General features: G+C 49.5%; 3 protein-coding genes and 1 pseudogene across 6 annotated transcripts; 3 read left to right on the top strand and 1 right to left on the bottom strand.

Moving 5' to 3' along the window:
- Positions 1–17,690: 17,690 nt before the first annotated feature.
- Positions 17,691–48,756, bottom strand: LOC121167519 (prolyl 4-hydroxylase subunit alpha-2). The gene is made up of 15 exons (XM_040996975.1): positions 48,698–48,756; positions 39,669–39,804; positions 38,927–39,023; positions 38,387–38,538; positions 35,138–35,275; positions 31,828–32,067; positions 30,151–30,344; positions 29,348–29,524; positions 25,682–25,752; positions 25,350–25,449; positions 22,753–22,806; positions 21,949–22,014; positions 20,192–20,260; positions 19,764–19,860; positions 17,691–18,158 (listed from the first exon to the last, which is right to left on the bottom strand). The coding sequence occupies exons 2-15, from the start codon at positions 39,748–39,750 to the stop codon at positions 18,088–18,090; spliced, it is 1,608 nt and encodes a 535-aa protein (XP_040852909.1). The 5' UTR covers positions 39,751–39,804; positions 48,698–48,756; the 3' UTR covers positions 17,691–18,087.
- A 23,466-nt stretch (positions 48,757–72,222) lies between these two features.
- Positions 72,223–85,161, top strand: LOC121167511 (PDZ and LIM domain protein 4). 2 transcript variants are annotated; one of them, XM_040996960.1, is made up of 7 exons: positions 72,223–72,315; positions 76,731–76,882; positions 80,265–80,346; positions 83,799–83,980; positions 84,200–84,363; positions 84,644–84,758; positions 84,856–85,161. In XM_040996960.1, the coding sequence occupies exons 1-7, from the start codon at positions 72,223–72,225 to the stop codon at positions 85,058–85,060; spliced, it is 993 nt and encodes a 330-aa protein (XP_040852894.1). In that variant the 3' UTR covers positions 85,061–85,161. The 2 variants fall into 2 exon arrangements, with proteins under 2 accessions (XP_040852894.1, XP_040852896.1); XM_040996962.1 differs by lacking the exon at positions 84,644–84,758 and having other exon boundaries at positions 84,856–84,950.
- Positions 85,162–96,074: 10,913 nt separating this feature from the next.
- LOC121167515 (solute carrier family 22 member 4) lies at positions 96,075–135,278 on the top strand. 3 transcript variants are annotated; one of them, XM_040996971.1, is made up of 11 exons: positions 96,075–96,088; positions 96,321–96,323; positions 111,225–111,328; positions 112,305–112,459; positions 118,398–118,569; positions 123,234–123,360; positions 128,362–128,462; positions 131,003–131,217; positions 132,041–132,223; positions 134,043–134,178; positions 134,978–135,278. In XM_040996971.1, exons 2-11 carry the CDS (start codon positions 96,321–96,323, stop codon positions 135,051–135,053), a joined length of 1,272 nt encoding a protein of 423 aa, XP_040852905.1. In that variant the 5' UTR covers positions 96,075–96,088; the 3' UTR covers positions 135,054–135,278. The 3 variants fall into 3 exon arrangements, with proteins under 3 accessions (XP_040852905.1, XP_040852903.1, XP_040852902.1); XM_040996969.1 differs by lacking the exons at positions 96,075–96,088; positions 96,321–96,323 and adding an exon at positions 97,950–98,460 and having other exon boundaries at positions 123,234–123,354; XM_040996968.1 differs by lacking the exons at positions 96,075–96,088; positions 96,321–96,323 and adding an exon at positions 97,950–98,460.
- LOC121167525 lies at positions 128,191–128,288 on the top strand (annotated as a pseudogene).
- Positions 135,279–142,047: the final 6,769 nt, after the last annotated feature.

Here is a 142,047-nt window from a genome sequence, read left to right as displayed (position 1 = left end):
GAAATGGGTGAAGGCTGGTCAGGAAAGGCCACTGTTCCTGTTAGGACAGGAGATGGACTAAGTAGGGCCGGCCATGGACCCACCAATGGGCGCAAGATTTGGTACTGGTAGAGGTTCTGATGGAGGAGCTAGGGGGAACTCCTCTGTCAGGATGTAGCTCCTGTAAGAACCACCATAGAGAGCAGCCCACACCAGGTCAGGTTATGGTACCCACAGGCATACACTTAGCTCAGGTCAGGGATGAACTAGGCTGGGCCAATTCATAATTATCCACTAGTGAATCCGAACACCAGAATGTACTGTGGGTCAGGTCAGGTCAGGTTGGGCCACAACTCAAGCCAGTTCACATGAGGGCCAACTGGGGGCTGGCTGGGCTGGGACAGGCTATAGCCCTCACCAGCGTGGAAACCCATGTAACCACTAACCTGATATCTATCTCTATGACTTTGCCTATTCTGGGCATTTTACATAACTAAAATTACAGGTATGTAGTTTTTTGCATTTTATTTTATTCAGCTAATTTTTGTTTCACACATATTGCAGCGTATATCAATCACTCATTTCTTTACATTACTTAATAACATCCCATTGTATGGATATATCACTTAAAGAATGACTTGAGGAACAGCTTGATTGAACAACAACACAAAATTCTTGGATGATAGTACTTGAAAATTTTTTTCCAGCAGTTCAGCACATTACCTGCCTTGCTTCTTGTTTCATGGCTTCCAGGATAAGTCAGCTACTAAATCTCACTGAAGACTCCCTGCTGACTTTTCTTCCTGATTCTCAAAGTCTCTCCTGATCTGAATCACTAGCATGGAATTGCTCCACTATTCCTTTTCCCCTTTCTTTCGCTTCCCACTCTCCTCATGCCTACACTAGTACACTTCATGATTTTCCCTAAGTCTGTGAGACCCTGCCCATTTTTCTTCATTTTTTTCCTGTTCCTCAGATGAGATAATTTCAATTAACCTGCCCAAAAATTCACTGATTTTTCTGCCAGTTCAAATCTGATGATGGTCTCCTTTACCAAACTTTACAATTCAGCTTTTCTGTTTTTTAATTCCAATATTTACTTTTGGCTCTTTTCCTATAATTTCTTTTTATTTTATATATTTTTACCTCTTTACTGATAAGAAATTCTTCAGACATTACTGTCTTTTATTCTTTGAAAATATCTGTAATAACTGATGTCTGACCTCCAGATTTTTTTTTTCCTGTAAGAACCATCCTGGTGTCTGTTTTGACACCTGAAACATAATATAGGAACTCTGCTAATTGGATTTATTGTTGCCCTGCTCCCTATCATTCTTTTTGTTGATAGATGATGTTTATTTAGTGCTGGACTTACTCCGTAAAGTACATATTCTTTGTATTATGTAGCAACTGAAGTCTCTGCTAAAGTTATCATAGTGATAAATTAATCGTTGGGTAGAGCTTTTTTTAGAAATCTTGGACCACTAAGTTTTCCGGCCTTTGGCAAGGGGATTACGTACTAAGCAATGACTTCAACACTCTGGAAAGCACTTGCAGTTCTCAAAGCAAATATTGATTGAAAAGAATCTAGTTGCATTTCCTCAGAAATAGGAAGTCCTTACAAACTGTCAACTTCATTCTTATTTTCCATCTCTTTATCTCAGTACTATAGGTGTGGCTGATTTCTCAAACCATCTAGATTACACATTCCTTTGTAGCTGTGCCTAATCTGTTGCATTATCAGTTAGGGTCCAGTCAGAAAAAGAAAAAACACACTATGAAATCAAAGAGAAAAAAATAGAAACTACACCATGGTATCAGAGAGCATTCACTATAGGGAATGGGAGGGCCAAAAGAGAACGCTGGAACTGTAAGGTTTCAAACACACTTAAAGTTCTTACACTGTTACATGCAGCTAATTCCCGCAGCCAAGTCCTCTTTTTACTGCAAACCAAAATCTCAGAAGCAGCAGGGTGCTTGCTTAGTAGGTCCTTTATTCCAGCAGGGTAGGAACAGGAGCAGGGGTGGAGGGGGAGAAAACTGGAAGGGACACATCTCCTGCCATGGTGGCAGGATGGGGGTTGCTGGGGCAGGGGAAGGGACAGGATGGAGAAGGGCAGGGAAGAGAGAGGAGAAGGGAGGGCTGTGTGAGCTGTGTGCTGGATCCAGGGACTGGTGATTGAGATTATCTGAGCCACAGGTAAGTGGGTGGAGACTAGGGGGAGGAGCCAGAGAGTTTTATTGGAAAGTCACATTTCCAGAGAGAAGGAAAGACACAGAGAAAGATCTTCCATCCACTTGCTCACTCCCTAAGTGGCTGTGACTGCCAGAGATAAGATCTGAAGTCAGGAGCCAGGAAGGAACCTCTTCCAGGTCTCTCATGCAGGTGCAGGGTCCTAAGGCTTCCGGCCGTCCTTGACTGCTTTCCCAGGCCACAAGCAGAGAGGTGGATGGGAAGTGGAGCAGCTGGGACATGAACCAGTGCCCTGGCGCATGCAAGGCAAGGATTTCAGCCACTAGGCTATCAAGCCGCCCTTCTGGTCTAATTTTAACTCTGCTTTCTGTTGTCTCTGTGGACAGTCAGTGTTAAGTATTTTCATAATTTAGGATTGTGACTGGCCATCCCATGAGCCCCCTGGCCTGGATTTGGTGTATGGTCCTTCAGATAAGATCTACACTTACTTTTTTCTCTTGCTATTGCTTTTACTTTTTTAAGTTTGTAACATTTATTTAAAGGGTGTGCACTTCATGTATTTCATATAAAGTTTTAAAACATGATATATTACACCCTATGATTCCTCTTCCTTTCTTCTTTTAAGTGATTTACAGTGTTTTTTTATTTCCTACTTTCTACTTGTTGAATTTTTTATTTAGTAGAGGGTTAAGCTTGTGATTGTAAACTTAACACGTGTCATTGTAAAAATTACATTTATTTTTGATAAATGCCCTAGAGATACTATCTTTGGACCCACATTCATGTTCATTTCTATCTTTAGAGAGAGACAGAACCGCTGCCCTAAAAGTGAAAGGAGCAGTAGGGAGGTAGGAGGAGACACTATAACATTTTGCTCTATTTCACTTTTACCTAAGTTTGTTTAGAGCGAACATCTACATATACTTTTTCAGTGCAATTAGTAATTTTAAAAGGGACCCTGTCTTCTCACAGATGAAACTGAAACCATATGCAAAATTCTAAGGTTGCTCTTTTGTTAAGAACAAAGCAGAAACAAATCACCAATTTCCTGATACAAGTAGGGAGGGATGAATAAATGTCCACATGAAGAGTTATCAAGAGCAACAGAGAGAAGGGAATCTCTTCCTAGCCAAGTTTGTTGCTCAGAGTAACAATCATTTTTGCTATCCATAAGGGACAAGTATTACAGGAACTGTTTACGGGAAGTAGTCCCTTAGTAACCTCAGCAAAGTGGTTCCAGCACAACCTTCCTCGTACTCCACTCCACACATGCCAATATCTGAAGATGTTCAATTCCTTTATATGAAATAATCTATGCACATCCTAAAATATACTTTGATTTCTACATTACTTATAATAGCTAATGCAACTTAAGTGGTATATAAATAGTTATTATACTGTGCTTAGAAATAATAAGAAAAAATGTCTGTACATTTTCAACATGTATGCAACACCCTCCCAGTAGCTTTAATCTGTGGTTGATTGAATCTGTACATGTGGAACCATGGGCTTGCAGGGCTGCCTGTATAATGAGCCTAGTTTGGTCTATGTTAACGTGGAAGAAATTACAGACCATCTAAATAGAGCTGGAGCTGCAATCTAGAAAGTGACAAAAATTGAAGTTATCAAAATAAAAGTAGTATCTAGAAGTCACAGTCTTTAGAGAAAACAATAGATAGCTACCAAGAAACTCTGAGCCACAATTAAGGATGGAGAAAGGAGGGCCAGACAATACCAAATACTGGAAAATCGCAGTCAGAAGAAGAAGAAAAACCAGAGCTGGATCTAGAAGCTGAGAAGAGTTCAAGAATGTCTCCTTGAATATATACATATATATATATGTATATATACTTTATATACAACTATATAGTTTTACCTTTATATATAATTATATATATATTTTAAACTACATATATAGTTTTATATATATACATATTTAAAACTTCACATTGACAAAAGAGAGACAAAACAGATTGAAATCAGGAGATGGTGCGGTCAATCTCAAAGTCGCACCCAGTGACCCCAAAGGAAATATGAGAACTGAGAAATTCCCAACCAACAGGTCACCAAGGGAAAAAAAAAATTCTCCCAAAAGAAAACTCCTGGGATTTCAGGCAGTTCTTACAATGGTTTGCTCACTCAGGGCTCATCCTACAAGACACCAAACTCCAGAACCTCAACTGGAGCTTGGTCCTCAAAAGGAAGGGAGCAAATGACTTTCACTAGAAAGGATTTTCTAAAAGACCTTGAGTAGCACCTGATTCTTGTCCAGAGCAAAGCTGATCCTCTTTTGTAAGGTCCAGCTGCGGTGACAGGAGGCCTAGGAGGAGGCTGAGAAGGGTGGCTGATAAGGCCGCACCAGGAGAAGGCAGCTCCCTCCTCGGCCAGCAGTGAGATTCAGTTGAAGGGAGCCTGCAACACTCTAGAAGGCACATTCCTTTGTCCCCAACCCCTACCTGCACCAAACCAGTGAAACTCACCGGGGCTGCTCACAATAAAACTTGTTTTAAGCTGAACTCTACTCTGTGAATTTTTGTTTCTTAACAAGAATGCCAACCTTACACCTTTGACTTTTTGGTTTTAGCCTAATTGTAATTTTCATCACAAGTAAGGGTTTCATGTTCCATCAAGTAAAATGTTGAACAAATAAACAGCAAAAAGTCCCTAGTTAGTAGGAATACAGCAATAGCTATAAAAAATATCATTGAATGGTAAGATGGCTATTTCATCCAATATACAGTAAATTTTCATCACAGATCATTATGACTGTTTAACGCAACATCCATAGTGATTGGTTTAAAAACAGAGACTGACAAGAACTATTTGTAACAATACTGATGCACACAAGCATTTTTTTTTTTATTTTAGCTTCCACACATAAAGGATAGCCCCTTTTCACTTTTACAAATTTAACTTTCACAAATTCAGGACTTCTCAATCCATAATGCTACTGCTGAAGTAAACCAAATTCATGAACTAATCAAAGTTACTGTCCGATGAAGGCTGTATGGCAATGTATTCTCATTAAGGGGTTTTAAATCCGACACAATACCCACAAAAGTATAACTTTTACATTTCATCATCATTTCAGGCAGCCCTGACCCAATAACTGAATTCTTTAATAGGACTGAGCACTCTAAAACCATGGTGCATACTTTTGAAGGAGAAAGTCCCCTAAGTTTCCTAAGATTTTCAAGAGGGCCTGTCATCCCATTAGTCACTATCACCAGGTTTTTTGTTTTTGTTTTTTCACAACAGGCTCTGTAGTCTAGATATATAAAGAGTCTAGATATATAAAGTGTCTAGGAGAGAACTCAAGGGAAAGATTTGAATGTCAAAAGACAACCTAATAAATAATGAGCATAGAAATGTTAAAGCAGGGGAGTAGTTAAGATCCTTCCTTTCCCGGTTTACACTCTTGAAAATAAGCAGACAAAATTATTGCACCTAAGAGTCCAGGAGAAAGCTAAGCAGATGAAGACAAGTCAGCAGGGGAGGCTGGGAACACAAGCACTGTGAAACACCCTGCAAGGGCAAAGGAAAAAAATAAGTTTCTGTTGTTCTTGGCCACTAGGAGGACCCTGAGCACGTTACCACACAATTCCAAGGAGGAAGTTGGAGGAAGTTGGAGTAGCCGCCCTGAGCTAAAAATAACATTGCAAATGACAAGACTGTATACTTTTTTTTTTCTGTCAGAGGCAGAATTGGTGGTCATTAAGTGAAATCAAGCAAACACAGAAAGCAAAGTTTGTGGTATGTGAAATAAGCCAAGTGAAAAGACTAGTAACATGATCTCACTCTCACGTGGAATCCTAACAATGGTGATTTCATGGCAGTGTGAGTCTAACCGTGGGGACCGGAGTCTGGGCAGGGGAGAGGGGATCCAGGTTGGAAGCTTAATGGGATCTAAGTAACCGCTAAGCAGGTGCAATCTCCCTATTTAAAACAAAACAAAAACAAAAAAAGAGAAGCCAGGATTTTAGCATGATTCCACACTATAGAAATACTGCCTGTGTGAGGAGCTAGACACCTTGACTGCATGCAACACAGTGTGTGTATGTATTGGCATATTACTAATCCACAGACGTGGGCAACGTTTATCTGTGTCAACATTTTTCCTTGCAGAATTCTTTCATATTTACAAAAATACAGAATAGGAAGGAGGAGGAGGGCGGGGCAGAGCGAGGTGAGAGCACAGCCGCTTGCCAGTGAAATCAGAAGGGCGGCTGCGCGCCATTGGGGTTTTGCCACGTTCTGCGACTCACAGGCTCACGAGGACAAAGGCTGACAGGCTTTTCGGGGTGGCTGCAGGGAGGGCAGGCCCTCGAGGAGTTTGTTGACCCTCCACCTTGGCAACGTAACTTCCAGAAAGACGCTTAAAAGCGCCTTCAAACCATAAACGTTTGTGTTTCCCAAAACTCAAGGCCTTTTCCTATACATTTCCCATCCTAAGTTTGGAATTAAAAAAAAAAAAAAAAACTACAAAACTTAAATTCGCTTCTTCAAATTACCGTCTGCCTTGGCCACGACGTCCGCAAGGCACCATGGAAGACACTCAGAGCTTCCCTCAGGGCTGCCCCACCCGCCTGCGTACCTTGTGGGAGATCCTGAGAGGCCCCACTCCGGCGGCGCTTCCGAAGGAGGCGCTTCCCACAGCCACAGCCGCACCCGTCGCCCGCTGCCAAGTCACCAGTCCCGCCACAGTACCTCAGCAACACGTGCCAGAGGCCAGAGGCCGGAGACCTTTCCAGAAGCCTCTGGCCCCGCCCCTTCCGCGAGCTCCCCGAAGCTCCGCCTCTCTCCCCTTGCCCCCACCCCTGAGACATAGACGTCAAAAGAACTAAGTTGCTTCCCTCAGGGAGCTTTGACACCAGTCGGCGAACCAAAGTGTAAACTGCCACCCAAATGCATGAGGGAGCTGAGGTATATAGATAAGGGGAAATGGGGGTGTAGCCTTTCACAGCAGCCATGAAAGGTGGACTTACGGCAGCCTTGAAAGGAACAGAGGGCGGAAATCCGGCTCCCTGAGGGAAGAATATTCCAGTGAGGGACCCACAAGCACACAGGCTCCCAGGGGCCAGAGGCTGGTAGCTGCGAAGAGCGCACTCCCCCCACCGCTTCGTCCCCTGGTAACCACTGCCTCTGCAGAGCCTATGGGGACAAGACAGTGGGGATGCCGTCTTGTTCACCCACGGGGAACTGTTTAGGGTCGCCAGAGAAATCCAGGATGCCCAGTTCAGTTTGCATTTGGATAAACAGTAACTTGAGTTTTACTTACACAAAATGACTTTTCTTTATTGGAAGTGTGATGTCCTTTGTGTATGCTTTTAGTGGCAAATTTTCTCTGAAATGTTAGCTGAAAATACAAAAAGAATTGTGTTGATACACTAAAGTGAAGTATGAGCATTGTGAATTTAATTTTCAAAATGCTCTTGACCAAGTGACAATCTTAATTTTTAATTAACTCCAGTTTACTGACATTTATTTTTGCAGACTGCTGTTGTGATTGGTATTGTTTTAAAACATGCTCAAGATTGCTTCCAAATTTGAATAAGAATGCTGACATATCAGTCTTAGAGGACCCAAACCATGCTGATGTTATTGATACTGCGTGATGCATAGAATTACTTTAGATGAAAATTTCACAGCATTTAATTGCCAGACTATTTAGGAGGCAAATCATATAGCTGCTTTTTGTAAATAAGATGTGTTCATAGAAAATCACTTTTCTCTAGGTAAAAATTTAAAATCTGAAGACATTTCATTTGATTTTTCTTCTCTCCATTTGTAGGATATCTACAATCTCTTTAAATTTCTATTGTTAAACACTGTTCCCATAATAATTTAAAGATTGTTTCAATGATTTGTTCATTTCTAATTAAGTATTCAATGTCTTTGGTTAAAGTTTTACATTAATCAAACATTTTCAGAGTTACTTTCATTTGTTACAAGCAAAGTGGTAGGTCTTTTGTTAGTCATACAAATATATATATGTATGTTTGTATGTATAAATAGAAACCTTTATCAGTTTTTTCCTTAGTTCTCAAAATATCATCACACTGGGAAAAAATAAAGTTGTAATCATTTGCACCAAGATATTTTGCATTTCAGGCTACTGAATTTTGTCATCAGATGAGGCATTTTACAATGTTTGACAACCATCTGTAATTTAGGCAAAGTGCCTTGGTTGTATTTGATTTTGATGCCTGTTAGGATTCATGTATTTTGAATGTAGTTTTTTAGAACATAACATTTCATCTGCTCATTGTACACACAAGAAGTTATATATCCTTTATACAGTACTGAAAAGCTTATATCTGAATTCGTGGAGGAAGCATTTTTGCACATTAAGGCTTTGAACTTATTTGGCATAATCCTGGAGAGAATAATGGCTTTTACACTCTATGCATGCACACAACTACTATAGTTGTTTCATTGTTATATTTATGACCTCAAAGATGTTTTGTCAGCATCATCTTTTTTTAGTTATTTCAAAAGCTAACCCCATGTCCCTTTTTCCTCATTTCAATAAAGCCAGCTTCTTTTTTACATGATTTTTCTGCAAGCATATTTAATAACCTGATGTACTTGTTTGTGATGGGTCATATCTGTTACACAAAGAATAAGAAAATGTATTATTCTCCTCAACCCCTCACCCCGACATACTTTTTAATTGAAAAGGAAAAAAAAAAAAAAAGACACACGGAATTCTTCCAGCCACTTGTTAACTCCCCAAGTACCCACACTGACCTGGTCTGGGCCAGGAGCCAGAACTCATCCATGTCTCCCATGTGTGGGAGGGACACAAGTGCTTGTGTCATTATCTGTTGTCTTCCAGTAGATACGTCAGCAGGAAAAACTGGATGTGAAGTAGACAGTCATGAAATTGGGCCAGACACTCCAATAATGATGCAGTATACTGCTGTGCCAAACACCTGCCTTCCTGTATTTTTTTTCTTTTTATTCTCAACAGTATTTTGGCTCTAACATGAATAGCATGGTGTGGTCCCCTAAAATCAATTTTTTGAAGCCCTAACCAAATATGTGACTATATTTGAAAAATGGCCTTAAAGATAAAATTGAACTCATATGGGTGGGCCTTAATCTAACATGGTATCCTTACAAAAAGCGATGAGAACACAAATGCGTAGCAACCTGCCAGCCAAGAAGAGAAGTCTCAGAAGAACCTGCTGATACCTTGGATCACCAAATCCATATTCTTGGATTTCCAACCTCTAGAACTGTGAGAAAAGCAAATCTCTGTTGAAGCCACCCAGTTAGTATTTATTTTTCTTCTGTCAACCTTAGCAAACTAACACACATGGTAAAATTATTTTGGGTTTCATTGGACAAGACACATGACTTTGGGTATATTTTCTAACTTTTAAAAAGTGATGTTTATTTTTATTGGAAACAGAGATCAGATTTACAGAAAGGAGAGACAGAGAGAAAGCTCTTCCACCAGCTGGTTCATTCCCCAAGTGGTTGTAATGGCCAGAGCTGTGCTCAATCCAAAGCCAGGAGCTTTTTCTGGCTCGCCCAAGAGGATGCAGGGTCCCAAGGCTTTGGGCCATCCTCTACTGCCTTTGCAGGCCATAAGCAGGGAGCTGGACAGAAAGTTGAGCAGCTGGGACACGAACAGGCACCGATATGGGATCCCAGCACTTGCAAGGGAAGAATTTAGCCATTGAGCCGTCACATTGGGCCCCCTAATTTCAGATTCTTGATTACCTATTCTGAAGAACTGTTGTATGATTAAACAACAGACTATAATATCACTATCACACTACGAAATACATATTGAAATACTTAGCAGCTTGGCTGCCATAATAAACATGTTAACACAAAGCTAAGTATTGACCCTGTGCCAATGGTAGAAAAGTATCCTGTTTTTGTTTCTATAATCACACAAGACTGACAAACATCAACACATGACAGATTTCCTTAATGGCTGATTCTATTCTTAATGTAGGAAATGCTCAAGATAAATGTGTGATATCTTATTATGCCAGAAAATGAAAGAGGATAGCAAAGATAAGGTTGTCTGTGCATTTTACAGGAAAAACAATTGTTTTAAGATTTATTTATTTTTATTGAAAATTCAGATATACAGAAAGGAGAGACAGAGAGGAAGATCTTCCATCCAATGATTCACTCCCCAAGTGACTGCCACAACAGCTGGTGCTGCGCCAGTCCGAAGCCAGGATCCAGAAGCCTCCTGCAGGTCTCCCTTGACTGGTCCCAGGGCTTTGTGCTGTCCTTGACTGCCTTCCCAGGTCACAGCAGGGAGCTGGATGGGAAGTGGAGCTGCTGGGAATAGAACTGGCATCTATATGGGATCCTGGCACGTTCAAGTGAGGATTCTAGCTGCTAGGCCACCACACCAGGCCCGAAAAAGAAATTTTTAAAATTCAAATAGAGGCCACTGTGGGTAAAGCTACTGCATGCAATGCTAGCATCCCAAGTGGATGCCAGTTTGGGTCTAATCCAGCTCCCTGGTAATGGCCTGGACGAAGCAGTGGAAGATGGCCCCAGTTCTTGGAGCTCTACCACCCACGTGGGACAGCCAAAGGAAGCTCCTGGTGTTGCCTTGGTTCAGCACCGGCCTTTGTGGACATTTAAGGAGTGAACCAGAACATGGAGGTCTCCTTTCTGTCTCTCCTTTCTGTCTGTAACTCTGCTTTTTGAATAAAGGAAAAACAACTTAAAGCAATTTTTTAATCCTAAAAAATCAATTAAATGGGCAACTTCCAGCCAAAAATAGAATAACTTACAGTAGAACAACTTTCATATCAAAAGGAAAAACGAACCATGAAAGCTGGATAAAGTTTCTCAAAAATATGTTTTAACTAAAGCAGAAAAGGATTTGGCATCAAGATCCTGAGAAAGACTGAATCTCATGTGTTTGATTCAAAAGTCTGTAGCCTCTTTTATCCATAAAGAATTTACTGATTTTAGGCATGGACTAAGAATGAGGAACCAGGTCAACAGTAAAACACAGGCACTGAAGACAAAACTTACACTATAATTTATCAAACTCCTAAATAGGATGGGTAGAAAAATTAGTCATTCAATCTGTTTACTCTGTTTACCTAAGACATTTGCTGAACTCTGAAGCTGTGCAGAATGCAAGGCTAAAATTTTTGAAAAATTCAAAATCTCATAAGAGAGATGACTTTTTCAGGCAGGGTGTATGTATTAAGAATATAAGAATTAGAGTTGAGGTGCCCAACGCTATGGCTCAGTGGCTTGATCTTTACCTTGCATGTGCCAAGATCCCATATGGGCACTGGTTTGTGTCTCAGCTGTTCCACTTCCCATCCAGCTCCCTGCTTGTGACCTGGGAAGCAATAAAGGATGGCCCAAAGCTTTGGGACCCTGGACCCTAGCACAGCAGACCCAGAGGAGGCTCCTGGTTTCAGATCAACTCAGCTCTGGCCATTGTGGCCAGCTGGGAAGTGAACCAGCAAACAGAAGATATTTCTGTCTCTCCTTCTCTCTGTAAATCTGCCTTTCCAGTAAAAATAAATAAAATCTTAAAAAAAAAAAGGAGGGGGAATTAGAATTGAGTAACTTCCAGTGAGAACAGACCCATCAGACACTCTAGGTTCTCAGTCAGAAATTACATATCTCTAGATTACAGCCTATATGAGAGGAACAAACAGATGAAGGTAGAGTCTTTAAAAGTAGCAATCCTGCCTCATTTGGGTCAGGTGTCAGCTCAGGCCCTGACCAGATTAAAGTGACCAGTCTCCATTCTGCCTAGCAGTGGAAAGCATTAGCCCTTTGTGTAGGAGGTTTTAACCACCCAGAGCTTCTACAGTTTGTCATAAGAAATATTCAGTATTGTTTAAAGATGCGACGCACACTGAAAGAGTGGACTAAGTGGCCAGAAACCAAGGCAGGGTGGGGTGAGATAGAGAACCACAGGAAATCTAAATCATGGGGTCATCAGATAAGAACTTTCAAGTAACTGAGTCATTGGTCCAAGAAAAACAGAAAAAAGATAAATTTCCACCCCCACCACACAAACACACACACATGCACACACACAAAATGAATCAGAAAAGCCAAAAGAAATGAATGGGTGGGTATTTCTGGAGGTGAAAAAAATGTAAGAACTGAAATTAAGAAACTGGTAGATTTAGCAAAAGACAAATGAATTGCAAACCATCAGTAAAAATGTACCTGATCTGAAGCCTAAGGAATAAGAAGGATAGGATATACAAAAGAGAACGGGAGCTTCCTGAAACACAGTGACATGCTCCAACACTACGATTACTAGAGTCTCTGAGAAGAGAGGAAGAAAATGATACATAAAGAATAACTGGAAAAAATCTAAAAAATTTCAAAATTAACTGGTCACTCTAGCAAGTCAAGAAACTCTGTAAACACAAGCAGGAAAATAACAAAAAATAAACTCTAGGAATCAGTCACAGTAAAACTGTTGAAAACCAAATAAAGAGAAAAATCTTCAAAGCAGTCAGTAGGGGGCAGAAGGATACACAGCCTTCAGAAGAGCTAGCTTTTTAATAGAATTGATACAACTTTCTCGATAAATTCTTGTGATGTGATTCATTAATCAATCATCCATAAGAGATCAATTGCTTGTAAACACCTGAGACTGTTAATGTCCCTTTTTTTTTAAGTTTTTACTGTAATTTCTTTAGCACCACATGGGTCACAAGCTGGCATCTATTCCTACATGAAGGTTCTTGATATTCTTTTTCACCACTCTAGCGACGCATTGGTATTTTTGTTGCATGTTCATTAACTTCATGTTGATGAAAGTTTACTATTTTTCTCCCCATTGTAGATTGTGTATACTGGCTCTTGTGTTTAAGGGGACGCATCATGGAAGTGTAGAGGAAACTCATAGTTCAAATGTGGAGAGCAGTATGCCCCTAAGCATACAGAACAAGGATGGACTCCCAGTGAAATGGCTGAAGATGTCCTGACAGCAGGATGCTGGACCCTCTGACATGGTCCATGCCTACATTGTCAGGAGACACTTCAATGGACTTATGAATGTTCATGAAAGATACCCATTGTAAAACTAGGGGGAAAATCAGTGGGGAGGGGAGGGAGCTTGGAGAGGGGAATGGGAAATCCCAGTGCCTATTAAACTGTGTCATAAAACAAAAGTATTATATATATATACATGATACAAGCCATATATATAAGCCCCTCCGAAAAAAACACCCCAACAACAAAAAACCCTGTATCTCATCTTTAAATTCCTTAAGGAAAATGTCCTAGATGTATATAGTAATAGAATTAGTGAATTACAAGTCAGCTGAATACAACATAGGTATAAAAAATATGGAAGATGGGTTAAAAGACAAGAAAGAGAGCATTATATGGACTTACATTTAATCAGTTTCAGAAGGAGCACAGACAATACTAAACAAGAAAATGGTTTAATACTTTTTCAACTGTAAATATTCAAGAAGCTCAGAAATCCTTAAGCAGGAATCTTTTAAAAAGGGGGAAGGGCTGGCACAGTAGCCTAGTGGCTAACTTCCTTGCTTGCACTCACCGGCATCCCATTGGGTGCCATTTCATGTCCTGGCTGCCCCCATTTCCCATCCAGCTCCCTCTTGTGGCCTTGGGACCCTGTACCCAGGTTGGAGACCTGGAAGAAGCTCCTGGCTTCAGATTAATTCAGCTCCAGCTATTGTGGCCACCTGGGAAGTGAACCAGCAAACGAAGATCTTTCTGTCTCTCCATAAATCTGCCTTTCTGATAAATAAATAAATCTTTAAATATATGCCCCTCATTTTCTGTTCTCAGCTGAAGCTCATCCATTTTCGACTTTTTTTAAAAAAGATTTTTTTTATTATTATTTTTTTTGATTGGAAAGGCAGACATACAGAGAGGAGAGACAGAAAGGAAGATCTTCCGTCCAATGATTCACTCCCCAAGTGAGCGCAACGGCCGATGCTATGCCAATCCGAAGCCGGGAGCCTCTTCCGGATCCTCCACTGCTTTCCCGGGCCACAGGCAGGGAGCTGGAAGGGAAGCGGGGCTGCCGGGATAGAACCGGCGCCCATATGGGATCCCGGGCGTGCAAGGCGAGGACTTTAACCACTGCGCCACCGCGCCGGGCCCCATTTTCAACTCTTACAGAGCCATGACTCCGTAAACTACATTTCCCAGATTTCCTTACCAGCTTACTTCCTTCTAGGCTCTACTGACAGAAGCCACTAGAGGGAGATTAGATATGGCTGCAGAGAGATAGCAGCTACTCTACAACCAGTACTTTCTCAGACGAAAACCATTTGCACATATTAAGTCTGGGATTTAGTAGTTATTGATTACTTACAGATAGCATAAGCCTATCTGATCTTACAAAATGTGCAAAAAATATTTAAATATAGACCCTTACACTTCATATTATCTACTGCATTGCTTTTAGAAAACAGGAGACATCTTCCTGATCTTGGGATACAGCAAAACGTTTTAAATAAGATATGAAAAGCATCTGCAATAAAGAAAAAGCTTGGAAAAATTGTTAGAGTAGAAGTCCCATTATCAAGAGAGCTGGGGCCAGTATTGTGATGCAACAGGTTAAGTTACCATTTGCAATGTGGCAATCCATATGGGAGCACCAGTTTTGAGTCCTGGACCTATGTTTCTGATCTAACTTCCCGCTAATGTACCTGGGACAGTAGCATAAGAAGGCCCAAGTACTTGGAGCCTTACCACTCATGTGGGAGACCAGAATAAAGTCCCTGGTTTCTAGATTTGGCCTGGGTGTGATTGAGAGAATGGTTGCTATGACTTCTACCTTGTGGCCCTAAGCTTGTTGCTTAGCTGTCCTGAGTCTGACCCTCCACCTAGTGGATCCTTTTCGCTGACCAGCTGACTTTCTATTTGGCGGCTGACTGTGTTCCTCATGTTACATTGATGGCTCTGAGTTTTTGGCACTATCGTATAAAACATAACAAACTTGCCATAGAACATGACCTGAAACATTGTTCAACTTTAAAAAAATATATATTTATTTTCATTGGAAAGTCAGATATACAGAGAGGAGGAGAGACAGAGAGGAAGATCTTGTGTCCGATGAATCACTCCCCAAACAGCCACAGTGGCTGAGGCTGAACCAATCCAAAACCAGGAGCCAGGAGCCTCTTCCAGGTCTCCCACATGCAGGTGCAGGGTCCCAAGCCTTTGAGCCATCCTCGACTGCTTTCCGAAGCCGGATGGAGCTGGATGGGAAGTGGGGCTGCCAATATTAGAACTGGCGCCCATTTGGGATCCTGGCACATTTAAGGCAAAGACTTTAGCTGCTAGGCTACCACGTGGGGCCCTAGACTCTTTTCTTTCCACCCTTCAAAGAGGTACTTGAAGTCTTCTTGTTGGATTGGAGGAGGCAGCTGTTTTCTTTCATGCACATCTTGGGATGTTCTTCATCTTTGCACAGGAATCAGCAACCAAGGTGGCCCAGTTTCCACAACCAGATTACATCTATATGATGTTCCCTGAGACTGGAGACCAGGAGCAGCAGTCTAGTTGGGGAGCTTGAATATTACTAAACCTCTTGTGATGGATATTTCTGCTTCTTAATATTACCCCTACCATGAATGCATGCTTATGTGCCCTTGAGTCATCCATAAAAATGGCTAAGGCAGCATTATTCATAATTTACAAGACACTAAAGCCAAATTGAATGTCTGTCCATAGCCTATCAATTGTGTTATGTCACAGTCCTATAGCACATCAACAAAACTGAACGAACAACAAAACTTAAAACAAACTACTGTTACAGAATGTGAATCTTGGGGGGAAAAAAGCCAAACATCCAAAAATAGTCTGATTCCATTTGTAGGAAATTCATCATTAGACAAAATTAAGATAATTACTTTTTGAGAGATCTAGTCATAGGTATTAAAACTGTAAGACAAGCACAAAAATTACTGCCACAGACCACTGGCCAGTGTTTACCACGCAGGCATTGGAAGGGCTCATCAGGACTGCTGGGGAACTGATTAGAAACGCTCTATTCCCCAACGCAGGCAACAGTGACAGGAGATTTTGCTCCTCTTTGCATTCTTTAAAGCACACAACTACTATCAACAGGTATCTCAAAAACATTAATACAAAAAAATGAAATCTTATTTTGGTATAAGAAAAAAGTTTTAAAGATTTATTTATTTGAAAGGCACACAGAGAGACACTGCTACCTCTGATTAATTCTCCAAATGGCCACAAAGGCCATGGCTGTGCCAAACCAAAACCAGGAGCCCAGAACTCCAACTGGGTTTCCCACATGGATAGCAGGGTTCTAAGTATCTTTTACTGCTTTCCCAGTCATATAGCAGGGTGTTGGGTTGGGAGTGAAGAAGGCAGGACTGAAATCAGCACTCAACTGGTGCTGTCATTACAAGCGGCAGCTTAATCCACTGAGCCACAATGCAGATTCTAGTACAAGAAATTTTGAAAACAATGTATACTTTTAATCAGAAAATGTATTTCCCATGGCATTTTAAAATCTTTCTCACACTCATGGATTTCAAATTTCTTTGCACCAAAATAAACATCTTTTAAAACTTTTTCAAAAGATTTTAAAAATTTTACCTGAAAGCCAGAATTACAGAGAAAGAGAAGAGAAAGTACTTCATATATACCCTAAAGAAATTTATATTTAGGGCCCAGCATGATGGCTTAATTGGCTAATCCTCCCTTTGCAAAGCACTGGAATACTCTGTCCCAGCTGCTCCACTTCCCATCCAGTCCCCTACGGGTGGTCTGGGAAAGTAGTAGAGGATGGCCCTAAGTCTTGGGACCCTGCACCTGCATGGGAGAGCCAGAAGAAGCTCCTGAGTCCTGGCTTCAGATCGGCTCAGCCTCGGCCATTGTAGTCATTTGGGGAGTAAATCGATGGTTGAAAGATCTCTCTCCATCTCTTGTAAATTTGCCTTTCCAATAAAAATAAATAAATGTTAAAAAAAAAAGTATGTTTATATGCACCAGGAACCATCAGTAGCAGGTATCTAATTACCTGAGCTGTCAACTGCTGCCTCCTCCCAGGGTTTGCATTAGCAAAAAGCTGAAATGACAAGCAAAGACTAAGATTTGAACCCAAGCACTCTAATATGGGTTCTATTTCCAAGTGACATCTTAACCATGAATCAAAAGACCACGAGGCATGCTTATCTTTACATTCTATTTTTATAAACTTTTTGAAGTATTCTCATGTATTTTTAAATGTTAAGGATGTTCAGATTATAACAGCATCACAATCATGAATATATATCTTTTTGTTCTTAGGAGTCAAGGAGAGATGATTTATTCTTTTTAGAAAAACAAAACAAAACAAACAAAACACACCAAAGCTTGGAGAAAACACATGTGGTAAAACCAGATCTAGACCTCAAAGCCAGGCTTCTGCCACTAATTTATTATCCAGAGTCTACCTACACAAAGGCAAAGCATACAAAATGACAGGCTTGGTAAAAGCTCCCCATCAAAAAAGAATAACACAACAAATAAGGCTCTTTAAGGCTTTTGCAGGGATAATTTATTATTATTTTTTCCTGTTAAAGCCACAACTGATAGAAATGTCATAATAACAAACATGTAAACAAGGTATCAGAACTTTGGTTCACTGAAATATCTCACACCTAGAACAGCTGAGGTACAAAGGCACCTTGCTTGGCGCTAGACAGTGACTGCTGCAGCCACTCTGACCCTACACTCGGGGCCAGGGGTGGTACAGGCTGACCACAGAAGCTGGGGACCAGGACACCAGGACCCATCCCAGCATACTCTTCCACACTCCTGACTCCAGACAAATGTTCACTCTTCCAAAGACCCGCCTGACAGGATCTGGAACATATGAAGGTGTCTCACTGAACTTGGAGTTCAAATGGGCTGTGGGGCCAGGAAGGGCAGGGCAGAAAAGCACGTCAGTCAACTTCTGTAGATCCGCAAGGTCTCAAGAACTCCTGTCCTCGTTCATGGAACCACTTGTTGGAGACTGTGAACACAAAGCAAGTATATTATCATCCTACTCCTAAGTTCAGTAGCCAAAGGTTATTTCACGATTATTCCTGCACAGTATCCTGGGACTCAGTCTCCAGGAAGACATGGTCTCAGACCTCAAGTTGCTCGTGCACTATTGAGGAAGACACATGCCAGTGACCCAAGATATGTATATGAAGGTTGTCATGGAAACAGAGCCAATGGGACATCAAACCATGTGAGGGAAGAAGAGCACTCAGGGCTTGAATAGGAAGCTGAACACAAGTTATATGAGAGAAGCTGGACATACCAACACAGCTAACATACCAACACGGGTTCCAGGAAGTGGGAGAAGGGTGGGAATGTCATCAAGTGGGAACTGGCTTGGTATGTGTCAGGTACCTTACGAAATCTCTGTTACTGGGAGGTGGCTGGGAAAACTGAGAGGAGTGAGAAAGCCTGCTAGCATAGTGGAGGGCCAGCATGTCCAATCTATGGGCTGTGGGCCCAAGAGCAGCAGAGCTAGTACCAGCACTGCATTATCTAAGCTTTGTCTCCAATATCAGGGATCAGCATTCTGCTCCTCAAACAGTCTTCCTCATAATGAGTAGGAATAATTTTAACGTACTACTTAAGTCATATAGTTTTTCACAGTAAACTTAGTTGAACAAATCAAACTATCTACAATTTTAAAATAATAAACAGTAATCTCTTAAACCATTCTCTCCAATATTCAATCCCATTTGCAGGGGACAGTCAACTTCCACTATTTCTTTTGGCATTTAACTTTCGCTTTCTAAATAACATGCTTCCAGGATTATTTCATGATTTCCAATTTTGAACTTATTTTCTTCTACCTATAAATGCATATTTCTCCCCACCTATCTTTCAAATATCATTACACCACAAGCTTTAAAATTAAGATTTGAAAGTTTGACATCATCCTGAGCCACATAATAGATTATACTTTACATTTCCTTTCTTGCAGTTTTTCCCCTGAAGTCAGCAACTACTTCCTTCTCTTTTTCCCTCATTCCAAACGTTCTGTAAACCTATCCCTCAAACTCCCTAACAGGGCTACAAAATCATCTTTGCGATCGTTCCTTTCATGTCCCAGTTCAAGCTTTTCCATGGCTCATGACCATTGCTCCCAAGACAGGAATCAAACATCAGTCTCCATGATTTGATCCCAGCTCCATCTTCCTGGCCCCTTTTACAAAGGCCTCCCATTTTTCATGTGACAATGACAGCAGCTCACTTTGAGCCCGTGCCTTGTTCCAGTAGGTCTTGTTTTTCTGGGACTCTCTTCCCATTCCTGGTGCTAGCCCATGTTAGAGCCTGTTTCTCTGGAGAACCATCCTGGACCAACAGTGGGTGGGTGCCTGTTCTTCCCCAGGGATCTTCCCTCTCTGGGCAGCTCTCGGAGTGTTCCAAACCAGCTCTCCTGGCATAAGATCAGCTGAGTAGTTAGCAACATGACCAGATGGTACCACCTACCAGTTGGCAGGAAAAACTTTTTAAAAATGTGGCAGTTGCTGTCTCCCAGCTCAGTTTCTAAAGCAGACAATCAAAGACCACAATGAGCACACCAAAGCCAACAGTACCCCTATAAGCCACTCACCCCACTTGCAGCCCACAAGCACAGGGCAGGCAGCATGTCTTGTTCGGTAGTCACCTTCCCCACTCCGTAAAAGATTGTACCAGAATACAGATGTGCCCTGGGAAACATACAGCCTTGTCAGGAAAAACTCTCAGAGACCGAGATCTGGGACCCAAGCTCAAGCCAGAACCCTCACTTTCCTTCATACTGGGGGATGTGCCTCTGGAATTCTGACAAGAGAACAATTTCCCTAAGAGGATCGCCTGCTCCAGAAGGGACTTCCCTCTCCCTCCCTGACTCCACAGAGATTGTAAGGCCACAAAGTCAGAACTCAGATTTGGAAGGAGCTAAGGCATTCCACAGTGATAGGTAAGCCCGCCACAGAAAGGGACTGGGGGACAACATCTAAGCACGGCTTCAGCGTAAAACCCCCAAGAATTAGAACTTACCTTCTTAGGCCAAATTGCAGCCCCCAGATCAGGGAAGACGGTGGCACCACCAGCTTCTACATCACTCATCTGGGAACACAAGGCACAGAACTTGGCCCCTCTATTCAAGGCTCTCAGGCCAACTCAATCACAAAGGATGTGACGAAGTGTGCGGATCACCCTGCTCTGAGCACGTGCGGTGCTGTCTGGAGGCTCTGCTCTATGATCAGCCCTACCTACGTGTATGGGTCACCGGGACAGTCTCCATGCCATGAGACTCAAGAGCAGGGGCCCACAGGTATATTCCCACCCACAGCACATGCCTTGACACACAGCCAAAGCACTTCTTGCTCATCTGGTTCACTTACTTCACGTCTTTGCCAACAGCATAAACAAAACTAGAACGAGAATATTTCTATAGGATACATACCAGACTAACTGAAGAACGCCCAACAGACATACAGTAAATGAGCAAGAAGAAAACCCCTGCTGCCTTCCCAGCACCCTGGGAGTTGACCCCAGACTCTTCTAGGACCCCAAGGCCTTCTCAGTCTCATTTGCTTCTCTCTCCAGACATGCCCGTCTGTTTCTATTTTTCCAATATCCTAAGCTCTTTTTCTCTTCTAGGCCAATACTTTCTCTTCTCTGCCAAAAACCACATTACAACAGCTAATTTCCACCCTACTTTCATGCCTCACCCGGCATGTTACTTCCCAGTGGAGGGAGGCCTTCTCTGATCCCCAGCCTCAGCTACTTCTCCACAGCACTGTCACCATGGTGACTAAACAATGGTCTCTATATTAAGTCCCTATATTAGACCTCAAGCACCATGAGAGAAACCACAGATGTCCTTTTCATCAGCATGACCACAGCACAGTCCTTCTCCTGGCTGTGCGCATGCATACATACACACATACAGTTAAAAACTTTAAAGGAAAGAATGAATATGAGCTTTAGCCTTTAGGTTATTCACTAGCCTCTGCACCTCGTTGGAACTAAGCTAAGGGGAGAAGAAACTGTGTCTCTGGATGGAGTGAAGGCAGCAGGTGGGAAGCAGCCCATCAAGTCCAGCTAAGAGCACCTCACAGCTCCCTACTTGTTGTGCTCCCAAGAAAGGAACCTTCCGGGATACCCACCCCAAAAATCCAGATCAGCACTGGGCTTACTGGAAAGGAGCAAGAATACAGTGCAGTGTGGATGAACTTAAAGGGCTTTATGCCAAGTGAAATCAGCCAGCCACAGACAGACAGACATTCCTAGAGCGGGTTATGTCACATGAGCAGTCAGAATTGTAAGAGACAGAAAACGGAATGGTGGTTTTCAAGGACTAAGGGAGGTGAATCTGGAATTAGTGTTCTATGGGTGTCGAGTTTCAGTTTTACAAGGCAAAAAGAGTTTTAGAGCCACATGGTGGTAAGGGTTGTACATTACGAAGTATTTAATACCACTGACCTGCATTCTTAAGATGGTTATAATGGTATGTTTTATTTTATGTGTATTTTACCATAATCTAAAAAAAAAATAATAATAACCTGATAAAATAAAAAACAGAGCCAGGGATATAAAAGTCCTGGCAGGGGTCTGAACCATACATTTGAGAATGAAAGCCAGCTCTCAACTCTAGCCACAAAGATGCATGGACCAGAAGGACCTGGAAACTAAACAATGGTCTCTTCATTTTTCCAGTGGCTGGTGGGGTCAGCCCTGACTCGGGACAGGGGGCAGGAGAATGGACCAGTATCTCCTCAGGGCCCATCAGCTGCATACATCATACTCACGTAGTTTAAGAATGTGGCCACACGATTCCCAGTCCCTAAACGCTTGAAAGCATCTCGTTCATTGTTCTATAAAATTAAGTGAAGAGTGAACAGGTGGGCCTGGACTCAATACTTACATAGTTAAGAAATGTCGCTAACCTATTCCCCTCCGTTTTGAGTCCGCTGTCAAAAGGTCGCTGCAATAAACAACAACTTTCACCCAAGTTTGCAACTGACTTCACCCACCACCCACAGAACTGAGGCCAGAAAAGTATAAGGCAAGGTAATAAATGTGCTTGCTACAACACAGCAGGGGATGAGGGCCAAGGCTGTGAAGGGAGGTGGCCAGGATGCTGGGAGATTCGGGGTCAGGGGAAGGAATGAGGTAAGAATAATCTTCACAAACTCCTATTAAGAGTTTTTTGCTTTAGAACCAGTGCAGATACATTGTCGGGAAACACCTCCATAACAGCATGATGGACTTACGACTGTTCATGAAGGACACCCATTGTAAAACTAGAAGGGAAATCAATGGTTGGGGGAGGGACCGTGGGGGAGTGTGGGTAGCCCCAAAGCCTATAGAACTGTATCATAAAACAAAATAAAATATTTTTAAATGTGAAAAAAAAAAAATCAGGACAGAGATGGCAGAGTTCAAGCAAGGGAATCGGCCAGTTCTGCTGGATTCCATAGGCCGATGGTTCCAGATTTAGCTTCACCAACAACAGAGACTTTGCCCAGGTGAAATGGACAGGAAGGGGGCCTGGTTATAGATGTGGAGGTGCTCCCATGAGTTGGTGTCTTGTACCTGTGATTGGGGCTTACCCTAGAGAAGTCGAAGTGTGGCTCATACTGTCCTCCCATTCCATAATTCGCAACCTGGTGGAAAATAACAGCAAGAACCTTGTCAGCAAAAACAATCAGCCCTGGAACAGCACACATCTCCAGATATGGCACCTCTAGGGACCCCCAAAAGCCATCTCTAAGGTACAGGCAGCTGTACTGGCATAGGCAAAACAAACATTGCAACCTTATCTACAGCTGTACCCAAGAGGAGGGCTTAGCACAGATGTGGTTTCCCAAACAGAACATGACTGGTGAAGCTACAGATGGCCACTATGGAGAAGGTCCAGCCCCTTGAGGATACTCAGATTGCAACACAGGGAACCCTTCCTGGGTCCAGTCCTCGCCTGGGCTGTGTTGTTGGAAGACAATGGGAAGGTGACCTAGAGAAAAGCCAATGACAAACTCCACACAGAGGAGCTTTGGAAACATTGATTTTGGAGTCATTGTGACTGGCACTGCTCCTGTCACCTCTGCCACTGTCCACTGCTGTCTGAGGCAAACTGAGTGGGCACACACATCCCAGTTCTGCCAGTGATCCACTGCAGAGAGCACGGCTGCAGCCAGGTGAAGGTGCAGATTACAGGCAACCACTGCCAGATGCCCAAGAATTGCTGTACAACTTCAGCATGCCAAACTTGAGTCTGGCTTTGCATTCAGACTTGAACCATGACAGCCTCGCACCTATCAAACATTGAAAATGCCTCCATGAAAAACTTGTTAGCAGAATATCAGAGTCTAATTCAGCTGAATGAGAAAAGGTTCGATACAAAGTAAAGATCTCATAAAGACCTCAGCTGTAAGCCACTCTCTAGGTTGCCTTCTACCTAAGCAAGTGTTACACTGCTGAGAGAAAAGCAGCCAATAGCTGGCAGGCATTCTGGGCCTGGTTAATGCCAAGTTTGTGTTAACTATACAAGTCTGCCCACATAGTTGCCTATTTTGCTTATTCAAAAAGAGAGAGAAAGGGAGAGCAAGGAACACCAGAACTGGACACTTCACCCCAGCCCCAAGGTGAAGGAGCTCCAAACTGTCTGGGGAAGAGGGTCTGGGGACGTGCTGGAGAGGGAGCAGCTGAGGGCATGTTTGGCAGGGGAGAAATGACTTCTGGGGATTTCACAGATCAGGCCATTGCACTCACACTTAGGTGAGAGAGCTGAAGTGGGGTGGTTTAGAGTGGGGAACTACAGGACATGTTTAGGTCAGGCCAAGGAACCCACGCATACGGGAGACCTAAGCTGCGCTAAGTAGCATCACCCACTGCCCAATGGCACATGCAAAAGCTGGGGCTGGGGGATGTGCCTGGGTGGGCTAGACCAGAGTACCATCTAGAATGTGCAAGATCTAGGGCTGGGAGTGGGTCTGGTAGGGAACTATGGGCACTCCCCTGCTGGGCTGCAGTTCCTGCTGGTGAGCATGAGAGCCAAAATTGGGGAGTGAGCCAGGCTGGTCAAGCAAAACAAAACAAACACCAAATAAACTTTGTTTTAACAAAATATGAACCAAGATAATGCTAACAGGGATATATCTGGTACATTAAGAGCTCCTATCACTTGTGGAATGGTGGTTCCCACACATAAGGTAAGTGGCAGATACAGTGAGTCTTCTGTCCATATACTTGTTACAGAACTTATTCAGGAACTAGAGAATACTAAGCTAGGTTGAGCTGAAAAAACACAAATTGCATGAAACATTTGCAGGACCACTTGCAAGGTAATAATCCTGTTCTTTTGAAAACTGGTGGACATCACACAAATCTATAATGACCTTCAAGACTGGCTTTCCAATAGTCGCTGCAGCAAAAGAAAAAACACCGAGTGCTGGCTGATTTGCTTAGAGGTTTCCAAGGGAAAGCTCAAAGAATCTTCTCCAAATGATCTTCCATCAATATTCTAGTAAGACATGGTTGACAAGCCCCAAATGCCAAAGCTAAAGGTTGCTACCTTTACGTACACAGAGAGATCTAACAGACAACATAAAGACTTTTTCCAAGTGTGTCTCAGGTCATTGATTTTATCATATAACCCCAAATTTCTGATGACTGGAAGGAAGCATAAGCCAGTGCTGATTCAAACTTAAGACTTGAAAGGAAATGTTAGTATGAAATTTTACGCCAAACCTACCGTGTTTCCTCTCAATCATTTTTTAAATAAACACAGGAAGCCAGGGTACTCCAAGAGCAGCCTGGGGACTCCAATAATAGCAGTCCAACTTTATAGTTACTGGGTCCAGGTGCTCACCAGTCCCAGCAGCATATTGCTCAACACTGTTATCTCAAATTGCACTTGATAATGACACAGAACCATGACCTCTGAAGACATTTTTTTAGCTCTTTCAAAGGTGGCCCTGGAATAATTCAGCTTCCACCATCCGGACAACGCCAATGAGCCAGTTGTGCCTGCCATCAATCCCCAGCTCCCAGCTTGAGTACTCCCTGCTGGTGAGCATGATTAATTCATCTCACAACTTGAGTCCTAGCTTGATAAAGTCAGTTTATTAGGCAAACCTCCGCAGGGCCAGTCCTAGACACCTTAAGAGACCATCAAGACAGAAATCCCCCCTTCCCAAAGTCCATGTACCTGCAGCAACTCTGCAGTCTTCACTGTCAGCCCTGTGATTTGCTGCATCCGGCGATTTATTCGGGCCACAACAGGGTCATCATCCTCCTCAAGCCAGGAGCTGAGCCACAGAAGGGGACAGAGAAAAGATGAGGGAGCAAGCTGAAGTCTTGTGCTCTCTCCCTGGAGTTAAGGCCAGCTTAACAGGCACACATGGTGTTACAAGCCAGGGAGGAAGTGGCAGCAGTCAAGGCAAACCATGCCACCCTCCACTGGGTAGGCCCTGGAAAGGCTGGAGTTGGAGACTGAGCAGTCATCCCTGGCCCCCTGCCCCACACCACTTTTGTGCTTACCTTTTGGAAACCCTGTAGCTGGCAACAGTGAGCACGCCTGTCTTGGGATCACGAACAGTGGCTCGTGCGAGCTGGCAGGTAGAAAGAGAAAGCAGATTGATCTTTTCTTGCTTGGAGCATTTCCTTGAGAGTATTGGGACCAGATGTACCAGCCATGCTAGTGGAGAAAGAGGCTCTGCAGGTACTGGGTCTAGCCAAGGACCACAATCCTGCAGACCAGGCCAGACATCCAAGGGCTGACATTCCCACTCTGGTATCAGATCCTGGCCACTGCCTCTCCTCTAGCTCAGTTTGTGCTACTTGCAGCTGTGCCTACAGAGCCTGTTCAGTTCATCCATGCAGCTGTCAGGCTCATACAGCTCTTGGTCTGAGTGCAGCCTAGCTGGCTGCACCCACTACAGTCAGAAGGTGCCCTCACCCCTGCACCTCAACCTCATGTTCTTCTCTTGACTCCGGAAGTTGCACCTCCTCTGAACCTCCTCCCAACTCCTTTGCTAAAAGCTTCAAACACCTCCTGCAGTATTTCCTCGCACTGGCTCCCCCTGATGGGGGGAATAAAGACAGAGGCAGTTTCACTTCTTTGGCATCTCATAAAATCAGATAAAATCAAGAGAGTACTGTACAAGTTGAAATAAGAAAACTGTTATCCTGAAGTCACTCATCCTTGCTCCCCAAATACATCTGCCATTGTACACACATGAATATGTATACACCCTTACATATCTCACCCTCTTTTCACAAACAAACTTAAGGATTCTCTCACAAGGGACCTGTTACTCAGAGCCAGCACCCAGGGCAAGGGTTCATGTGCTAGAGATGCGGGCCATCCTAAACACCTCACATAGCCCAAGTATTCCCACTGCAATAGCACTTCCCTTGAATTTAAATAAATATCTGATGAGTACCAATAATGTGCCTGCCACAAGGCTTGGTGACTGAGTTGGCCCCTGTACCTACATAAATCCACCAAATGGGGAAAGCAGAAAAGTAGGCAGGTAATTGCAACACAGTCTAGGTGAGCTCCATGTCCTGTGGAGGCTAAGCTAAAGGATCAAGGACTACTTCCTAGAAGAGAAGATCATCTACTGAGACCTAAAGGGTAAGCAGGAGTTAGCCAAGTCAGGAAGCAACACAGTTACAGGGACAGAGCCATGATGCAAAGGCCCAGCAATGACACGCATCTGCTGAATGTGAATTAGAGGCTACGGGAAGAGGTAAGGCACCAGGCTGAGAAGGTAAAGAGATGAGCAGGGAAGTCTGGAAACAACTGGGAGCAATGAGCAATGGGGAAGGCTGCAAGCAGGGGACAGAAGTCACTGCATCCATGAACACCTCATGCACGGGTGACTACGGGAAGTCCACAGTGCAGAGGCCATTAAGGAAGATGCAGTGAAGACCAGGGCAAAGGGCAATGGCCCAGGACAGGGGGTACAGAGAGATGGAGACAAAAAGACAGATGAGAGGACATTCAAAGGATGAGAGCAACCCACCTGGACATTGTACTGTTTCCACACATTCTGACAAGATGGCCAGCACACCCAGGACAGACAGCTTCCTTGAGCTCCTATCCATGAACGCCAGCTTAGGCCAGTCTGCTCCCATATCCCACTTAACAAATGTTGCACGGCTAGACCCTACCCAACTATCTAAGACTCAGTGTTGCTGGGCACCCACACAGACATTCTGGCTAGCTGTACTATGCTCAGAAGAAACAGGGCTATTTTGAAAGCAGGCTAGAGACCCAAAGCCAGCTGCCCAGAATTCCCTACAGGCCAAGTTAAGCTCATTGGCTCCACTTCAAAGCCAGTACAGCATCTGTCATGGCCTCCAGAAAGCAGAGGTCAACTATGATGGCCGAAGTGTTTCACTCACACATGGCTTCTATTCAAAGGCAAGGTTTCCCAGTGCTCCCTCTCCCACTCTGCCACTCACTCATGTGCATGCGCACACAATACACACACAGGGAGAGAAACACTCTTGACTGGAACTGAAAGATAGATAAGAAATCTCAGGAGATTCTGACATGAATGTGCCTCCCTCATTTGCAAACAAGGGAACACATTTTTGTCCTGGATGACTTGGGAACAGAGCCAGGGATCAGAAAGCAGGGTCCTGGTCCTCGTTCTCTATACTACTGACTAAACCCCGTTGGCCACAACAGTGATACCCCAACAGCTGATTCAGAGCCCTGGATGCCCTAGTGCTGCAAGCCAAGTCTGTTCTAAGGTGAAGGGCAGGAGCCTCATCACGTGGCCCCACTGGCTACAACCATTCAGCAATAGGGAGAAGGGTGGGGAAACAGTAGCAGGTCTTTGAAAGACATCCGATGGGAGCAAAGCTTTTATGAACTAGAAATAAAATAATAATTTTGTAATATGATGCATAAACAACAGCCAGTTGTATAATAAGCACCAAATACCAGAGGAAATTTCAGGAAGCTCAGGAATAGACTAGCATGCATACCATGAATGCTCTAGAAGTTACGAGTAGTTCAACAATGAAAGTAAAGGTACTATAAAGTATTAGGAAGGACAGGATAGAATCTTACTTATTTACAGGTGATAACATTATCCAGATCACCCAAGGAAACCAGCTAAAAACCAAAAAAGGAATGAGTTCAATCACTGGGGGGTGACCTACACAAATCTGCTTCCTATAGCAAACAGAAAACAGCAACACCATGTACTTGGCAGTCACAATACAAGTTAAAGTCTCAGAGCATTTAAGAACTCAGTAAGCATTATTAATAATGAAGCATATTTTTACATCAATAGTTTAGCTTGTAACAAACTAACAGTCAATTAAATATGATGATGAAGAAACAAAGTAAAGTTGCCATAGTATGAGAATTGCCTAGGAATAAGCAAGAAATAAAAGGACAACCTCAACAAATAAAAGGAAAGGAGAAGGTATTATAGTATAACGGGAAAAGTTACTGTCCGTGACACCAGCATCTCATATGGGTGCTGGTTTGAACCTCAGCTATACCCTTCCAATTCGGCTCCCTGCTAATGCTAATATGCCTGAGAAAGCAGCAGAAGATGGCCCAGAATCTGCATTCCTGCCACCCAGGTGGGAGACTGAAATGGAATTCTAGGTTCCTGCCTTCAGTCCGGCCCAGCCCCAGATGCTATGGCTACCTGGGGAGTAAACCAACAGATGGAAGATTTCTTTCTCTCTCTCTCTGTAACTCTACCTTTCAAGTAAACAAATGTGCTTTTACAAATATAAACAGAGTACAAGGAGAGGGCCCAGCACGCTCCTAGAAGAGAAGCCTCGATGCTGCACAGCCTCACACTCAACTCTACCTCATCACCTCCTCAGCTATGTCCGACAGCTGCTCCACAGGCCCGGCGTCCCTTCGCGGCTTGCTTCCTACACCCTGGCCCACACACCAGTCCTCTAGCCAGGTGAAGCACCCTCCCCTGCAGCCTGCCTGTTCCCAGTACAACCTTCTCCTGCAGCTCCTGCCTGTCCATGCTGACTCCCAGATTTCTCTTCTCACTGGGCCCCGGGTCCACAGGTCAGCCTGGGATTATGGCTTCTCAGTGCCTCTGTCACATACTCTTTCTGGATGCTGAGAAAGGCCAATGCACAACCCCTTGGTCCCCAGGGAGGAGGGAGAGGGCCTGACCTTTGGCAGCCCACAGACACAAGGACACCTACTTTGGGTTTCGCGATCTCCTTGATCCTCTCGATCTCCTCGTCAGACATGACATCGTAGTACCTGACGATGTGGGGGCTGTCCCACTCGTCCTCCTCCTTAAAGGGGGCGATGAGTAGCTCTGGCGCCCGGTTGCCATTGTGGTACCTACAGAAAAGCCTCTTCTGCCTCCGGGGGGTCTGGGGACAGAGCAGAGGCTCCTGAGCGGAGTGAATCCTGACCACAGCCCCAGCCCCGGCTCCCATGGCCAGCAGCTGTTCCCTCACACCCTGCCCAGGAAGGTCCCTCTGCTGGACCAGCATGGAATGACACAAAGCACCCTCTCCTTCTGCCACCCTGTTCCTGATGCTGTGCACAGGGATCGGGCTGGGGCAGGTGGAAGAGCCAGAGGGAGCTGAGCAGACATAATACGGAACAGGTGAGAGCCGAATGTATCCCGAGCCTCTGTGGGTAGGTGCTGGGAGTTCAGGCTTTCAATGGCTGGCAGTGCTGGGCACCAAGCTCCAGCACACGCCGTAGCCTTACAGAGAAACAGTGTCTCCACATGCACCATGACTCCACACCAAGCAAAGGCTGACCGTGCTGGAGCAGGGAGGGGAGCTCAGCTGTAACTCAAAGGATCCAATTGCTGCCTGGGCACCAGGAGAGACAGTCTCCTGTCCCACGTTGCTGAGAACACCCACACATCAGCCTTAGCAGATGCTAAGAAAAGCAACTAGGAACAGAGGCACATCCTCCCCAGATCTGCCTCCCCGCAGCCACAGCCAAGTCCCAGGTTGGCACTGGGAGCCCACACACATCTCACCAATTTGATGCCTTCTCCACGACACAGGCTCTCGTACACATCCCTCTCGGGCAGGTAGTCCACAGGCCTCTCATAGATGCCTCCCTGTGTCACAACAACAGCTTCTGTCTGATTCAATAGAGACTTTTCTCTTTGTTCCTCCAACAACCGCTCAAAGTACCGCAGATTCCCTCCAGCTCGCTCATGGCTTGGATCTAGAAAAAGCAAAGAACAAGAAGGAAAAGGAAACCACAAACATCTGTTAGGTCATTTAGAGGAATTACCCTGTAAGCGGTTACTCTCCAGCAGCTCACTTGCACGCTCCATTCTGCCTTCTGCAGCACCTGACCAGTCTGTACTAGCTGAAATCAAAAGGCAACAGAAGTTCCCCCTACCCACCCTGGTCAGAGATGACAGGGCAACTTATGCTGCCACCCAGGGCTTCGGGGACTCAGGACTAGGGAAGCGGTAGGGTCCTGCCTTCTGAAAATTGGCTGTGCCATTTTCAGCTGCTCCCCAGGGTGCAGCCATCATTGGTGATTACAACATGCACTGGCCACAGCAGGACATGTGGAAGGCAGGACGAGACATCAGCCAGAACAGCCACGTGGGGTTGGCATTGATGCAGCAGGGTAAGTCACCATTTTTGATGCTGGAGTACCAGTTTGAGTCCCAGCTGTCCCATTTTCAATCCAGCTCCCTGGCAATGCTCTTGGAAAAACAGATATGACCCAATAGCTGGGGCCCCTGTTACCCATGTAGGAGGTTCAAATGGAGTTACTGTCTCCTGGGTTTAACTTGGCCCATCTGTTGTGACCAGTTGGGAAGTGACCCAGCAGATGGAAATTTTTTTTCTTTCTTTTCCTCTGTCACTTTGCCTTTCAAGTGAATGAATCCTTAGACAAAACAAAATACCACAGGTAGGGCTAATCTAACAACATCATCCCATGAAGCAGGTGTCGAGTGGCAGGATTTCTGTGCCACTTCTGCTGGGTTAATAAAGTAGGACCCAAAGATGTGAAATGACTTAGATTAAGGCTCTTTAACATAAGAATTTAGATGTCCCGACTGTCCGTCCAAGGTTCTTGAAGAAGCCACATAGTTCTCTTCACATATCATCCCTGCAGGACTCTCCTGCATGTCCTTCTCCTGCCCTCCTAGGTTAGCTGACAACACATGAACTGCAGAAGCCCAAGAAAGTCTATGCTGGGCTGTGAAACTCCAGATGCCCATGTTTCCAGGTAACAGTAAGAGGTGGAGCATGTAGTCTTAAAGCCACAGTGCCTAGGCCTGCTTCGGTATAGCAGCAGACACAAAGCACCAATACTATGGCAAGTTTGACTGTCAGACTACTGGGTTCTGAAAGGTCCACATCCGACTGTCTGAGGTACAGCTTTCCTCTCGATTGAAGATTCTATCCTGTGTGGTGACAGAGGCATCAGAGTCCTAGGTCTCTTCTTTTTAAATGGGAGCAAGCAGGGCCAGAGCTGCCATGCGCCTAAGAGAGCACAGGCTAACTCCAGGATGAAGGTGGTCAAGGAGCTAGCTGGTAACTGGATCAGCATTAGTCAGTTATTGACTGGCTGACAGGCCAAACAGACTCAGTACCAGGAGCAGGATAAGATAGTGTTGCCAGTAGAGTCCAGTTCCTCTGCCAGTTCCCCATCTCCATCTTTCCTTCCGCTGCAATTCCCTTACCAAGTGACAGCAGGCGGCGGGTGAGCTCCAGGGCACGATGCAGGTCACCCAACTGGAAGACAGCATAGCTCAGGTAGTCCAGCACCTGGGACTTGGCTGTGGTGGCCTCCTCTCCAGCATCGAGCTGCTTCAGCGCCTGCTCCATCCACAACACTGTATGGTAATAGTCCCCTTCATTGTAGGCTGAGCGGCCCATGCTGAAGCAGTCATCCGCACTCAGCATTGCCTGGTATTTGGTTCCTGTGGCAACAGAAGTCGATGGTCATGCTCTAGAGCCTCTGGGATGAAGCAGATTCTCCCTTCAAGGAAAAGCCTGGGCCACCGGAAGGGAGGAATTATCCAAGCAGAAATGCTGCAGAGCTATTTGACCCCACAAACACTTTTGATGTAGTGAGCAGACAGGATGGCCTTGCCCCAGGCTGGGGTTCATAGCAAATTTCCTAGCCTCACAAACTCCTTATCCACATCTTTGTAAGTGGGAAGGTCCCTTCTTCATGGGAAAATTCAGAAAGATACCAAGCCAGAAGTGCTGTTGAAGAGAGTGTAACTATTGTGAGCCACACAGGAGGAGATATCTGGTGGGCAGCTGGCCATATGGACCTAAAGCGCAGAATATGAGCTGAATATCAGAAAGAGAAGTAGGCAGTAGTGAAAACCATGGAAGAGAATAATCATCTTCTGGAAGAACCTGAAAAAGGGGAGAAGGTGGCTGAACCCAGAGCTCCAGGGCACACCTCACCAGAAAACAACAGCACTGAGAACAGCCGTGGGGGGATGTGGTAATCTGACAATGTAGAGGGAGGCCAAGAGCTGAGGCTACATGGTCCCAGGCAACAGGGCCCTTAGTGAGTACCAGTTCTCCAGGTCTTACAGCTGCACAGCATCTGCTGAAGGCTAAGCACTCGAGAGTGACCAGAAAGCAGGTGCCAAAGAGGAATGACAGTTACAGGGAGATGCCGACTGAGTTCAGGCAGGACAATGTGTGTGTGCGATTCCCTCCGGGAATAGCAAGTAAGCAGACTCCACAGAAGGCAGACAGCAAAGAGCTGCCTAACCGAAGCTGGGCCTCTGCCCAAACTCCCCACTGCAGGGGGTCAGCTGCTATCAAGACCAGGGTCTGGTTGCCCTTGGTGACTCAGGAAACAACATGCAAAGTGAAGCTGAGGAGAACAGACACAAGTTGTCCAGGAATTAGGGGTGGTCTGGGACTTCCTTTCTGTCTCAAAGGGCCTCTCCAGGGCTGCTCTGGCTCAGAAGGGAGTGAGCTGGACCTATGGAGCTGGACAAAGCTGGGTCTGTGTAGGGCCTCGCAATGGGCCCACCAGCTGAGTGATGACAGGCTGCCTAGCCTCTTGGCAACTCAGTGCCCTTATCTGCAAGTAGAGATAATACCATCAACGTTAAAGAATTCATGCCAAGAATTCAGTGACATGACGTGTGACGAGGCTGCCTGTGATCCCAGGATGCTAATCAGTGGTGGCTATCGTCAACATGTCTTCCAGACACCAGGAATGGCACAAATGGCTCCCACACCATCCCCTGCAGAAGCCAACGTGAACCTCCACTCCATAGACTCTGACGCCTGAGTGCTGACAGGCAAGTAGACATGAAGCTGCCCAGCTGATCTGGAACCAATGAACAAGCTAAGCTGGGATGCTGAGGGAAGTGGGTGAGCAGATCAGGGAGACAGCAAGACCTCAAAGCTCCCATGTGGGAGAAGTATGGGTTTGGTCATGAAAGCTGCCCAATACAACAGGACTCATGTAAACATACATATACTGAGAGCCATATGGAAGACAGTCTTAGGGAGCAAGTGGGAGGTAGGAGACATGTCAGTCTTGAATTTCAGTAATTCAGTGAGAAAGCAATGGCTGTGAGGCTGGAGTCAGGGGGCAAGCACAGAAATCATCAGAGTAGCACAATCCACAGGCCTTGCACTCTGGCTTAGGACACAGGTGAATAAAGGTGCTTTTGGCTGAGGCAAGCGGTGAGAAGGGAAAGAGGAGAGTTCAAAGGAGAAACAAAGACTTGAGTTAGGCCACATAAAGCTTAGGTGTCTGTGAATATCCATACAGCGAATGCACCACACACATTTGTCTACACTGGCTGGAAGTTTAGGAGACAGGTGTGGACAGGAAACACAGTATGGAAACAGCTGCACTCCTCTGGGGAAGCCGCTTAGGGAAACTATGAGGCAGAGGCCAAGTTCTGGAGAGTGACTCCCTTCTGCCCCTCATCCCCAGACATTCACAGGTTTGTTAACTGAGCGTGAAAGCTCAATGCAGGAGTGTGGTTCCCATAAACCTAGCTCACACCCACAGCCCAGACAGACCTTGTGAGGTGCCCTGGACTGTCTTCTTTCTGTATACATTGCCTGGTTTGGTCCAAAGCCTAAGGCAAGAATAACAAATCCATACCCCTTCTGCTGACTCAGACTCTTCTATACTAAGACCCTGGGCCTTGCCCAGCCAGCAATTATTTCTTTCCTACACCCTGGGTACCCTGCTATTTCTCCTTTAGGGCCTCCAGATAACATGGCTTCTATGGTCTAAAGAGGTCTTATTGAATCCCTGGGTTTACTGTTTTGGAACAGGTCACAAACCCAAGTCATGTTCTTATTATATACTGACATTGGGATGGTCAGTGCAAAAGTGGCCAGTTTCAAAAGATAGAGAGACACTAGCTGATAGACGAACCAGATAGACCAAAACACAGGCAATAGAGACCAGGATCCCTCCAAAATTCTAAGGAGCGGAGAATATCAGGCAGAACATGGCAATTCAATATGTTGTGAGCTGCTGAAAACTGAAGAATGTTATGGCCAAAACTCAACTACTGGCGTTACTGCCCAGGTCGGCTGATGACCTCACAAGGCAGGATCCAGGGAAGAGACCAGAGGCTCTGGGTTCAGGAGCAAACAGGAACCATGTCAGTGGGGTAAGAGTGTGGATCACTCCCCTCAGCAGCCCCAACAGGAAGAACCAACAGCAGAGACTCACAAGAGCCTGGGATGCAGAGGAAGGCTTGCAAGAGAACAGGAAGAAATGTGGGAGAGCTTTGTGGTGCTCTAGGGCACAGACTGGCGGGTGAGGAGGTGGGGGAGCCCCAGAGCAGCACCAGAGGCTAACACACGGAGGAAGACGGCCATTACAGGAGGCTGCCACTGGCACCTACTGGGGACCAAGAGAAGATCACCACCAGTGGGGACACTGCCACCTAAGTGGGAAGAAACCAGAGGAGGGTATGCCTCAAACCCACCTAGTTATTGCAAAGACAAATACAGCGCAGGAAAAACCTGTGAGAAGATTACCTGGAAGCTCCCCTCTGGAAATTGTAGCCGGGTCCAACTTGTAGGTATCTTGCAGTCTCATCAGGGCTTTGGCGGCCCCCGTCTCATCCTCTTCAGTGGGGAAGAACTGCCGCTGCATTGAGAGGTTGGCAATGAAACCTTTGGAATAGAGCAGGACCGAGAGGTGACCCTTGATTCAGGGGCAGAATTCCACCTGGGACCAGACAGCAGCCGCTACCAGGCCTCTGGCTATCAAATCTCCTAGCCCCTTCCCTCAAAGGCTTCTACCCCTTCCTCCAAGAAGTCCTCCATGATGGTTCCAGCCATAGGGACTTCTCTGCTACCCTTCACCTGTGTGCTGGAACTAGACAGAACGCCACCCCTACTGGCTAACATCTGGGAGTCTTGGGGTCTTGAGTCCACAGTGCTGGCTAGACGTAATAGACACAGAGGGCAGAGAGGTGATCTGGAAGGAGCATAGGGGTTCTGGGGAGGACCTGACAACTAGGGGAAACAAACCCCATGGAAAACCTTGATCAAGGTTGAAGTCTGCTCCTCACCTCTCAGGGACAGTGGTAGTCGCAGCAGCCAGCTGCTCACTCACTACTGACCACCGGTTTTCATCACACAGTGAGAGAGGACAAGGACAGTCCTGGAGGCATTCGGTCCTACCCTACTCATCAGATTACTGGCTGAGGACTCATCCAGCCAAGCTAAGCACTAGGTGGGAATGTACCAGCTGGGCATCACTCCATGAGAGACTACCTCGAGCTCCTCTCTGCAGGCTACTCTCTCCGCTCAGATCTGTGAGGGGCTCGGGCCACGAGCTCAAGACCACAACCTGGGGCCTCGGAGAGCTCCTGACCATACAAGGACCCCCAAGGAGCCTTTTTCAGGGACCCCAGACCTTAGCTGCACAGAGATATAACTCCTACAATCTCAGGACTTCAGGTGGGAGCCTGGCCCTCTCCCCATCCTGATTCAGGCACAGCAAGTCTGCCCAGGAGCTAAGAATTCACAGAGCAATTCCAAGGCCATTCCTTCCCAGTCTCTCCCAAGAGCAGCAGCACCCATGCCACCCACTCTCATGAATTTGGGCTCAAGCACTCACTTCTAGCCAAGCCTGGGGACTCAGGGACCAAAAAGCTATAATCTTTTCTTCCTCACAGCAGCAGGGAGGACCCTAGAGTTTACAATCCGGAGAGAAAAAATCTGCCACACTACACTGTTACTTCGGGAGCAAGAATGCATGAAGTTGAAAACAACACACTGCTCTCCGGGCCTGGCCTAGCTCCTTCCAGATAATTCTAAGGCTTCTTCAACAAACCAGATGTTGGCAGGGGTGGGGGAAGGAGGGCTGAGGAGAACAAGATCAGAGCGTGGAGGCCGGCTGAGCAGGCAGAGTCTCCTGTAGTACAGCAGAACAGCGTGTTCTGAGCCACAGGCCCAAGCTGGGCGGTGGGGGTCTGGGAAAGGCAGCCATGGTTTCTGGAGGCAGTGAGCTCACTGGGCACGGCTCCAGGCTGGCTGAGCTCACCAATCCCTCCCCGGAGGCCACCCTGCCCCCAGCCAAGCCCAGCCCAGTCTGGCTGCATGGGCCGAAATGTCTCAGCCAGAGAGACAGCTCGTCTGAAGTACATCAGGGAAGGGAGAGATCGCAAGTCCAGGGTTCTGGACCTAGGGCTAGGAGTCAGGAGAGCCCACTCCCAGGAGAGCCCACTCCCAGGCCCAGCCTGCCCTCTCCTTGTGTGGACAAGAGGAAAAAGTTAGAGTGCAGAAAATAAGATCACAGTAAAACACCAACCACAGTTAAAAACTTTCAAAAATTCACTCTGATCATTAAAAACCACTTCTAGGAATTCAGCCTAAAGACTCAGAGGCAGGTACAAAGATGTATACAAAAAGACTACTAACTTCAAAACAATCTATGCCTAATGGTTTGAGCAGCATCATAGGATGTCAGTATGACAGACTACCAGTCAAATCACGTGATTTATGACCATTAATGGCAGAGGCTGGAAAGTTCAGGATGCAAATATATGCTTATGTCACAACTTTATTTCAGAAGGACTGGAACACAAATGAACTTTACTGATGCCTAAGCTTCCCAGCTTACTGAGGACTCCCCACCCAGCTGGCTAAACTCACTTCATTCATTTGTCCCTCACAGCAATAACATCTACATGCACATGCAGAAAGACTTTCATCATAGTAGCATTTATCACCATGCAATTAAATTAAGAATGATAATATTCTGAGATGACTGGTTTAATGGTTTCCAATTTTTCTATAAAAGCATATACTACTGGGCCCGGGGCGTGGCCTGGCAACTGAGGTCCTTGCCTTGGACTCGCTAGGATCCCATATGGGTGCTGGTTCTGATGCTGGCGCCTCCACTTCCCATCCAGCTCCATGCTTGAGGCCTGGGAAAGCAGTCGAGGACAGCCCAGGGTCTTGGGATCCTGCACCCATGTGGGAGACCTGGGGGAAGCTCCTGGCTCCTGGTTTCAGACTAGCATAGCACCAGCCATTGCGCTTACTTGGGGAGTGAAGCATCGGATGGGAGATCTTTCTCTCTGTCTCTCCTCTCTGAATATCTGACTTTCCAGTAAAAATGGATGGATCTTTAAAAAAAAAAAAAAAAAAAAAAAAAGCATATACTACTGAGGCCAGCACTATGGTGTAGTGGGTTAAGCCTGTGGTACCAGCATCCCATATAGGAATTGGTTCAAGTTTCTGATGTTCCACTTCCAACCCAGCTCCCTGCTAATGTACCTGGGAAAGCAGCGAAGGATGGCCTAAGTGCTTGGGCCTCTGCACCCATGTGGGAGACCTGGAAAAAGCTCTTGACTCCTGGTTTCAGACCAGAGCAGCTCAGTTCTGGTCATTGAGACATATGGGGAATGAACCACTGGATGGAAGATATTTCTCTCACTGTCACTCTTTCAAATAAATATAACATCTTTTTTAAGGAAAAACGTGTATTAGTAAATGTAATCTTTAAAAATCTCATTACTTGATAAAAGGGAGAAATAAAAAAAAAGCATTGAGAAACAATTATTATTGAACAGGAAGAAACAAGGACAGTCAACTGCCAGGTCTCCACAGAGAATGGAATGAAAAAATGGACTGATGGGTCCACGGCGGAAGATACACACTTCTGCTTCCAACTCAAATACACACACAGAACCCCAAGGCGGGCTCAGACGCAGCGACCCAGGCACAACCCCACCAACACATGGTTGACAAAACCTGTTGATCATTCCTCACCTGCACCTGGGTCTTGCAGGACAAGGTCCTCTAGCGCAGGCCAGTCTGAGTTCAGGCGCTTCATCAATTTGTAGGCATTCACAGGATGTGCTAGGTAGCCCTCAGGGTCAGCAGCTGACTTGCTGGTCAGGGCTTCCATCTTGCTGGCCCAGCTGTGGAATGGAGGAAAGGGAGCATTGTTACTGCCATCGACAAAGGTTCTGATCTGTGGTAACTTCTCTTGTGAGAGCCAGGACCCTTCTCATCCATAAATAATTTTAAAAAATACATAAATATAGATACCTCCCAGACACACACACACTCTAGTTCTGGCTCCTTAACCTGGGTAAGAGCCAGGAATTTCAATGTGAATTTTTTTTTTCAAGTCTTAAACTGAAGGGGGGCAGGGAGTGATCCTTAGCTTGTGTGTTTAGTTCCTTTGGAGTTTCGGCATGAGTTACTTCCAGGTCTGCCCCATGTCACCCTCAAGTGAATCCCTTAAAGACTCCCTGAACAGTGTCCTGGGAGGAGAGTGGCCAGCTCAGGGTGGGTGTGGTGCACCTCTTAATCTTGGAAAGCTTGTCTTCCTCCGCAAGAATGTACTCCTTCAGAGCCTGCACCAGGTCTTTCTCAGCGTAGATCAAGTCAGTCATATGCCCTGCGGGGGAGAGAAACAGAGTAGTGAGAACTAGATGAGGGAAGTGCAGCTCCGTCTGGTAGAAGAGAACACCCTCACAGACATGTTTCTGGGCCAAGGACATGTCACCTCTCTGAGGGTCTTGGGAACCTGGACTTAAAAGGCATCTAGCAAAAAAAAGGGAATCATAGGTCCTGGCCCCCAACTTTAGAAAAAGAGAGGCAGAGACGATATATGGGTAAATGCACTAGCAACAACTCAAGGAAGACATCCCAAAACTCATTCTCCCACTGTTAGTCAGCTGGCCAGTCCCTGGGAAACGGGCATCCCAGGGGCTGTGAAACTTCAAGTGAGAAAGAACGGGCTGGAGTGTTCACTCAGAACCACTAGTCCAGGGCAAAATGGCCAAAGACCAGAGGAACCAAGAAGCCAGTACAAGTCAGGCAGGAGGGTCCAACTTAGACATTTGGCCCCCAGAATATCCAAATTATCAGGAGCTGATGTGGTGATGGAGTTTGTGGGTGTGAAGGAGAAGAACAGTTCCTCATGCTCCATTCTCTCCAGAAATGATCATAGGCAGGGGGTGACCTCAATCTACTTCAATGAGAAAGGTCTCAGGCAGGGCCAGGGACTGATCAGGCAGATGACGAGCCTGTTGGTACATACCAATAGAGGTGAAGAATTCAGCCCATGTGCAGTTCAGGACAGCAATCCAGGCCACCAGCAATGTGGACACCAGGGGCTTCATGGTCACCAAAAGTGGGGTACCAGCAGGACATTCAGTGAGTGAGAATCACTTGATCTACACAGTGGAAAAGACAGCAGCTTCTCAGGGGAGGAGACACACACATAAGCACATACACATAGACACCCCCAGACACATCTCAATCCTGGCCTGCCTCACACAAGCTGTAAAAGCTATTTAGAAGCACCAGTCGCAAGAGCAGAAGGCGTGAGCCTGTAACGCATGTTCAGTTCTGGCCCTGCTCTGAAACCGTATGCTTAGGGAGAGGCTCCCATGTTCTCTGCTCCTGCCAAGTACCTACAGCATGAGACGACTGAACTTTCTGGTTACCATCAGCTGGAAATTCTGGCCCACCTGTTCTCGTTCTCACTTCCAGACTACTAGTCGCTTCCTAAGTTAACTCTTGACATATGCGCCAGGAGCTGGGGACCCAGATCCTGCTTATAGGAGGGGAGCCCAGGAGTAGCTAGCAACACACTCTGGAAGCCCCAGCTCAAGCAGAGGTTAACAGCAAATGTCTAAGCAGAAGAGAAATAAAATTGGTCCCTGCTAGTCAACACCAGCCACAGAGATGGCAATGGGGGCACCACACCAGGACAGACAACAAGATTCTTCCTGCCCTGAGGCCCCTGGGCAGACACTGTCCTCGCTGGCCAGACACTGTGTGTTCTCAAATATTTACTGAAGAAGCACAGTGACCAGGCACTGAGCTAGGCACCTGAGATACAAAAAACGAAGGAGCCAGAACCTCAGGCAAGGCTGTGCCTGGAGAAGAGGCCAGCAGCTGTGTTCTCAAGAGCCCAGAGATGGCCAGACACAGCTCTGAGGGCAGCAGACACAGCCTGGGGCAGGCCTCGCTGGCAGTGGACCTAAGTATACAACAGAAGCTTCAGCCGAGTGGCCCGGAACGTGCCAGAGGACCAGTACCCATCCGGGTCCCAGCTCAGTCTGCCCTCCCTCTTCCTGCTCCACCCCGGTCAAGTCCCACTCGGGTGCTAAAGTGGAAATTTACTTAGAGGAAAATAAAGGATATACAAATGCTTCCCCAAAATACCAGTCTGGCTCGACAGAATCCCAAGCCTGAGCTCCTAATGAATGCCCATTCATCAGTTTCTGACTGCCTTGGTACTCTGGACCCAGGGTCACTCCCACTATATCCCACCCATTCAGAAGAAACGCTAAGCCACTGTGGCTCCACGTTGGACTCTGAGGCAGCCGACCACAACCCCACCCTCAAATGAGCTCTTCCGTGAGCAAGAGAGTAAATGAATGGTCTGTGGTGCCACGTGTCACGCCACTGCCACAAGGCTGCAGCGCCAACAGCGCGCCTGTCACAAGCCAGGGACTGCAGACCAGAGACACACAGGACAACTACCTTCCAACCCAAACCTGCTGCGGGATGGGGAATACAAAGCTAAGGGGGTCATTATGGAGTTACGGTAACACAGGAAAGAAAATCATTACAAGAAGGAAGGCACAACTAGGCCCAGGCCCTCCCAGCTCTGGACAGAGGCCTGCTCTCGGGCTTCACCACACCATCTTCTCCAAGATTCCAGAAAGCCTCTAATCCTGGTTCCATGGCCCCTTTCATGAAAGGGGTAGGTGTTTGCCCTCTGTGTGCTCACAGACTGGACAGCTCAGCACAGCACCTATATGTGTGTAGGGAGGAGAACAGGAAAACTGCAGAACCTGTGGACAGTCAGGGACCAGCTAACTGCTCTCAGAGCTGGCGTGCTGGGAGGACATGCTGGTCCCAGGACGACCCCTGGGATGTCACCATTTATGGTTGGATACTTCCTCTGAGAGCAGCTGGGCAGTCCAGGGGAGCAGCTCCTGCATTCTTTGGAGTTACCCTGTTGTTAACAGCCTCAGCTATACCTCACAAGACTCAGGAGAAAGCAGCCAGGTTTCTTCATTACATGAACACCAGCTGTCATTTCTCTGGAATGCACCGTCTGGCTTAGACACAGTCCATCCACAAATCCCATCTTGCAAGCAGAGCCCCAAACAATCACAGATGGCCTTTGGGAAATAACTTACCCAGGGCTGCACAGGCCTGCTTTGGTGGGAGAGGGGGATGGCGAATCTGTTAGCCCAGAAAGCTGGGTCCCCCCACAAGCTGCTTCCAGACTGCTCTTCCACACTGCCATCCCAGGCGGGGCACCACAGAGCACCACATCATTTCTCCAGATCCTCGGTCCCTGAACTCAAAAGGCCCGCAACCCAGAAAGCTCACCTAATTAAGGGCAAGAGGCAGCACCCAGGAGGGACTGCACCACACAATGTGGGAAGGGCCAATCCCATTCTATCTCACATCTACACCCAGAAGAGCTGGAGAGCGGTGGCTGCCCAGGGTCCCCAGCAAGCAGTCAGCGCTGCCAAAAGCCCTCTCAGGTACAATCTCAGAATGCCATGCAGAATAGGCCTGTTGTTGTTGTTGTTGTTTTCTGAAACAACAAGCCCAAGAAGAAAATCTGTACTGAGCTTCATCTCAGGTACAACCCCAGACCCCCAACCCAGACCAGGGAACAGCAACAGAAGGCTTTACATCTCTCCCCGAAACAACAGACTGCTAAAAAGTACACAGAAATGAATACAGTGTGGATAAAAAGGTCTTCAAAAGTTCAAGGAGAATGTATACCATGAGATAGCTATGCATAGATCTCAAAATTCCTCTGGGACAAAAATCAACTTCTCTTTTAATTCTGCCTCCCATAAACTTTTGAAGTACCCTGATATATCACAAAGTAACCAGAGCAGATCCCAAACAACACGTACTCTCACTTCAGTAAAGAAAAGTCATGATTGTGTACATGTGTAAGAAGACAGGCACACAGCTACTTACATCTTGGTGAAGTAATTTTACTTTCCTTTTTTGTGCTTGCTTTTCTGATCTTTCCACCGAGTTAGTTCTACAGCAATCTAACATGCTTAAAATGTAAGAGAAACAAAGGGGGCCCTTCTCAAGTAGATTCCAAAGGGACTTTGGCAGCCCCAGTCAGGACCCCCGTGGGAGGACCTATAGAGCCTGCCAACGCCCCGGCGACAGTGATTCACCCACAGGGCGGCAGCAATTCCAAGACATACAACCAGCATGCTCTCTGGAAAGGACACTGACAGCCTGGCCAAATGGCTACAAAAAGATGTTTCCAGCTGCAAGCAAGTGCTGTCCTTAGCTTCTCCCCTTACCTCACCAGGCAGGACCCTCTGCCAAACTCGTTCTTCAATCCAAACACAGTAGGTCGAGTTTTACCCATGTATTTAATAACTCAGAAACAGAACATGAGTGTACTGAGAACAAGTGGGTCTCCCTTGGCACTCAACAACAGTCTGCCTGCCTTTGGGGTGGCTGGTGCTGGGGGATGGAGGCAAATCCTGCCAGAATTAAGACTCCTGGCCTGTTCCTCTCAAGCCTCTCCTACCCCCTAGTCCTGCCTCCTAGTGCTGTAGCCAGCTCCACAACAGCAGAGCTGAGAGGTCCTGTGGTTCAACCTAGAAGCCGTACAGGGGCCCCAGCAGGCTCCACCATCACAGCACATGGATGTCCATTCAGGGCCACAGGCTGCTGCCACGGGCACTTCGCAAGTATGAAAGGCTCCCTCCTCTCTTTCCCTGATTCCACCTCCAACCACAGTCCTCCACAGCCATGCTGGTCCCCACTCCACTGTCTTCTGCCCATCTCCCCTAGCCTACCCTTCCCCAGTCCTGCTCTACAAAGCACAGGGTGGCTGCAGGCAGCCCCTCTCTGGATTGCCCGCTGCCATCAGGATAAAGTCGTGACTCCTGAGGCCACAAAGTCCTTCGGACTCTGGTGTGACCCAGCTTTGCTACTCTCTCCAGCCCAGGTCTCACCATTCCTGCTTTTGTTTTTCCACTTGATGTTAAAAAAAAATTCTCCTTCACCAAGAAGCTAATGAAATCTAGACGTGATGACCTCCACTTCCCCAATCAGGAACCATCAAACCAGTGTCCTACGTCAGGGATGACACAACTAAGTGGCACAGAAGCCTGTGGAAATCAACGTGCAAAAGCCACCGTCGCATTCTTGGCAGCACTGTGGCAGCCTGGGTGAGAACCGAGAGGACACAGTCTGAATGCCAACATGGGCCATGGGCCTGACTGCCATCTGGAATTCACCTGTCTCCTGGACCCCACCCCTTCCAGCTCAGTGAGGAGATTGTGCAAGCTCCACCCACTACTTCTGGACTCCCAAGAAGTACCTGCCTAGCCTGTCCAGTGGCCAGAGACGGGCACCACTGAGGAGCGGGTGGAGGAAGAATTTAACTCCTCATGAGGCAAGGCCAGCCAGTGAAGGAAGCAAGACAGAGGAGGCAAGAGAATAACTTCTTTTTCTGAGCTGCCCACAATGCACTGCTCTGAAGCATGGAGTTTCCACGGCAACAGCACAACATGATCCCACAAGGCTGGGCACCAGGGCCTCCTGCACGGACAGGTCAGCTTGATAACACTCCACCCTCCGTCTGCCTCTCGTTCTCCTACACCTCACTTCTCTTACCTCACCCTGGCTGTCCTACAATTACACTTCCCCGTAAAGCATCAAACACTTAAGTTCTGCCTCAGGCTGTTTCCTGCTAAGATACCCACAATTGATGTATCCAAGAAGCTTTCATTTCTACCATCTAATTCTCACCAAAGCCCTGTAAGCTGGATCATTACCTCTATGTCTGATGCAGTAGTCAGTCCTTCCTCATCCATCGGGCATGTCCCAAAGCACCTAGAGGATGCCTGAAACCACAGACAGTGCCACAGCCTACACATACTATGTTTTATCCTGTTTGTACATACTTACAATAAAATCTAATTTGTCAGGCACACAGTAAAAGAGAAGCAGAACTCATATAACTCATATAATGAAGAACAATTACAATAACATGTTGTAATAAAAGTACCAGCATCACTATTTGTGTACTTTGGGGCCGTAATGAAGTCAAACAAGATTCACTTGAACATTAAGTACCACAATACCATGGCAGTGGAATCTGATGACTGAAACAGTGTGAAGTGTAAACAGCATGCATATGCTGCAGGTGACTCATGACCTGGAAGATGGCACAAGATGGCATCACATTCCTTAGAACACCAAAGCATCTAAAACACCTATATCAGTTCTTTCTGGAACTTCCTGAGTGTATGTATCTGGATCTGCAGACAGCGAAATCCCAGAGAAGAGGCGTACTGTGTAGGTAGATACACAAAAGGGAAAAAGGAGGCTGAGTGAGTATTCTGCACACCTGACAACAAATCAACAGCAGGACCAAAACTCAGACCCACAAACACCCTCTGCTGCCATCCAATCTTACTCAGTAGTATCTGTCACCTGTCACGCATGGGCCTTCCAAACGGGGGAGTCACAGGTGGCACTAGAAGAGCATGCCTGCCCAGGTTAACAACCTCATCACGGGTTAGTTCAGAGATTCACAATGACTTCTTTGCATCCTAACAGAGGGAAGGGAGCACACTGGACCCGGAAAACATCACCACGGTGTTCTGGGCTCTGAAAGACACTTGCTCCCACCCTGGCATCACAGCACTCAACACCAGCCAGTCTGCCCAGCTCAGGACAAGGCAATGCAACCAAACTGACAGGCACACCCACCCTGGATTCAGAAAGATTCAGAGCTAAATTCAAGATCCAACTTCACCTCCAGGTTTTGTCACCTTCTCTAGTGGAGGTAATTACTGTACAGACTGAATGAGAGTAAAAGGTGTTAACAGGTAGCTTGGCACCAGGCACAATGTATGTCTAGGCATGATTGCTCAAGGCAGCAGCAGAGTAGTGTTCCTAAGGTGGCCAGCTGTCCACCCCAAGTCAGCAATCCCTGGGTGAGGAACAGGTTCCATAGGAACAAACAGTACAGATGCAAGAACCAAGAATAAAGCAGAAATTGGACAACCTCCGTGTCCCAGCAGTGGCAGGAGACACAAAGCATTTAATTCCAGAGACGAGGTAGGTGCAACACGCCACACACATTGTCAGATAACCCTGGAACTGGCCAATCACCCTAAAGTCCACCAAGAAAGTCCTCTTGCAAAAGGCAGGGGGTTGGGCCAACATTCTGGAGTCTCAGGCATTTCTGCGCCTCTGACCTGCTGCTGTTCCAGGCTCCTACAAGTACCGAGCCTCTGGCTCTGCCTCATTCTGGTCCACAGACGTGCCAGGTACAGCAAAGGCTCTACCAAGCACCTCTTGAGAGGTCTGGGGCAGGCGTCAGCCTGTGACCAGGCTCAGACAGGGCCTATCCGAGCTGGAGCACACACATCCAAACACTTAATCCTCGGCCCTGCAACGACATCAAGCCAACAAAAGCTCTTTGCATGGGCTCCAGCATGGCTACTCCAGACTTTTCATTCCTCTCTGCTCTTTTTAAAAAATTCATTTTGAAAGTCAGAGCTACAGAGACGGAGAGACAGGGATCTTCCATCTACTGGTTCATTCTCTAGATGCTGCAATGGGCCAGCACTGGGCCAGGCTGAAGCCAGGAGCCAGGAGCTCCTTCAGGGTTTCCCATGTGGGTGGCAGAGGCCTGGATATTTGGCTTATGTGCTGCTTTCCCATGCCATTAGCATGGAGGAGGATCAAAAGTGGAACAACTGGGACACAACTATAACAGCTTCATACACTATGCCACAACACCAGCTCCTCTCTGCTCTGAGAATAAGACTGTCTATCCCTTACCCCATGTCCCAACACAAAAACCACAACCACAGGACTTAGCCCTTTTTACTCCGCGAGGCTGGGATCCCACTTTAGGGCACTTCAAAAGGACAAACTGCCAGATGCAGTAACTTTCTGTAAACTTAGCTCTCACTCCAGCACTCTGCTGGGATTGCGTGTGCCTACATCCCAGCATTTCCTGCCAATCTCCATCTGTATAAGATTAAAATCTCGACAGATCCTGGGAGCCAGGGACACACCCTCCAGGCCTCGGCACACTATCAGCCAGCGTGGCCACAAATCAGCCAAGGCCTCGCAGGCTTTCTCAGACCCCTCCCAAGGACGTGGGAGGACAGAACTCAAAAGGGAGGCTTTGCCAGGAAATGAGAAGACCCTAAGTGCCCCAATCCACTCATTCCTCAGAGCTGCACCCATGCAGTCCCTTGCTTTGATGGGCACCCACATGCTGGGCTCCTCCCCTGGCACACAGACAGCCACCTGGATAAAGCTATAATCTCAGATTATGAGCGCCCCACGGGCAAGAAGCCACCTTCCCTTCCTCCTCCCTCATAGCAGCCCCAGGCACCCTCTAGGCAGGAGTGAACAGTGCTCAGCCATGGCCAGACTAAGCCAACCGTGAAGCAAGGTCTTCCTCGGGCACCCCACTGCAGAGCCTGTGTCAGGATGGCGGGGCCTATCACAAATCAGACAACGCTCCAGTGTAGCTGTCACTGGGTGAGCCTGGCAGGCCCTCCGAGGATGAGAGTGACCCTTGAGGACAGCACTTTTAACAGCAGGCCCCCAGGCAACTCACCCCTTCCTCACCACATGACTTCAATGGCAGGGCCACAATGGACATGCCCAGCCATGTGAGAACAGGACAGGTTCAGGAGAGAGGAATGCAAAGCTCACTCTCCCCTCAAAGGGGAAGAAATCAATAGAGTCTGGCCCCGGAGAAGCAAGAGCCAGCATCCCGGTCAACCGTGGCACCAGCTGAACCCCAAGTCAAAGGAAATCCTGGTTCCTTCAACACAGAATGGAATCAGGGACTCTGCTGCCTCCGATGGGATACTGGCTGACAACAAGCAGCAGCTGGCAGAACACCCTGGCAATTCATGGGTGGATGAGGGTCTCTGCCAAACTGGGCCACTTACAGAGTGATGCCCCCCAATTTCTGCTCTTAGGGCTGTGATTTCCCTGCCAAGGGCCAGGCCTGCCAGGCTCCTGGTGGTCTGCATCGAGAAGCCCAAGTGTCACTGGAGTCAAAGACAACAGTCTCCACTGTACTACTTCACCTTCAGGGTACAGAGTCCAGGGAACCCCCTCAGATGCAGTATCTGAGGAAGAAAGGGTTCCGAGCAATCGCCCCTTCAGGCTCTTGTGGACAAGATCCTGAGCAGGAAGCCCCTGAAGTGCCCCTTCCCCATCTCCTCACTTCCACTAAAGTGCCACCAAAGACTGAGACCACCCAGGTTGGCTCCCATTCAGATGGGTTGTTGATCTGTCCAGGCTACCCCCAATCCTTCTGCAGCTCACAAGTCACCTCCCCCAGGAAGCCCTCCAGTCTGACACACCCAGTCTTCTCCCAGGAGCCCACAACCTGTGCTCCCTGCAGAACGGCACGCACCACTTGGCTCTGTATCTGCATTTGCTCATCTTCCAGTCCACAGCCCTACTGGGAACAGCAACTTCTGGCAATTTCTGGCACACAGAAGCCTCCTTCGCTGAATTAGTTAACCAATTATCACAAGTCTCCAGGCAGTGAAGACTCGGCATGCGGGACGCAAAAGGTTGGCTGGAGGGGAGAGCCGATGCCCTGAGCCAGCAGCTTATCCAAGGGCACCAGGGACTCTCTCGGCCTCTCCTCAGGAGCTCACGTCAAGCCACCCCCCAGGGACAGGCGGACGTGCCCGGGCTGCCCCAGCCTCCCTCGCTCCCGCCTCTAACTGCGGAGGCCGATGGGGTCAGGCCGGCCCCTCTCCGGGAGCCTGACATGGCCCCACCCGGCCCGACCGGCAGGAAGGACGCAGCTAACCCCGCCGCCCAAGAAGTCGGGAAAGGGCCGCGGGCGGGACAGGAACCCAGGGTGCGCGGAGCCGGGCGAAGGGCGCAGGGCTGTGCCACGGACCTCGCTGCGGATGGCGGGTGGCGCCAACCCCTGATTCCGACCCGGCGCCCCACAAGAGTGGGTGGGGGGAGCAAAATGCACCCCAGAGACGCCGGCTCGCCCGGTCCCCGCCGCTGGCCCGGCTGCCCAGCAGGCGGCTTGCTCACCTGGACACGCGCCGCTCCCGGCGTTTCCAGAAGCTCCTGCGGCGGTGCCCGGCCCGCTCGGCGCCTCCCCCTCTGGGGCTCCGCCTCCCTCCGGGGCCGGCTCCGCCCGCTTGAGCCGCTGCCACGTCCACACCTCCCGCCCCCGAGTCGGCCCGCCCGCTGGCCCCGCCGCTCCGGAGCTGGCGCGGGGGTCGCCGCCGCCGGGAAGGCCGGGCCGCCGGGCGGGGCGCGGGGCGGGGCGCGGCGGCCTCGGGCGGGCGAGCTGCAGCCGGCGGCGCGCGCCCTTCATGCCGCCCGCCGCGCGCCGCACGTACGCCGCCCGCCGGCCCTCCTCAGGCGCGCCCACCTGTGGGACGCGGCCGGCCCCTGAAACCTGGAGAGGGACACGCCCGGCCCGGCGCCGCGAGGGCGTCTCTGGTTGTCCGCGGGCTCCCCTCAGCTCGTGCCCATTTCCTCGGCGGGACCCCTGCCGGGTACAAGGGCCCCTTCCCCACCACCACCAGGTTCCAGGGGACCAGGGTGACCAGGGTCAGACTTGTGGAGAAAGAAGATCAGGACAGGGGAAAGGGAGACCGGCCCGGGCTGAGGCTGAGACACTGCTCAGCGGGCCTGGGTGTTGAGCCAGAAGCTGCTACATACTGAAGCGGCCTCAACAACCGGCAGCCTGCTCCGCGCCGACCTTTGCTTAGCCCAAACCCTTTCCCGACGCCTGGTCCAGCCGGTGCAGGCTGGGCAGGAGCTCAAGGCAGCGATGCCCGAACCTCCGCAGGCCCTGGCGGCCAGACCCGTTCCCACGCCTGCTCGGTGAACCTGCCTCCTCATGAATGAGGGGAAACCCGGCCTGAGAATCTCATCAGGGAGCCGAGCCCAGACCCGGCGTGGATATTCCCCATGGCACAGTTGGGCAGGCAGAAATACACACCACACACAGGGAACAGCTGCCGTTCCTGCCTGCATCAGCGGCATGCCACAGCTAACACTCAGCTGGTGTCTGCTCTAACCCGGGGGGCGCAGAAGCCGCCCCCAGGCTGCCCAGTCCTTCCCAGCCCCTTCCCCTTCTCAGGAGCTGGCACTGCTGCTGGCTCTTTCCTGTGAGCCTGGGGTGGAAAGCAACCCTCCTCTGACCCACCAAGCCTTAGGTGCTGCCTCCTTCTCCTTCACAGCAAAACGCCGGAGCCTTCTGTCCTTACCTCAGCTTCCGCCCCAGACCCTGCAGTCACCTCTCAAACTGCCCAACTACCACCCCAAGCATGTCTCAGCAAGCTCTGGGCCACGTCCACCCTCTACGGCCTTTCTTCAGTTCACATTGGCCAAGGCCCTCCACAACAGAGTTTGACACCCAGCAGGGACCACCGCCTTCCTTGGTTCGCCCTCACTACCACCCTCTCTGGTCACCTCTGCCTAAACTGCTTTCTAGTGCTCTGTGAAGGTTGTGGGTTCCTCAAAGCTCAAACCTGCCCGCCACTACAGCTTCTGTAACCAGTTGCAACAAGCTGGGCACATTAAAAAAAAAAAAATCACAGAAATGGGTCAGGCTTTGGGCACAGCAGTTAAGATACCCTTTCAGGAGCCTGTGTGGTGGCAAAGCAAGCTAATCCTCCACCTGCAATGCATATGGACACCAGTTCTGGTCCCAGTTGCTCCACTTCTGATCCAGTTCTCTACCAATGGCCTAGGAAAGCAGCAAAGGAAGGCTCAAGGCCTTGGGCCCCTGCATCAACGCAGGGGACCTGCAGGAAGCTTCTGCTTCAGACCAGCCCGTTTTTGGCTGTCACAACCATTTGGGGAGTGAACCAACGGATGGAAGATCTCTATTTCTCCTTCCCTCTCTCTGTGACAGTTCCAAGTAAAATAAAAATAAATTAAGAAGAAAGAAGACATACTTTCAGACACCTACAATCCCTATGGAAGTGCCTGACTCAATCGAATCCCTCTCCCTTGAATGAGGGTTATACAAATATAACCAGGTAAGTGTACTCTTTCAGTTCTGGAACCCAAAAAGTCAAAACCTCCAAAGACAGAATCCTTCCTCTCCTCCTCCAGCTTCTTTGGCGTCTGCTGAAATCCACTAATCTTAGCTTCCAGCTTCACATGGCTGCCTCCTTGTGACTTCTCTTCAGTTTCTTAAATGAACAGATAGAAACACACATGCATACATGCATACTTGGCACTTGGTTCAGGGCTGCCCACCTGGTCTGGGATGAGCCCATCTTATGACCTGTGTCTTTTTCCAATTTTTTTTTTTTTCCTGAAAGAACACATTCACAGGGTCCAACGTTTGGATGGAGAATGTGTCTTTTGGGGACCACCAGTCAACTAACTCAACATTCTCTAATGCCCTCAACTGAGGCTGAACATGTGGGAACCCAGTAGTACATCTCTAGCCAGGACCACATCAGACCCGTAATCCCAGCCTTGTCTTTGGGACGACTGGGTAAGCACGTTCATCTCCTGTAGCATTTCCCAGCTTCCTCCATGGTTTTCCTGGCTGACAGATACAAAGTGACTCAGCAAGGTGCTTGTTTTTCTCTGCAGTTTTGAACCCAAGCTGTGGCCTTGATCCCCCAGGCATGATGGAGGCATTTAAGTTGTTGCCCAAAACACTGAAAGAAGTCATCTCCAACGCTGAGACAAATTCACCCGTGCTCTTGTAGACCCCCAGATGGCAGATGTACCGAGGGAGGTTACCCCTTGTCTTTTTGCAGTTTTCTCTGTATGAAAGTTCCCTTAATAAAAGCGTTTAGCTGGTCACTCCCACATTTGGTGCTCCTTCCTCTGGAATCCCAACTGGCCCCCATCACAGGACAACTTGGAAAAGTCTTGTGTGGGAATTCCCCTGCTACAACTTTTGGGGCAAGTCCAACGACAGGTTTGACAAAAACAAACATCTCTGCATAGCTCACCCCATACCACCCTAACTTCTGTTTATGCATTTTCTATTCCTCAAGAAATAAAATGGCCGTCTCCCAACTGCTTCCCACCACCCCACCCCCAGTGCATGCTCATATTGGAGCTCTTACCTGGAGGGTAACTCTCCACCCTCTTCTTTCTCTCCATCTTTGCTCTCACATGCCAAACTCAGGATGGTACCGCTTCTCACCTGGATAAGACCCACTGCTTCCACTCAGCCCCACTCTGCAGGCAGGTTATCTTGACAACAGGGTTCTTTGGGCTGGCATTGTAGCATAGCACATTACGTCACCGCTTGCAATGTTGGCATTCCCTTATGTGCTCCAGTTCAAATCCTGGCTTCTCCACTTCTGATCCAGGTCCCTGGAAAGCAGCAGAAAATGGCCCAAGAAGTTGTGTCCCTGCCACCCATATGGAAGGCCCGGATGAAGCTCCTGGCTCCTGGCTCTGACCTGGCCCATCCCTGGACATTGTAGCCATCTGGAATGTGAAACTGTGAATGGAAGATCTATGTACGTCTCTCTCTCTTGCTTGCTCCTCTTCTATCTCAGTAACGCAAATACATAAATAGCTCTTTTAAAATATTTTGTTTGTTTTGATCATGCCATTTCCATCTATTAACCTCAAAGGTGTTCCTCTGCCTCAGTCCTCCCAAATCCCACCACGGCTTCCTTTCCCCAGTCTTGATGTACTTTTTCATCATGGGCAGCTTCAAACTAACACTCTAGCTCCTTCTGGCACTTTCAGGCCGCGTACCTTTGAGTGTGTTATTTATCCCACCTGGATACCACATCCCACAATGACTAGTTCTTGTAGGAGCCTTCTCTGGGCCTGACCTGAGGTAGTTTCTACCATGGCCGCACTGCTCCTCGTGGATGGAGTCACACTGCCTGTTCATCACAGCGACTCCAGCTCTAGAACGGGACTGGCATCTACAGCCTAGACAGAAAACAGTGAGAAAAAACTGCTTAAATGAGCAGAGGCCCCAGACTCTTCTGATAGAGCTCGCTGAATCCATCAGTGTGTGTCACTCACACTCATTCCTGCATAGCCATACATCCAAATTTGTTAAATTCACACCCCTTCTCCCCCCAGTCCATTGTCTGAACAAAGCTACTCCCCCAAATCTTCATAACGGTTTTATTCATGCACTCACTCAACAAACATTTTTTGATCACTGGTAATTCCAGATCCATGCATGTCGGAGAGGCTCTATTTAGTGGGGAAAAAGAACGGAGGCCTGCCTTGTCTGGGGGAGAAAGACCTATCTCCTCCCAGCTGCTGAAAGCTATTGATAGATACTATGTGTCTGAGATTTAGAAAATGGCCCAGTCTTATAGACTAAAGACCAGGTACTGCCTATGATCTTTGGCCTCGGCATAGCCAGGATATTGTAACTTCGTCTTCATTCTACCCCTAGGCAACATCCCTGGCCAGTGCTTTTTGAACCAACACAGACTCATCTGTGCTTGGAGAAATATCTGGAGACCCCCCAGGAGTTGAAAGGGGAAGCATCTGTATTGAATCAACAGGTAAAACCGCAAGAATGGGAATGTAAGTGGGGTACGGCCCTTTGCCCTCAACAGGGCCTCCTCAGCCTGCCCTGGCCCTGTTTGTCCTGGGAGAGGGGAGAGGGTCTGCTCCATGTTTATCACTGAGGTTTCCCTGTCTGCTGAAGACTCTTGCAAACCCTGGCAACCACTTGGCAACTGCAGGTCTTGGTAGAGATTACGAGGACATGACCTGCCAGGAAATTTTCCAGAACAGGGCTCCCCAGACCAGGGCATTGTGCAGGTCAGCGTCTATCTGAGCCTTTCAGCATCTTCAGCACAGAGCCGTCCACTGCACCTTGGAGCAGCCAGAAACCCAACACAGCTTTCTCTGGGGACTAAGGAAAGACTGGTGTTTCCCAGTTCCGATCCGCTCCAGGGCCTGGGAGGTGTGCTTTGAGTGGGGCCACCTAGTGGAGGCCCTGATGCTGCAAGCAGCAGCGTCTGTCCAACTGGTAGTCTGGTTCTCAGGCTACGGCTAAGCGCCAGAGAAGGAAAAGAATCTGACAGAATTCTGAGCAGCCTGTGGGTCCAGTCATGGGCAAGGTCAAAGGCACCCCTAGAGGCTGTCCTTCCTCCGCAACCCTTGAACCTACGTGTTCGATGCAAACCAAGTCAGGCTGCTAGAATAGCTGCCAGTTCCCTCCCAGCTGTCTCCCCAGTGGACCTCCGCCACCCGCAACGACAGAGGCGGCACAGGCTGTGCTGCCCGTAAAACATCCCAGACTCTTCGAGGGGTGTAATTACCCAGCAGGCCTGAGGCAGGCTTCACACAGCCTAGAGACTTCAACTTTAGCACCGCCCCACTACCCCGCGCATGAAGCACTGGACTGTTGCAAGTGCTCGGAGAAGCCCAGGAGTCGGCTAAGGGTGTTGCTTATGAACCCTGCTTGTGTTAATGCACACAATAGCACCTCCCTCTCCTTTATCCCTCTCAGCTCTACACCCATAACGGGGCTGGGTGGGAATGAAGCCTGAGGACAACTGTTGGGTGTTGGACTTCTGCTGCTACTCAGACAGTCGGATTTGCAGGGATAATAGTGCTTCGGGCATTGTCAAAACATCAGGGAGCAGAGAGTAAAGCTGGGGAGGTATCAACAGGTAAAGCTTCAGGTGTCCCAGAGGCAGGTCACCTGAGACTTCATGAGACACACAAAAAGGTTTGAACATGACTATTAAAAAAAAGATTTAGTTATTTGAAAGTCAGAGTTATGCAGAGAAAAGACAGAGAGAGATTTCGTCTACCCATTGTCTCACTCCTCGGATAGCATCAATAGCCAGTGCTATACCAGGTTAGAGCCAGGAGCTTCTTCCAGAGAGGAAGATCTTCTGTCTGCTGATTCACTCCTCAAGTAGCCACAACAGACAGAACTGAGCCAATCCAAAGCCAGGAGCCTCTTCCTCTGGTCTCCCACACGGGTGCAGGATGCCAAAGCTTTGGGCTGTCCTGTACTGCTTTCCCAGGCCACAGCTAGGGAGCTGAATGGGAAGTGGAGCAGCCAGGATATGAACCAGTGCCCATAGGGGATCCCAATGCATGCAAGATGAGAATTTAGCTGCCAAGTCTTCACACTGGGTCCATAAATGCATCTTTAAGAGAAAAAGGAAACAGGAGAAGAAGGAATGGAGAGTCTCTCTGCTTTGGCACTCTAGCCCTTAGCTGCCTCCATATGCTGACTGCTGACTGGAAGAAGTGAATGGACAGGATCAAGTGCCAAAGATGAGACAGAGGTTCATGTAGCCTGCTGGCCAAAGGGGCAGAAGTAAGGAATGCTGGAGGCAAGTGCATGGGTACAAGTTGTTAGGCTGCCCAATCTACAAGTTGTCTCTTGAAGGATCTGAAATTTCCACTGCCAGTGGATTCCCAAAATCACCTGTGAGAGACCCACCTTGCTCAACCATGACAGTTCTTGGTGGTCCTTTGCCCTGGGCCTGTGACATTCTGCACCAGTTCTGCTCTCAGTTCTGTCCGAGTGTATCACATATATAACAGATCATCTCTCTGTTTTCTTAGCCAAAGAATAGTTAAGGAAAAATTAATGAGGTGGCAAAATAGGAAGGGCTGTGTGCCTTCACGCCGCCATCATTCGGAACACTCTGACTCCCACGCTGAAATCCAATTTTGGAATGAGGCCCCACTTGTCCTCACTAAAAGCAGTGACTGCCCCCAGACACATCTGTCCTTCTGGGGTTCCAGCTGACACGGAATTCTCATTGCAACACCTCTTTTCCTCAATTGCAGACTCCTTGCCTTGTAAGGTAACCACCCACTTAATGACAGCTTCAGCATGAATTCTCCTGGCGCCACCCTTCCTCTCCCACTGCCTCACTTCCCCTCCTATTTTTAAATGAATGCACGTAGCGACAAGTGTGTGAGGCAACAGATGTCCCTTTTTGGAGCCAGGCTGGTGTCCATGAGTCCACCCACGAGTGAGCCGAGCGTGTGCCCTGGGGTTCATGCCTGTCCCAGACATTGCTTATTTGCATATTCATCATATCATTCTCCTGGCAAATAGAAACAAATGGAAGTGAAAAAGTATGCGTCTTTTGCTAAATTGTAGGAATTGCCATGTGGGCTGGCAGCAGCCTGTCCTAACTTGAAACTACCACCACGTAATACCAGGAACCCAAGTCCCCAGTGGGGTCTTTGAGGCCAGCTCCCATTGTCTCAAAGACCCCAGCTCTCCTGTGACACCCTCCAGCCTGCTGGTGTCAGCTCTGCTTGTAGCTCCGACCCCTCCCCCTGTCACTTGAGAAGACTTCATCGCCTGAGTCTGCCCTGTTTGCTCTGTCCTCTGTCCCCGCGGGATGCTGGGCAAGAGCTCTGATCTGCCACAAGGACAGGTGCTCCTTCTTCTGGAAGCCCTGCTAGATGACTCACCCACATCACTCAGGGTCTAGCACAGCCGCATCATGCAGAATCACACGCTATCCCTGACCAGGAAAGAGTATGGCTGAGTTCCAGGCCACAGCTTCCATGATGTCACTCTTCATGTGTTAGCCTTTAGTATTGACAGTTTCTTTTCTATTGCTTTCACCATTTTCTCACACCTCAAATATTAGCATAACTCTGGGAGAAGGTTGGTGGTTTCTATACCTCTAGAGCTTGAAAAACAAAGTTCTCAGCTAAGGCATGGCTCCTGTTCAGTGGGCCCTTACCCAGGATTTACAGATACACGTGTGTGCACATGCGTGCACATGTTGAGAGAGCCACATACAGAGCAAGCTGGTAGATCTGGCCTCTCCTATGACAAGGAGGAAGTTCTGCCCTTGTACTGTGATTCTGCCATTACCAACTGTGACCTAGAACCTGATGTTGATTTTGGACCAGAATCTGATCTTATTCCTTACCCTGAACCAGCCAGGTCCCAGCTGAGGCCCTGGAATCAGGAAGATGTGTACCTCTGCCCCCATGCAGGAATGTGAGCCCCCATGAAGTAGACACAGCTTGCACAGTATGAGTTCCTGGTTGAAGAGGGTGTCACCCACAGTGGTGAGGATGGGAAGATGGCCTTATCAAGCTGACACTATCATTGGTGGCATCGGTCCTGAGGGCAAGCAGCGCTCTCATCCTGACAATTGCCCTGCAGCTAGAAGCCAGGTGATTCCGTACTTCATCCCAGGGCAAACACTCCTGTGGTCTTGCTGGAGAACTGTCTGCACAAATGAGGATGGCCACCAGATGGCGCATGGAGCCCACCACGGGACACAGTCAAAGTCGCTGCGCTCCAGCAGGCTAGCTACACTTTAGTTGGAAACTGCCTGGAGCTGCCAGCAAGGTGGCGGTGTGGTCCTAAGGAGGCCAGGAGTCCTGAGACCAAGGGCTGGTGATAACCGGAGATTAGGGAAGGAGATAGGGAAGCTGTGGACAGGACTCTTGCCTGTTAAGGAGATGGGCCAGAGAGGCATGAATGCTTACCTTACCTGGTTTCTGGCTTGCTAAGAGGCCCAGGTTGCTTCTGCATTTATCTGCTAGCTCCTGGTGAACTCTTGGATCATTGAGGAAGCAACCTCGGTGTTCACCTCAGTCCCTGTCTCCCCTGCACTTGCTCTGTGCCCTGGCCACCCATTTTGCGCAGACTCTGAGAGCTGAGTTCCCCTGCCGTATGGCTTGTGGTTGAGGTCCAGCAATGCAGGGTACCAAGGTGTGGCTCAGAGACCTACCCAACCTCAGCCAGCATGGCCTCTGAGGGCGACCTTCAGCTGCCCTGGCCAGGCTGCAGGGCAGCAGACCTGCCCCCTTGGAACTGCAGCCCGAGGACCGCCTTACCCACGCAAGGTCTGACCGTGCTGCAAGAGGGCACAGTGACACAGATGACAGACACAAGCCCCTGCTGCGTGAAGCACGTGTGTGGTTCGGGGTTTTCTCCCGTCGCTTTGGGAGAGGAGAGGAGCCGCAGGTGAAGCCCTGGAGCCTGAGGGAGCCCGCGGGAGAGGGCCTCACTTCTGGGTGGTCTAGCATGGCTGGGGGAGGGGTGGCTGAGTCACATCCGAGACAGTACTGTCTACCACTGAGACATGCTGTGAGTAACGTGGTGTATTATTACAAAAGAATGCGTTGTCACTTTAAATAGTCAATCCTCATGATCGTTTCTCCATGTTATTCGTTCTGTCTTTTGTTTCCTTTGGAATTGCCTGCAACGAAGGTCTGGTGACAAACAGCCTTGGTTTGTCAGAAGTATCTTTGACTTGACATCATTTTGAGGAATGTTTTCACTGGGTAAACTCATCTGTGTTTACAGGGTTTTTCTGTCTCGCATTTACAGATGTCGTTCCACAGTCCACAGATTCCATCCAAGAGAGCTGACAGTCTTATAATGGCTCCACTGAACGTAATGTGCCCATTTATCCTACTTGGACAATTTGTAAGATTTTTTTCTTCTTTGTTTTTAATGGTTCAACTATAATGTGTCTGCATATGGTTCCCTTTATATTCATCCTACATAGGATTTTTTTAGGTGTTATCCTTTTTAAATGTTTATTTTGTTTGTTTGACATGCAGAGTGACATATATACAGGGAGAGAGAAAGAGAGAAGGAGAGAGAGAGATGTCCCACCCCCCAACTGGCCTCAGCGGCACGGTTGGGCCAGGCCCAAACCAGGAGTCAGGAACACTGTCTGGGTCTCGCATGTGGATGGCAGGGGCCCACATACCTAAGTCATTTTCTACTGCCTTCTCAGGTCCGTTAGTAAAGCACTGGACTGGAAAGTGGGTGGCTGCTACCCTAACTGGTTCTCTGATAAGAGAGGCTGGAGTCTGAGGTGGAAGCTTAACATGTTGTGCCACCAAAGCAGCCCCGTGACAGTTATGCTTTGAATGGCCTCCCGAGAGTTTGTTTGTCTCCTTCAGGGCTGTTGGTGACCGCCGTATTAGTCCTTTGGAGAGGAGAGGAGCCACAGGTGAAGACCTGGAAATAGAAGCAGCCATGGCTAGTGCAGAATTCTGACCCACAGGGCTCTCTCACGCCCTCTTGCGTCACCTGTCCTGTTTCCATCCGTAAGCCTCACCTACCTGCCATATATATTGGCAGTTCTTTTTTTTTTTTTTAAGATTTATTTACTTTTTATTGCAAAGTCAGATACACAGAGAAGAGGAGAGACAGAGAGAGAGATCTTCTGTGCAATGATTCACTCCCCAAGTGACTGTAACGGCCGATGCTGTGCCAATCCGAAGCCAGGAGCCAGGAACTTCCTCCAGGTCTCCCATGCAGGTGCAGGGTCACAAGGATTTGGGCTGTCCTCGACTGCCTTCCCAGGCCACAAGTTGGGAACTAGATGGAAAGTGGAGCTGCTGGGATTAGAACCGGCACCCATATGGGATCCTGGCACATTCAAGGTGAGGACTTTAGCCACTAGGCCACCGCACCGGGCCCAGAGTTCTTACGTTTAGATATTGTTGTTAGTTCCATATGTCCATTTATTCTGATTTGTATAGATCCCAGGATTTAAAAATTATCTACCTGTCCTCTAGTTTATTCTTCCTCCACCCCCATTTTCTTGAGCATGTTAATTATGACTATTTGAAATCACTCACTTCTGAAACATCTGTGGATCTTTTCCCATCGCCTGCTTTTTCTCTTGGTATTTGTCCTGTTTTTGTTTTTTTAACTTGACTCATGCTGAATATAAAACTGGAAAGAATCCGGATGATGTTACTCTTATCCAGAAAAACAAGATTGAGCTATCTCGTGGCACATTGAAGAAAATCCAGGTAAGCAGACTGATTAATAGTGCTAAGAATTCATACTGCTGTGTCTTCTTATCTGGACTTCCATGACAACTGAGTAAATCCCAGTGACGGATACATTGGGATACGCTGGGTCTGCAAGCCCCGTGAGGATGATGTATTCCCTACTGGGTAGCTCCTTGGCCAATGGCCATGATTGTGTAACCCTGTGTGAAAGGAGCCTCCCTTGGGGGCTGTTGCTGCTGTTGTGTTACTGTCACCTGTGCTGCCACTGCCTGAATAAAGTGACCCACCTGCCCACAGCTCCATGAGGGTTCTCTTAGTCCCTGCCCACCCTGTGCCCTATGGCTTCAACGTCCTCAATAAACCCCATCTGAGTGCACTTGGTTTCAGGCTGTGTACCGGCTAATGCACTTCACTTGTACCCTGGGGCATAACTCTTACACTTTCCTGGGGTGTGACCCCTCTGGGAACTTGGGTAGAAATCTAGGTGTTTGCCAAGACCTCTCCTCCTTAAAAGAACTTGAATTCCCATCTATCTCCCCAGTACGTGGTGGCTTCTAGAATCTGCTCAGTTCTTCAATCTTCAAGCTGCTGCTTAAAAGTAGGGCAGTGAGTTGAGAGGTGTGTGTGCGGTAGCTGGGCTGCTTCTCTGTCACTTCCTCTTTTCTGTAATGTTTGCTCTTACCTTCCAGCGTCTTTGGTAACCCTGAACTCCAACCCTGTGTCCTCAGTCTAGCACGAGCAATGTTTTCTGCTTGGTCCGTATGCCCCTCTTGATGTGTCCCCTCCCCCGGCTACCGGGAGAAGGGTGTTCCTTCCTAAAGAAGCTGTTCTCCAAGGCCTTCACAAAGCTGTTGTCCATGTTTTGTCTAATTTTTACAGCTGTTCTTGGCAGGTGGGTGAGTCTGATATAAGACACCATTGTGGCTGGAGCTGGAAGATCTTTTTGGTTCCCATCCTGATGCCACATTAGACAGAACTGAGTGGGTAGATCCAAGCGGCCCAGCTGCTGGCAGCTGAAACTTGGAATCTCAGACGCCCATGGCCTCAGATGCATGACTTGGATTAAGGCTCCCCGGCATGCTGTCTTTCCCTCCCTCCTTTTAAGTTTCAGAGTTTTCTTGCATTCCAGTCATGACTGAACAACTAGTAATAAACTTACCTCCCACTGTAAACAGCTATAAAGCTAGATTAAAATGCTCATAGAAGTTGACTGAAGGCTTTGGACATCAAAGAGCCCCATCCTTGGCAGGAGCAAAATATACCAGAGTGTTTAGCCTGCATCCCTTACAAACCACGGCAGAGGGAAGTTGAGTTTACACAGAAAGCCCAGGACTGCACTGAGTGCAGGACTCCGAGTCACCGATAGAGAGTGCTAAGGAGCTGAGATTTGCCTGGCTGGGAGTCAGAGCTGCCCAGACCAGGAAGCTGCAGAGGTATCCCCCAGACACCTTGCCAGAGTTCCACGATGCCTGACAGGTAGCACTGCCCTGGGCCATGAACTAGATGGAGACTCTGCAAGTCATGACACCTGCTCTTTATTCATCTATATTTTCTTGGTTAAGATTTGTATTTATTTGGAAAGGCAGATTTACAGAGAGAAGAGAGACAAAGAAAGATCTTCCCATTGACCATAAGGACTGGAACTGGGCCAGTCTGAAGCCAGGGGCCAGGAGCCAGGGGCTTCCTCCGGGTCTCCCACGTGGGTGCAGGGTCCCAAGGATTTGGGCTATCCTCTGCTGCTTTCCCAGGTCACAAGCAGGGAGCTGGATGGGAAGTGTGGCAGCCAGGACATGAACTGGGGCCCATATGGGATCTCAGCACTTGAAGGGGAAGGATTAGCCAATTGAGCCATTGCACCTGTTCTGATCAAGCAAGCAGCATATTAAGGTCTTGCTGAATGAATCTCCTGGTTTGATTAAACTAAAACTTAGAAAGTCCAACCTTGTACCCGACACTGATAAAGTCCTTGCTTATGCACGCGCCAGGATCCCATGGGCGCCAGTTCTAATCCCGGCAGCTCCACTTCCCATCCAGCTCCCTGCTTGTGGCCTGGGAAGGCAGTCGAGGACTGCCCAAAGCCTTAGGACCCTGCACCCATGTGGGAGACCTGGAAGAGGCTCCTGGCTCCTGGCTCGGGATTGGCGCAGCTCTGGCTGTTGCAGCCGCTTGGGGAGTGAATCAACAGATAGAAGATCTTTCTGTCTCTCCTCCTCTGTGCATATATGACTTCCCAATAAAAGATAACAATAATAAATATTTTTTTAAAAAGTCTGACCTTAGGAATTATGCTACTTTATCCCTATAGTATGGTCTACCTTAGATCTACCCGCAATGAACCTAATCTAAACTTTGGTAACATTGAATTGAGCCTGTTTTTACTGCCCAAGAAAACAAACTCAAAACTCTCCAAGGGACATACCCCAGTTCAGACTCTCAGCAATGTGTGTCCACAATTCCCACCACAGAGTCCAATGTTACCAGCCATATGAAGAAGAGAGAGAGCCATTAGGGAGAGAAAATAGACTCAGAACCAGAGGAAATAACAATAACTGCTAGTAGCAGATGAGAGCTTTGAAATCACTATTATAAATATGGTCAGGAATTTTAGATATCAAAATGAAAATAGTAAGTGAACAGAAAAAACTGTCCAAGCAGAGGAAGAAAACTACCCTAAAAAATCTAAACGGAAATTCTAGAAGTGAAAATGAAGTATGTACTAAGTGGATTTAAGAGAAACCTGGACACTAAAGAAAAAAATATTGCTGAAGTTGAAGCCAAGTCAATAGAAACCATCCTAACAGGAAGGAAAAAGTACTGAGAAAAACAAATGGCACCTCAGCGAAGTCACCTTGAAACAATATCCAGAAATCTCTCAGTATTTCTCTGTCTCTCTAAATATACACAATTCCGGCTTTCAAGTAAATAAGCAAACCTTTAAAAGAAATCAAGGGGCTGGTGTTATGGCAGGATGCGTTAAGCCTTTAACAGCAATGATGGAATCCTATATGGATTATAGTTGGAGTCTTAGTTACTCCACCTCTGACCCAGCTCCCTGCTAACGTGCCTGGGAAAGCAATGAGATGGCCGAAGTGCTTGGATCTCTGAAGCCCCTGGTCCCTGGCTTAAATCTGGCCCAAACAATCATTGTGGCCATTCAGGGAAGGGACCAGCAGGTGGAAGCCCTCTCTGTCTCTATCTCTTTAAAAAAAAAATTTTTTTTTTTTAAGAAATCTTGTATACATAAAGCTGGAGTTGCAGAAGGAGAGGAAGAAAAGTTTGGAGCAAAAAAAAAAAAAATCCTTTAAAAATAACGCATGCAATTCTAAACATGATTTTAAAAATTACTAGCTGACCATCCCAGAAAGTTTGGGATTATAAAACAGTACAAAAGCAACCAAGCTCTGGCACACCAATGTTGAATGTTTGAAAACCAAAAAGGGGTTGGTGCCTTGTAAAGAGGTTCAGATGCTATTTGGGACAGCACATCCCAAGTCAGGCTGCTTAGTTTGAGTCTCAGCTCCATGCCCCATTCCAGAAAGCTGGAATGCACCCTCTGGCAGACAGTAGGTAATGGGTCCCTGCTAACCACACGGGATGCCTCTATGGAGTTCTGGACTCCTGGTTTTGGCCTAGCCAAGCCGGGCTGTTGCAGGTGTTTGGGAATGAACCAGTGAGTCAAACATATTTCTCTCTCTCTCTCTTTCAGATAAAAAGAAAAATCAATGTTTAATTTAGGGAGAAAATAAGAGACACATGACGTAAGGGCAATAATGACAAAAATTACCATTTAGAAACGGGTGTGATGACACGGATGATTGGGCCACTGCTTGGGACACCACCATTTCACACCAGAATACCTGGTTCAAGTCCTACCTGTCCTGTGATTGCACTCCAGCTTCTTTCCAACACACCTGGGACGCAACCACTTGGGTCATGTCAGCCACATGGGTCACCTGAGGGGAGCTCCTCGGCTCCTTATTCTGGCCTTAGCTTGTCCTGGCGGTTGCAGGCATTTCGGGAACCGGCAGATGGAAGATCTCCCCTTTTCTGTCTCTTTCTCTCTGTCATTCAGCCTTTCAAATAAATAAATAAATCTTAACAACATAATTCTCGTTTTCCACCTAGAATCATGCAAACTGGGAAAAAATGGAGCCATATGTTAAATATGAATGGTGCTTTGAGAGAAAAAAATTCTCTTTATATTTAAAGAACTTCTCTTTCAGTAGAGAATTAAAAACAAAGAATTTTTGGATTGAAAAAGTGGAAAGAATTCATCATCCGTAGGAAATGGTAAAGGAAGTTCTTAATGCTGTAAGGAGATGATACTGAGGAGAATTTGACTCATAGGAAGTAAATACAAGTAAATATAAAACAGATTTTTTTTTTGTTGTTGTTTTTAAAGATTTATTTTTATTATTTTTTCATTGGAAAGGCGGATATACAGAGAGGAGAGACAGAGAGGAAGATCTTCCGTCCGATGATTCACTCCCCAAGTGAGCGCAACGGGCCGATACTATGCCAATCCGAAGCCAGGAGCCTCTTCCGGGTCTCCCACGCGGGTGCAGGTTCCCAAAGCTTTGGGCCGTCCTCGACTGCCTTCCCAGGCCACAGGCAGGGAGTTGGAAGGGAAGCGGGGCTGCCGGGATTAGAACCGGCGCCCATATGGGATCCCGGGGGTGCAAGGCGAGGACCTTTAACCACTTGCGCCACCGCGCCGGGCCCTTTTGTTGTTGTTTTTAAAGTTACTTAAAACACAGTTGACCATCTAAAGGAAAAGATGATCAATTATGATATAAGTTCTAGCATGCCGAGGTAAATGCATAACAACCCTATCGCAAAGGAAGGGAGGGATAGTGAAAACATGTTATCATAAGGTTGTTATGTAGGAAGTAATGATTATCCTTTTCTGCTGTTTATTTTTCTTTTGGTTATCTTTATTTTTCCAGTTACCAATAGAATACACATTTATGCATGTGAAATTAAGACCCTATGGAAGTATATAATGTAGAAAAAGTAAACACCCCGACTTACTGTGTCTAAAAAGCACAAATATCAGTATTCCTGATATCTTAAATCTCAGAATACATAAGGAATTTATCTTGATGGAAAAGGTATTTCTCACACCAGGATTAAAACAGCTATCCATATTCTCTATTAATCCAACTTCAAGTCTAAGTACATGGGTAGATTATAAACACATTCATAAAATTGAAATATATAGATCAGTAATACACTTTGAGTTTATTTTATAGTTAGGAAAACATATGGTAAGGAGGATTATAACTTGCTTATTTCTGAATAAATAAACAATGGCCCCAACATGATTCACTAAATAAGCCATCACATTCAATGGGCTCTCGTGTATCCTATTGATGCATTTGTCTTTTCTTGTGGTGCTTTCCCACTGAATTATTTTTAGCATAACTGCATATGTACTTTGACACTTGCAGGACAAATCTTACCTCATAACCTTTAAATCCAATATCTGATTTTTCTTCCATATTTATTTCTGTTTTCACTTGTTCCTTAGCATTATCTTAATTCCTACTATCAAAATCAACTGAATGGAGTAGGCTAGAATTTATCAGTTAATAAATTGAAAACACAAAGTGTCCTAAGAGCAATGCATGCCTCCTCTTCAATTTTCTCTTTTTTCAAGTCGACCCTAGATTGATATTTACAGACCCTAAATTCCTTTCAAGATAGTTTCATGTTTGATTGTTCTTTTGGATGGTGAATTGCTTCCATTATGTTTCCTAGTTAAGTTTGAACACTTCTAAAAGCAGAGGAAATCTATATACATAAATGAATTCACCTTACTTAGCGCTGTCCTACTGGATTCTCCTACTAGTCCTAACAGTGACTCAGCGGATTCTCCCAATGCAAAGAATGACCAGGAGGATTTTCGACCTATTATGCATTTGCTTTACTCATCCCTTTCTTCTTCTTTTCACCTTATTGACCTGTTAGGGCCTCCAGAGTGATGCTGAACAACAGTAGCGAAGGGGCATTGTTTGGCTTTCCATTTTTAAAAAAAAAAAAAAAATAAGGTTGATGTATCTATTTGAAAGACAGAGTGACAGAGAGGGAAAAATAGAAAAATGTTCCACATAACGATTTACTCCACAAATGGCTAAAACAGCCAGATCTAGACCAGGTAGGTCGAAGCCAGAAACCAGGAATTCCATCCTGGTCTCCCAGGAGAGTGGCAAGGGCCCAAGCATCCTGGCCATCCTCCATCGCTTTCCTAAGGGCACCAACAGGAGGCTGGATTGGAAGTGGAGTAACCAGGACTTGAACACTCTTATATGGGATGCCAGTGTTGTAAGCAGTGGAACTTTCTAGACTATTACGTCTAACAATGGCTTTCAGTTTCTGATAGATGTTCTCTGTTCTTAAGAACATTTTCTTTCCTTCAAGATTTTTCAATTTTTTTAATGTGAATGTCTGATGAAATTTTATCAAATGTCTTTTGATGTTTTTTTCATGAGAAGAAAGTCTGAAATTTAGTGTAACAGTGTTTTAACAAACTGTGGGAGCCAATTTACTATGTTCATGAATTAGAGGGGGATGCTTTTTTGTTTTGTTTTGCTTTTTGCCAGACAGAAGATCTTGCCAGGCCTGCGGAAGCTGTCGTTGCCTCTCCAGCTCCGGAACATGCTGATCCCAGAGGTAGCACACACGTGTTCCTTCTCCGGGCCAGCAATGTTTCATGCTTCAATGCGCCATGTCACAGCTCTTTGTGGTTAGCTTCACTTAATCTTCGACAGACCTACTTCTCAGGGTCTGCTGGCCCCGCAGTGTCCAATGCCTCATGCACCTCAGGCCCACACCCAGCATCTTCTCTTTGTCTTTCCTGAGAGGAGACTGATGTTTACTCTCCACACACAGCGTTCTCATTAGACTTGTACATTCTCTTGGCGCAATCTGGCTTCTCATTCAGGAGGGGCAGGGCAAGGCTACCTTCCCATTTAAAATGGTGATCTCATAGGCAGCAGTTTGACAGCCGTGCTCTGGGTGGGGGCTGCAGTCACACTCATGCTCCTGGCCATGTGTGTGGGTAGCAGTGTGAAGACTCCAGCCTCATCCACTGCGAGGCCTCTGCCTCCCACTCCCCACCACTCAGCCTAGATCTACAAGCTCTGGGTCTGGAACTGGAACAAATTCTGAAGACTCTTGAAAATATCCACCCAGAAAATACCACGAAAATACCCACCCAGGACACAAAGCTCCTCTCTGATCCATTTTCCTGGTGGGCATCCAGCAGACAGAGCCCAGCCCCACCTTCCTGGGCGGGCCTGGGAGCTGGATCCCACGCTCTAATCCCCATGGCTCTCAGCATCTGTACTCCCAGACCTGTGGGCCAGCTGGCAGCCTCTGCCCTCTGCCTGGCTCTGCCCTGTTCTCCCAAGCCACATGGGCAGCCAGGCTCCCACCAGGTGGTCCCAGCTGGGGTGTCCAGTGGCCAGGCCCGGAGGTGAGGTCAGCCTGAGCAATGCCTGCCAGCTTGTGATTCATTCACCATTGGCAGTGGTGCTGGGTACCACTGGGCAGAATGTATTCCCGAGATCAATGGCTGGAGGAGCTGACCCTCCATCAGGAGGCAGGATGATGCTAGGGGGGCTCCTGAGGAAGGAAGCATTTGCCACCTCTGCCAACCTAAGCCACAGCCCCCACAGCCTCTGAAGCAGAAGAAAGAGGCCTGGTCTACACCAGGAGGGACACCAATGGTGGCAGAGGTTACAGGGTCCACCTGGGAGGAAGGTCCGAGTGGCCCAGGGCTTGAAGCTCTGAAGTTCCTTCCAAACAGAACCCTACATTTCAGACATGCAATACAATGATTTCATTATCCAACACTCTGGCCTCTAACAACGCCTGACACATAGAGGTGCGGGTGGCCTGGTCCTCTGCAGTCCTTTAAGCAGACCCGGATGGCCACTCCATTGGTTGGGGAGAGGAGGATGCATTTTAGGTCAGAGACCAGGCTGTCCTGGTCAGACATCGTGTGTCACAGGGGTCCAGGCCCTAGCCAGCCATCGAATGGCAGGGTGCAGTGAGGAGCCACAGCACCTGCACTGCTGTGCCTGGCATGTGGCTGCTTCCTCCTTGTAATCCCTGTGCCTCACAGGCAGACTTAGCTGCGCCTCACAGTGGTATTCTCTCTCTCCCCTGGCTATGGAGTTCCTGCACCCTTGCTTTTGTCCAAGCACGCTGATGGCCAGGCCATGGCCAAGAGTGTCTGAGACCCACGATCCAGACACCATCCAGTTGCTCCCCGATCCTTCTGCTGCTCTCAGAGAGGCTGATTCCTAGAGGCAGATGCCTTCTCCTCCCAGGAACCAGCGTGGATGCCTCTAGGTGCTTAGGGAAGCTGGGCAGCAGAGAGGCCCAGGGTGAGTTCTCCAGTTGGGGCCATAGGTTGAATGGGAACTTTCAGGGCTAGGGTTGTCTGCCCCCTGCAGCCTCAGGAGAGGGGTCTCCTTGCAGCATGGGTGAGGCTGGGTGCTTTGGCAGCTGCCTTCCTGAGGCCCCAGTTGCACAATCCTCTGAGACATGAACATCACTGCTTCTGCTGACGGCCTGTCCTGTCGCTTCCCCACCTGGGCTGGGCCATGCTGCCTCTGGCACTCTCACCTGTCTGCTGCCTCCCTCTGTACAAGAAGCCAAACCTTCCAACACCCTTCTACTCCCAGGCCTCAGGGCTGAGGCCTACCCTGGGCCCAGCTGGGTAAACCTGCCCCCGCCCTGTCACCTGGCAGCCCCTTTGGCGGGTTGCAGAATGGTCTGCTTTTCTCAGTGAGAACAGAGGCGGAGCAGGTCTGCCAGGGGTGCCACTGGCCGAGACACACCCAGGCTGCCATACAAGGGGCATGGCACAAAGGCAAGCAAGGCGGGCTTTGAACCGCCCACCTACCAGTTAGCTCTGGCCATCACTCACCCTCCCCCAGGCTCAGTTTCCTGAACATAATAGCTTCTGCTTTGGGCAGGGGGCACCTGGAACCTGGTCCTGGTTTGTCCCTGTTTAGACCTCAGAGACTGATTTCCAGAGCGTCCACCCTCTCTGCCCTCTGGCAGAGTGGGGAAGTCCCCAGCACACCTCCAAGTCCAGCTGCCCAGGTCTAGCCTGGACCCAGGACGCTTGGTGTTTGTTCAGGGATTGAATGGCACCAAGCTGGAGCTGGGGAACTCCCTCGGTCACACCCTCCCATGTGTGCTCTGTAGAAGCAAACACAGCTCAAAGACCAGCTTTGTTGCTTCCTGGACTGGGTCCTGTCCTCAGAGGATATGCTGGGCATCAGGGCCCACCCTGCTTCACGGGCCCCGCACCTTCCTCCCTGCTGCCGAGTGATGCCTATGCCCCCTGGTTGCCTCCAGCCCTACCAGAGCCCCCCAGATTCTCCTAAGGCCTGCACTGGCTCCCTTTCACCATAAGGCTCAAGTTAATTTTTAAAAATATATTTATTTCTTTGCAAATCAATGTTATGGAGAGGAAAAGACGGAGACAGAGAGAAATCTTCCATCTACTAACTGATCTTCCTAGACAGTCACAATAGCCAGGGTTGAGCCAGGCTGATGCCAGGAATCAGGAATTTCATCCAGGTCTCCCATACGAGTGCAGTGGCCCAAGAACTAGGACCATCTTTTTCTATTTTTCCTAGGCATGTTAGCAAGGAGTTGAATGGGACTGGAACAGTTGGAACTTAAACCAGCATATGAGATGCAGGCATTGCAGGCAGCTTCTGCACCCACTGTACCACAGCAGCAGCCCTATAAGGTCCCAGCTTAATCCTGCAAGAGGTACCCACACAGCTGTGCCCTTCCAGGGCCCGCTATCCTCACTCCCATGCAGTCACTCAGGCTTCTCAACTTCTCAACCAGCCTAGAGAGCAGACCCCTGGGGAGACAGGGGCCATGGAGCCTGGCGCCAGGTCAGACAGACCATATGGAAGTAAAGGCTTCATGAGTTCTGGCCTCTGACTGCTCCCCGGGGCCCTGGAGTGGTCAGTGCTGTGGATGGGGCATTCCAAGAAGAATTGAATCGATGCCTCAGATCCCTCTGGAATCTGGGCTGTTGGCCGGCAAAAAGGAGTTGGTCCTTGAAGGAGGAACGTGCCAGCCTTCAGGAAGCTGAGCCTGAGTGGGCAGATGCCACTCGGTAGGCTGCGACCCGGGGCCAGGGTGCAACAGTTCAGCGTCCGAGCTGTCTGGCCAGCCCCACTGTCTCACAAAAAGGCACCCTCTCTCTCGTGCAAGCTCACCCCTTTTAAACCGAGACTGCTTCCGACTTGGGGCCATCTTCTTGGCTGTCCTTTGGGCTGACCTCCCTGGCAGCCTGAGCTTGTTCTTGCCCCACCCCTTCCTTCTCCCTCCCTCGCTCTAGGCTCAGGCCCAAGGGCATCTCCCAAGAGTGTCTGTTCCTGCTGGAGCCTGCCAGCCCTGCTTGCCCATTGAGGAAAGAGTGCTGTGGTTTCTCCTGACCTTGGGCAGATCTAGCTGCACATGGCTGCCTGGGCATCGTGCCCTGAGCCACTTGGGGTTCCCCTTGAAGGACGAGGTTCCCAGGCATGGCCTCCAAAACAGTGGGAGCAAAAGCCTTTACCCCGGTTAAACCTCCCTCGTGCCTATCCCTCCCTCTCTCTGGGTCTTGGCCAAGGGGTGAGCTAAGATAATGATTCCCCAAACAGTGATAATGTTGTTCCTAGCACATGTTTGTGAATACCTTGTGGGTGCCAGCTTCTCTGCCAGGTGCCAGGGAAACATAATGAAAATAGACACAGTCCCCGCCCTCACGATGCCTCGGCCCAGCTATGGGCAGGCACGGGCCTTGGTACATGGACAGTGCTCAATGCATGTTTGTTAAGTGAAGGAGGAAGGCAGGTATCTGCTGCAGGGTATAATGCTCATTTCATGCACCCCAATGTCTCCAGCAGGCTGCAGGAGCACAGTCCAGCCCAGACCTCTTTCCAGAGAGGCCCCACCTGAGCCCACGCAGCGGGCAGCAGGCACTGCCTGGGCATTCTGTACATGTCTCAGGGCTCTTCCCCCACAACCCCGGCCCAGCCCGTAGTGGGAGCAGCTTCTGAGTGTGGCTGTACTGCCAGGCAGGGAGATCCTACTTGGTAGAACCTCTGTTGCAAGGGAGTGATATGTTCCCCCAGCCTGGACAGAAGCAAACGGGCAAGGAGAGCATTTCAGAATGTACAGGAGGAGGGTGAGGGAGGGGAGGCAGTCTCCTGGCCAGTTACCTGCCTGGAAGTAGCAAGGGAGAAGGGGGTCTGAGAAGGGGATTCAGGAATTCACTAAGAGAAGCTTGGGGTGGAAGTCCTCAGACCCCGAAAAGCCCCCTCCCCTAGCAAGGGTCTGTACTGCGGCTCTTGACTCAGATGAGGGTCTCAAACCAGGGAAGCCAGTGACAAGTGATGGTGGCCCCCATTTAGTGGGGTCAAGGTCCTGCAGGACTTCTGGTCTGCGGGCCATAGAGGGACCCTCTCCCACAGGCCTTCCAGCTCTGTCTTTCTGGACCCAAGATTGCATGCATGGGGCTGAGCAAGAAAACCATCCCCTACCACAGTGCTGAGGGCTCCGTGGCTGCTGCTCTGCAGGTCCTGACACCCCCTCATACACAGAGCACTCCCCCACACACCCCTAATGCACACAGCCCTTTATTGATGTCTCTCTCCCAGCTCAGCGCAGTGCAATGCCTCATCTCCCAGTAAGGCTTCCACACTCCGTGGTGAAAGGCTCCCTTCGTTGGACTGTCCTAGCTTTGTGCCAGTCAAGTTGTACCCCTCCATGCCTGGTAGAAAACCCAGGGACTTATCTCAGCCCCCCAGAGCAGCAGAGCCCTTTCCAGAGCTTGGACAAGAGAGGACACGAAATCATGGAGAAACACAGCTGAACTAGGACCTCAAGGCCTACAACAGCGTGCAAACGGGTTCGCTGGATTTAGCCGCGCCAAGTCTCCAGACAGCCAATGAGTGGGACCTCGGCCAAGCATGGCATCCCTGGAGGACAACGGAGGCTGGCGAGGTGGAGAAGAGAGCTCTGAGAAAGGTACTGCCGTTTCCACCTCCTCCACCCCACAGTCACTGCCCTCAGCCACGCTTGCTTCCTGCAGAGGCGAGGCGGCTGTGCAGACCGAAGAGACAGCTTGGATGGTGCGGGCAGCATGAGAAGGCCTGGGTGTCCCCCTGAGAAAACAGGGACACCTGGAAAGCTAAACCCCTCCCTCCTACACTCAGCTCTGGGGCCCCCTCTCCCAGGCTGCCTTCCTGGCCTCCCCAAACTTGCTTGGGCGTCTTTCTGTCATGTCCCAGGTCTGCTCAAGCCCAGGGTCCCCGGGACCGGTTCCGAGGGCTTCCCTCGCAGAAGGCTGGGTCCGCAGGACCTGGAGGAGGCTTGGGAGCCGGGCGCGGGCCCCATCCCCCTCGGAGCCGCCCCCTTCGCTCCCCAGCCCTCCTCTGGCTGGGCGCGGCCCGGCAGAAGCAACTTCAAAGGGCCTGTGCGGGGAAGGGAGGGGGCGTGCTCCCGCAACCGGGCTCGGGTCCCGCGGCCTGCAGATCCGAGGTCCGGGCGGGACCCGGGACGTCGGGGACGCCACTATTCGGGGTCGGGGGCGGGGAGTGGGGCTCGGAGAACCAGGTCGTGGGCCGAGCTGCGGAGGCCGGGCTGAGGGGGCGGGCCCGCGAAGCCCCCCGGGGTGGGAGGGTCGGGCGGCTGCAGGGCCAATCCCGGCGCGCAGGGCGCGGGGCGGGGGCCGGGCGGCGGGGGCCAGGGCCGGGCGGCGGGGGCGGGGCGCGGCGTCCGGGCGGCGGCGGCGGCTCCTCAGTGTCCAGCTCCGGCGGCTGCTCCGGCGGCTGCTCCGGCCCGCGATGCCCCACTCGGTGACCCTCCGCGGCCCTTCGCCCTGGGGCTTCCGCCTGGTGGGCGGCCGGGACTTCAGCGCGCCCCTCACCATCTCGCGGGTGAGTCCTGCAGCCGCTGTAACGGTGGGGGGCGGTCCGGGCTCTGAGACTGGGGTCTTCGCCGGCCATGGGGGACCCAGATCCCCGAAGTGTCCGAGGCTTGAAAACCTCGAGGGCCGGTCCCGAGTGAGCCGTGTGTGCGGTGGCGGCGGCCTGCGGGCAGGGCAGCGCCACGCGGGCCCGCCGCCCCCTCCCCGCCTCCCTGCCAGCCGGGCCCGTGCCGTCCAGTCCGGTCTGGTCCTAGCCCATCTCCGGCGAATTGCCCCGATTCGCATGCCAGACGCCTGCTGGCCGCCCTCCGGGGGTCGGGGAGTCACTGTGGGTCGGGGTGGTCTGCAGGGCAGCCCTACAGAGTCCCAGAGATGCCTCAGAGCCAACCCTGCCCTGAAGATTTGGGGCAAAATGACTGGAAGCTGCCTCGCCCCCAGGCCAAGGCCCTGACAGCAGCTCTGGGTGGCCCGGGGTGAGAGGGCTGGGTGCTGTGTGAGTTCAGAAGAGAAAGGTCCGGCCACTCCCCGGGACACAGGCTTCAGTCTCTGCCCTAAGCTCATTCACACTGAGGGGAAGTGGCCAGGAGGACGCTCTGGCCAGGGTGACTTCTCACTGAGCCTGAGACCCTCCCCTTGGGACAGACCACCCAAGGCCAAGAGCAGCGAGGGCATCACCCCCCAGGGTGTCTGTCTTGGGACAGAGCAGGAAGCGCAGGGGACACGAGTCTGGGGGGGGGGGTTGTTTGAGGACAGAAGCAGAGAAGGGATCTTCGGGACATAGGGCCTGGTCCCTTTTTCTAGAGCAGCAGAGGGGCATGTGTCCTGCCTGGGAGCGTCCCTCAGCCTAGGGGACAAAGAGGCCCTGCCCTGGGAGATTCCTCCTTGGGAGGGGCAGAGCCCATGACCTGGTGCCACTGGAGGGTCATCCCCTGACCCCCTCCACCCTGCTTCTCCACCCCCCAGGCCCTGGACCCCTGGGGACCCGTGTCAGGGGACCTGAAAACCACCTTGCCCCACCCTGCTGCCCCTCTGCTCAGGGCCTGGGAGACTTCTGTGCAACTTTTGGGATGGGACGGGCACCGAGTGGAATGTGGAATTCTGGACTCTTTCTGGGGGCCCGGGTGATAGGCAGGCCCAGCTGTCCTCGGAGCGTCTCACGACTGCCTCCAGAGCCAGGTCTCCAGGGCCTGGGTGGTGGGCCTGCCATACATCCGGGAGCCTTGTATGTGCCTGGTCCTCATGGGATTCCCCAGCCGGCTGGTTCTGTGTGTGTGTGATGCACACACCCTGCACAAGTGTCTGGGTCTGTCTGTGTGTGTTCCGCGACCACCACCTGGGGTGCTAGGCTGGCCAGCAGGCCAGGCACCCTGGGCGTGAGGCTGCTGACAGGCTGGGCTGCAGCGGCTGACGGCCGCAGGCGGCAGCGAGCTGAGACATCTGTTGCCCACGCGGCCACTGCGGCTGTCTGCCGGCCGAGGAAGGGCCGCCGCAGCGGCAGGCAGCAGGGGCCTTGTTTGCAGTCGCCTGGCACGCAGGCAGTGTGGAGGAGGATTTGCCAAGAAGAGCCCCCTTTGTAGTTCCCGAAAGTCACGTGACTGCAGTTCACACCCAAGGAGCCAGGATGGCTAAGCCCAGGTTTGGGTGGGATCTGGGGAGATTTACGGGACCAGGGAGGCACAGGCCACAGCTTGCCCAGCAGGTACCTACAGGGACTAGGGTCCAAGGGAGTGTATGGGGGCGGGGGACAGGATCCATCCTTCCTGTGCTCCCAACCCCTCTCCCAGAATCCCAGGACCTTTGGGAACCAGGGAAAAGGTGGCTGCCTGGAGCCAGGGGGAGACCACAGGGCAAGCTCAGCCCCTGAAGGCCAGGGGATCCCCAGACACATTGTCCATGACTCCTTCCCCACAGAGTAAGCATAGTGATGGCTGGCTCTGACGAGCACCCACTGCAGGCCAGGTCTCACCCTACTAGCTTCTGGTACCAGCCCTTCAGTATCCAGTCCTTAGAAGGAGCCATACCACACTATGTGCCCAACTTCCTGTAGGGGCTGCCAGTGCCCTGACTGTTGCAGGTCATCCCATGGCAACTTTGAGGGATTCCCTCTGAGACTGGGGACAACACAGACACAGAGGGGTTAAGGCTGTGCACCCAGAGAAACAATCCATGCCTGTGTGGCATTTGCTGTGACTGCACAGGATGCTATGGTGTCAGACTGGGACTGCGACTCCCTGCCCACCACAGTGTCTGGGCTGGGTGGGGCTGGGCTGGAATGCAGCCACTGCAGGTGCCTCCTGCCTGACCTCGCTGCTCCCGCCTCCCTCCCATCAGTTTATCCTGCACCCCACAGCATGAGGGACTGGCCTGAACTCAGCTCCATCCTGTCATTTCCCTTCCATGGTTCCCAGTCACGCAGTGGAAAAAGTCTTTTAGGATCTGGCCCCTGCGTCTTCTCTAACCACATTGCAGCCACAGCACCATCCCTCTGCGCTCTGCCCCAAGGGCATGCTGGGCCTGCTCCCTGAAGTGCTCACTCCCCACGGGACTGTCTCCTCTCCCTGTGTGCAGACAGAGCCTAGGGGTGCTGAGCATAGGTTTGGATGTGGGATCCCTTGACTGGGAACGAAATCCCGACTCAGCTGTTTCTCAAGTCCGTGTCCTCATGTGCTTCTCTGGACTTCAGGTTCTTCATCTAGGAAACGGGGCTGGCTGTGAGGATGAAGACAATGCCTGCAAGGGTGGCTGGGAGAGTCACCATTTCCTGGCCTCATGCCCTCTCTGACCAGAACTCTCCAAGCTAAGCGGAGCTGGCAGCAACCCAGCCACCCCTGCTTTCAAGAACTTCCTCCGCCCACAGGGGCCTGAATACACCCCTTGTGCTGGCTGAGTCATCCTGTACCCCCTGAAGATGAAGACTCCTCCAGTGTGAGGATTGGGGCAGGGCGCCAGCCCCAGACTCTTTCTTCATCTGTACAATAGGAACAGAACGGCCTCTGCCTCGCCCAGTGATTGGCAGTTGGCTGGGAACTCACCTGGGGTTTAGGGCTGAGGTTCTGGCATGGAGCAGGTACCCTTGAAAGGAAAGGGGACTGGAGCAGGACCCTGAGGGGAGAGGTTAGGGTGCCAGGAGAACAGGCTGGTACAGGTGCCCAGGCCCTGCAAGCGCACACACATGGCAAGTAGGCCAGCCGGCTGAGGGTGTCACCTTCTGAAGAAGAGCATTCCTTGAAGAAGCCTGTTTCAGGAAAAGTTGATCTGGGCAAGGCCAGTGCCATAGCTTTGACCACTTGTTACTGGGAGTTGGCTGGGCTAAGCCTAGCTGGGCTTGTGGGAACCCACTCCCATGAATAGTGCTATTGCTTGGCACTGGGGGGAGAGACTGGGGAAGACCCAAGGATACCTCTGGCCTGCTCCTCGGCAAGGAGAGGGTGAAGGGTGTCTTCCAGATCCCTCTGGGTTGCTTACTCACTCTTTCTGTGAGTCTGTCTCCATCCATTGTACGTGGCCTTTGTCACATGCCCTAATCCAAACCCTCCAGACCCAGACAGTATGTGGCCCTATGGGGTCACTGATGATACGGCTGGTGTCATTGCCTGGCAAGCAGGGAAAGTGGGGGAGGAATCATGACCCCGCAGCTGGAATGAGAGCTTTGGACTTGCTGGGTATGTGTTGGAGGGTGATGCTCAAATCTTTGCATTGTAATTGGAATGGGGCATTAGCTCCATAGGGGACTTGCAGGTACTGTGAGAGCCAAGCCCAGAGGAAGGGAGCTCTATGCTGAGATCTGAAGGATGAAAAGAAGCAAGCTAAAATGTCAGGCTTGGCATCAAAGGAGAGTGTTGCAGGCAGAGGGTAGAGCATTTGCAAAAGTGTGGAGGTGGCAGGGACTTGGTACCCAGGAGTATCTGAAGACATAAGGAAGGGCTGAACAGAGTGTGGGTAGAAGGAGGGGAAGATTGGCTAAGGCCGAGAGGTGAGATCAGACACTACAGATGCAAGGGCACCAAGGGTGTGCGTGTTAGGTGAAGGCACTGCGGTGAAGGCACTGCAGTGCAGCCTGGCTGGGTGGGGCACTAACATGTAAGGCATCAGTGACATGGCCATGCTCTGTTCCTATGAGCATGTATGTCTGTGCGTCCCTTGCATGTCTTTGGCACATATGTGACCTGCAAGAATGACATCTCTCTCACAGGTCCTCACACTCCACTAGGACTCCAGCTGCTAAAGTTGGGGGCGGGGGGTGTTTGGAGTAACAGCTGCCATAAAACCACAGGGGGATCTCAGCCAGCCTTTCAGCTTGTGCATACATAGGTCATGCTGGTGATAGGGCCACACTGGCCAGGTTGTCAGGGTGGTGGGGGTGGAGGGCAGAACCTACAGCAGGCCACATGACTGTGCCCAGCCATCTGGCTTCCCCACCCATAGGTGCATGCTGGCAGCAAGGCTGCATTGGCTGCCCTGTGTCCAGGAGACCTGATCCAGGCCATCAATGGTGAGAGCACTGAATTGATGACACACTTGGAGGCACAGAACCGCATCAAGGGCTGCTACGATCACCTCACTCTCTCTGTGAGCAGGTATGGTGCACGGGGCAGGCTGGGCCATTGGAATGGGGCAGCAGGAGGCCAGGTGTGCTGTGCTCACCGCATGCAGGTACCATCCATTCCAAGGAGGAGTGGTTTCAGAGGGGCCTGGTGGGCACTGTTTACAGCTGGAGACAGCTTCAAAAAGAAAGCCCCCTTTGAACCCAAAAGTGGGAATGTGTTGGGCTCTGAGGGCAGGAATTGAAGGCAGCTGGAGGAAGACCTTCAGTACCCTGTAGGGTTGGTTGGTTTCAGTCCTTTCCCTCTCCCCAAGCGACCATCTTGATGACCAATTCAAAGCAAGTTCTCTCCCAAACTCCCATGCAAGCCTTAAGCCAACTGACCTGGGTAAAACCCAACATCATCCCTAGTTTTGAGGTGCAACAAATAGGGCTCAGAAAGCTGAGAGGCTAGATTAAGTCATGCAGTGAGAGAGCGGGGAGCAGAGTGTGGCCTCAGGGCTCTAACCCACAAACTAGTCCCTTCCTTTGGCTACGACCATTTCTGCAACTCACAGGTGCCCTGGTCTCAGCAGCACCTGCCATGGCCTGTGTCCTACCTGGTAAAGCCTGGTTTGGGGATGGGCTTCCTACCATGGTCTGTGAACTGCCATGCAGCCCATCATGAAGGGAAGCACAGGGGAGGGGTACCAAACCCCATCTGTGCCCCATAGTTGGTGCTAGGGTAGAGGGTCCACCTGGAGGATCCCACAGCCCTCCCCGGCTCCAGAGTCTAGGCAGTCAGCCTTGTCTGGGCTGAAAAGGCTCTCCTGCTTGGATCCAAAGAAGGCAGATACAGCTGCTCTGCCACGTTCACTGCTAACAGGGACTTTCCACGATCCCCTGTGGAAGTATGTGGGCGCAGCCTCGCCAAACCACAACACAGCTAACCGGGCATTAGAGCTGGCAGGGTGGGAAGGCTTAGGAGGGATCCCCCATTTGAGTCAGGGTCAGGACCCCGGCTGTGCCCTTAGTGCTGAGTGGACCCAGCTGCAAAGCCTGGACACACTTGTGCTCCCCTTGGCACAAGATGAGGTCTCCCCAGCCAGGGGGTTCCCCAGAGTTGGTTCCCATCCAGACTGTGGGAGCTCAGGTACCCAGACGAGGTTGGTGAACCTGGATTTCCTTCCCCATAAAACAAACTCATGTTCATCACCTTCTCCCAGACAAGATACGGGCTGCAGAAGGGAACTGTCAGCATGGCGTGCCCACAAATGGCCTTGGAGGCCTCCCCACTTGGCCGGCTTCCTAGGCCCTGACTCACCTCCGGCTTTGACTCTGAGCTGCTGTGTACGGGCAGCCCAAGTGGTAGTGGAATGCAGCGGGAAGAGGGAGGGTCGCAGGGGCCTGAGTCAGGAGATTCCCAGGAAGAATGATGTCAGGGGAGGGTGCTGGAGGTCCCCTGTCCTTCCTTCTGTGGTCATTTGTTCCAAGCCAGGCATGGAAGGAGCTGGGAGTCCACTGAACTGTTCCAGTCCCAGTGCCACCTGGCCAAGCAGCACATTATCTGCTGCTTGCAGAGCTGCCTCCGGTCCCAGTTCTGAAGCCAATGATTTACTCTAACCCCTAGCTTTGTCTTCCCCCAAACAGGGACTATCTTGTGATCCAGGCATTGGGTGACAGGGAGGTCCCTGGCCTGCCTTACACTCTCCAGCCCACTGTGATACCCCTTTGCCAATCCCCACATATGCACACTCTGGGGGATCAAGACATGGGGACCACCTGGTCCCTCTGGATGCCATCCCACCTACGAGGCCTCTGACCCAGTGTCCCCTCCTGTCTGTTGTGCCAGATCCTGGGTTTAGGCTCCCTTGTAACACAGACCCTGTACAGGAGACAGCTGGTTTTCTGGCTGGACTGGGTGGCTCTGTTTCTATATCAGGGCCTTTACTAGGACCAGCTGTACCACCTGCCCAGTACACACAGAGAAGTGTGGTCAAGACCCAGCTTCCCTGCGAGGCTTATCTTGCCTGGAGCCCAAAGCAGGAATCTCACGATCCAAGTTAACTCACACTTCCTGGGTGTGTTCCGTAGGTCCAGGTCCTTCTTGGCAGCAAGGCTGACCCAGAAGCCCCTCAGGATGCCTTTGCCCAGCCCCACCTCCAGCTCTCATTCTGTTTCAAATGGTGAAAGGTGACATACGAGGAAACCCTTCTGACGCCTTAGGTCACCCTCACGGGTCCTTAGACATTAGGCGTGCCCTGCTTTTCCGTAGAGAGCTTCAAGGAAATTCTTTAGCCAGAGAGCCACAAGGGGTATCGCAGATCCCTTCCAGGGCAGGGTGGGGTGGGATGGAGGTAGGTGGAAGTCAGGGCTGTGAGCTCAGTCAGTTACTCACAAGCCTGGCTGAGGGGCTGGAGACAGAGGCTGTGGAGGTTGAAGTTGTCCTGAATTTAATGCCAAAGACCCCTGGAAGGTTGTGACATGGAGAGCCCTGCAGGGCTATGGGATGGGCAGAGGTGTGGACTGTATTTATAGGCAGATTACTAAATCATTCAGCTGACAAAGGGAAAGAGGCAGCTGTGAGCTTTGAGGCCAGCGGTAAGACCTCAAGAAGCCTCAGGGGACCTCTTGGGGCCAGTTGGGGGACACTGTTCCCCTTTGGTCTTACTTCACACCCTGCCCTCCCAGGCAAGGGTGTGTCCCCTCCTGGCCTGCCTTCTCCCAGAGCTACTGAGCAGCAGGGCTGGGCCCAGGCCCATAGCCTCTAGGCCCGCCTGCCTTGCTCATGGCAGGTTTATGGTGTTTCCCTCCCTCCTGAGTGCTGTTTGGCTTTTGGTTTCTATGGTGAAGCAGGAATTTCCTAATGGCCTGTTTCCCATCTGGGCTGGGCAGACATTGGTGATGACTCTGCCGGCAGCCTCGGCAGCAGCAGCAGTAGAAGAGGCCGCCCCCATAGAGCCACCATTCTACCTCCTGAGGGAGGATGAACGCCTGGCCTCATCCAGACCCAGGCCGGAGACTGGGAATGGCTGAGGGATGAGTGGATGGCCCTCTAGCTGACCCATTTGTAAGGCCTGACTCGTCTTGCTATGGGCTGGACTTTTTTGAGCTGCACTTCTGCAGGTCCTGGAAAGTGGAGAAGAGTGGAAAAGCTGCTAAGCTCCTGCTGCACCCTCTCCAGGAACCAGACCAGAGAGGGCAGGAGCTGCCAGCAGGGAGGGAAACATACGGCCCTGTCCAGGAGGGTTGAAGATCGAATCTCATGGCGCTGTGCTGCTGTGGACACCATCATGGTGCCAGGAAAAGTTCTGGGCTGGGGTTCTCTGATCCTGGGTGTTGCTCTAGACCCAGAGCCCATCCCCATGTGGTTCTGCTTCCTGGGTGTGGTGAGCATGGTAGGCAGACAAATCTGACCATCCCAATTCCCGCTGCAGGCCTGAGGGCAGGAGCTGGCCAGGTATCCCTGACGACAGCAAAGCTCTGGCACACAGGATCCACATTGATGCCGAAACGCAGGTATGTACAGACACAGCTGGGCCTGACCTCACTCAGCATGACCAGGGCAAAGGGACTGAGCTTGGATACAGAATTGTCTGCTTGGTGTGTCTTCATGATGACCCTTGGTTGTGTTGGACAGCACCAGAAGCAGAAATCTTCTCTGAACCATGTCCACATTCCTCAAGTGAACAGCACCTGCTGGAGGCTCTGCCTTCTCCGGATAGTCTTGGGCTCTGGATGATGGCACCTGTGACGGGCAGGGGGTAGAGTGGGTCTTAAACACCTGGGTAGTATTCACTCTAATGTCCAATGATGTCAGCCTAGCAAGAAATCACCACTTCCATTGCATCCCTCTCAGTCCATCCCAGTGCCCATCCTGCTGTCCAGCTGCTTACCACGTGCCAGGAGTAGTCCTGGAAGAGATGGCGCCCTGACTGGGCACCACACTCAGCAAGGGGGTCAGGGAAGGCTTCCTGTAGGAAGGGAATGTGCAAGCCAAGACCTGAAGGTCCAGGAAGAGTCAGTCAAATGGTGGTCGTGAAAGAGGAAGTGTGTTCAGGAAGCACACACAAAGGCCCCCAGAGGTGAGAGCTGAGATTAGAACGGTCCCTGGGGGCAGGTGGAAGGGCAAGCACTGGTGTGAGGTGTGGGGCAGGGCCACAGAAAAGCCAGTGGTTTCCTTGAGTCCTTAGGGGTTCATGGCCACATCTGTGTTTCAGAAGTTGCTCTGATGGCCCCATGTGCCTGGGACCCTCAGGGATCAGGGGAGCAGATACTGGCATGAACAAGCCAAGCAGGCTTGCCAGGAGCTGGGCAGAAGGGAGCAGCACAGGCTAGGCCTCCGGTGCCTGTGTGAGAGGCCCAGACTGCTCAGGGAGGTCCCTGCCAGCATGGTTAACACATTGGCCTGAGGGCTCAGCTGTGCTCCCTCTTCCAAGAGAGGCCCTCGGCCAGTGGGCCCTAGCGGCTGGGATCTGTAGAGCAACTCCCTGTGTCCCCATGTCATCCTCACTGGCGCCCTCAGAGAACCAGCTGATACATACTGCCCGCTGTTAAGGCTGGAGGGGAAAAGATTTTCCATAAGCAACAGGGCAACCACTACTCCCCGTTTGTACTTCTAAGGTCATGGGCTCCGTGGGTGGCGACCAAAACACCCTGACCCGCCCCTGCAGTGCTGTGTTCCCACTAGTACACAGGGATCATTGTCCTCCCGGACACCAGGGTGGGTGGGGGATGGAGTGGCACTAGCTGGAGCCACCAGAGGAAGGGAAAGCCACAGTTAGTCCTGAGACAGCATAAGATGCCCCCGACGCACTTCCCCATCGGGGCAGGACAGGGCCAACACTTGGTCAAGCTAGAGTGGGAGCAGGGTAGGGATGAGCCAAGGTTTCCTAGAGTGGGGTGGGGTGGGCAGCATTTACACTGAGAACCAGGGACCTGTTAGAAGTATGCTTAACCTGTCCTCTAGACTAGCACAGCTGGGTCTCCATGGTCACCTGCTTCCAAGTTGGGCTTTCCTGATTTTGACCTTAGCTATGTAGGTCAAATTCCAATTCCCAACTCTGCAGATTCCCATTCTGCAGAAAAGTCCTGGGAGGCTTCAGCTTCCAAAGCAGTAGCCAGCTGGTACTTGCGGAGCGGGGTGCCTATGGCAGGAGAGGCACCACTGCCCAGGAAGTCCCATGGCAGCTGTCCTTCCCGTGGCATTTTGCTGCGTGCCAGGCATGATGCTGAGTGCTCTGTGTGCAGCTGTCTTACTTCATCCTCACAAGGAACTCATTACAGAGGAACCACCACACTCCCCCATTCATAGATGAAGCGAGAGAGAGGTGAATGAGTGATGGAGCTGGGACTCACCCAAAAACTCGGGTCACCACCCGCATCCTGAGCACAGAGGTCAGAGCGAGAGCAGCTGCATGGGTGGCCCTGGGAGGGGCAGCAGCTGGCCATGGACTCCCACACCCTGCTGAGTGAAGGCGAATGGGGGCCTCCCTGCTCCCAGGCCTTGGTTCCCCAGGCTCCTTCTCCCCCTCCCCTTTCCCCCACCGACCACAGCCCATCTGGTCCCCATTAGAGGCCATCCTGGCCTGCCCGCCTGCCCAGCAGACACACATGTGAGAATGCTCAGGTTTCCTGGGGGTTCTTGTTGGGCTGGATGAAGAAGGGGTATTTCTGCTGCTGCTGTTTTGATAGGGGTCTGTCTGGGCAGCAAGACCCTCCTCTGTCTGTTGGGCCTGACTCCTTGGCCTGTTCTCCAAGCTCCTGCCCTGCAGAAGAAGACAGGGGCGAGTCAGGCCTGAGCCCTGCAGGTTCACTTAAGCCCTAGCCTGGCAGCTGGCCGTGTATAAGCAGGACCCAACAAGCGTGAGTGGCTCTTGCTGTCCACCCGGACTCCCTGCCACCTGTCCCGCTAAGATCTATACCTATGGCCTGGACTCAGGCCTGAGCCTAAAATCAAGATCCTTCAGTTACCATCCCAGTCTCGGCCAGAGAGGCTGCCATGGATCACCCCGGGGTGCCCAGCGCTGGCTGCAGCTGTGTGTAACTGCCATGTGACCAGGTGTGTACAGGTGCCCTCGCTGCTGTGTACGTGTTGCCCTATGCCTGTGGGTGTCCTGACACATACTTGTGACAATGCGCATGCCCTGTTTACCTTGCTGCCTGTGTGCCTCCAGGCTGAGGGCAGCTCAGCTCTGAATTCTGCAAGGACAGATCCACAGTCCCCACACAGACCCACACCCAAAGAAATACCACATCTCTCCTCACGGGCTGGGGATGTGTGTGTGCATGGTCAAAGCATGCTTCAGCCTTGGACGCCAAGCTGGCCATAGGGTAGTCGGACAGGAAGCCTCCAGCCCTGGGCCAGCCTCTGCCCCTCATCTGCCATCCTGACAGAAGGCAACTCTCCATGGCCCAGGAGGCAGGAAGCAGCTAGCAGGGGAATTCATGATGGGCACAGCTGAGCCTCAGCCTTCCCCCCAAAAAAGCCATGATTCCTAGCTAAAGGACAGGGATTCCATTTTTTGTGTTCCAACAGTGAGCCACCTGGTGCCCAGCCCAGCCCTGGCACATGGGAGCAGGTCTACCTCCAGTGGGCAGGTACACATGTGGCTGCAGCTACACTGGCCTTAAAGGGGCTGCTGGGAAGGGGCCTGTGCCAGCCCTGTCCCTCACGGGTGCTGATGCTGGGGACCACCACAGGGCTAGGCAGGTATGTTGAGTGGCAGGCACTCTGGTTTTTGTGTCTGACTTTCCAGACTCTTCTGAACTTTTTCAGAGCCTAAACCAGGCCTGAGGCTCAGCTCTTCCCCATAGTTCCCTTCCCTGGCTGGGCACCAGAATTCCCAAGATGCCACTGCTGAGATAGCTAGCCAGCTTCCACCAAGGCCTGGCACAGCAGGGTGGGGGTAGGTGGATAGGGGATAGGCAGGGGCCAGGCACTCCTCAAGCCTTAGTCCTGTATTTCACAGGATGGCAGTCCAGCCAGCAGTAGAAGGTCCTCCATCTCTGGGAGTGGGCAGGAAGATGGCAGACCAGGCCTGGGATCTCCGTTTGGGCAGCCGTCTCGCCTTCCAGGCCCTCACAATGGCACCAACAGCGAGGCAGCACTGCCTGCTCAGATGAGCGCCCTGCGCGTGTCTCCACCGGGCAGGTAAGGACACACACCTAGAGCCCGTCTCCATCCTGCCAAGGCCCCGCAGACTTTGCAGGTAGCTGATCCCGGTGGCTCAGCTGGTTCCATTCTGAAGCCCCAACAGAACCAACATCCCCCTTCTCCACAACCTCCCTCTCCCCGCCCCTGTCAGCCAAGGCAGCTGAGTGAAAGCTGGAGCCACAACCCTGCCCCCTTGTCTGTCTCCCCCTCGCGCAGCGCCGACCCAGCCAGAGGAGCACCGCAAGGCCGGGACTGCAGAGTCGACCTGGGCTCGGAGGTGTACCGGATGCTGCGGGAACCACCGGAGCCCACGGCCGCGGAACCCAAGCAGTCCGGCTCCTTCCGCTACCTGCAGGGCATGCTGGAAGCCGGCGAGGGCGGTAAGCTCCCCTCTCCTGGATACTCTCTACCCTATCGGCCCATTCCCTCCGTGCAATGCCCGACGTCCCTCCGCACGTAGCGAGCCCTCGTCCCGCCTCGTAGCCGTGCGCCCCTCCTCGACCTCCGAGGGCGCTTCCCACGCCCGCGCGGTCTGGTTACCCTCGCCCCCCGCGTTTGCCAAGCCTTCGTCTCAGCCTCACTAACCACAGCTTCCCCCAAACAACATCCCCCAAAAATGGAGTCTGCTCTTGCTCACGCCACCTGCGCTCGGGTTTTCAGGGGAGCGGCCCCTGCCAGGTGGACCGCGGAACCTCAAGCCGGCGGCCAAGCTGGGCGCCCCGCTGAGCGGCCTGCAGGGGCTGCCGGAGTGCACGCGCTGCGGCCACGGGATCGTGTGAGTACACGCCCGCTCCCAGCTCCTCGGGCCCCGGGGTGGGAGCGCCCGGATTCTCGCATCGGTCGCCCGACGCTGGCCCCTTCCGCCCCCGCAGAGGCACCATCGTGAAGGCGCGGGACAAGCTCTACCACCCCGAGTGCTTCATGTGCAGCGACTGCGGCCTGAACCTCAAGCAGCGCGGCTACTTCTTCCTGGACGAGCGGCTGTACTGCGAGAACCACGCGAAGGCGCGCGTCAAGCCGCCCGAGGGCTACGACGTGGTGGCAGTGTACCCCAACGCCAAGGTGGAGCTCGTTTGAGCCCGCCCCTCCACCCCGCCTCTGCTTTTTCTAACGTCCGCGCGTGGCCCCGTGTAAATAGGTGCCCCCTGGCCTTTCTAATAAAGCCCCTCTGTCCCGCTTCCAACCTCTGTCAATGCGGGGGCCACTGTCCTCCGCACGCAGGTGCTCGGCGTACCCGAGGCCCTGGATGCGGTGGCGAACGGGGTGCCCGCAGGTGCCACCGCCTGGGCGAACGGCCACCCCGATCCCTGCAACACCGGGCAGGGGACGGCGTCGGCCGCGGGCTAGGTGAGCAGCAAGGCGAGAACCCGTAGGATGAGAGCTGGGCAGGCCACGCAGCCCCCAGCGGCTTCCGGAGAAGCCCTCGGGCACGGTGACCGGCCCGGGGGGCGCGGGGACCGGCCCGGGGGGCGAGGGGACAGGCCCGGGGGGCGAGGGGACAGGCCTGGGGGGCGAGGGGACAGGCCCGGGGGGGGCGCGGGGACCGGCCCGGGGGGCGAGGGGACAGGCCAGGGGGGCGCGGGGACCGGCCCGGGGGGCGAGGACCGGCCCGGGGGGCGAGGGGACCGGCGGGGGTGGGGGGTGCGCGAGGACCACGGCGAGTTCTGCGCGCCTCCCGCAGCCTTTCGTTTCGCCCACGCCAGGGGGCGCGCGTCATCTTCCAGAGTCAGGCAGAAGGGTGGTGGTTTAGGGAGATTTTCTTTCTTTTCTTTTCTTTTCTTTCTTTCTTTCTTTCTTTCTTTCTTTCTTTCTTTCTTTCTTTCTTTCTCTCTCTCCCTCCCTCCCTCCCTTCCCACTTTTCTTCCTTTTTCTTTCTTTTTTCTTTACTTTCTTTATTCTTTCTTACTTCCTTTCTTTCCTTCTTCTCTCTCTCTCTTTTTTTTAAGAAGCAACACAGGCTCAGAGTTCACTTCTCTGATCCGAAAGAAAATGCCACACCTTTCAGGAGGCCTCGTTGTCAGTGCCCACGTGGTGGCCCTGCTTTGGGCCTTTCCTATCAGCCCCCCCTACACACACACACACACACACGGACTCACGCCCTCCACGAACGCCAAGTGGTCCTGCTCACAGGGTGGGTGAACCGTGGCTGTGTGTGCCTGGCTGAGGTCAGGCCCTCCCCTGGCTGTCGGGTGGAGCTGAACGAGAAGCGTACCCTCTGTATTTAATTCCTGCAGAGGCAGCAGGTTTGTGGGCACCAGAACCACAGGAGCAGTTTCCACTCCCCTGCAGGACGGCAGGTAGTGGGGACTTGTTTGTTTACCTTGGCCTGGCTGGTGGGAGAAGTGGGGCACGTGGTATGGTTCTGTTCTGTGTTTCTGAGGGCCAGGCGTGAGCAGTGAAGCCATTCCCACGCTGGTGGGGTGGTCAGTCTCCCGGAGAGGTTCTTTGATGAGTTGTCCCAGAATTTTCGCCTGTTTTCACAAGGTGTGCTTAACTTTTTGAAGATGGGCAGTAACTTGTCATACTTTTGTAAAAAGTGCTTGTGACTGCATCCTATCCCTGTGACTGTTTGCATTCCTGCAGTGTTTAATAGCCAACGCTTGCTCATGGCTAGCACTATGCATTTCCAACAGTCAGCAATCTGGATTCTGTGGGTCAGACTCTGGAGAAAACAACCCTCTCTGAACCGTGACCAGTTACCCTGAATCCTGAACTTCACTGGGCAGAAGTAACCTTGAGCTTTCCTCCATCCCCAGTTGGGGGGGCAACTAGGTGGGTCTGGGTGCCATAAGCATCTCAAACTTTATTGTTTCTGCTTTCTTCTCCAACGTGTTGTATCTGGGATTAAGTATGTTCTTGGAATCCCTTCCAAAGGCCCCTTCCATGGTCCCCAAGCGAGCACAGTTCAGGGCAGAGGGCAGGCGCCCCCGGGTAAGGGGGATCAGGAGGTCGAAGGAGTGCAAAGCAGGACAAGAACCCTCCTTGATGCTGGCGCAGCAGGTGACCCAGACCTGGGCTGCCCTGTGCCTTTCTTTTGTGTGAGGAGTCAGAAACCAGCAGCAAGGCCACAACCCGGTGGGGTCAAGGCAGAGGACACGCTATGCCCCTGTGCACACACACACATACATGCTCCCCAAGGCCACACTCAAGCAGGGTGGGGCAGTGGGAGAGTCTGCCCTTCCCACCCCACCCAGACAGTCTGGGCCTCACTGGGCTGGAACAGAATACAGAAGTATGTGGAAAAGTACTGAGAACCCCTAGCATGGCATCAACCCTGGTCCACGCTCTCTTACAGAGACCCAGCTCCCCTCTGCCACCTGTCACCTCATCTACCAGGTACAGTGCTCCCCTTAAACTGGGGAGGCTAGATCTTGCCCTCTGCCTGCAGGCACTCCTATCCCAGGTGGAGCTACTCTTAGCCCCTTGAGTACCAGAAGCCCCTAGCAGGGCTGTAACATCCAGGGCATCCCCTTGCCTGGGCATCCAGTTGGTGGTGGTACAACAGCAGCCGGGGGAGCTGTGCCCTAGAGCTGCCAACCCAGTTTCTACTTTCCTAGACTCTCAGCCCAGTCTATACCAGTCCTCCATCCAATTCTCCAAGCTCAAGGGCCGCCAACCATGAAAAGTTGAGGACAGGATTTATGTGGAACAAAGCCTTGGTGGTCCACAATCCCAGTTCTTGGCGGAGGGCACAGCAAAGTCTCCCAGGGAGGGAAAGCCAGAGCCAGTCTCCCTAGTTCAGTGTCCCAGACCTCCTGGCCCTTAACCAGCTTGCACTGGTGTTCCCAGACCTGCCCCCACAGCCCCTCGGGCTGTTCAAACCAGACACCTGGGACAGCACCCTCTATACTCTCACTCAGCCTCCCCATTGCTGGCCACACCTCTGCCTCAGGTCCTCATTTCAACCTTTCCCTGGCCCCTAGGACCCTTAGAAATTGGAAGTGCATGAGTCAAGGTCTTCTGACCTCAAGCTGCCTGTTGAATGCTTTGCACTGCTGGGCAGTCACACTTCTTAGAGTTTTTCCTGAACTCAAAGGAATCACTTTTTCATCCAGCAATCTCCTACTCACGCTTTCAAGGCCCAACTCCCAACTCTTCCAGTCCTTCCTCCATCCAGTGCGGAGTGAAGCCTCAGCACTCTCCCACCATCCCCACTTCCAGACAGTCAGCAGTTCTCATTCTGTGTCCTTCCCCCACCTCCATCCCCACCCAGTGCCTCTTATCTCCTCCATCACAGCCCAGCCCAACCCAGACCTATCTGTTGTTCCCTGACCCCAGGCCAGGCACTGCAAGGTGCAAGGACCTTGAGTCCATCACCTGCTCTCACACAAACACGTGCCCTGGCCTCCACACCTCCCACCATTGTTTGTCACCTCCCTTTCCAGGTTTCCCTAAGGATGCCTAAGCCCCCAGAAGGAAATGGTCCTAAGGATGACCCCTGCATCCTTCATTTTCATTCACTCATTCCACTAAGTATTCTACCTTGCTACTTAATGAGCCTACAGTGTGTCAGGTAGCATGCTGGACACTGGGGAATCATTTTTGCACAAACATATCAACGAAGTATAAACCATAAACAGTGCTGTCAAGCAAAAAAACCCTCATGGCTGAGTCCATTCTATCTCAGACTTGTTGCAATAAGGATTTTTAGTTACCTCTAGAGGCTACGGTGTTAAAACCATTTCTAAAACCAGCTGTGCAGCAGCTGCCTTATCTGTTAGTGCATTTTCTGTGCTGACATGGCTCTCGCTTCTGCTGTCCCCGGTAGTGTGTGACAGCCACATGCAGAGATTGTAGCACTGTCCGCAGGAGAGCCAAATGTTTCCTTTCTTCATGGGAGGGCTCTTGGCAGCCACGAGGCCTCTTTGTCTTCAAATTGCTGCACGTCCATGTAACACAGGAAACGCCTCTGTGAAGTTTGTGTGAACGTTAACTCTTGGATCTTTTCCTGCCGGCGAGGCTCTGCTCAAAGCAATCAGGTCAGCCTTTTGAGTCCATGTGAGAGGAAGCCACGTCTGAGCTGCTTTCGCCTGAGTGAGAGTGCCTGTGGCAGCATCTGCCTCTCTGACATCTTCCTCCACCAGTGAACCCACTACCCGGATTTCCCAGAGGCTCAGCTCATCGCAGAGGCCTGCTGGAAGACACCTGCTGGTGACACTGATGGGGAAATGACCACAGGCACGGCATAGGGGACCATCCAGGTGTTCCCTCATCCCCAGCTTGAAGATTGGAAGATCACGCCAGTTGGAGTCTGCCTCAGTGCTTGCTGGCATCGTGACGAATGACTTGAACTTAAGAGATGGTAGCAAATCTCCAAGCAAAAGCATTGGACATTCAGACATCTCCAAGAACCAGTGAAAGCTAAGGCACTCCTCTGACAAACTGAAGGTAAAACTTTGAGTGAGTTTGACTATCAGGTCCCATAATGATGCACATTATGAAATAGGGGACCTGCAGGGGAAGTCAGGGCACAGTGACTCCTGTCATCATGTGTGTGGCATCGGTCATCATCTAGGGCCGATGCTGTTCAGGCTTGCTGAACCCTCCAGACGCTGAACCAAGAGACTGCAGTGCTGAGCAAGTGTCTGTGGAGGTGCTTGGTAAAAAGTTACCCTACAAGTGCATGAGAGGAGCCTGAGGAAAACAAGGCCCCCAGGAGAGCACCTTGGCAAGCCTTGGAAGCAGCCCAATACTTCACACCTCAAAGCCCTGCCCAGCCCCTGTGGTCTAGCCTACCTCCATTCCCCCAAGGAAGGCTCTGCAGGAGAATCTTCTCTACTGAGCATCAGATTGGTTTCCCATCTGGAAAACATCAGGCAATAAATACTTCACGGTCTTCCAGATTTTGTCTGGAGAGGTACCCATCCTTCCTACCAGATATGTCCCGCCCCATTGCACCTGTTACTGTGCTTCCCACTGTGCTCTGTCTCGCCTCCGCATTCCTGAGCTTTGACAAGAGCCTACACCACCCATCTCCGCTAACAGAGGTGTCTATGAGACTGCATTCCTGGTAGAGGGAACAGCAAACAAGGGCCCCGGCCTGGCATTGGGGGAGGACTGTGCATTCCGTGTCCCAAGAGGCTAGCAGCTTTGTTTTCTGAGACAGGTGGAAGAGAAATCCTTGTTGTTGTGCAAGAAAGTTTCAGACATGAGGCAGGGATTGGCAGTGAGCAAGGTAGCAAAATTTAATGAAGAGAGTGCATCTGGCAGTCAAGGCAGCAGACTGAAACCATTAAAGATAATCTTTCCCAACCCCCATTTCTCCTACCCCATTCTCATCTGGGATATTACTATGCAGAGTGTTTCCCAGATGCGGAAGCTATAAAATTCCTCTCAGGACTTTATCACTGTGGTATTATTGCACATGACAGCTCCTTGGCCCTGCATGGGAAAGGCTCCTTTAAGCTGCCTACCGGGCTGGGATCCACCTAGCAAGGTTATTGGACTCAGGTAGGACTTGTGGTATGCAAATGCTGGTCTGCTCCTGAGGTTGGCTTTTCTACTCTTCTCACATTATGCACCTGCACTGTAGCTAATATCTACCTTCCTGCCTCAGTAATGGATGAAGTGCAAGAGGTGTGGGGTCAGAAACTGGCCCTATCGACCCTGGAAACCATGGTAAGGACTTCAGCCTTTAATGTGCAAAGTCCGGGAGATGGCATGGTTTGGGCTTGGGTTTTAACCAGGATCGCTTCACCGGATCCATGGAGACAAGACAGCAAGGGGCAAAGGTGGAGGGAGGAAGACCTGTGAGCAGGAGAGACTGCCTCCTGGCAGCACTGGCCTCTGCCTTGGGCCAACTCCTGCTCAGGCTCCCCACAACCCTCTGACTGTGCAGTGTGACACCCTTGGCCTGGCTTTTGTCACCTGTCTGACCTTTCCATCCTTGATCCGTGGACAGCAAAGGGGGATTATAAAAATGCAAATCTGGGCCAGGCGCGATAGCCTGGTGGCTAAATTCCTTGCCTTCCCTGTGCCGAAATCCCATATAAGACTTGTTCATGTCCCGGTTGCTCCAATTCCTATCCAGTCATGTTTGTGGCCTGGGAAAGCAGTAGAAGATGGCCTGAAGCTTCAGTACACTGCACCCATGTGGGAGACCCAGAAGAAACTCCTGGCTTCAGATCAACTCAGTTCCAGCTATTGTGGCAACTTGGGGAGTGAACCAGCAGACAGAAGATCTTCCTTTCTGTCTCCTTCTCTCTGATATCTGCCTTTCCATTAAAAAAAAATTAAATCTTTAGAAAAATAGCAAATTAAAACCACAATTCTGTGTCCTGTGAAATTTTCCTAAATGCCTTCCTGCTCTTAGGACAAAGTTTAAACTCTCAGAGCCAGTTCACCAGGCCCAACGTGCTACAGCCCCTGCTGACCTCAGCTGGCCGCCCTTGCTCATGCCCCCCGCCCCACCCTGCACAGGTCGTGCTGCCTTGCCCTCTCCTCCAGCCTCCTGCAAGCATCCTTGACCTTCTATGGAAGTCAAAACAAGATGGACTCCATCCTTTGGCTTCTCCAGGTTACGAACTTTGTTATGCCCTATTCTTGTTCCTGAGAGTCAAAGAAAAGGGTACTTGCTGGAATAGCCTGGATGCTGCTGAGCCTAGCATCTACTCCTCAGCCAAGGACCCATACCATCTAGCAGGTGCACCAGCCTGGCCCTGGGCTGTGGGAACTAAGTTGGAGGAATGCCATGGTCACTCACATGGGGACAGCCAGCAGCATAGGCTAGGCTGCTTGACAGCCCCTTTGCCTGGCCATGTGAGATTCCTGCCTGCTGTCCACCTCCAGGGCTCCCCTGTCCTGTTTTTGCACACTTCAGCACTGTCCTGAACTGACCATTCCCACCCTCCTGATGTCTCTTCCTGGGGTGTAGAACTGGGGAAGCTGGGCTAAGATAAGATGACCCCTGAAGGGTGTATAACAGAAGTATAGTGGAGACTGACAGGTCCAGATGTGGAGACACAGTGCAGTATGTCTCTCTGCATCCAGACCAAAGATGGACTCCCAGTGAAACTGTTGAATATATCCTGACAGTAGGAAGCTGGACTCTGACATTGTCCAAGCCTACAATAGCAGGAAACACTTCAACAGCGGAATAACAGACTGATGGCTGTTCATAAAGGACCACCCATTGTACTACTAGAGGAGAAATCAGTAGTTGGGGGAACGGACTTGAGGAAGTGGATGGGAAATCCCAGAGCCTATGGAACTGTATCACAAACAAAATAAAAACACATGACCCCTGAAGCTTCGCGAGAGAACACAGAGAAGCCTGGGAGGGCTTGCTGACCATCTGCGCTCCTACTTGATTCGTTCCTGGAGCTGGATCACGGTCTCTGCTAAGTGGATGCACTAGCTCAGAAGGTGTCCAGTGGGGTTCTTGGTGCCAATGAGAGACGGGCTGGAGCAGTCCTTTCCCCCTCACCACGGAGGCCCAAGCTGCGTGCTCTGCTGACTTCTCTCTTTCTCTTTCTCAGAAGTGGACAAAGAAGGTTTGATAGATCCTCATCATTGAGTCATAAGAGAATGCCCCAAGGTTAATCAGTTCTCCCACAGGTTCCCCTTGCTCCAGCCAGAACACAGGACCTGTGATGGCTCCCGGGTGCTTCCTCTTCCCCAGAACGTCAGAATCTGCATCCCCACCCAGGCTGTGCTGATGTCTAACCATGCTTATTGGCCCAGAGGCAGTGGGGCTAGGGGAGCCAGAAGTATTTCTGTAGGGGAAAAAGGCTTCATCTTGGAGGCCTCTTGCTTTTGGTTGGCAGGACTCTGGGCAAGGGGAGGGTTTTTTCTCCTACAGTGAGGGGAGAACAGCTGTTTTTGCTGATCTTGAAGGCTTAGAGGCATCCAGGAATTCAAAATTCTTGCCCTAATCTACCCACATGTCTTTACTCTGTGTTCCAAGTTCCCACAAACCTTCTTGTCAGGGTCATGGCTTTGTGTTGTATATTCAACCTTTGCTTTCCCAAGTGACTGCAACAGCCGGACTTGAGCCGATCTGAAGCCAGGAGCCTGATCTCATCCTCAACTGCTTTTCCAGGCAGGGAAAATAAGCAGGGAACTGGATGGGAGGTGGAGTATCTGGGACACAAATCAGTGCCCATATGGGATTCCAGTGCTTGCAAGGTAAGGGCTTTAGCCACTAGGCTACTGCACCAGGCCCTAGCCTCCTACTCTTATCATTCAGTCTGGACATACTTTTCAATATAGTCTGCCCCAAGGCTGCAAGAGGTGAGGATTTCTTCTGGCCCAGGCTTTCACAGCCTGCCTTGCTTTATGAGGCTAACTTCAGATGTTTCCCTCCACCCCCTGCAAGGCTTTTAAAGCAGTTCATATATTCTAAGTGTTATAATCAAGCTTTCTTACTCTCACTGCTATTGTAACTTTGGATTGGAATTCTAAGCATTTTTTTTAAATCATGAGTGACTGCCTGTGTTCTTTTTTTTTCTTAAGATTTATTTTAATTTTTTTTAATTGGGGAGGCAGATACACAGAGACAAGAAGAGACAGAGAGAAAGAGAGAAAGATTCTCCATCTGCTGGTTCACTCCCCAAATGGCGGCCGCAACAGCTGCAGCTGAGCTAATCCAAAGCCAGAAGCCAAGAGCTTCTTCCGAGTCTCCCACGTGGGTGCAGGGTCCCATGACCTTGGGCCGTCCTCAACTGCTTTCCCAGGCCACCAGCAGGGAGCTGGATGGGAAGTGGAGCAACCAGGACACAAACTGGTGCCCATATGAGATCCTGGTGGATGCAAGACAAGGATTTAGCCACTAGGCTGCTATGCAGAGCCCGCCCTGTGCTTTTGAGTATGTTTAGCAGCACCTCAGGATCTGGCTGCATACTCTCCCAGCTGTGATTAAAAAAAAAAGTCTCCAGACATTGTCCAATTTCCTAAGGATAACAGTCTTCCTGGTTATAAACCACTTGAAATAACCAATATTTGACCCTGCCTTGTGTCTCCTTCTAACCCACCATTGATGAGTCTTAGTAAATGATGCTGCTGTATGCTAGGGTGGGAGATATTACAGCATGGTTCATCTACAGCAGTGCAGTCCATGGCTTTGTCCAAAAATGAGTGTTCTAGTTCTTGAATGCCTTCCTTGCAGATCTGCCTGCTAGGGACACCCTTGATGTCCACTGTCTTGGCCTGAGCTCTCCTCTGAATACAGAACCCAAGGCAAAGGTTTATGTGTTCACAGTTTATTTAAGAACTGGTCTGAGGAAATGAGATTGACTGGGGAAGAGTAAAGCATGGAAGATGAGAAACCAATTCAAAAGTGTAGCACAGGTTGCTTACCAAGCTGGTGGAATGGATCTTGCAAATGCCTACAGGTCAAAAGGAGGGACCACTTATGCATGCCTTGATTCCTGTCCCCTCTGGTCTTGGTAACCACAATCAGGTGCAGCTTTCCACACTTCCATGTGTGAGTTCCAGACAGGTATCTGTAGTGTTCCATGCCTAGTGTGAGAGAAGCCGAGAATACAACATGGCAACTAAGCCATGCAACCAAGGCAGAACACCTTGAACAAGGATAAACAGCACTTGCAGAGAGCGACAACAAGGATAGTGCGCTGTGGTACGCCCAGTCATCACACTCACACTTGGCTGGCAAGGCTACTCGTGAACACGAGGCAGGCAGTACTCTGTTCACCTCACCTCCTAGGTTCCATGCCTGCCTCCGCTTGCTCCAGCCAAGCAGGTCTGAGGTCCACACTGTGGGGCAGGAGGATGGCAGACTGCCTCCTGGCACTCCAACCATCTGGCCCAGACACTTGCCCCTCAGAATAATCAACCCGGGGTGGATGAGGGTGTGAGTGGAAGAATGAGTTTGGAAAGTCCAGCCCGGATCGTCTCATGCTTGGGCTTAGAAATTCTTTGATATCAAATGGCTTAGATTACATGAGGAATATAATGGGAGTCAGAGCATCACCTGAGACCTGATCTTTAGAAAGGTCCCTCTGCTGGCCAAGCTGGGGAATCCAGGGGAGGGAGCAAGCATGGAAGTAGAGGCAGCAAGAGACTTCTGCAGGTGTCCAAGCTGAGGTAATGGTGGTGACCAAGAAATAGATGGATTCCCTCACTGTAGGAGAAAAAACCCTCCCCTTGCCCAGAGTCCTGCCAACCAAAAGCAAGAGGCCTCCAAGATGAAGCCTTCCCCTACAGAAATACTTCTGGCTCCCCTAGCCCCACTGCCTCTGGGCCAATAAGCATGGTTAGACATCAGCACAGCCTGGGTGGGGATGCAGTTTCTGACGTTCTGGGGAAGAGGAAGCACCCGGGAGCCATCACAGGTCCTGTGTTCTGGCTGGAGCAAGGGTAACCTGTGGGAGAACTGATTAACCTTGGGGCATTCTCTTATGACTCAGTGACAGGATCTGAGCAAGGATGAATGAAGCCTTCTTTGCTTCTGAGATAACTCTTTGAAACGTGGCATACGGAAATGGAGGTGAAGAGGCCATGTCTTTCTTGGAAGAATCTAGAAGGACAGAGGCTCAAGGACATAAGATGATTGGGTTGTGGTTACCAGTTATCACAGACAACCAGAAAATACAAGCTCAAGGGAAGTCCAGAGCACGGCCCCTTCACCGTGGCAGCACAACAGGGCTCCCGTGTCAACAGGCGTGGGAGGATTCCAGAACAGCAAAGGTCAGAGTGTGAATTCCACAGATTGGACATATCACCACACAGAACAAAGATGGGAGAGCCTTTGGATCCACATTGTGATTGTGGCGATGGCTAATGGGACACTCCTGATGTCTGCAGGAGCTAAGTAAGTCAGTGGGCGTTACTGTGATGCTAGAACAGCCGCACTGCCAAAATCAGAATCTAGAGTGCAGAAGGCAGAGGACAGCTGCTACGGTGGAAATGATTGTTTCCTCAGGGATGTCTCAGCTCTTGGCCCGTTCTCGGAGCCTGGTGATTTCAAGGAAGGCAAACTCTCTGAAACCAACTCCCAGTGCTGCCAGAGGTGTATGTGAAAATTATTTCCCCACTAGGGCTGGGTTTTTTTGGATGGAGAAAGGAAAAGAACCAGATGTGCCAGGGGCTGTTGGGCATGGAGTACAAACTGGGATCAATGCCGACAAATGGCAAGCACCATGCTGAGTCCCCGGCGAAGTCAAGGGCTTTTACAAGCCAGGTGACATGTGGGGTTCTTGTGCAAACCGGCCCAGTGAGCCTGAAGATCCACAATGGAAGGCTTACCTGGTCCCTAAGCGAGTAACTGCAGTCGACCCACTCAGCAGCTGGCAGTCCAAGCAAGAGTTGGTATGGTAGGAAAGGCCAAATGGAGAAGGTTCTGGTACTTAGTCTACCTTTCTGACCAGTAGAAGCACAGATGGTCACAACATCAAAGACCTGCTTCTTGATAGCTCGAGAAAGGAGTGAGGGATGGTTCAGTGGGCCCCTGCACCTGCATGAGAGACCTGGAAGAAACACTTGGTTCCCAGGTTCAGATTGGCTCAGTTCTGGCCTTTGTGGCTCTCTGGGGAGTGAACCAGTGGATGTTTGCCTTTCCTTCTCTCTATGACTGTGCCATTCAAGTAATAAAAAAAAAATTAAATTTACAATTTATGCAAAAATTATTGATGAACACAATATGAAACAGGACCAAAGCTGGTATTTGTTCCTGTAGCCTCAAACTCTAGTTGGAGCCCCTGGTTTAGCATGGTTACTAATCAAGGAGTAGCTCAATTCTCCAGTCTTACACTGATTTTGCCTAGTTTCCTGTTCTCTATTTAAAATAACCCACCTCACACATGCGCTGGTCTCAAGCTTAACTTTATTATTCGGGGTGGAGGCAGAGGGATAAAATGCAAGCTCAGTCAGCGATGGTAAGATGTTCAAATAGAGTACTTGCGGACGTAAAGATAATTTGTTAATAATAAAGATAATTTCGTCGGATTAATAGGCATAAAGCAAAGCGTTCTGGAACATCAGGACAAGGTGGTCTCGCTTTAGGTGAAGAATCTAAGGCTCCAAGGCTGTGGGAAGCCAAATTAATTAAGAGCCGCGGTCAGACTGGAAGGCTCAGCAGGAAAGCACAGACGCCCCTCTGCGTTTTCATCCGGGAAGCTCTCTCTAGTGAAGAGCTCCAAAGTGGTGTCGGGGCCACCTGCCGCGGGCCCCAGGCAAGCTTGGGTCTGGGACACGGAGGGGGAGGTTTCAGGGGAGGGGGAGAAGTGGGCTGAGGTCTCTGCCAGATCCTAGCTTCAAGTGGGGCGTTCTCCTCCTCCCTCTGTTCCTGCACTGGGGGCAGGCCTTTTTGTCAACCGAGAACTGCCGGTCCAAGACAACTTGGCGGCCTGCCCGGATCTAACGCCCCGGGGGCCGTGCGGAGAGGAGCCGGGGCTTCGCACTCAGAAGTCTGGTGTGGCGGCAGCAGCTCTCCCCAACACCCCGCGGTCTTGCAGGAGGCCAGGCTTGATGTGCAAGGTTTCCCTCAGGGCGAGCAGGCAGCCCCTGTCAGAGGCCCCAGGCGCCTCAGACGCAGCGTGACTTTGCTCATTTCTGCCAGGCTCGGGGCCCGCGTCCTCTTTCCAAGGTGAGGCTCAGGCTGTCCCGAGGCCTCCCGGGTCGGTGAGTTAGCTAGCGCCTCGTAGGGTTGAGGCTGCCCGCAGCGAGGAGTTTCCTGGGCGCCCGGGGACTCCACCGCGGCCCACCGTGCCCTCGGTGCTCCAACTCGGGGGCCGGCACGTCGCAGAATCCGCGGCCCCTGGGCTGGGGCCTCTCCGAGACGGCGCTCGTCCGCCCCTGCTCCTCCCCTGCGCCCGCCCTCCCACGTGGGCCTGGGCCCGGCCGAGTCGCCTCTGCGGGGCTCGCCGGGGACGAGCGGGCGTCGGAAGCCGAGTGGCCCCTTCGGCGGAGCGGGGCTCGGGGCCGGAGCTGCGAGCCCGACCGCGCCCCGCCGCCGGCCCGGGGGTGTGGCCCGCGCGCCCTCTGGAGCATTCTCCGCGTCACTCACTTTGCCGAAGCCGACAAGTCCCCTCACATGCTCCGTCTCCCGGGAACGTTCTGACCTCAGGAGACGCCTTGCGGCCCCGACACCCCTGCCCCAGGACGCTGTGTCACCCACGACGGGAAGCATGCGGGACTACGAGGAGGTGACCGCCTTCCTGGGCGAGTGGGGGCCCTTCCAGCGCCTCATCTTTTTCCTGCTCAGCGCCAGCATCATCCCCAACGGCTTCAACGGGATGTCAGTGGTGTTCTTGGCGGGGACCCCGGAGCACCACTGCCGGGTGCCCGACTCGGCGAACCTGAGCAGCGCGTGGCGCAACCACAGCGTCCCGCTGCTGCTGCAGAACGGCCGCGAGGTGCCCCACAGCTGTCGCCGCTACCGGCTCGCCGCCATTGCCAACTTCTCGGCGCTGGGGCTGGAGCCTGGGCGCGACGTGGACCTGGAGCAGCTGGAGCAGGAGGGCTGCCTGGATGGCTGGGAGTACAGCCAGGACGTGTACCTGTCCACCATAGTGACCGAGGTGAGTACCACGTCCCGCCCCGGGGGTCTGAGGCGCAGAGACATCCCCCGCCTCACCGTCCCCGTCCCCAGGCTGGTATCATAGGATTCTACAGGTGCACAGGTTCCCAGAGATCTCGTGGCAGGGCCTGGAGTCAGCAGAGCGCCCTCCTCCTCACCCCTGCCTGGTGTGAGACTGGATTGTACTTCTGGGGACAGCGAGCAGGACACCCTCCCACGAGTCTCATTCTCACCCCTCCCATCGTTTCTGTCCAGTAGAAGCGATGGAGAGAACGTGGTCGCCAACTGTTCTTTTCCTTTCTGAGTTTCACAACAGATGGAGGTATTTCCTAAGAGCCTATGGTGCTGTGCTGGCCACAGGCTGCCTAAGATTCACAACCTGAGTCACCTTCCTTCCCCGGACTGGGAGGAGGGGTGTGGGGAACTCTACTGTACCCAGGTGCCCAGAGATGGGAGCTAGACTTTCTCCAAAAGCCACGGGGGGGGGGGGGGGGGCGGAGAAGGGCTCCTGGTTGCATGGGGAGAACTGGAGGAGGCTGTGAGCACTCCTCTAACTGGGGGACAGGGGCTCCCCGCTGTGCAGCCAGCCCCTTGGCATCCTGGCAGTTTCCTGAGTTGCCAGAGTCAGAATTCCTCCTGACACCTGGTGAGGGCCAGGAGCACGCTGGCTGTGTTCCAGAGAGGACTACTTCAACCCTGGGGAGAGCGATGGGATGCTGGCCACTGACTGCAAATCCTGGTACGTGTCCTGTATGACCCAGGATGTATAAACCACCTCTCTGTGGAATAGCAAGATGAGGAAACACTCCACCAAGGGATGTCAACGTGTAAGCTAGGTTTGGAAATAGGCATTAAATCCATCCAGGCACAGAGCAACGTGAGGTCCAGAATGGAACTGCCCCAGGTTAGGGTGGTTGGAGCCAGGGGGTACCAGCTAGGACCCTTCCAGCGGCTGGCTCCCAGTGGGCCATGCAGTTACAGTGAGGTGATGAGGACAGTGAGACCTGATTTGTGCCTTTCAAAGGAGTGTACTGTAGCTGCTGTGACAAGAAACAAGAACAGGGAGGCCGCTTGGGAGTGCCTTCTGCCAGAGCATGGTGGCAGCTAGCGGGGGCAGCTATGGGATCTCCAGGACCTCTAGAAAAGCAGGCTGAGCCCATGGGCCACCTTGGATATCCCCCGTGATAGCACCTGCCTTCTTTGGTGACCGTGTCTTTCTGGTTTTGATTTCCTAAGTGGGGGCTCTGGGTGCTCGTCCACTTGTGCAGCCCTGGAGGTCAGAAGCTCATCCCATCCACTCCCGCAGCATCTGCTGGGGAGGCAGGGCGCAGTGGCCACAGCCCTCCCTGTCAGCAGGGCTGACCTGCCTGTTTGCCACTTCCTTGCTGGTTTGGTGGATCTAAGGGTGTAAGAATAGGGATCTACTAGTCCTGAGTCCTTAGCTTGTAGCTTAGCTTTGGTTACCTGCTGTGATCTGTTCACATACACAGGCACCAGGATTAGGTTTCTTCAGTAGCCTTTCCCGTTCTTGCTTCCTTTATTGGGGATGGGCGGCAACAGCAGAATAAAATGCTCAGTTGGGCACTGGTAGCTGGGGAGGAGGAGTGAGGGAAGCAAGCCTGAGGGGAAGTGTGCAAGAGTTCTGGCGTCAGGCTGGCTGGAGTGCCAGTCTCACAGCACTGCCAAGCGCCTGGCTAACTTCGGGCAGTTTACCTTGGGTAGTGCTTGTTTCTGTACGTGTGAAGTGTGGCTCTAAGGTGCTTACCAAAAGTAACCATTAAGAAAATGCAAATCAAAGTCACAGTGAGATACTGCCTAGAGGCCACAGGAGGGCTAATACCAACAGCAGAAGAAAGAAAGGGAGGCAGGGGGAAAAGCAAGGCAGGGGGCGATGGTGGGAGTTGGTGAGGAAGTGGGGGCATTGGAGCCCTTGTCCGTTGCAGGTGGGGTGTCACATGATCGCAGCACTGTAGAAGCCAATTCAGCTGTCCCTCAAAACACCACACTTCTAAAGGTTTGTGGAAAATTCATATTATGAAAACACTGCATGGATTTCAAAACATTTTTTTGTGCCAAAACAGACTTATCTTTCACATCCACTTTTCCATGAGCCTTTTGAAATGCTCTCATATTTATAAGATAATTGAAAACAGATTCTCAAAGAAATATTTGTATCCTCATGAGTCATACTAAACAAGACATAAAAACAATGCTAACAGTGTTTGAATAGATTTTAAAAAAATGTGCTCTCAGGACTGGCGCCATGGCATAGCACGCTAAGCCTCAGCCCACGGTGCCAGCATTCCATATGGGCACCAATTTGTGACCTGGCTGCTTCTCTTTCAGTCCAGCTCTCTACTAGTGACCTGGGGAAGCAGTGGAGGCTGGTGCAAGGCCTTGGGCCCTGCACTCATGTGGGAGACCCGGAGGAAGCTCCAGGCTTTCAGATAAGCCCAACTCCCACCATTGCAACCATTTGGGAAGTAATCCAGTGGATGGAAGATCTTTCTTTATCTGTCTTTCCTTCTCTTGGTAACTCTGCCTTTCACAAATAGATATTAATGAATCTTTTTAAAAGGAAAAAAAAATGTTATGATTGAGGTTTGCAAAGGCAAGAAGAGCTGATACAGGCTACAATGTGTATGAACTTGAAACCATAATGCTTAGTGAGCTCAGCCAGGCACTGAAAGACAAATACTGTGTGATTTCATGATGTAGACAGTGAAGGGGGGTCCCACTCACAGGAGCTGACAGAGGCTGGGGAAGCGCCAGGACGGAAGGGTATTGTCTAGCAGATCCTGTGTTTTAGTTTTGTAAGACACAGAGAATGTTAGAGATGGCACAATGTGAACTCTATGAGCAGATAACATGGTAAATTTCCGGTTGCATGCATTTTATCACACTCTTTAAAATAAAGGATAATAAGTTGCCCATCTCATCTGAATTGGAGGGGGGCAGAATGGAGAGACTCGAAGAGTCTGTGCCCCAGGCTATATCCCTTGATGGCATACACAAAGTCAGGCACCAGCAAATGAACTGCTGGCTTTGGCCCCAAGCTTGTCTGTTCTGCCCATCAAACACCATTAGGTAGCCTTAACTCACTTGGCTCAAGGGAGCGGGAAACTGAGAAAGACATCTCTGACCTGGTCACTACTCCTCCTGGACGCTAGATGCCCTGTCGGCTATGTGTGCTAAGCTGTGTGTTGGTGGCCACCAGTGGTGTGGGTAGGTGTACCTGGTACCTTGTTTAGTTTTGTAGCTGACTGCATCCTCTAGAAGACCCAGGGTGGAGCTGCTGGTGGCTACCGACTCAAGTGTGAGAGGACCCAGGCATGGGCTCCTGGACACACTGGCTGAGCTACCTCTCTGGGACCTGGGTCAGAGTGTGAACAGCAGCCCCACTGGTTCTCCACCCACAGCCCAGAAGGGAGACCTGGGCAGAGAGGAACAAGGAGATCCAATCTCTTGTTAACAGAGAGCTTCAAGACGGCACTGGGGGTAGCAAGAAATAGTGAGATCGACTAAGCCTGTCATGTCTCTGGCACCTGTGTGGGACTTGCTACAGGAACCCAGAAGGATGTCCTTGCTCTAGCTAGGCAGCTCTAATAGAGGGGAACAGCTTGAGTGGCAAGCAGGTGGGTGGCGTTTCCTATTCCTCCAGTGTGCATACCGCCCCAACACTGCCGGCTGGCATGGAAACTGGCACGTTGGCTGTCATGACAACATTAATATTAACCGAATTGCCTCACCAGATCCACACTTAGATGTGCCCTTTGGCAGGCACCAAAATCAGGCTTCAGAAAGCATATTTGGCAGAAATACAATTGGAGGAGACTAGGGGCTGCCCCCAGTCCTGGTCCCAGAGTGCTTCCCTCTGATTATCAGAGGCCTTGCCCCACACTGTTTGTTGCTTCTCTACAATGTTTCTCTAACAACCAACACTAGGACCTCAGAATGTGGCTTTCTTTGCTCAGAGGTTGCTTTATTTGCACCTCCTGCCAACTTTCTGGATAAACAGACTGCCCATCCCTCCTGGTGAACAGCAGAATATTCAGACTCCCGGGTAGAGTTTGAGCAATAAAAAGGGAGGGGGTGGAGCATGGCAAGCTGCTCAAGAGGAGCTGCAGGTGCATCAACCCCCCTACCCCACCCCATCTTGTGACAAGCTACATCTGATTTATGTTTAAGGCTCAGGCAGCTGTCCTCTAAAGTCCTGGTGTGGTTTGGTTTTATTTCGTTTTACTGATGTTGTTCATTTTAATTTTGTTTGAGAGGCTGACAAAGATAGCTCCCCTCCTCTGGTTCACTCCTCAAAGATGCTTGACAAAAACTATGAGGCCAGAACTTGATCCAGGACTCCTTTGTGGGTGCTAGGAACTCAGTCACTTGAGCCATCGGCACTGCCTTCTAGAGCATGCAACAACAGTGAGCTAGAGTCAGAGTTGGTGTCAGGATATCCACAACTATTATTTTTCTTCTATTATTTATTTGAAAGACAGTTACAGCCAAAGAGAGAAATCTTCCACCTGCTGGGTCACTCCCCAAATAGGTACAATGGTTGGGACTGGGCTAGCCAGGAACTTAGTCTGAGTATCCCAAGTGGGTAGCAGGGAGAGTCCAAAGCACCTGTGGGTTCTGATACTTTCCCTACAGGAATTGATCACGGATCCCCTGGAAAGCTCTTGCAAACATTGGACACCACTGATGAGGACAGCTAATCTATCAGAAAAGAAAAACATACAGAGAGGTAGCTAAGTCCAGCCCTTCCAGAGTCAGAACAAACCACAAGGGCTTGCCTCAGAAGCAACTGCAAGGGATTTTGCCTTCACCTGGGGCAGAATGTGGGACAACTCATGAACCAGGAAATTGCCCAAAAGAGCAAACCAATCATGCAGCAAAGAGTAGGGGCTTAACAGCTGGATGTGATGCTAGCAGAAGCTGACAGCCTAATGGAAAAACAGGGGGATAGAGAATGCTCATGTTACCTCAGATGCCCCCTTTTAAACAAAGATTACAAGACATGCACAGAGACAAGAAATTATGATTCACCCATAGTGGTTAGGAGAGGGAGGTAGCAAGCAACAGAAAGTGCTTGACTTATGGAGACTAAAAAAAAAAAAAAAAAAAAATTACATGCAAGTTTCAAAGAGCTAAAGAAAGTCACACTTAAAGGCAAGACACAGTATGATGAAAAAATGTCATCAAACACCAACCAAGAGACACAAACCATATTAAAATGTCTGAACAGAAACCGTGGAGTAAAAACTTGCACCAACTACAATTAAAAATTTACTAGAGGGTTTTAATAGAAGATATGAACAGGCAGAAGAAAGAATCAGCAAATTTGATGAAGAGGATTAGAAATAGTGCATTCCAAAGAGAAAAAAAAAAAGAATGGGGAATAATTAACAGGGCCTCAGAGAAGCATGGTATGCCCTCAGGAGCATCAGCATATGCATAAGGGGAACACAAGAGAAAAATACTGAAGAAATGATGGTTGGCAGTTTCCCAAATTTGATGAAAAACATTAATCTACACCTCCAAGTAGGATAATCACAGAGAGATCCCTACCCTATTCCATCACAGTGAAACTGTTCAAAGTCAAAGCAGCACAAAAATGACCTGTCACCTGCAAGGGAAGTCAGATAAAATTAACATTTGAGGACATAGTACAGTAACTGAAAAGTGGAAACAATCCAGGGTTTGCCAATTGATGGATATACCCAGACTGTGGAATACTATTCAGCCACAAAAATGAGTGAAGTTTTGGCAGCTGCTACAACAGCATGCCTTTATCAGCACAGCGCTGAGGGAAAGAAGCCAGGCACAAAAGATTACATGAATGATTCATTTCACATGAAATATCCAGAATAGGAACATTCATGGAGACAGAAAGTGGGCTTGTGGCGACCAGGGCCCGAGGGAAGAAGAGAGTGGAGAGTGACTGCTATGAGTGGGAGACTTCTTTCTGCGGTGATAAATTAGGACTAATGATTGCAAAAACTCTGTGAATAATAATAACAAATATTGAATTTGACACTTTACAAGTGAATTTTATAGTGGATAACTTTTAGCTCAGTAAAGCTGCTATAAACAAAAGGAACCAGAGCTTTTTGGTTTTGTTTTATGTTGCTTTTACAGATGGTTCAGCAATTGCCAATTTTAAGCTAAAAAAGGAAATGGGGTGGATATAAATTGCTAACTAATTCTTACTTCTTACTTCCCTCCTAGAAGGAAGAATAACTAGGTTGTTGCTAATTTCTCATTCATAGTCATTTCTAGGATTAAGGTCTATTTGTAAAGGGATTTTTTACCTTATAAGAGAGGTCTTCCTTTGCAGTAATCTAGTGGAAGGAACTTGTTTCTAAGAATCTCTTTCATCTGGTCAGGTTTAAGTGTAACTTGCTTTGCTTATTAATCCAGGCTATGCTGTCATGATTTTAGGACAAAGGCATGATGAGGCCAAACAGAAAGAGAACCACCATTTAATGAGGTCTATGCTTTCAGTCTCAATACTGTCACCTCGTTTACAATGAAGACACAGGTGGGGAGAGGTGAATGAAGGGCCCCAAGTCATACAGAGAGAAGTGACAGAGCCTGAGGAAGCAGTGCTGCCTTCCGGAGGTTCTCTGCAGGTTGTGGGGGTTCACTTACTATTGTCCTTCATGGCTGTGGGAGAGGCTCAAACTGCCATCCTCTACTAATCAGGTCACAAGTAGAGAGCTAGAAGAGAAGTGGAGCAGCTGGGACATGAACCAGTGTCCATATGGGATCCCAGCACATGCAAGGTGAGGATTTAGCCACTGGGCCATCATGCCAGGCCCATTTTTTCACACTTTAAAACTCTGTCCCAATGGAGGATGATGGGGATGGTGGGAAAAGAGGCAAGCTACTTCCTTTCTTCTCCAGTCAAAGACCAAAAGCAGAGTGGCCCAGAACAGATCTGCCCTGTGCAGGATCCCTGGTCCATGCATGCACATGTGCATACCTGATGTGTCCTGTAAAGTATGCTTGACCTTGAGCTTGGTGAGGTGGGGACTGTGTCCTTGTGTGCTCAATGTCCATTGAATAAATGACTAAGCAATCCCTTTGGCAATTCCAGTAGAAACTAGGCTGGTCATGGCCTTGCTGACAGCTTTTAAGTCCTCCTTTGTAAAATGACCATGAGAAGGATACAGGTGTCACATGGCAAGCTTGAGGTCCCCTGGGATAATACAAGACATCCAGTAAGCACTCAGTACACTTGACAGTTCTCTAATTGTTACTTTTAGGAAGGGGCTGAAGCCTCTCCTTGATGCCAGGAGTCATTTCTCAACCATCCTATGATACTCTGTCCTGAATCTGTGTTTTCTGAAGCAAAGCTGAAAGCTCAGCTACACAGGTCTCATTGTCTCTGTTGTGAGAACCTTGAGCTGAGCCCCTGGGGGCAGGGTGAGCACTGTAACCCTGGAAGGGCATCCCCAGTGCTCGCTGCCGTGCCCCATTCTCTGCCCAGAGGAGGCAGGCAGGCTGCTTTGGAAATGCTAGTGCTCTGCTATGATGTGGTCAGTTCCTCACCAGGACATTGACCATTATTAGCCACTGAGCTGGTCGTGTGCAGGTGGTTATATGTTGCACATGTGGGCACATGTGTGCCAGAACCCCTGTGGGGACAATTCTGTCCCCATCAAAGAAGACAATCCCTCAGCACCGCTACAGGGAGTAGACCCAGTCACTCTTAATCATAGGGTATTCTCTAAGCTCTGGCTACTCGGGCCTCCAAGACACACCCTTCAAGCTCTAAAGTGTTATGACATGGGACAGGCAAGGTCTGGCTTCTCAGATAACAGTCCTTTGGGCCAGAGGCTGATTTACTGGACTCCAGGAGCCCCAAATAAAACTTTGTCAGCCTCCTAAGCCGTGTTGTCAGGCCCTTACAACTCTCCCCAAAAAGGCCTTGGACATAGTAACCAAAGCAGAGCGCAGCCCCAGAGCTAACCATAGGCAGCCATGAACTCTGGCTGCCCTCCCTGCTGGTTGTAAGCACAATCTCCCACGACAGCCCCTGCCTAGGTCCTCCTCTGAGCTGTGTGACGCTGGCAGGGCACTTAGCCTCTCTTCAGGGAGGAACGTGGAACCTTGCATCACAGCTGCACAGCCACCAGAAGGAAGACCACTGAGGAGCTGGCCCTCATCTTCCCAGCATGCTAACTCAGGACTCTGCCATCTTCATGGGCCTGTACCCAGTGCACACACACAGAGCCTCAAGCTCAGGGCTCAGTGTCCTTTGACTCATGTCTTGAAATTTTGGCTAATTTTTTAACAAGGGTTCCTGCCTTTTCAGGGTGCACTGAACCTACAAATTGGGCAGCCATTCATGCCTACTCTCCATCCCGGGCCACTTTAGCTCACATGGTGCCTGGGCTCATATCTGGCAGCCTTCTGCCTTCCTTTCCGTCTCATAATCCTCTGTATCATATCCTAAGGCAAAATCCAGCAGAAAAACCTTGCAGAAAACCTCAAAGGGAAGCACATTACAAAAGGGTATGTCAAAAAGTGGGTGAAAAAAAGCAAGTGAAAGATATGCTTATTTTGGTACCAAAAACAGTTGGGCTCCATGCATAGTTTTCATAATGCATATTCTTTTGTGCATTTTCGGAAGGCTCTCCCCCCTATTTGGAGGATTTGGAGGAGTTTTTCCACTCAACTGCAGATGGAATGGTGAAGTTGGTAACGGGTATGTTAGCTCTTCCACAGAGTTTGAGATTTGCTTGGTTCTGTCCCAAATCAAGGCTGTGGTGGAGGCCTTCTACCCCTGGCCATGGAGTCACATTCCTTGTAGCAGTGCGGGGTATCTTACTTACAAAACTCATTTTGTCCTCCCTTTGGAGCGCATGTCCTGAGTAGGACTAGGGAAGAAGGTTGTGTTCTGAGACCCATGTTGGATCTAGCATGACAATTTGCTTACTGTGATTTCCATCTCAGGGTCTTGATTGTGACCCTCTGCAAAATGGGTCACATTCCTCATCATGAGGCATTGGGGCTTCAATCTTCCTCTCCATTGTGTCATCAGGGACAGATCCCAAGTTCTTTTCTAAAGCTTGAGCTCATTATTTTCTCTGGTAGATGCCAATAATTCATGCACATGTCTTGTCTACCATTTTTTTAAATAAAAATATTTATGTGTTGAAAGAGCTATACAGAGAGGGATAGAAGAGAGAAAGTTATTCCATCTGCTAGTTAATTCCCCAAGTGGCTGTGATGGCAGGAGGTGGGCCAGATCAAAGCCAGGAGCTTAAAAATTCATCCTGGTCTCTCACATGTGTGCAGGACCCAAAGTACTTGGGATATCACCTGCTGCTTTCCCAAGTGTGATGGCAGGGAGCTAGATTGGAAATAGAGTAGCTGAGTCTCAAACCAGCATTCCTATGGGATGCTGGCATTGCAGGTGTTTTTCTTTGAAAGGTGGATTTATAGAAAGAGGGAGAGTCAGAAAGACAAGTCTTTCAGCTGTTGGTTCACTCCCCAAATGCCTGCAATGGCCACATCTGAGTTGATCCAAAACCAGGAACTTCTTCCACATCTCCTGTGTGGGTCCAGGGGCCCAAGGACTTGGGCCATCCTCTGCTACCTTCCCAGGCCATAAGCAGAGAGCTAGATTGGAAGTGGGGCAGCTGGAACTAGAACCAGTGCCCATATGGGATGTTGGTGCTGCAAGGTAGAGGATTAGCCTGTTGAGCGACTGTGTCAGCCCCTGAATGTGGTATCTTAATTTACTCTGCCGTAGTACCGGCCCCCGCCTGCCACTTTTGACCTGTGGGCTGACAATGTGTATTTGATCTCATTCAGGGACCCCAGTTATCTCAGTTCATTTCCTGTCACTGTAACAGAGTCCTCAAGATTGGTAATATATATATATATATATATATAAAATATATATTATATATTATATATTATATATTATATAATATATTATATATTATAATTATATATTATATATTATATATTATATATTATATATATTATATATAATATATAATATATAATTATAATATAATAATATTATATATATAATATATATATATTATATATATGTATATATATCTCTCTGGCTCTCTTCCTCTCTCTATATATATAATATATATATCTATCTATACATACTATATATAAATATATATTATTTATTTATAATAAAAATAAATAAATCTGTAAATGGGTTTAACCATTGTGTGTGTGTTTTAAAAAAGATTTTTTTTTTAATTGCAAAGTTAGATATACAGAGAGGAAGAGAGACAGAGAGGAAGATCTTCCGTCCGATGATTCACTCCCCAAGGGGCCACAAAAGCCGCTGAGTTGAGCCGAGCTGAAGCCAGGAGCCAGGACCCTCTTCCAGGTCTTCCACATGGGTGCAGGGTCCCAAAGCTTTGTGCTGTCCTTGACTGCTTTCCCAGGCCACCAGCAGGGAGCTGGATGGGAAGTGGAGCAGCTGGGATTAGAACTGGCACCTATATGGGGTCCTGGCACATTTAAGGTGAGGACTTTAACAGCTAGGTGACCATTCCAGGCCCAAGATGGTAATTTTTAAAGAATAAAGGTTTGTTTAGTTCATAGTTTTAAGGGCAGAAAAGTTCCAGATGGGACAGCTGGTTCCTGAGAGAGCCTTGTTGCTATTAACAGTGTCCCAAGGCCACACAGGCCCTCCCTCGTGAGACCAAACTTGCCAACTAGAGTTGTCTTCCTCCAGTTTAGGGAGCCGCAGCTCCACTGGAAGTAAGGCTCTACTTATGGCCCCATTTTTAGTCCAATCACTGCCCTGGTCCACTATGCAAATGTCATCACTGGATTAAGTTGTTACGTTTGTCCTACTGTATAATGAGGATTTAATTTCAATGAGAGTGCTGGTGGGGACAAACCGCTGCAGCAACTGTGTCTCCAGCATCGACTTATTTTCGTCCTGGGATTGTCCTGGAGTGAGGTAGGGAGGGGCAGGCATGTCCCTCCATGTTTTTCCCTCTGCAGAATTGTGCTTGGGTGGCCACCTGCAGCCTGCACTGCTTGCACAGTGGCTTTTGTTCCAGGATACTTCATAGAGTGGTCTCTTTGGGGAAGTGTGTAGGGGAGGCTCACAGACTTCAGGATTCAGAAAAGTTGCTAATCCACCAAGAGCTCATTCGCTGGGAGACTGATCTTTCTGAGAGCTGACAACTCCCCCACCTCCCTGCCCCTGGGCAGGACAGCATGGGCTCAGGGCCACCCTGGCTTGGGTTATGCAACCCCTCCTCTCTTTCCCTCACATATGTCCTGATCCCCTGGGTTTAGCTGGGGACAGCAACTGCTGCTGAAAGTCTTGTTGGATGGGTGCACCAGCAGGGACTTGTTTAAGAAGACAGCAGCCCACAGGCCCTGGGTCATGGGAGGGACCCACAGCTTGGAAATGAGGGTGGAGGCATGGAAGGGGAGAGGAGCGCCCTGGCAGGCCCCTAGGCTGGTGTGTGTGTGTGTGTGTGTGTGTGTGTGTGTGTGTGTGTGTGTACCAGCGAGCATGGATTTTTCCAGAACAGTCTACTCAGAAAACAAAATCCCATGGCCCCAGGGAATGATGTGGGCAAATAAATATATATATTTTTTAAACTGAGGCTTTACCCTCCCACAGAGATAGAAGTACTAAGTGGAGGCCGGACTCCTAAGTGAACAGGAACATACTTTATTTAACAATGAAGGAATAAGTACCCAATCACATATGAGTGTGGGCTGCCTCTGCCCAAAGAAATTACCCAACAGCAGCCAACAGCAGCCAAAGGCCAGTAAGGGAAAAACACTGAAAACGGTAGTTGAAATTTGGAAGCTCCGTCCGAGATGGCTCCATGGCGGGAAAAGTAGTGGAGATGGCCCTCTTTTTTTTTTTTTTTTTAAGATTTATTTTTATTATGTTTTTATTGGGAAGGCGGATATACAGAGAGGAGAGACAGAGAGGAAGATCTTCCGTCCGATGATTCACTCCCCAAGTGAGCGCAACGGCTGATGCTATGCCGATCCAAAGCCAGGAGCCTCTTCCGGGTCTCCCACGCGGGTGCAGGGTCCCAAAGCTTTGGGCCGTCCTCCACTGCTTTCCCGGGCTACAGGCAGGGAGCTGGAAGGGAAGTGGGGCTGCCGTTTAGAACCGGCGCCCATATGGGATCCCGGGCGTGCAAGGCGAGGACGTTAACCACTTTCGCCACCGCGCCGGGCCCAAGATGGCCCTCTTTTTATACAGGGGTGATAACCCAATCGGCTAAACCCATGGGGTGGGGTTTCAGCCATCTGATGGTCCTGATTGGAACAAGTGCATCCTGGGAAAGTGGGTGGGTATATCAGACCCATGTTAAAGTGAGAGTCTTGTGGGGCGGAGAAGCTGGAGTTCCTACTCTCCTCAGCTCTGACAAGTTACCCCACACCAGACTCAGTCGGATTTTTCCTCGTGAGAGAGGGACGGGCCCGTGCCCTCCACCCGCCCTGCTGCTTTTCAAAGACTCCCGCCTTGCACCCGGCGGCCCCAGAAGCGGCGGGCGCCATTTTGCTTCTCAAGTGAGGGTGAGCTGGTGACGAGCTGGGCCCAGCTTCGCTTCCTGCTCTTCGGCCTGAGCATGCTGCAGAAGGGAGCAGAACGCCAGCGAGGGCAGGGCTGGGCCCTATGGTGGAGCACGGAGTCCTTGCCTATGCCCTGGGCCACCCACCGGCCCTGGGGAGCTGGGCCTTAGTGGGCGCCCGCCGCAGGGCCTGGCTCACCGTGCCATCTGCCCTCGACAGTGGAACCTGGTGTGCGAGAATGACTGGAAGACGCCGCTTACCACCTCGCTGTTCTTCGTGGGCGTTCTGTTCGGCTCCTTCGTGTCCGGTCAGCTGTCCGACAGGTAGGGGGCCGTCTGTGGGAGGACGGGGGAGGCAGGTGACCAGTCACTGTGCCCTCGCCGCTGCAGGGGCTGCAGAGCTGAGCCAGGCTGGAGGTGCAGGCGGAGACGGGCGCCACTGACCCGTGTTTCCCCCCCCCCCAGACTGGAGCAGGAGGGGGGCAGGTAACTGGCAGTGATGGGAAGGCTCCCCAGAGCAGTCCCTGTCACACTTCCAATTCTGGGGACCTCGCGCCAAGGGCCTGGAACCTGGATTTTGGAAAATGGGTTAAGGGGGTGCTTGGCTCATAGTTGTACTGGGTTCTGCCCAGCGGTCGCTACTGGAATGTGACAGAAACCCAGCCTCACGGGCAGACATTGCTCAAGTGACAACTTCCCCTCAAGCAGTGGTTTCCAATTCTGCTTAGGTGTAACAGAGGCTTCCTCTGGTGATCTTGGGGCCGACAGGAGGGTGTGCCCCCTGCCTCTGTCCAGCCTCACCATTGTATGGTTAAAAAAATCACCAGGTCATCTCAAACCATTGTGAGCCTGGAACTGTCTGTGGTTTGTTTGTTTGTTTGTTTGTTTTTCCTTTCAGAGTACTGTAGGTGACTCCAAAGGCAGACAAGGTTAAAAACCACTGCTCTGGAGAGCCTCTTGGTTCTGGCATTCCAGAACGCCCACATCCCTACCAAAGAAGCACCATATCCACTCTGGAAACGCCCCGGCGGCTGCCGCCTGTGGCCCCTTCTCCAGAGCAGTTGGGTGCCTGGCCCTTGCAGGGGCTGCCCTGGGGCTCCTGAATACGGGGCTTGCACAGGGAGCTTAGATTGTCAGCAGGAGGAGCCTGGAGCCTGGCAGAAGAGAAAGATGGGAGGACTTGCCAGAAAATATGTCAGAGCCCTCAAAAAGAGAAAAAAAGACAAGTGTGCCATGAAGGCTGACTCAGCTTGCCCCACGCCCTGTGCGTCATGTGTTGTGTTCTGCTCTGTCCCTCTAGGTTTGGCAGGAAGAGCATTCTCTTCTCCACCATGGCTGTGCAGACCGGCTTCAGCTTCCTGCAGATCTTCTCTGTCAGCTGGGAGATGTTCACCGTGCTGTTTGTCATCGTGGGCATGGGCCAGATCTCCAACTATGTGGTGGCCTTCATACTGGGTAGGCCTGGCTTCCCCCAACCCTCTCAAAGGCCAGGGAAGGTGGGCGACCGGGGGTGTGCCTCTGCAGCTTGATAAACCTCCAGCTATGCTTGTGGCTGTTGGGGAAGGAGCCTGGAGGCCCTTACAGATGCTCAGGGGTTTTGGTGAGCCCAGCACAGGGTTAGGGTAGGCATGTGCCAGACAGGGGGAGTTTGGTCATGGCCTGCCAGGGTTGGGCAGATCTAGTGTGCTCTTAAGTCAAAACCCACCCCCTTAGCTATCACCTGTGCCTAGGCATGCCTCAAGCTCTGATAGCAGCCTTGTCTCAGACAGCAGCCCTGCTGCTGGGCATATCAGGCTGCAAAAGGAACAGTAAACAGTGACACAGCCATGGGAAGGCCTCTAGGCCCTTTAGCGCCTTTGGGGAAAACTGAGGTGAGCTCCAGGCAAGTTGATCAGAGCAGGTAGCAGGAGTTGTCCTCTGAGCTCCCCCTATGGACAGAGAAGAGAGCTATAGACAGCAAGCACATGTTCCTGGGTTCATGGCCAGCGTATCCCTGTGTCCCTGTAGTTCAGGCACAGCTATTCCTCTGTCTCCAGATGCTAAGCCTGGTCAGATGATCCTAAGTGCCTTTAATGACTCACTGGCCTTGGAGATGCCACATTCACTTAGTTGACATCCCGTTAGGCTGCCAGTCTGGCATTGTTCAAATTCCACTCCTTTAATTACAGGAGAAGCTTCTTACCCTGGGTCCAGCCTCAGTGGCTCCAGAGGCGGGGGAGATGGGGCATGCCCAAGGCACGTGGCCCCAGCCAGTGGAGCACCTCTCAGCAGACCTCAGTGGGAAAGGCCGTGCCCCCCCACTGCAGAGGAATAGGGAACAAGGTTTTCCAGAAGGTTGTTTGTGTAGAGGGCACAGAGAGCTTTAGGTTGGTAGATCACAAAACGGGAAAGTGGAGGGACTTAGGACAGAACTTGCAGCTTCTTAGCACAGTAAAAGAGGCAAGGCATAGGCTCTCACGGTCATGTTCTATGTCCTCGCAGTCCCCTCTTCCTTATGGTGACCCTTCCAGCCCTAAATCTGCTTGGGCCAGACTTACTGCAGAAAGCGTTGTATCTGAGGGCAGAAGATCAGCTCCAGGACCAGAAGGACCATCTGAAATCAAGGGCAGCAAATCACAATGGGGCCACAGAGCCCTGTTGCTGGACAAAAGAACAGCAGGCAACTGTGCTAGGCTGTGGCATCACTGGGCTCTGCAGAAGGGCCTGTGTTGAGACCTGCCTCTCCAGAGGTACAAGGCTCTTCTCTTTGGGGCCTCTCTGGCATGAGCAGGTGAGGCAGAAGGCACACCCTGGCCCTGATGCTACTCTCCATTCTGCGCCCTCCTCCCCATGCAGTTGTGGTCCTCCCATGCAGGGCAGATGAACATTAGAGCTGGGGTATTTCAAGCCAGCTGTCAGTGGATAAGACACTGGGCACATGGGCTGTCAGGGCATGTCCCAGGAACTTCACTTTGTGTTGTTTTACTCCCTGTGGTCTGCAGGAAACTTATGACTTCGGTATCTTGTTAAGGTTAGGTTCTGGGGTCTGAAAGTCTGAGAGTGTCCCTGAACACTGCCTGGGAGCAACGGTGTTCTTCAGTGCAGGACACAGTGTGAAGACCCCGTGGCTAATGGCCTTCTAGAAGTGCAGCAGCACCCTCTAGTGTCTTAGGGCTAGCACAGCCAACGCTCAAGATTTAATTTGACAGAAGTCAACAGAATAGCTCTTTCTGTATTTTTCTTCACTCTGGATCTAGGCAGTAGAGGGGCTGAAAAGTCCCTCAGTGAGGATCTCCCGTCTCACGTCAGGTGAATTTGAAGGCTCAGTCACTCCCACTCTCAAGTCAGGGCAGAAATTGTCCTCTCCTTCGGCCACTGTTTAAAAATAATCAAACCTGCCAGCCATAAGAGTCTAGAAGAGGGAGGAAGCTAAAGCATTGTAAGTGACACAGAGTGGACTACCTGTAGTGACTGCGACAGAGCAATGGTATTGAGGAGGAAGTGACCACTCAGAACCAAGGACACTGGCCCTACCCCGTCAGCTCCTTTAGTAGCTCCGTCTGTTTCCCAGAAATGATGCCCTCAATTTGTCCACCCAGTCTGCTCTTTCATCCCCATAACTAATGACTTGAATGCATTCTGCATGGAAAGTGACTGGCCCCTGGCCTGGCCAGTGTGCTCATGCAGTGTTTCCCAGGATTTGTGCTAGCTCTCCCCACATGACTCTGCCTTAGACATGCCGAACCGTCTAAGGCTTTGCTTCCTCAGCCAGTGAGACATTCCTCCCTTTGATAAGGGTGTAACTGGCGGCAACTTCCTTTACCTTTGTCCAACAGGAAGCTCAAGCAAACATGAAACCCAGTTGCGTCAATTCGGGAGTTTTTATCAGCTGTGTATTGTTCAAAAGTTTTAAAAAGACTTTGAGAGGCAGAGTTGCATGAGAGGGAGAGAGAAAGAGTGAGATCTTCCATCTGCTGGCTCATGCCCCAAATGGCCAAGACGAGGCTGAGCCAGGCCAGAAGCTGTAACTCCCATTCGGGTCGCCCATGTGTGTGCCAAGCAGTTCAAGTAATAGGGCCAGCTTCTGCTGCTTTTCCAGCCACATTAGCAAAAAGCTGGATCACAAGTGGAGCAGCTGGGACTCAAACCTACCCTTACATGGAATGCCAACATCACAGATTAATTCAGTACCTGGCAGTACTGACCCCATATTGAAATAAACTTTTATCTTAGTTTGCTTGAGATGCCATTTTAAAAACACCACAGTCTGAGTGACTTAGACAACAGAACTTTATTTTTCCATAATTCTGGGGAGTGAAAGTTGAACAATTAAGGTGTTACCAGAGGTCAAATCTATTGAGAGCTCTCTTCTTGGGTTCTGTGTGTGTGCTCATGTGGTCCTGCTGCTGGGCAGGAGCTCAGGTCGGGATGGGGACAGAAGAGAGGGATGGAGTCACTGCTTTCAAAGTTGTCAGTGGCGTGGCTTGGCTCTTCCCCACGTGGCACACTTTTGTAACTTGCCTTTCTGTTTTACTATAATGCTTCCAGTCACTGCAGTATGAGTGGGAGCTGCCTCAAAACTAGGATGAATTGGACACAAATTTAAAAAATGATGCAGAAATTTGGGGATCTCAGGAGGAGTGAGAAGCCACTCCTGTGGCCATCAGCACAGTTGTTAGTAGGATGTGGGCATGGGAAGGTGGCATTGCTGCATACAGGCAGAGAGAGGAAGAGCTCCTTTACAAAACAGCATCCTTTATTTTATTCAGAACACAGAGGATGGAGCCAGAGGCAGAAAAACCATCCATTCGCTGGTTCACTCCCTGGAGATCCCCAACGACTGGGAGTAGACCAGGCTGAAACCAGGAGCTGGAAATCAGCCCAGGTTTCCCATGTGGGTGTCAGGGACTCACATATTTGAGCCATCCCTGCAATGTCCTCCAGGACACCTTAGCAGGGAGCCCAGAACATGGAACAAAGCTATGACTTGAACCCCAGTGCTCTGACGCAAGATAAAGACACTCAAGCAGCTTGCCATTGCTTCAGCCACCTTCCCAGAGAGCTTTCTTCTGACCAGAGTAGTCTGTGGGGGATTTCAGAGGAAAAGGGGGAAGCCCTGAGCCGGACATTGTCTACAGATTTGATGAGAAGTCTGGCATTTTCTGGGGAGCACTAGGGTGCTACTATTAGTCTCTTGGTCAAGGGTTCTGCAGTTTTGATCACTTCCCAACTTTCAGTCACTGCAACTGCTTGAGCAAGAGAAGGGAATGAGTACGACTGAGCACCTGCCAGGCACCTGCCAGGCACCTGCCAGGCACTTCACAGCTCACATCATCTCAGTCTTTACAACAGTCATTCCAGAAAGAAGAACTTAGCAAACTCACTGACACCTTGGTGTCAAGGACCCCTGACCAAGACACTCTTAGCCCAGGTATGGCTGGACCCATCTCCATCCTGGCAGCGGCATCACAATCTTTTCTCCCGATCTGTGTCTGCTGCTGGCCTGTGTTGGCTTTGCCTGCTATGTGGAACTGACACACACGAGCCCTGTTAACCATGGAAAGAAGCCTGGCCTCTTGGATTTGCTGCCTGTTGGAGCCAGTGCTCCCATTCAGGTGAATTCAGGTGGAGACCACAGCCAGCAGGCAGGCAGGTCCTCATGCTCAGGTCCTCATCCTGGTCAAGACATGTCACTTGTGGCGTGTGGATCAGAATTTCCTCCCAGGAGACACTCAGATGCTGGAAGACACTGTAACTGATCAAGCTTTGTGCATGGAGCCTATATGGCAGAGATGCCAAGGACAGGGATCCTGTCACTAGAGCTACTCTGTGTGTGTGTGTGTGTGTGTGTGTGTGTGTGTGTGTGTGTTGCCATGAGAGAGTTTGTAGCAGCAACAGGCCAGGGACATCTGCAGGAATTCAGGCTGCTCTCCTGGTGTTCCTCAGAGGGCTTGGGGGCCTCAGGTTGGTTCAATGACCTGCCCAGGAAGGGAAACCCGGGTGATCCCCACCCCTTCATTTCCCCTAGAGCCCAGCTGAAGATTGCTTTGCCCCAGGCAAGCTTTGCGTGTGGACTGGAAGCTTTAAATCAGATGGGTCTAGTTCAGAACCTGCTGTTACTTCAGATGAGGCTTGAATGCATTCAGGCAACTGGCTTTAACTCTTTCAGCCTCAACTGGTGTGTAAAACACAAGTCATTTTACTTGTTGCATGACTGTGGTGAAGAAAGGAGATGCTGTTTGTAAACACTTGGCCTGGAGCCTGTCTCTGAGTAGCCACTCTAAACATGCTGCTTGAAGATGATGATGACGGTGATGGTGGTGGTAATGATGATGACCGAGGAGTTCAACTGCCCACAAGTTGGAAAGCAGGGAGCAGATCCCTCTTGCTTGATGCACAGAAGACAGAGTGGCCAGTTGGTGAAGAGTCTACCCCCACTGGTGCTCTGCATAGGGATGACTACTCATCTTATTCAGGCTTAAGGAGTTATCCAGGACCCCCTTGCATAACCTCTGTCATTTCAGGCCAAGGTTATGCAGGGAGGATGGAACTCCCGACCTCATGGCCCTAGGGGACTGTCACCTGTGCTTTCTCTGCTGTGGTCACTTCCTCCTTCCCTTCGAAATCTGCTCAGGAGTAGAACTGCCCTTCCCTGCTTTGGTCCCCTACTCTGCCGTGCGTTCCATAGCATAACCACAGCCCAGAACATGCCATTCATGGAGGAAGAGCTGGAGTGCTCACATCCCCTGCAGGTGGCCAAATCCTATGTGGGAAGAAATGGTGGCCTGGGATTCACAGGGCGGAGCAGAGCAGGGGTCGGAGCAGTGCCCACCGAGGAACAGCCATGGGCCTTTGTGGCCGCTGGCCACAGGGGTAGCCAAATGGCTCCGTTCTTTTCTCTATCTGAAGGACCTGGGGCTGCCCTCCAGACATCCTACGGTTGCACAGGAATCCAGCTTTGCATACTGTGGGGCCTGCCCCTGGCTCCTGCTTACTTCTCAGAGCTCAAGGGTGGACAAGGGTGACCCAACATGTGGTGGGCCCAGGTCTGCCTATGGGAAACACATTAAGCACAAGCCACCAGCCCTGGAAGAGCTGGCTGTGGTATCCCACAGGGCTCCCTACCTGTCCTGCTGGGCTCCTTCCTTGAACAGGTGGCCTTCCCAGAGGAGTTGGGCATTCTAGTTCTGTGATATGGATGGTCTTGACAAAATCAGTCCCTGGCTTGTTTTACAACCTCCTAAAAACTCAACCCTTGGAGCAGCCTGGAATCCTGCGCCATCGTCCCCTACAACCCCTGCTGCCACCTGCCATCGGTGATTGTTGTCTGGGCTCCAGCCGCCAGGTAGTGATGGAAAAAAAACAAGTATTAAAGTGGGTTAAGATGCTAATATTCCTCCCTTGTTTTGAACAGGAACAGAAATTCTTGGCAAGTCAGTTCGTATTCTATTCTCTACGTTAGGAGTGTGCACATTTTTTGCAGTAGGCTACATGCTGCTGCCGCTGTTTGCTTACTTCATCAGAGACTGGCGGATGCTGCTGCTGGCGCTGACGGTGCCGGGGGTGCTGTGTGTCCCGCTGTGGTGGTGAGTGTGGCTCGTCCCCAGCCGGGCCCTGTGCTGTGGGCCGGCACACCTGGAGCCGAGAGCCTGCCCCTGAGCTGGCCTGGGCTTGTGTGCGCTCCAGTGCAGCTTGTTGAGGCCGCTGTGGGTGGGCCTGTGTGCCAGGGTCTGAGTCCATGAACTTCAGAGCATTGACCTCAGGAATTCCGCTCCCTCCTGGACTCTCTCCCATTTTTAAAAAAGATTTATTTATTTGAAAGGCCGAGTTAGAAGAAGGGAATGTGTGAGAGAAAGTCACTCCCTTCTTGTCCACAACAACCAGAAGTCAGGAACCCCACCCCATTCAAGGTGTAGGGACTCAGGTGTCGGGGCCTGTTGAACTTTCCAGGCACATTAGCTGGGTGCTGGACTGGAAGTGGAGCAGCCAGGACTTTAAGTGGCCCCCATGTAGGATGCTGCCATTGCTGGTGGCATCAGCTTAACCATCTATGCTACAATGCTAGTCCCTGTCCCCACAGTTAGGTCTTGCTGGTGGTGGCTGGCAGTACTGGGATTTGCTGTTTTTACTGTGCCCCTAGATGGCATTGCTTTCCTCGCTCCAGCACGTCTTCCTTTCTGGTGGATTACAGTATAGCACGCTCTCAGGATCTCTGGGCTCTACATGTTCAGTGAATCGAGGATGGAAACACACATTTTTAAAAGTAAATGACACCGGTACAGCTGACCGTGTACAGGCTTTTTTTGCTGCTATTTCCTAGACAGTGTAGTGGACACCTGCCTCAGTAATGCTTACACAGTAATAGGTATTAAAGCAACCTAGAAATGCTTTAAAGTAATCAGAAGGGCACATGGCACCACCATACCATTTTACAGAGTATATGTGTACATCATCGGCTTGTATCTGTTGAGGCGCCCAGAACCCATTTCCTTTTGAATGCTGTGAAGTATTTCTAAGTGATAGCTCTAAGAGGTGCCTATTTACCTACTTTGTCTTGAACAGAGAATTAGTTTAAGAAGCTATTAGAAAAGGCCTTCCTTTTTCCCTTACATACACCCCTGTTGAATTTTGACCCAATATTTATGAGAATAGCAATATTTGAAGGTTCTGGCCCTGACCTTACACAGTACAGTCAATTATCTGGGCCGATGTAGGGGATGGATTCCAGATGAAAGAATAGATAAAAAATAGCAGAGTAAAGTTCCAATCATACCCCATTTTTGGAGATTTTTACATTTCTTGACTTTTTCATATGTAAGCAAGTGGAAACAGGATTTCTGCCACTGGAGGGCCTGGTCTTGGGTTCTAGACCCCCACCAGCCCCTTTTAGTTCTGCTTGGTGTGGTTTCATTAAATCAAAGTCCAGTCTGGCATCAGTGACCCGTTATACTGTACTGCTTGACCTACGCCTGCTGGCACTTAATACAAATTTCCTTGATTGTTTTTGTAACTCACTATTTAGACTTGACCTCAAGGCTTTCCTGCCGCATCCCACCTGGGAAGTTAGATATGAGTAATCCTTGGTCCTTGCTGTAACTGTTTGGCAGCTGTAGTGGTTGACAGGTTTGATCAAGTAGTTGGACCACCCCAAGCCACTAGCTTCTTATGTCCTCTGAGATACTATACTTTGATAGTGTGAGCTTTGGATGTGAGATGGAGAAAGCTTAGGTTTCCCGCAGCCCTTCCTTTCTTTAATAGAATTTGAGAGAAAAAAGTATTTAAAAGCTGATGTAATCTGATTTGGAAGTTTCTCCTGGAACTCAGCCCTGTGGTCAGTAAACAAAGGCAATGTGTCGCTGACACAGCTCTGCCTTCGTGGCTAGCACCCAGATCTCCAAGAGCAGCGTAGTTTTCTAGAATGGGAGTTAGCAGTAGCATCACCACCAACACCACCACCATCATCATCATCACACCACCCTACCATGCCCTTGATCTTGAATTTGTCAGAAAAGATGGGGTGACCAGAGATTGTCTTAAGACATGGACGAGATTCTTCACAAATTACTTTCTGCCTCGTCACGTAATTGATTTTTGTTATTGTTTATTTTGTTTATCTGAAAGGTAGAAACAGGGACAATGACACATCTGATCTACTGGTTCACTTTCCAAAGACCCTCAACAGCCAGAGAAGAGAAGGGTCAGGCTGAAGCCAGGAGCCCAGAACTCGATCCAGGTTTCCCACCTGGATATAGGGTGCTGTCAGTTAATTGCCTTCCAGGAAGCTGGAATGGAGAGCTGAGCTGGGACTCACCCCCTGGTGCTCTGATATGGAAGGTGGGTAACCCAAGTGGCAGTATAACCACTACACCGAGTGTCCACCTCTCAGAGGAATGATCTTAATCATGCATGCTCTCTGACTTTAGTTGTTTTTGGCCTAAGAGATCAGTACCTTCAGAATATTATAAGATTATCCTGATCATTGCATGAGTTTGTCTAAAGCAGAGAAAGTGACAATAGCAGAGCTCCATTGACCACACAGGTTCTCAGCTCGGGCCCATATCCCTGTGGGGAACGACCCTGGCCTTCTGATTTCCCGGCAAAGAAGGACCATCCCACAAAGAGCTGCTCGTCCAACCAAAAGAGAATTCTTCCCTCTGTTGCTCGTGGGCTGACGTATGAGAGCTGTCAGCCATGGTGGGCATCCTGTACCAGCACATTGCTGCCCAGACAGGGGCAGCCCTGGGGCCAGCACTAACAAGCCGAGTGCTCAACCTGAACATCAAACCATAGCTGATCATTTTGCTGTGGAAACCAAATGGCTTGCTTGTGAACATTTTGTTCTTGAGGGCAGGACTTCTTGAAGCTCTGCTGGACAGTCACTGGACTGGGGCGATAGGGTGACATGGGAGCTGCTGTGGGCCCTGCGCACTCCTGCTCTGTGTGATCTGAATTAAATCTGCAGAGAGTGCAGTGCGCGTTCTTGTGTAGCAATCCTTCAACTTTTGAAATGATCAGTTACACTGGAAGGTCTTTAAAATATATTTATTTATATGAATATCAAAGAGTTAGAGAAAGAGACTAAGAAATCCTCCCTCCACTGGTTTATTCCCTAGATGGCAGTACTGAGGTAGACCAGAACCAGCAGACTGGAACTCCATTAGGGTCTCACATGGTACAGGGGCCCAAGTACTTGAGTCATCAGCTGCTGCTTTTCCAGAAACATTAACAGAGAGCAGGATCAAAAGCCAAGCAGTTGGAACTCTGTCCTCCAGTATGGGGTCATGGCGTCACAGGCAGCAGTGTGATTTGCTGTGCCATAATGCTGGTTCCTAGACTTGAGGTTTTATGCATCTAAAAAAAAAAAAAAGAGTTTAGAAAGTAGGGATAGCAGTGGCCCTGGGGTTTGTAGTGAACTAGAAATGAGAGGGGGATGCGGGTGAGTCAAGTTCCCTTTAAAAGACCCGGCAGTAAGAGAGCAGAGGTGTGATGGGAATGTGTGTTAACAGGTAAAGCTTGGTGAGAAAGGAGCATGGGGACACTTCAGGAGTCAGAGCCTGGTAGGGCTTTGCTGGGGAAAGGCACTTCTCAAGGGCAGAGATGTGGGTGAGGTGTTCACATGTATGGTGGGTACCCCTCAAACCCGTAACTGCATTTTCTCACTAGCCACATGCAGCTCTGTCTCTGCCAAGTTCCACTAGTCACACTGTCTCCATGGCTGTGACTGCTGTGCCATGTGGCACAGATGCAAGATGTTTCCGAGGTAGACAGCACCACAGTAGTTACTGAGGGCAGTGACCTAACATCATACTTCCTGTGAACACCACTCTAGGCATCCTGCAAGCATGCAGACCGGTAGACTAGGCAAGGGAGCTAGGGGTTGGTCATTTGTCATACTGGGTTTCACTCTAAGCTAATTCCTCTTAGAGCGTTGGAGCCTGCCCATTAGAGGAGGCGTTTGTATTTGCTACTTGTAATTTATTTTCTGGGAAAACCAAATACTGATAATTAGGTCAGGCAATTAAGAGCTGGCAAGAGAAAGGCTTGGAGAGTCTAAGAAATGAAATTCAGGCAAGAAGCCTTCCATTTGCAACAGTTATCAGAGCATGAGTTATAAATGTATGTATGCTAATTTTAAAAATTAAAATTTTAGACTTTTTTCTTTTAAAAAAAGGAAAACATTGAAGGCATCGCCTCAAAACCAGTTTGGCACTTGCTGATTTGGGAAGCTATTAAAAGCCACAGGGATAGCCCACAGAAGGGCACACATCCCCACCTTTTCCACCTTTAGGAGAAAGGGGGTGACACAGGTGCTCTGGGCTTTACCTAGTAAACTTGTGGCCAACCCCAGCTCAGGCACCAGGAATCCTCAGAAAATGGACATGCCGAAAAGATGATTTTTCCTCCTGGACTCAGGGCTACAGAATGTGATTCTTCTAGGAGCTTCACTGCCTGTCCAGTTTTGGACAGCTTCCCATGTCTGGCCTTGCTCAAACACACCCACCGTCAAAGGCCAACCTTTAGGGTCTGGTCTCAAGCAAAACCAATGAACAGTGCTGCAATCAGATCTGAAGTTTAGTACTTGAAGGTGCTTGTATTTATTCCTGTGATCCCACGGAAATCTTTTGAAGACTTTTAAAAAGTGAGAAATATCTAAGATGTTACAAAATTAGTGATCTGGGGACAGCTTAGAGTTGATAGTATCATACCCACCTGCTGTGTAAAGTTATAAACTATTAAAAATGACTTCTAGGTTTATTCCTGAATCTCCACGGTGGCTGCTATCCCAGAAAAGATTTAGAGAGGCTGAAGTTATCATCCAAAAGGCAGCAAAAATGAACAACAAGGTGGCACCAGCAGTGATATTTGATCCTGCGGAGGTAAGTGTTCACTGGTATTTCTGGTGGGTATCAGCTATGCATTCTTGGCTTTATGGAATTTGATTTAATTCTGTATTTGTTAAGCGTCCACAATGTGCCAGGCACTGTGCTAGAACTTCGGAACATAGTCATGAATAAATTTTAAGATAAAATTCACCTTAAAGAACTGTTTAAGAATGCAGTGCTGGGATAGATGTTTGGTAGAGTGGCTGACACTGCTCAGGACATCCCAGTCCTATGTTAAGGTGCCTTTGCATCCTGGTTCTTTTCCCAGATCTAGCCACCCATGTAGGAGATGCAGATTGAATTCAAGGTTGTGGGCTTAAAACTGGCCCACCCCTGCTGTGCAGGTATTAGGAGGGTGACCCAGTAGATAGGAGATCTCTGTCTCTTTGTCTTTCAAATAAACACACATGAAAAGAATTCAGTGCAATTGTACATGTGAACTGCTTAATGAACACCAAACACTATTAAGTATTAGCTGTCTCTACTTTGCAAATTTGTCTTCAGTGAATTTTTTTTGACATTGCTTGTTTGTACTGATTATTTTTTCTAAAGATATTTATTTTTATTGAAAAGCCAGATTCACAGAGAGAAGGAGAGACAGAAAGATCTGTCTACTGGTTCACTCTTCAAGTGGCTGCAATGGCTAGAGCTGTGCTGATCCAAAGCCAGGAGCCCAGAGCATCTTCCAGGTCTCCCATAGAGGTGCAGGGTCCCAAGGCTTTGGGCTGTCCTCAACTGCTTTCACAGGCCACAAGCAGGGAGCTGGATGGGAGCAGCCAGGATTAGTGCTTGAATGTACCCAGCACATTCAAGGTGAGGACTTCAGCTACTAGGCTACCCTGCCGTGCCCTGTACTGATTATTTTTAAATGTGCAAATTAAATGGGAAAACTTTGAGAGCTAGTCCACCCTGGGTCCCCTGCTGTGCCCAGAAGCTTTCCTAAGCCTGCAGATGGTCTCTGTTCTATGTTTTCAATTTTGCTATGAGCCACATGTGGAGCAGTAAGACCTGAGAATACAGGCTCAGAGACCCATTCTCAAGGTGGTGGTCACAAGGAAAGGCCGATATTCCGTGGCGGCAGCCACACAGGCTAAAGACATGGTGTGCTGTTCACCATTACAGTCCCTTGAGAAATGAAAGATGCCACTCTTATGCTAAAGGAGTACAGAATGTTATGATCTGGCCAAGAGAATAAGGTGAAAAGACTAATGATGACATACGGGAAGAAATACCAAAGACCCCGGGAGGTAACACTGGGCTAGCAGTTCAAAGAAGGCAAGCGAGGTGGCCTGGGGCAGAGGAGGCAGGTGCATACCAGGAGGGACTGTAGGGTTCACTTGGATGACTGCAAAGAATGGAACAGGCCGTTCCTGGCTGGAACGATAGGGGGCTACTTAGAACACAGTAAGATGCTGGTGGCTGTGCCCGTGGTTTGTGTGCGTGTGCTGGGGTCCATGCTCAGCTGCCCCAGAAAACAGACTGTGGAGGAGGTGGGCGTGCTGTGCTGTGTCCAAGGCCTTCACACACACTTGGCCTCCTGGTGCCCTGGAGGCTTGATTACGGTGGTCATAAGCCCTACTCTCAGGCATTTCTTAGGCCTTTGGTTTCAAATCCAGAAGTCCATTCTCAGACTTAGTCATTTTCACTGGAGGCAGAAAAAACAGTGGGAGTGCTGAGAACCTCTTGCCTTTCAGCAACACACCAAGTCTTGGTATTTATTGGGATGTAGTCTGATTGTTATCTTGCAGAGCTTCCAGTCTGGGGGTAGAGATCAGACCTACACAAATTCAGAGGAGTCGACAATAAACAAATAAAAGATGTACAGTGATAGACAATAATGATCAAGTCCAGGGCCCAGTCACATGCTCTACCCACGCCTTGCTTCTTCAGGCATTGCTGTCCTTTGACCTGGACAAGCCTTCTGGGGGAGGGGAGCTTGTACTTGCTTGCCACCTTGTCTTCCCTGCCCAGCTCCCAAGGCCAGATCCTGTTCACGATGCACGATGCACAGAGCCCTGTGCCAGCATGTGTAGCCGCACAGAATGCCAACCAGGAACCCCCTAGGTGGCTGGCAGTATTGTCAGCTCAGATGACTCTCACATTGGCATCGGTACCTGGTACTGCCAGTAGCCCGCTTTTCAGGAAAAGTTAGCAACTTGCCCAGGTGTATACACAGCCGTTAAGCTGGAATTTACAACCAGGATCTCTCTGATGTGAAAGTGTGTGCTGTGAACAGCAGCACTCATTCTTCGTGTTAGGAATAGGGACTTTGACTTGGACAGGAAGCAAAGAGCAGCCGCATGGTGGAAGGTGACCTGAGTGTCCCTCGCTTCGGGTGTAGGCGTCTTCAGCCTGCCCACAGCATCTGCCACAAAGGCATTGCAGAAGAATATTTGTGACCTGAAGTTTCCAAATCTGAATCATCGTTACAGTTATGTAGGAGCTTTAAAAATACAGATTCCCTGGGCTTCAGGCCCCGGGAGGGTCAGAATAAGCAGGCCCATGGTGGGACCTGGCTATCTATGTTTTTTTTTTTAAAGATTTATTTGTTTTTATTGGAAAGATTTACAGAGAGAAGGAGAGACAGAGATGAAGATCTTCCATCTGCTGATTTTACTCCCCAAGTGGCTGCAACGGCTGGAGCTGAGCCGACCCAAAGCCAGGAGCCTCTTCCAGGTTTCCTAGGCAGGTGCAGGGTTCTAAGGCTTTGGGCTATCCTCAGCTGCTTTTCCAGGCCACAAGCAGGGAGCTAGTTGGGAAGTGGGGCCGCCTGGATTAGAACTGGCACCTATATGAGATCTTGACGTGTGCAAGACAAGGACTTTAACCACTAGGCACCTTGCTGGACCCAATCTGCATTTTTTAAACATTTATTCTGCTTTGAAAGGCAGATTTATGGAGAGAAGGACACACACACACACACACACACACGAAGAGAGAGAGAGATCTTTCATCTGCCGGTTCACTCTCCAAATGGCCAGAGCTGGGCCTGTCTGAAGTCAGCAGCTTGTTCTGGTCTCTCAGGGGGATTCAGGAGCCCCAAGCACTGCCATCTTACATTGCTTTCCCAGGCACATGAGCAAGAAGCTGGATGGGAAATGGAGCAGCCAGGACTTGAACCAGTGCCCATATGCCCACATTAGATGATGATACCGCAGGCTGAGGATTAGCCTGATATGCCACTACACTGACCTGGCAATCTGCATTTTAACAGGAGTCCCAGAGAAGTATCGAGTGAAAACGGAGTCTGGACCATAGGTCCTGTATGTGTGCCGTGCTTGAGACCCTCAGTGAGGACCTCCAGCTCCCCTGACTCCCAGAGTACGCAGCAACTTTGCTTTGTTGTCAGAGTGCGGTTACACTGCAGGGACACCTTCTGTTGCTGTGCCCTGCAGGGAGTGTGGCAGAGAAGCCAGTCTGGCCGTGAGCCATGTGAGTGTCTGTCCAGAGAGCAGGCTAATGTCTGGGAGCACCTGCCACAAAGGCAGGCCTTGCTCTCCACAGTCAGGAACGCCTTCCTCACTCCACACGTGCCACGGCTCAGAGCAATGTAACTTTTATTTTAGCATCAATTTTAACCAGCCTGGTTATCATGATTCATAGTCAATTTTTAAAAGTGGAGGGGAAATTGGCATAATGGTTAAGTTGCCACTTGAAATGTTTGAATGGCGTATGACAGTGCTTCGGTTTGAGTCGCAGCTCCACTCCCAATTCCAGCTTCGCGCCTGTGTGCACCCTCGGAGGCAGGAGGTGCTGGCTCAGGTTCTTTAGTTTCTTCTACCCACATGGGAAGACCTGTGTTGATTTCCCAGCTTCAGAGTCTGTCCAGAGTGGTGGGTGTTTGAAGAGAACCTGTAGATATAAAGATATTCTCTCTCCCTCCTTCACTGTCCATCCCCACACACACACTCTTTCAAACAAACAAACAAACAAACAAAGCAGACATAACCTCAAAGCTGCTGGGGGCTCTGTCACTCCGCCCCCCCAGCAGACCCTTGGATCCTGGGTCATTCTGATAAAGGCCATCCGCAGCGATGACTGAACCAAGAAAGGCTACAGTGGCTGTCTGCCAGGCTTTGTGTTTGGAGCTGATGTCACGTATTTAAAAAGCCAGGGCAGGCATTTGGTGTAGCAGTTGGGTCACTATTTGAGACTTCTGTGTCCCATATCAAAATGCCTGATTGGACTCTGGCCTACTCTGTTTCTGATTCAGCTTTTTTTTTTTTTTAAAGAAAAAACTCTATTTCTGTTTTTTTGAAAGACAGATCTACAGGTAGAAGGAGAGACAGAAAGAGAAAAAGCCCCTCCATTGCTGGTTCACTCTCCAAATGGCCATGACGGCCAGAGCTGAGCTAATCTGGAGCCAGGAGTCAGGAGCTTCCTGTGGTCCTCCCATGTTTGTGCAGAGTCCCAAGCTTTGGGCCATCCTTCACTGCTTTCTCAGGCCACGAGCAGGGAGGTGAATAGGAAGCAGAGCAGCCGGAACACAAAGCAGTGCCCATATAGGATCCAAGAGATTTACAGTGGAAAGATTAGCCAATTGAGCCATTGCACTGGTCCCAGCTTCTTGCTGATATATACTTTGGAAAGCAGCAGATGATGGCTTAAGCAGGTGGGTTCTTGCTACCCTTCCTGGGAGACCCAAACAGAGTTCTGGAATACTAGCTTGCACCTGATCCTGGCCTGCCTACTGCAAGCATTTGGGAAATGAAGCACCATGAGAAGATCTCTGCCTCCCTGATTCCCTGTTCTTGAGTTTTTCAAATAAAATAAAAATTAATCCATCACACTTTAAAATGACTGCATTCTTTTTAAAGTGTGAGAATAGTTGCTCTTGTCCTTTTGGCTAAGATCAAGTGAAGTATCTGTTCTTACCAGTTTAAAGTGTGAGAATGATTGTCACATGTTTGGATGCACTCATTCCCATGGGTCACTGCCGAAGAATACCTCTTAATCTTACTACCTCTTATCTCATGCCTGTTTGTATTATTTTAGCTGCAAGATCCATACCCCCTGAAGGAGCAGAAAGTTTTCATTCTGGACCTGTTCAGGACTCGGAATATTGCCACACTAACCATTATGTCTGTGCTGCTGTGGTAAGTAAGGAATCTGGAAGTGCAGCCGTGCAGCACCTGAGCTTGCAGCTCACTGTCTCTCACTCAGAGAATCACACAGACAGAGGACCAAGTGCAAAGTCCGTTAGAGGTGTCTTCTTTCAGTTCACAGCACTAAATACTGGGAAAAGTCACTAGGCCTGCTGTTTGGGTCTGCATTGCTGGGACCCTCAGGAGAAGGCTTCGCTACTACCCCACCCCTGTGAGATACAGTGCATCTGCTCTGGGCACAGATGTTCCTTCAGCTCCTGCTTCCTGAAGCCGAGCCAGCCATGGACAATGAGGACAGGAGCACTGGGTTCCCCACTGCCTGAGTTAGAGTCCTGTCGAGCTTTTTATTCCTACACTTGATCTTAGCCAAAAGGCTGAGAAGTGAAGAGCTTTATATTCCTGCCAATAGCAAAAAGTAAGGGCTTGTAAGGCACACAGGTGATGAGGTGGTTTTGTAGATTCAATGGAATGAGGTGGCGGCCAAGAAATAAAGGACAAGAACACACATAGCTTATAGTGAGTGCAGAGATGTGGGTACTGGAACTGGCAGGTGCAGACTGTAGCAAGCATGTTTCCAAGGCCATTGTGGTTTACAGTGAGAAATCGCGGGCAGGGAGTAAGCTGCAGAGTTCAGCAAGTGTGTCCCGCGCCTCCCACGGTCAGCAGACCTTGTGGACGTACACACCTGTCCAGCAGTGGTGCTGCTGGGCCAGGTACCAGCTCTGTGGGCACTGCTCCTTTGGTTAGACCGACAACCAGATCACCAAGATCCCTCCAGCAGTAAGGCTTCGTTTTTTCTTTTATTCTTCATTCTGTCCAATGTGGTCCAATCTATAGAAGAAGATCCAACGTAGTTCCTGAAACCCTCGTCCAGTGCCACTGGCTTTCATCTGTGCTCGTGACATGCAGATTTCTGCAGTGGGGCTCTTTGTTTTTACAGGGAAGCGCCTCTGTGCATGTTAGTTGGCACAATAGGGTGTGCCCTGTGCCTTCTGCTATGTTGTGGAGCATTTTGAAAGCTTCACTCCTCTCCCAAAAGTGAGCTTTGCCAGATCAGTTTCCAACAGCTTGATCCCATAGTACCACCTATGCACCTGCTCTTCTTTAAAAATAATGAGATCTGCAGTTTGGAATCTCATTTTTTTTTTGTCTGATAATGACAACTCTAAGAAGTAATAAAGCACAAACTGTTCAGGAAATACTGATTTTGAAGTCAGCTAGCTGGGATTGGGTATTATTGAATATTGCTATGTGTACACCATGCTGCCCAATAGAACTTTCTGCAGAACTTTTTGTCTATTGAAAACATCAACCACTAGTCCATGTGGCTGGTGAATTCTTCAAGTGTCACTAGTGTGATTGAGAAACTGAATTTAAAATTTTATTTAACTTTCAAGTATTTAAAAATTTATTTATTTCTCTCAACTATGTAAACAATGTGAAAAAATTTCTAAAAGAAATTTTAGAAATTTTATTTGATTCTAATTTATACACAATTTTTTTAACAAAGTCAGATATACACAGAGGAGGAGAGACAGAGAGGAAGATCTTCCATCCGATGATTCACTCCCCAAGTGACTGCAATGGCTGGTGCTGCGCCGATCCTAAGCCAGGAACCAGGAACTTCTTCCAGGTCTCCCACACTGGTGCAGGGTCCCAAGGCTTTGTGCTGTCCTCGACTGCTTTCCCAGGCCACAAGCAGGGAGCTGGATGGGAAGTGGGGCTACTGGGACTAAAACCGGCACCCATATGGGATCCCGGTGCGTACAAGGCGAGGACTTTAGCTGCTAGGCTACGCCGCCGGGCCCTATACAAAAATTTTTAAAGCTAATTTTTTTATTGACAACAGATTCATAGAGCTCTTCCATCTGCTGGATTACTCCCCAAATGTCTGCAGTGGCCAGAGCTGAGCCAATCCAAAGTCAGGAGCCAAGAGCTTCCTCTGAGCTTCCCACATGCTTGCAGGATCCCAAGATCCTAGGTCATCCTCTGTTCCCTTCCCATGCCACAAGTAGGGAGCTGGATGGGAAGTGGAGCAGCCAGGGTTTGAACCGGTGCCCATGGGGAGTGTCAGTGATTGAAGGTGGAGGATTAGCCAGTTGAGCCATCACGTCAGGGCTCACATTTTTTTTATGTTCTTTATGTGAAAGGGAAACTGATATCCCATGCCCTGATTCACTTTGCCTATGGCAACAATAGCCAGAACTGAAGCAGGCCAAAGCCGGAAACAGAATTCAGGCCGGTATCCCAGGTGGGCGGCAGGGATCCAAGTTCTTGAACCATCGTCAGTTCCCTCCCTCAGGGTGCATCAGCAGGAAGCTGGGATTTAGAGAAGAGCTAGGCCTTGAATCCAGACATTCCAATATCGGTTATGATTGTTCCAAGTGGCAACCTAACCCTCAAGCTGACCCCTATTTAAATTTCAAAAGCCACATGGAATTAGTGGCTGTTTAACACTTTCTTGGTCATCTTGAAATTTTAGAGTGACTGAGGCCGTCCTCTGGTCATTGTATCTGGTTTTTATCTTTCAGGATGCTAACCTCAGTGGGTTACTTTGCTCTTTCTCTCGACTCCCCTAATTTACACGGCGACGTCTACCTGAACTGTTTCCTCTCAGCCTTGATTGAGGTCCCTGCCTATGTCACAGCCTGGCTGCTGCTGCGAACCCTGCCCAGGCGCTATATCATCGCCGGGGTGCTGTTCTTGGGAGGAGGGGTGCTTCTCTTAATTCAGCTGGTGCCTGCAGGTAAGCAATTCACTGGGGTTGGCCGCTTCCCAGAACAGACCCACGCTTGGCCAGGCCACATGTGCATGACTCACTGCTCTCTGTTTTGCTGCCTTGACATCAGACCCCATACACAGGTTGATTAGACAGGTGATAGCTAATTATGTGATTTTCCATGATCAAAGCAGCCACCCGAGTCAGCCCTGGAGGCGTCCCCAGTGAAAGGGAAGAGCCCCCCAAACTCTTAAACCAGTGTCTTTGAGTCACAATCATGATTTGCAAATTTTCAGATCTTCCTCAATGTTTTGAAACCTTTTCTCTAAGCGATATATTCAGTGTTGGAGCTGGGAACACATGCTGGTTCAGGTCTAAGTCCAGTGATTTTGTATCTAAAATGTGAAGTAGTTAAACAGCACACAAAGGGACATCAGCTGCCTTCTCCCCTTATGGCTATCTCTCATTTTACAAAAATGCTAAGTTGAATTACTAACATAGGCTAACTTTCATGGAAATGTGCATTGCTTCATAGCAAGAAGCAAGATAAAAAGGATTGGCCTTTCTCTTCCAAGATTAAGCTTAACCATATTAACATGCCTGCAATTTGCTGGGGAACAAAGATCACTGGCTGCATTAATGACCCAGAATAACAACAGGCAAAGTGCAAAGGCACGCCTCACTCTCCTTCTTTGTCCATGTCCAGTTGCTAGGACATTTGAAGAAAAAATGGTGTTTTGGGAATAACTCCATGTTAATAAAATGATTCCCTAAAGAAGTGAAAATGACATTAAAAGCAGCTGAGTGTCCTGTCTGATGGCACCTTATTTACACCGGGTCTCCTTCCTAGATTACAGCTTCGTGTCCATTGGTCTGGCGATGCTGGGGAAGTTTGGAATCACCTCTGCCTTCTCCATGTTGTACGTCTTCACTGCCGAGCTGTACCCAACCCTGGTCAGGAACATGGCTGTGGGGGTCACATCCATGGCCTCCAGGGTGGGCAGCATCATTGCTCCCTACTTCGTTTACCTGGGTGAGATGCATCTTGTCCATCTGCTCTTTCTTTAAATCCACCTTAAATATACAAGTAATACCTTTTCATAATGAAAAGCTCAAATGGTGTGGAAAATAATGGGAAAAGTATAAGTTTAGCTCTCTTCTTCCAGCTCTCCAAATAGCCCTAGAAGCCCCAATATTCATGACTTGATGGGTAACCCTTCAGTAATTTTTTTGTATAGCATATGAATGTGAATGTACACACAGAGACATATGAATAAATGTGCAGATATCATATATAATAACATTTTAACCAAAATATCCTTTTCAATGATATGTGTTGCTCTTTTACCATCTTTGTAATAAACAGTTTTGTAGATAGGCTTCAGTGACTGGGCATTTAGGCCATTTCTTTCTTTTTGCTATTAAGGTTGTACAACCTTAAGTGAAAATCCAAAACCAAAAACTTTCTGAGCACTTAAGTTTCAACATTCTAGAATGACGCCACAGAGGAACTTCAGCGGGATTCAGGGGGATGTAGGGTCTGGTACTTCAAACTCAGTTCTCCTGAAGGACTCTCCTGGCAAGAGATGTAGACACACCTCATTCTTTCTGGTCGTCCAGTGATAACCTACTCTTTCCCCCTCACCTATTCCCCTACACATGTACATGAAATCCCAGGGAAGGTGCCTGCACATGCTTGCAGAGAGAATCGTTTCCTGTCCTGCCATAGCTTGAGAGAGTGCCACACAGGCGTCTGCTCTCCTTTCACCCCACACTGATGCTTAAGAAGCAAAGTCCCAGACAGAGCTTTCCACGCCACAACAGCAAGTTGTGTTAGCGGAGTGTTGTCTCCATGCAGAGGAGGCAGGATGAGGGTCTGTGATTCTCCTATCTGAGTAATACCACATGATCAAGAGGGCCAGAGGAGGAGGGATGTTCCAATTACATGTAAAACCAAGGCATGCAATGCTCTCAGAAGAAATCAAGGGCCCTGGTCATGGTGTAACACATAGAGTTGCTGCCTGCAACACTGGCATCCCTCATGGTTGCTGGTTCTGTCTGCTTCCTTTCCAGTCTAGCTGCTTATTAATGTCCCTGGGAAAGCAGCAGGGGATGGCCCAAGTGCTTGGGCTTCTGAATTCATGTGAGACACCTTGATGAAACTCCAGACTCCTGGTTTTGGTTTGCCCCAGCCCTGGCTGCCACAGTCATTTGGGGAACGAACCGTTGAGATAAAATATCCTTCTCTCTCTTTCTCTCTACCTCTGACTTTAAATTAAATAAATCTTTAGTAAGGAAGGAAGAAAGAAAAAAGAAACCAAATCTAAGCGTATGTGTCAGTCCTCATTTATGGATTCAAACTAGATTGAATGTGTCATTTAAGTTTCTGTGGAACCAGCTGTCCCCCACAACGGTCGGGGGTGGAAGGGGACACACTACACTCACCATGACCAGAACCTGAAACATGCTGGCCAGCCTCTTTTCCCTGACGTCATCGCAATGCTCACCTCCAGCTGCTCCACATTTAGAGGGCAGCTTGGGGCAGCAAAGACTCCTGTCACAGGAGCTGCTGTCACTCCTGAGGGAGCAGTAGCATGTAGGACACTAGCTGACAGGACAGAGTAGGAAACCATCTCAGAATTAAAATCAAGCAGGTACATCACTACAGAAACACAAAGTCAACAACATTTATCATCAAAGAAACTGACACTTAGCTTACATACCTCGCTTGTGAAAACATTCCGATTGAGAACTGCTCTCGCACACCATTTGCTGCCTTCACAGCAATGCTTTAGGAGCTCAAGAGCGTTAGAGTCCCTGTGTTGACCTGATCTCGTGTTCGCTGCCCTCAGGTGCTTACAACAGACTCCTGCCCTACATCATCATGGGCAGTCTCACGGTCTTCATCGGAATCGTCACCCTTTTTTTCCCTGAAAGTTTTGGAGTGACTCTGCCGGAAACCCTAGACCAGATACAGAAAGTGAAAGGGTAAGTGGAACTCAGTGACATGATGTTGAGATCACACACACCAGGAAGAGTGGCATGGATGAGCAGCGAGAGGAGACCAGCTGCATCAGATGATCATACCTGTTGTCCAGGCAGTGGTAATTAACACTGTGGAGATGGCACGGACATGGAAATCAATGGAATAGAATAGAAATCAGGAAATAAAAACATATGACAATGTGAAAATTCAATGCGTCACAAAACGTAGCAGCTCAAAATCAGTGGGGGAAGAGTTAGATTATTCAGTGAAAGGTGTTAGAACATTCAGCCAGACATCTTGAATATTTAAAATAGTTGATTCCTACAAAAAACACCAAGATAAATTCAAGAGAGAGTAAAAATCTAGATCTAAAAATATTAAAAAAAAAAAGCAGCTGTAACCAAGGAACAAATACTTTTATAACTGTAGAGGAGAGGGTCTTTCCAAACAAAAATCTGAATTACCTGGCAGCAGAGATGGAAGTAGGGACTCGCTACCCACAAGGGCAAGGCGTGGCACCTTCAGCCTTCAACCACAGCCATTCAGGACATTCAGGGAGTGAGCTAGCACATGGGATTGCTGTCTTGTCTGTCCCTCTTTCTGACTCTCCCTCCCTTTTTCTGTCCCCAAAATAAAAATGTTTTTAGGCTCAAATAAGATGACCCCAGAAGTTGTTCAAAATCATAAAATACTAGAACTACGCTCATGAAGTTCTTTTCGGTGTTAATGATTTTCAGTCTGGCCTCGTGAGGACCAAACTCTTGAATGTTTCATTTTATGGAAAAGCTATTTTATTTACAGGTTCCGATCTGGGAAAAGATCAAGAGATTTATTGGAGAGAGAAGAAAATCCCAAAGTTCTAGTGACTGCGTTCTGAGAAAATCTCTCCCTTATTTGAGCAAACTGCAGAAACCAGCACCTTCCCTGAAGAGACGGACACCTCATTCTAAAGTGGGCCTCGTTGTGGAGAAACACCTGCCGAATGGTAAACTCTGGACCACTTCCAGATACTCTTGTTCTTAGCAACTACTGTCACTAGGGTGTCCTTCTTACGAATGAACTTGATGAAATGAGGTTTATAGGATTTTTTGAGAATACATAATTTGAGGGCCTGGTGCAATAGCCTAGTGGCTAAATCCTCATCTTGCATGCGCTGTGATCCCATGTGGGCTCTGGTTCAAATCCCTGCTGCTCCACTTCCCATCCAGCTCCCTTTTTGTGACCTGGAAAAGCAGTAGATGTCCCAAGGCTTTGGGACCCTGCACCCATGTGGGACACCCGAAGAAGGCTTCAGATCAACTCAGCTGCAGCCATTATGTTCATTTGGGGAGTGAACCAGCAGATGAAGACCTTTCTCTCTGTGTCTCCTCTCTGTAAATCTGCCCTTCAATAAAAATGAATAAATCCTAAAAAAAAAAAAGAAAGAAAATATACGGATTGAGGACTGCTAAAATCCATACTGAAATTAATATTCCTTTCCAAACACAGAAATACTATCTCAGCAAAAAGAATGTGTTTAAATTACTATAGCTTAAATGACAAAGTCTGTGTGTGTATGTACAGCGTGTGCACTCGGGAAAGTGACCGGTAAACCATACATCTAAAATCACAAGGTTTGTTTTTTACCATGTCCTCTTACCCTACTATTTATAACTGAATGGTTACGGGAGTCAGGTTTGCTCTGCAATTAGTCCTGAGATGGTTGCTTCTACACACAAGTGCAACGCCTTTTCCATGTTCATATTCCCTATGCAATGTAATAAATATTTATGTTGTAGTTTCTGTTATAAGCCATCTGGGGGTGATTTAAAGCATACCGGAGGTGCGTGCGAATTGTATGCAAATACCACATCATTTGACATGGGAACTTGAGTATCCTGCGTCCTGGTGTCTCTAGGAGCCTTGTCCCGCATTGCTGCTTCCTGAGAGATGGCTGCACGTGCTCTTCCTAATCACAAAGTACTCTATACTCCTTTTGGTTGAATAGATGTCTGTCAGAGAGAGAGAGAAAAGCAATTTTCTTCTGTAACCTGACTCTTCACACAGAACACTTCTGTGAGCAGATGCTTATGTGTGTGCGCGTGTGTGAGTGAGTGAGAGACCCGTAAGTCATGTTTCCGACCCGCTCACCAGGTGTCCTGTGATTCAGTACTGTCCCGCACTGTCCCCAAGTGGTGTTGGTGTCGGATCCCTCTGTCTCCTGAGACTACTCTGGCTTCACTGATCACAAGGCCAGGCCACTGTCCTTCTATCAGACTGGCTACAAACCCCAGAACTCCCTTTTTGGGTTCATTGCCTTGATTGAGATGGCTCACAGAACTCGGGGGAACACTGGTGTTTGTGATTTTATTACCCAGGCCACAGAGGAGCAGCCAAATGAAGACATGCACAGGGTGGGATCTAGAAGGGGCTTGCAGCACGCTCCTGTGGCTGTGACAGTGGAATGCTCGGGGTGCATCCCTCCCGCACCCTGGCCTCGGGTGCCGTCACCACCTAGGCTCGTTATGAGTAACAAGAGGTGTTCCCATCGCTCAGGGAATCCCAGAGGCTTTAGGAGCTCTGGAACTGGAATTAGGATCCAAGACCAAATGCATGCCATATTATTCTGCAATGGTAGACAAGATGAGTGTTTTACAGGTGAAATGCAGCAAGAAGTCAAGTAGCTTGTCTCATGTGGCTCCCTGCCTTCTGGAAGTGGCTAGTTTCAGTCCCCAGAGGAAGTCACTCGTGCCGACTGGGGACAGTGCCCTTTCCTGGAGAGTGGCATTTCCTGGGGCAGTACTGTGAACCCTTTAGCACATTTAGGGTGGCAGCACACTCATAGGAACGGGGTGTGTGTGTGTGGTGACACACATACACACAGAGACAGGAAGTCAGATTTCCATGTGTTGTTTGGTGGCCATCACCCCTACTCTCCACATGGTCTTTTTGTAGGACATCCTGATGTACTGCTGCTATCTCAAGAACCTTTTATGGAATTACGACCATTGGTTTGATTAACTGGGAATTGTTTCCACTATATTTTATCCACTGAACTAACACACTGAGTCTGCTTTTTCTTTTTTTTTTTTTTTGGCTATTACTTAAAATAAATCAACTATATTAGAATAGTTTATACTTGGTCATTGGGGATGTAGGGCCACAGGCTCAGCTGCCCCATGTTTTTCTGTCCTTCCACATTACCACCTGCCAGCCAAACTAGTGGGTCAGGCTGCCCCTCTGCTGTCCTGGTTCCTGTAGGCCTGGCTCAGTCGCCTCTCCGTGTGGCTCTCCATTCTAGGAGACCAAGGATGTAGTTTTGTACCCTCCACAGGGCTGCACAGCATAGATCTTTTTTACATGTAAAAGGCATGTGATAAGCATCTATGTTCATTAAAATAATAGAATTTTGTTTAATTTTATCCAAATATTCATTCTAATTAAAGTGCCTTATAATTCTATGTGAATGAAAATACTATGTTTGATACATAAACTTTTGAATCTTTCAATGTCAAAATATTACTCCTAAAGTCTTTTCTAAATATAAGAAATAAGGACATACTGTTTAACTATCACTGTTTGCATAGGTGTTCTGTAATTTGTAACAATAAATGGTAACTTTCTCAAATCTGTTTATAAAAAGGCAGTAAGTACACAAATGATTTTGTTTTTGTCACTCAAAGACCAAGTAGGTCTATATGTACCGAAATGAGAGTTTATTAAATTCAACATCCAAACAAATGCTGATTTTTAAAAACTGCTTTTTGTGATTTATGGCATAATTTGTGGATAATTTTTTTTTTACTAGAGATCTTTAAAGACTTCTATGTATCAATGTTAACAGAAGTGGAAAAGAGTACTAACAAAAATACATCAGATACAGTTACCATTCTTTGATATTTGCATCAGTTGTTAAATGCCCAACAGTACTCCAGCTAGCACAGACAGTATGAGGGCTCAGTATACAGCCTTTGGAGATGCGTGTCCCTGGACTCCAGTGCTGGATCTGTCACTTACCCAGTTCTGAGATCCCCGAGGAAGCAACGGCCTTCGTAATGCTTGGTGTCTTCACCCACTCAGGGAGCCAGTCATGATCTCTGGGGTGAAGATTACCCAGCATGAGGCACATGTGCCATGCCTGGTACAGATGTTGGTGTTCTCTCTATCCCCTACTTAATTCCCTTCTTGTCCACCTTAAAACCAGGCTTAATCATTACAGCCAGTATTCTTGCCTCTTTCTTAATCCACCTCATTCTTTTGAGCAAATACAGTGCTGGTTTAATCCAGTCCTCTCTGATGCTGCTCACTGGCACCTGCCCAGCTAAATATCCCTGGAGAAAATGTACAAACCATTTGGCTGGTTTCCCTTTAAATTCATTCTCAGTAACTTCCTGAGGACCTTGCTGGCCTGCCCCTTCCTCTGTCCCCAGGGTCTATTTTCCCTTGGGGATACTAGTCTCTCCCCCACTCCAAGCCTCTGGTTTAAGTCTGGGCTTTCTGTTTCCATCCAGGAAATTTGTAACACAAGAACTCGTAATGAAATGAAAGCAAAGACAGTGTTTATTTGGGTGTAGAATAGATTTGTCCATCGGGAGACACAGGGTCAGTTAACCAGACAGGCATTCCCTCAAGGGTGGCCAGGAGGACTGGTGTTTGGAGGGGAACGGTGAAGCTGCTTGGTTTTAAGAACCTTCTGTTGGCCCAGTTAGTTACACAGTTGTTTTGAATGAGGGTAGGTTGGTGCTGAGGGGCTGCCCAGATGGGAAGCTCTCCAGGATTGTCCTGAAAGATGATGCCAGACAGGCAGACATTGCAAGGTGGGCCGCTGTTGCCATCTGAGATCTTGAGCACATCCTTTGCAGTCTCTGCAGCTGTCTCCATTTTGATTTCCTCAACTTCCAAAGCTCCCACCACCCTGAGCCCCAGCCTGACTGCACCGTCCTCAACACTGCCTTCTCTCCTCCCTTGACATGGATGCTCTCTGCTGCGAGCACAGGGTGTGCATTCTCCTGACCAAGCCCTCCTCTGTCCAGGGGTCCTCCTGGACCTCATGGTCTGTTCCCCCTTTCTGCTGGATCTTCCTCACTCAGCACACCATTGACCCCATGACTGCTGCTGCTCCGTTTCTCCCTGTCCCCCTGTCCACGATTCCTCTAAACAATTCTATTGATTGGCTACTCAGCCTTTTCCTCCAATTTTCTCTTGAACCTGCTATAATTTAGCTTTAGCTCCCACCTTTCACCCCAGCAGCTCCATCAAGGACCCCCATGACCTCACACTTCTTTTCTGATCAATACTTTATTTCTATAAAGAGTTCAGGTTTCTGAATTCAAGTCAGTGCATAGCCTTTGAATTCATCTCCCTTCCTTCCCTGAAATGTTGCCAAGTACACTACACTTGCTTGGTTTTCTTCTCCCCTTGTTGGCTTTTCATATACCTTCTGCTTATCTCTGGGCTTCCTAGAACTTAATCTTTGGGCATACTAACCTGACACAGATGGGCAGGCCCTTAACTCCTTTAGTGCAGGGCTGTTACTAATAGCTGTCACCCCACCTTCAGCCCTCGAAGCTTCTCCATTTGGGTCTGTTTGGGAGGCTCTGCTTCCCCTGCAGTTCCCTCTCCTGGCTCCCCAGCCTCATCCCCTGCCACTCTCTCCATGGCTTTCTTGGTTCTGGTTGCCAGGTTCTGCTGATCACTGGACACGCTAGGCAGACTTCCCAGGTTCCCTCTCAGGAGAACACTCCTGCTGTATGTCTCCATGGCCTGCCTCCTTTCTGCCTTCAGCTCTTTGCTCTGGTGCTGCCTTCTCCAAACGTACCTAGCTGGCCACTGTCGACACCAGATCCACTTCTGTGTCTGCCCCTACCCGACTGGCCCTGCTTCATTTTGCTCCCTGGCATTGGTCATCTGCTGACAGCCTAAAGAGGCTTCCTCATTTTGCTGATTCTCGTTCTCCCCTGATGGCGTAAGCTCCAGAGGATCACTCAGAGCAGTATTGTGCACAGAGCAGGTGTTCAGTTAAATATCTGTACAGCAAACATGGAAATATGCTGCCATTATGAGAATTGAAGGGGCAAAGCTAATTATTCACTTTCAAAAGAGAAAACATTGGCTAATAAATATACAAAAGCTGCTCTGTTTCACAAACAATCAAATGAACACGAGTTGGAGAGAAAATGTCGTGCTGTTTTCCCACATATTAGCAACAATTATAAACTGATAATATACAGCATAGAAAAGGGTATAGCAAGGCTCTATCATGCTCTTCTCATGGGAATGTAAATTAGTTCTTCTGGAAAATGAAGTCTTTCTAGAGCCTTCAAATGCTTGGCTTGTGACTTTGAAAAAAATTTTTTTATTTGTTTGCTTGAAGAGTTACAGAGAGAAAAGACTGAGAGACCTTCCATCCACTGATTGACTCCACAAAGCTGGAAACCAGTAACAACTTCTGGGTCTCCAAAACGGGTTCAGTGGCTCAAGAACTTGGGCCAGCCTCTATTACTTTCCCAGGCCCATTAGCAGGAAACTGGATCAGAATTAGTGCAGCTGGGACTCGAATGAGTGCCCTTATGGGGGGTACTGGCACCACAGGTAGAGGATTAGCGTGCTGTGCCACTGTGCCAGCCCCCTTTGTTTTTGATGCATTCACTCTACAACTAAGAAATAAGTAGGGATATCAAATATGCTTATAGATGTTTATGACAGCATTATTTATCGCTCTTAAAAGTAAGCATGCAGGAAGGCATTGTGATGCCATGGAGTAAGCTGCCACTTGACCTGCCTGTATCTCATGCCAGAGGGCCTGGTCCCAGTGCTGACTGCCCTGCTTCTGATTCACCCTGTTGCCGATGCACCTGAGAGATAGCAGGCGATGACTCAGGAGCGAGTCCCTGCTGCCCCTGTCAGCGGTCAGCACAGATTCCCTGGCTCTGGCCTGGCCCCATTCTGGCTGTTGCAGGTATTTGGGCAGTGAACCAGGGGATGGAATAGAGTCTGTCTTGGAATTGCTCTCTCTCTCGCTCGCTCGCTCTTTCTCTCTCTGCCTTTGTTTTTTCAAATACATAAAGCTAAAAAGAAAATTCTGAAAATAAATAGTAGTGACTTCTTAAGGAGGAACATTATGCAACTTTCACAAACAGTTTAAGGATTATTTCTAGTAACTTGGTAAAATTCTAAGGGTAGAATGTGAGTATTTAAAACAGTTTATAAAGGTTAACCAAATAATGAATGAATGAATAGCTGTGGGAAAAAGACTGGGGAGAAAAGAGTGTGCCAAGATATTAACAGGAGATTTGCTTGGGCAGTGGGATTAGAGATGGCTTGTTTTAGTGTTTTTCTATAGCTTTGCCTACTTTATAAAAGCTTCACATGTCACCTGTATTACTTTTTAATGATAAAGTAGTTAAAAAAAATAGAAACATTTTTTTTCAGCACGGACTTAGCGTCAGATCTTGAGCTTGAAGAACTCGAATTCGAACCCCTTCTCGTTCAGGGTGGGAACAGTCCAGCCAAACACCAGCCTCCTGTCTGCAGCCTCAGCAGCCAGCCCAGTACCCCTCCCGGGCCTGAACTCTGTGTGCCGGAAACGCGGGTCAAAGTCATTTTCTTCCAACCAGAGTTGGGTGGTGTGGCACCACCCCTCACGCTCAGCGTAAGCAGGGCTCACCTCTACCCTGATTTGACCCAAGCCAAGCTCGTTCTGCTGAGGTAAAGCACCTTATCAACAAGGTTATATTTAACAGACTACTGAACAGACTGTAACCAATTTATGAGGATTTGAACTATCACCCAGTGTCTCTGTCCCTGTTGGAACTGAAGTCTAAACCTGGCTCTGAGACTTTTGAGGCAATCTGCAGCATGGCTGCCTTGGCCCTTCTCGTGCCTCCCTTCCT

Source organism: Ochotona curzoniae, unplaced genomic scaffold (assembly GCF_017591425.1).
Source record: "Ochotona curzoniae isolate NIBS_2020 unplaced genomic scaffold, NIBS_Ocur_1.0 patch380, whole genome shotgun sequence".
In the NCBI taxonomy this organism is placed as follows: domain Eukaryota; kingdom Metazoa; phylum Chordata; class Mammalia; order Lagomorpha; family Ochotonidae; genus Ochotona; species Ochotona curzoniae.
Note: the sequence above shows the minus strand (reverse complement) of the source record. Positions and strands in the feature narration are given on the sequence as shown.

Coding starts and splice junctions, on each gene's coding strand:
- LOC121167511 (XM_040996960.1), top strand. CDS start 72,223: ATGCCCCACTCGGTGACCCTCCGCGGCCCTTCGCCCTGGGGCTTCCGC. Junction 72,316..76,730: donor CGCCCCTCACCATCTCGCGG/GTGAGTCCTGCA, acceptor CCCCACCCATAG/GTGCATGCTGGCAGCAAGGC. Junction 84,364..84,643: donor GCTGGAAGCCGGCGAGGGCG/GTAAGCTCCCCT, acceptor TCGGGTTTTCAG/GGGAGCGGCCCCTGCCAGGT.
- LOC121167519 (XM_040996975.1), bottom strand. CDS start 39,750: ATGAAGCCCCTGGTGTCCACATTGCTGGTGGCCTGGATTGCTGTCCTG. Junction 38,539..38,926: donor AAGCTTTCCAAGATTAAGAG/GTGCACCACACC, acceptor TCCATTCCACAG/CTGGGCCAGCAAGATGGAAG. Junction 30,345..31,827: donor CCGCCGCCTGCTGTCACTTG/GTAAGGGAATTG, acceptor TGCTTTTTCTAG/ATCCAAGCCATGAGCGAGCT.
- LOC121167515 (XM_040996968.1), top strand. CDS start 98,068: ATGCGGGACTACGAGGAGGTGACCGCCTTCCTGGGCGAGTGGGGGCCC. Junction 98,461..111,224: donor TGTCCACCATAGTGACCGAG/GTGAGTACCACG, acceptor TGCCCTCGACAG/TGGAACCTGGTGTGCGAGAA. Junction 118,570..123,233: donor CTGTGTGTCCCGCTGTGGTG/GTGAGTGTGGCT, acceptor AATGACTTCTAG/GTTTATTCCTGAATCTCCAC.